Source organism: Brugia malayi (assembly GCF_000002995.4).
Source record: "Brugia malayi strain FR3 genome assembly, contig: Bm_v4_Chr1_scaffold_001, whole genome shotgun sequence".
Lineage (NCBI taxonomy): Eukaryota > Metazoa > Nematoda > Chromadorea > Rhabditida > Onchocercidae > Brugia > Brugia malayi.
Window position 1 is genome coordinate 8165255 of NW_025062475.1, and position 142227 is coordinate 8307481.

Below are 142227 nucleotides of genomic sequence, written 5' to 3' on the forward strand. Positions count from 1 at the left end.
TTTTATGTGCAGATATGACCTTTGCCGATAGATCGATCGTCATCTGACATTTAGATGTATAATCATTAGAGCAGCAGATTTATTGTCAAAAAGTCAATATTCAGGAAACTATTAGTTTTATCTGCTAGAAATGACGATTATCAGTGATATCAGTGGCAACGATATTTTCAAGAGGGAAATCCACTGGTCCAATTTCTCAGGAAATTAGTGATGTTTATAGTAATAGATATGGCGAAGGTAGCTTGAATGATTTCTGCTGTTGTTGTAAGGATGATAAATCGAATAATGACGGACATCGCTATTCCTACCTGAAAACTATCTATTTAAAACGGCCCCATAAACTGATTTATAAATTCTGTGCCTTTCAATGGAAATTCAAAAAAGTAAGATACGAGTGAAAACTCCAAAACAAACTTCAGTAAAGATCGCTTGCTTATTTTTTTATGCTTACTACGTTTTTATACTTACTAATTTAACTTATACCAACTGTTTTCTCATAGTGCTAAATGCTATTCTGTGTGTCATGTGTAAGCACAACGGAAGATTTGTGAAGCGGAATGAAAATTAGAGTAATGCAAAGCATGTAAGGAAACATTTCGATGTCCATGTCAGGATAATTTCCCAACACGAATACGGAAGAGAATTAATGTAATTAAAAAGAAAGATACCATTGCAGTATTTATGAAAAATATGTCGTTCACAGCTGCGGCATTTCAAAACATAACGCTTTGACCTATCGTATTGTTTTGGTCCAGCAATTATATGAACTGTACGTCTGCATCCTGATTTATGGTGATGATTTGGCGCTGATAGCATTTTGCTGGAAGCGTGGTGTTTTCTTTCTAGAACTTAAGAAAAGCTTTAATGGAAATATAGCATTCACAAATCAGAATTTAATCTGAAATATGCATTATTGATGTGAAGTGTGGGTTATGACAATGTTCACTTTGTTAATGTAACAATATGAAGACAAGTGGTACCATTAACAGTGGACGGCTTTATGCGGTGGCGCTTTTGGTTCCATTGCTCACAAATTCCTTTGCAAATGCACTTTGGGTATGTGTATGCCTTAAGTTGATAGAGTTAAACAAGTGATCAAATGAAATCAATGAGGAAAGATAAACTTAGATGGATATCTCAGTTTTAATAGCCAATGCCAGTAGATTTCTCAATTTACTTCAACATTTTCATGTAAATGAAAATTTTTTTATTAGTAAATTTAATTGAAATTATAAATGTTTATTATAAGAGTGTTATGCGAATGAAAGTAATGTCACCGAAATATTTCTAATAAAATTTTAGAACAGCGAAAGCATTAAGTAGATATACAGATTTCAGATATATACATCGGTTTCTAAAAATCTTTACAGATCCCAGGACAGTCAATCAAGTTTCTAAATACTACTGATTTGAAATCAAGCGATCTAAACTTTATTCATACTTAATCTGATAATTATTCTTTAGGAATAATCTGCTTATAAATAATAAATGATGATTAAATCAATTTGCAATATTGGCATCTATGTCTGGCTTCACTGATAGGTCAACAACCTCAAAGAGAAAGAATAAGTTTTGTAATCCGGCATGTTACGAGAATACGTAAATTCAACAGAATAAATCAAATCTCAGAACACAAGCACACTAACGTTTGATTTAGAAAAATTTCTTTCCGGTCGTAGTCGCTGATGGATAGATTTTGAACAACGAGCTGTCTTCTGACAACTCTTAAATTAAATTATCAATGTTAATTTGGCCATCAGATGACCTTATTAGGTATGAAAAGAAGAGATCCTACTTCAATCCTTGTCTATTTTTTCATTTTCTTAGTCTTATTTGAATGATTATATTAGAAAGTTGGAAACAGTTTATCCGACTAACTATCAATAAATAATTCAAAAAAAGGAAAAATTTTCTTCGCAATGAAACAAACACTGTGAGATATTTGAGTAGCTTCATCTTCTTCATCTTTTGCCGGTCCATTTCTATGAGTTTTACCAATTCTTCCTGATTTGTCATTAATTTTACACATACCACCACAGTATAAATCATTTCTCTGAAAAACTTCAAAATAAAATATTCCAATCCTTTAGGATATTAAACATTTTGAAATTTTCACAAAACTGCAATATTCTTGAAATTTGTGTGATGCTGGACTACAGTGATCCGATACAGTTGTATGAGATCATCTGGAAATGACCAAAAGAAATACATGACAAACTGACCATGAGTACCGGTTAAAGTCAATCATAAATAGTCTAGGTTGATGTCATTCTATTTGATAAAATGTTCTTGCCTTAAAAAGGACGTTAACTTTAAAAGTTATTTCAGAAAACATTTGTTTCATACCATATTTTCATAAACATCTGAACAGTGCTGACAGTAGTCTGAACAGTGCTGACTTAAACTAGAAGGTACTGAGAAGTAGAAATTTTGATTGGAACAAGTCGGATGGTAATATTCAGCTTCTTCAGCGCAATGTTGAGGTATTAATTCATTACAGTGTCCTCTAGTTAACTGAGGTTGAGTCATGTCGCGTGTTAGCAAAGAATCTCGTTTATTTCTCGAGAAATTTTGAATACTTCGAGAACTGCACAAATTAGGTCTGGAATTTTTCGATGCTTGTGACTTTTCTACTTTTATTTGTGAAACGTCAGCAGGTGGTTTTATACGTAAACGAGAAGTGTTTTTGGAGTTGTTTGCTCTATCCACAGCTTGTGGACAATTATAACCAGTAACCAATTCGTCCGTGACATTTGTTTCGTCCATTTCTTTACACACCGCAGTCGATCCCAACAAACTTGGCTGGGCCACTTTTGATGCTTTTAGTTGTTCATAATTTTGAATAACTGGCTGAGTCTTTAACAGACCCAACTCTTCATCAGCGTATTCATTACCCGTTTGTATATCTATCTGTAAGAAATCTCAAATTTTATCTCAAGTAACTTTTAGACAAGTAGCATATCATTTTCTTATAAAATTTCCTGAAGAAGATATCTTAGCGTAAAACATACAATTTAAACAAGGCACTTTGTAAATGGCCAGCGCTATGCATATTTTATCTGTTGTTAAACTTCAAAACATTAGGAACCAATACAAACAATTACACTGATATAACAGTTCCAGTAATAACTGAAAACTAATAGTAAGGGCAAACCGGTGAGTCCATCTTTCGTTACTAATCAGTTAATGAGCAGTTAAATAAATTCCAACAATTATCAATGAACGTCATTGAGTCTTATCAAGACTTTTATTTCATTAAAAAATCGAAGTTTTTTCAGATTGAAATTGCATATGCAAAAATTTTTTTCTGAGTTCTTTAGAGGGACAGAGAGAGAGAGAGACAGAATGAAAAGATTGTTTCAAGGACGAGGGGAGAAAAAGAACTCGCAAAATATCTTTAATAAATGTTCAAAAACATAATTAGCATAATTTATAGAGGTCAGTCCAGTTTATAACTTCATGTCATAGGTTAAGAAAAATCAATGACGTTAAATTTCAAACTCGTCTTCCGTCCAAAGCAATCATGAATTTTTGTTTCTTATCGGTGAACGATGAAGTGGAAAAAAATTGTACATGGGGACGCTCGATGATCGGATTAGTTGTTGTTCTGGTGTAAGTTAATATAATCCGAGAGAAGATAGCTTCGTTAAATTTTTGCTAACAAACAAAAGGTCTTCTCAATCCAATAGGTTATTAAAGCTACTTCACTGAGCAAATTATGGTCTGAGTTAAATGTCAGCTTCTAGATCAAGAAGGCGAAGAAAAAGAAACAAAAATAGTTCTTTTATTTCCACCCAGTTAAAACATTAGCCGAAATCTCCCAGCAGAGTCATTTACTGCGATGCTTTAGACTTTCACAAACTTAACGAGATTCGTTTTTACAAAACTGGACTTTCATGAGTTATATTTACTCCGACTTCTTAAGTTTACTTCATATATAATAGTTTGCGTTAGGCCCTGAAAAGTTTATGTTACATACGCAAACTTAAAGGAATGGTGAATTTTCAGATAAATATGAAAGAAGAATAGCAATTCGTTGAGAGGACTGAATTTCTGTTGGATCATAGAGTCGATACGTTGGTACGCAGTACCGAAGCTGTTCAAAACAGAATTTATTTGAAGATGGTAAAGAAAAAGGTTTGAATCAATCCGATGGTTTTGTAGTTTCCATAAGACACTGATAAAAGCAACGAATCATCGTGCTACAGTAATTACTACTAAACTATTATATAAAGTAACTTAAGAAGTCGAAGCTATTTCCGGAAATAAGGAGTCATGAGGAAAAAGTCATGAAAAAAAAATTCCATTAATGTCAACAACATATTTAAATTTTTTTTTTTTCTTTTTTTTTTTAAAGAAAACAACAATTTGTACAGCAATTTGACGTCTTAAAAGCTTCTAAGCAGACCAAAACAACAAGTAATTCAAGGCATCATCAATTTCACGTTTTTCATTCTCAACTTGTGTAGTAGCACCACTATCGAATCCTTCACCACCACTTACTACGAACATCTGAAAAAAAAGACAAGAATGGAATGTAATGAAAGCAAATGATATTGGATTAGGGTTGATGCCTGCACTTACCGATAAAACAACGATTCTGTATTTCGAGGAAAAAGTTAACCTCGGATGCATATTCTTGTACATGAATTGAGTACAGTAAGATTTTGGCGTGTTGGTTTGAAGAGATTTATAAATATGTCTTTATTTATCCCTTAGATAATTAAACTAATCATCGCAACGTTGTGATGTAAAATGTCACCTGTTCAGTTTGTTGTAATATAGGAGCACTAAGTGACATTCGTCGACGTCGTAAATCGAACGATGGTGTTGCTGTGGCCGATACAGCAGTCAGAAATCTGCAAGGTCCAACATGTCCTGCTTGGCACACTGAAATGATCGGAGTGTTCTTTAATATTTCTTTTCGTAAAAAACGTTTATCAATTTACCAACGGCGCAGAGCTTCAAAGCTTTCTGTTCATAGTTTTATATGTGAAGCAGAGACACTAGTTCGATTTTTCTAATCATAAATAATTCTCAAAAAAGTCCTTTTCGAAGTGATGTTAAAGTAAAAATAAAAAAAAAAAAAAAAAAAGTAAAAAAAAATAAAAAAAAAAAAAAAAAAAAAAAAAAAAAGTAAAAAAAAAAAAAAAAAAAAAAAAGTAAAAAAAAAAAAAAAAAAAAAAAAAAGTAAAAAAGTAAAAAAATTTAAAGTAAAAAAAAAACTGATGTTAAAGTAAAAATGTTAATTACTTGTTCTAGAAAAATGATTCATCATGTACTATCTAAAGAATCTGTGACTAACACCTTGTATGACATTAAAACTTAATGCCTCCACTTCTTTTTTGGGCCATCTGTTCAATCTGCATAGAGATATTTACTACTAATATCCCTTTTTCATTCCTATTTTCATTCTTCCGGACAAAAGATTCTATTTTCAGTTCTTTCTACCCAAAGTTATCCATTTATCACCAGTTACTAACATAAACATTAACCATTACTTTCAGTTGAAATCGAAAGATACCATTTAATGAAGGTGTCCAGTTTAACATTTTATTATTTGGAATGAGTGTGTTAATAACGATACCAGCAGAAGTACCAATCCAAAGACGACTGTTACAACATAAAAGTGATGTTATCCTCAAACATCCCATCTTATGTTTGCGAATAATATCTTCACTGCCTGTAGACAAAGTTGTTGAACGAAATGGGATCATAAGACCAATATGTTGACATTTCTCCCCTAATAAATCAGTATTAAAATTTTGGACATAAGAATTAAAATTGATTAACAGTAGGCTTGGTCGTGTGTTAAATCTTATCGCTCAAAAAGGAACATAAGCCCAAACTTACTCGACAATGCCTTATTGACGACATGTGAAATACTAAACTCTTGTTGGCAATCCAAAGTAAACGCATTGATTACTTTAACAATCGATGACTTATTCATGGCTACAAAAATTGTTGAACCGAGTACAGCCATGCAAACTACCGTCTCCATAGCACTTGTACTTATTGCTGCTTGTTTCTTTAATGACCAAATTTCACTTTCCGTCCAAAATTCAAAGTTAAGAAATGAAAATCTATCCTGCTTACCTTCATCTTTGATCTCACAGTCTTGTACTATAATAATTTTTCTTAAATTTTTGCTTTTAACTAATTATCTGGAACCCTTCTAAAGAAACATAAAGTGAATTTCGCACATGTCCAAAAAAGAAAAACGAACATTTTAAGAGTTTTTTAAGCTATGAAAAATAAAATTTGAAAAAACTTTCTCCCTTCTTTTTCTGAACTTCTCTTGTCATCATATTATTTCCTTGGCATTCTCAAAGAAATGCTTTTATTAAACACAAACTTCAATTTGCAAAGTAGAAGCATTTAACAGATAAATTGAACTGCCAGATGCAAAACAAAGTCTTGAAGCAGCAACACTCATAGGTCTCAAACGTCTGCGAAAATTTACATGAACTGATTTCGGATTATCTAAATCCCATTTGCCTTCTGAAAAGAAGACAGTGATAAGCAGATATTAAGGAGTTATCTCTTATATTCACTAATAACTTAGCCAATACTACTCACTAAGCTTTTCCCTCCCTGACACTATTCAGTTGTCTCTCATTGACTACGAACGTAATACATTAGCCTGATGAAAAAGCTAAGATTATTTTCGGTATTAATATAATTGAATTCAGGCAATCAGTGCTGGAAAATTCAGGTAATCAACAGGACTAAGATTTTTACTTTATCTATTATATATTTTAATTGTTACGATTTTAAATAAACAACATAATATATTTTATAAAAGTTAACCATTATTACTAATGTACATGTTCATATATATTTGTTATCCTAATATTTACAGAATTTGAAATATCGAAATGAATTACTAAAACCTTTATTTCTTTGGAATTGTAATAGTTTAATGTGTGAATTTGATGAGATTGAAACGAAAACTTTCTCTTCCAAATAAACGATGTCGTCTACAGGCATCGGAAGTCTGATCATCCTTTCACAAGCTTTCAATCGGACGTTATCCAAAAGATTGAAAACAAATATTCTGAAACAAGTAATAGAAAACAGTATTAAAACAAGTATTTAGATGTAGGAAGATGTGATGTAGAAAGATGCGCATTGTATTTTTTGTTAATTTCTTTTTTTAATGATAATCCCTCTGGTAAGTCTTTTTTTTTTCAAGCAGTGTGATTCAATATGAAAGCGAAATTAATAGGATTTAAATTAGTAAAGCTTACTTCTCATATTAACAAAATGTTAAGAATAATAATCTTTTCAACTAATCAAGCTATTATTTGATGCATCACTGAGGAATACCTTAGCATTAGAATGTTTTTATGATAGAATAAAAGTACTTGCTATTGAAGTAAAAATAAAGAATTGTTTTCTAAATAGTTTTTTTCTTCCAAGAAATTTTGTTGGCAATTAAAAAATTCTAAATTTGAAAAATTGGTTCTTAGAAAATCAGTTATCAGTTAACCTACTCTCCATCCTCATTGCCAATCCAAACAGTAGATTGAATATTTCGTCGAGCTGTTTCAAAATCCGATTCACCTGATTCCGATGAAGTGCTAAATGTAAGATACATTTTATTCCTTCTCGTCTGTCACAATTTTTTAAAATATCCTGTCGAACATCCTGAAATCTCAATGTCATCCATTAGAGTCGTAAAACAAACCTGTCAAGCTCTAAGCCGGGTAAATCTTTCAACGACGAGTCGACCAACTTTGCTAATTTCCTTTTTTTCCTGAAGTTAAATGGGCCTTTTATATGCAATTCCAGTAATACAACATCTATGAAAAACATATGAAGCAAACAAAATCTTTAATTCTACGGAGTACAAGTCACCATTAGGTCAACCAATGATACATGGTCAATTTAGAAGAAACCGGGGAGAAGGTTTAAGAAAAACAAGTAATACCTTGGAGCGGGTACGGAACAGATTGCAATAATAGCTGCATTACCAATGCCTGTAGTACTTTCTATAGTCGGTTCACCGTTTACGTTTATGACAGTAACTTGACCGGAAAATTTATCTGATGCGCAGACCCAAACATTCGGTGCTCCTTCTGCACTCTTCCCGAAAGCTGCCGCTGCTACAGAGAACTAAAATTCAAAAAAGTAATTCATACTTAGTCGCAATTTTTCGATCCGTAACAGACAAACTTGAAAAGTAGTCATTACATCAATACAACATTAATCACATGACATAAGACTTAAATTTTAGCACAAAAAATGAAATTAACCATTAGCCCAGGACGAGTTCGATGTGTTACAATTGATTTCAGGTGATTCGGCCTTTCTTCATTTTGCATTTCATTCTCTGCAAGTGATTTGAAACACAGATAACTTTAAAAATTGGGTAACTAAAAGAATTCACCAAGAAGAAACCATCATGGGAAACAATTAGGGTAAAATAATTCAATGAGTAATGAGCACTTAGAGCAGTCTTTGCTTTAATCAACGCATTCTCCCAAATTGCGCGTCGATCGGCACTGGGAAACTGTATTACGAGTACGCCAACACCATTTCTGTAAACAAGTGCAATTTACTTCCTTTGCAATACAGGATATCACATCATCCAGTAAATGGCAGTAATCCCATATCTAATTTCAATAAGTTAATTTCGACATCTAATTTTGCTATCAATTTCTCTCTCTCTCTCTCTGAGTTTATTGCTTATTATCATTCTCAAATCACAAAAATGAAAAGAGATTGGATTGTTGCGACCAGAAAAAACTGTCAATCTACTCCATTTTTCCGAATTAATTAAATTATATAGTAAAATAATAAGGCATAAGTAGGTCAAGAAAAAATTCAATGATGATCTGAAAACACATTTAGATCGAAATTTGGAAAATCTTCCAGGGAAACTGGCAAAATTTAACGCAGAATTGTAATTGGGAATTTGAAATTTTAGTAAAATAAATTGAAAAAGGATGTGGGAAGAGCTTTATAGAATTGCTCAGTACGTTGTTGTGACTTGCAGCTGCACTATGGTTAACAATGGATCTGATGTCATTTGTTCCTGAAGAACCCGTTTTCGATGCATCGTTTCAGTCTCGAGATTGTCTAACATATTAGCTAATTCCTGGAAAAATGTCTTATATCACTAGCAAGATAAATTTATAATAAGGCATAAGAATCTATTTCGCACTGTTTTCGTCTCATGTTAATAACTTAACTAAAAAGATATCAACGGAAATGATTTCGGTTAGATTAGAAGATTATATATACATCAACCAGAACATACAACATTTGGTTTCTTGAGTAACTTTGATAATTCAGTCATTTTATTCACAATGTTTATATCTTCCTGAGCATTTTGCAGTTCCATTTCAGCCGTATGCAGTAATGATAAAGTATCTGAAATATTCGTAATTATATGGAGTAGAATGAGTGAATAACATTGCATAGTTAGTAATATATAAGTCAAGGGTTAAGTAGCATCTTTTCATTTGTTTTTACAATTATTGTTCATTACAGTACTAAAATTTCTGTATTTTCATACTTTTATAAATTCATTGCAACACTGATAAACGTATTGTCCAATCTTTGGCTTCTAATTTGGATAATGTCATTTAAAGCAGAGATTTGACAGCTTTTTTTATAGAAATAGCAAGAGAAATTGTCACCTTTAGCAATTACAACATCATCTAATGAGATCTTGAAAAGCAGCTTGAAGCGATTGTTATCTAAGAAATCTGATGAATGAAATCTGAAAATTTTAACTGCTTTCTCTTCTTAACAAAACTCATTGGTTTACAAACACAAATATGCTTTCAATTCACTATTCGAAACTAAAATGAGCATGCAAGCTTGTCAATACTGTAATCAAATTTAACTAGACTGGTAGTTGTTAATTCATACTGCAAGTGAATTCTACCTACTTTCCAAAAATCTTTTCTTAATATTAATAAATAAAAACTTTTGATTAGAAAGGAAAAGTTTGCAAACTTCTGGATTTGACATGAGATATTACCCATACTATTTCAAACTTCGAAAATGAAACTTTTTATCTCCTATTACAATTTGATACTTACGAGGGTGATGATTTTCTCCTTACATTTGTTACGATAATCTGATCAGACATTAGAAATAGACAACGCTGTTTGTTTTGCTTTGCACCCAAAATCGTCACGACATCATAACGGTTAAAAGACCGTCCAGTTGTTACCAACTGAAAATTCATTTATCAAATTATTTAATCTCAAAAAAATAGATAACGAGTGAAGAATAATTTAATTAATATGGGAGAGTTAAATTAATAAAGGTTGCGACACTGACATCATCAAGGCCATCAACAATGGCTTCAATTTCACGTAGTCGTTGCTCCATTTCTTCACTTTCTTCTTTCTGTCGATTAATTTTAGTTGCCAGTTCATGGATATATTTTTGAGCTAACAATAAGCTATCATAATCAGCATGCTCCACTGATGTATGCTTGATTATTTGCTGCAAAGAGTCTTTCAAGAAAATTCCATTCATATATTAGGACCGATTCATTTTCACCCATTCACATGAAATGTGATTGCACTACTCAGTGTTCGAAAGAAATCAATGACACACAATCTTCCGAACACCTAAATTTACAAGGAGCTAACTATAAAATGTTCAAAGTACAAGAATTCCAACCTTTACAATTAATTCGTAACGTGGAACTCGCTGTATAGGTGAAATAAGTAAGGAATCCAAGTCCAGTTTATTCCGATGATCTCGTCGACACCGCTGAAAATTTTCTCATTTAACAAGAATTTAAGCCCTAAGTTTTGATCTAATTTCTAATGTGGCTTGAGCAAAAATAAAAGAAAAATGAAAATAAAAAGTAGTGTAAGATTTAGTTGAATTCTGTCTACTCGTCAGTACAAATGGTGCTTTTGTCTCCACTTTTTCCACATCATGACAAAACCTGTAGGTCAGATTTTAAAGCAGCAAAAGCGCAATGAGTAGAAAGAGCAAACGTTAAACTACTTAAAATGAAAATTGACCCTTCCTTTTTTTGACTATAAAAACATTTTAAATTACCATATAATACTTTTCGAATGCAGGACGCTCACGTGCTTGTTTTATACTTTGTTTAGAAAATTTGAAATTATCAACAAATGCAATGTATGTATCAACCATTGACTGCTTTCGAAACTGAAACCAATCGTACTTATTCCTTATAAACTACTTTCTCTAAAAACTTCCAAAACTGATTGTCGCGCTTAGGTTAACCTCTTCCAATCTAAGTTAACCCAGATAAATGATGGACTTATAACTATTTTAATAGTTATAAGTACGTACAGTTCACAGAACATAGTTATTGTGTCAAAAGGATTAAGAAGCTTCTTGATTAAAGAGTTTTCAAAGTCTGTCTTTAAATATTAATAAATAATAATTTTTCAATTCTCATTATTTATTTCTATAGATATCATAACATTTCACTAAGTAACATATTATTGTTAAGGCTTATATATTTAAAAAATCAGAAAATTGCTGTTATTTCTTAATTTATTTTAACGTACATGGGAAAGAAGCACATCACCAATTCTTGTATCTGTTTGAAATGCATCTAATCTATCACACAATGCTGCTAAAAAGTGCTGAAAATTGAGAAAAGAAATTTTGCGTTATAAAAAAATTTATAAAACGAATTTAATTCAATATTTATTGAAAAAAAGGAGAAATTGTTTTCAGACATTGGCTGTATCAAGAGATAAAAAATTAGATATATAACGCAATGCAATTTGAATCCTTATATAATTAAATTCGTACGTTCATCAAGAAGTTAACTCTTGCAAATCTCAAGCGAGGAAATGATCCATGATGCTGGATAGTAAGGCTTATCATTTCTGACAGCATGATTTAAGATGCCAGGAAATGACAGAAACTACTAAAGACGGAACAGCAAGACTGAAATGATAAGAACTAATTCAGAAGAAACAACCTGATGGTGAATTAGGATTTCTGGAACTTTGTAGAAAATTTTATCAGCTAGAATGGGATCTATCAACGTACACTCCAGTGGCTGTCGTAAAGGTCGCATATACTTCTATAATGAATAAAAACCTATCACATTCTGTCGTTAGAATTACACTTTAATCATAACTACTAAAATCTTTTAAAATAAGAAAAAGAAGTGTTCAGGAGGTTTTTTATTTTTTCAAACATTCTTATGGATGCAAAGTCGAAGTTCTGATTTAAACTTTAGACTCAAATTCATGTGTAACCTGAGTAAGATATTCCAAGTCTTCAACAAAGGTTTTTTCAGTATCGCAAAGTTCCCTAATAGCCATATTGCGGACATCATTATGTCTTCGAATCGATGCCCGAGAACGTTTGCTCCAAAGTAACAAATCAGCTTGCATCATTGGATTAGTTAAACCACTAGAAGTTTTTGTATAAATCAAAGGATTCCTGTAATTTAATTCGATGTATCCTTTCTCGTGCGAAACTCTTCATCTTCTAGAAACTGAAGATACGATTCAAATATTTCAACTATTTATAACTGGAGGAAAAACAGACCATTGAATAACTGACAGCATGTCGTACATCCGTGTACACAATTTTTTTATAATTAAATTAAATTAAAACAGAAAGGACTTTTTTCAAAGTAATACCACTCGAAATTCAATTCTTCTTTTCTTAAATAAGTGTGTAAATTACAAGATTCTATAAAATTTTACCATGAGTTGGATGTTTGAGGTTCCGGTGAATTTTGTCTGGAGGAGCGCAATGATTTCAGAAGTTTTGAGAACCGACTAACACCAGTTAGTGAGTCCATAGGTGATTTTTGTTCAATGATTTCAGCATTTTTCGATGAATACTGAAGATTTGGAGTACCACTACGAAACGACCACCTACCGCTCTTGCAAGTATTGCTGAAAATGTATAACATTAATGTTGCAAGTCTGATTGATGGAGAACAGAAAAATCTTCCACCTAAAATAGATCAGATATCAGCTATTTTATCAGCGGACAGGGAAACCCTGCACTGAATTGGATTCATCAAAAAACTCGTTTGAAAAATTCTTCTCCAAGTATTATTCATCACAGAATATAATAAATAAGTATTTAGAAGTAACAGAACAAAAGTTTACTTCATTGCTGCTGGCCCAATAATACCACTAGAATTACATACCTGAAATAAATGAAGAAATTGCTTTTAATATACCTGCAATGAGAGACATCCAGTTACTACTTGTTGAGTCACAGTTAGACCAACTTCAGTTAAGTGATAAATTAAGAGCAATTTCTCAAAATGTTAAAGTAAAAGTCTAATAGAACCTGGTCATATATTTCTGGAAGAGAAGTTTTCCGTCGTAACAAACTTTTTTTGTTTATTGTCTTATTTTTATTATACGTGTCATACGTGTCCATTGCCGGGAAAAATTCGGTCTGTTTCGCAGATGGAAGAAACTGGATGACGCCACGCGGATGTCCACCTAATCTTGACGCAATGCCGGATTGACGAAGACTTTCCGAGCTAGAATCTCCCTCCACTGGACAATCGGTTCGCCTATCAACCATTTCGACTGGAAAGGAATAGAAATTATAGTAAGAAAAACAACTTAATTAATTAATTATGGTTGCATGGATGAGAATGGATGTGCACATTATGATTAATTAAGGGAAAAAAAGCGGTTTGAAGAAAGACACAAGCAGAATTGGAGAAGTGCAGGTTACAGCTTATTGCAGAATTAGTTCAGTAATGGTTTCATCCTACCGGATTAAGTGAGCTATGATTAGAGCAAGCTCAGAAGCTTCTTCTGAATACAAAAGAAGGTTTTTGGCTTCAATGAATCAAATGGTTTAATTTTCTAATTCAATGAAAACTTCCGAAAAGTGAAAATTTCAAATTCAACAACGATTAATTTGGGCATAAAGAAATAACTGCCAGATACTCCAATAAATGTTTGATTTATTTCCTTAAATAATATTGTCCACCTATTTGCAATCACTGATTAATATAAAAAAGTACCGTTTATATTCGTTGATTCCGGTGGAACCTTCAGAACACGTTGTAATGATTGAATACTTTGGGCAGCATCACGCAACTCTTCGATGTCTGTATTGATGATATCATCTTCAGATTCTGTTTCGTCCATTTTCGGCATTAACTTCTGCCGATGAGGCTGCCAGACCTTGAATGACTTTTCTTGTATGTTTTAGTGACATAATTTGAATATAACAAAGAGGACAAGTTAAAAACTACTAATGGTTTTAGATATTTTGATGAATTTGCATCAAAATTTTAACATCCCTTATTCATATAATAATTTCTCTACTTGTTTAGATGTTTTGCTCCTGTTTTCTTGAATGTATTTATTTCCTTGTTCCATTTGATGAGACAACAACTTCCGACTTTCCAACTCACTCACCTCATGTACACTTGAACTCTGATTACAGGGAGAGATCGGGAATAAGTCCAGCAATTGGCGTATAGCCTCTACATGTGCCTGAAAGAGCCTAGTGCAATATTTGCATAACTTATAACAATATTCCTCATGTCTTGACAGGGAAGCGAAGTGAATCGCAATGCATCATATAATATCATTGGTTCTAGGAAAAAAAATTTTATCTTACAGGAAAGTTCCAGGTGTAAGATAAAAAAGTACTGAAGAATGTATAAATGTGTATACTTGTTGTGTTTTCTCAAAGCTTGGCATACTGTTTGTTTTCCGTAAACTATCTTTGTCTTCATATCTTCGAGACATGTCTGAAGAATCAAGAGATAACTTAAAATTCAATGGAATGATTCATTTCGTCCTTTACAATCTTGTTAACATAAAAAATAGTGCTAACCAGATAACGTGAATAGATGATAATTACAAGAAGTATCATTGCTTTTTTAAAATTTTTTACTTTCCATTAGCATTTTATAAATTTTTCCCGAAAATTTCATAATCATACGTGATTCGTCAGGTCGTTTTAGCGATGGAGCCTGTTTGGGCGATATCAAATTCATTTCAGAACGCCGTCTAAATAGATTTATTCACTTTAATAAGAAAATTATTCTCTAATTCCTGATTAGCACCAAGTGATGCAACTTCTTAAAAAAATATTCTGCCAATAATTGTACTTAGTTTTGGTAGAGTTGATGATCCTTAAAAAGGCATTTCTTTCAGGATTATGATGATTCTAACTTTATTAATATCAAAAAGTTTTCCGCAATAAATTGCTTATGAAAAAAATTGCCACAAATACGGAACATTACATCACTGTGAAGTTTAAATAATTGCAAGTATAACATTATTTTTGCCAGATCGATTCAAAATTTCATTTTGTTGGGTTAACTACTCTAAAATTAAAGTCAGCTTATGCTGTTAGTATGGCTACAACTTTTTTTGCTCCGAACTTAGGTCTATGTCCCTAACAAAGAGCTATTTTGTGTAAAAGTTGCAAACTTAAGATACATATCCTGAACTTATGAGACATTAGATTCTACTTCATATAAACTATTCAATCTCTGTCCATTTTAATATTGTGATGAAATGATTAAATTTTATGAAATATACTCAATTTTCAAGTTTGAATAACAATGCAAATATAAAGTAAATGCTGGTGCTGGAAAGTGCTGAGAATCATTTCTGAGTATTCTAGCATTTTCACAGTTGTGCGCAGTTTTCCGGAAAGCCTATGCTGATAATGGAAATTAAACCTGCTCTTGGAGTGATGCCTAAAACGAGTTCCTGCTGCAGGTGACACAGTTGCACTTCTCCTTCTGCGCAACGGTTTGTGATAGTTAGATTCATCAGACAAGGAATCCGATTCATCTGCTTCATTCTCTGTAATTCCGGACTTCTCCATTATACCTGCCGAATCTAGGAAGGAATTGACGTTACCCACTACCTGATCGGATTTCCCACTCCCTCTCCGTTTAAGCAAAACTTTTGTAGCTGAAATAATGAAGAATTCATTTGTTAAGGCTATGTCAGATAGTTTCATTCAAGGTAGTAAGAAATGGTTCAATTTCAAGAAATTAAACCTAATTTTAACCAAAGACTGCATAACATCCAGTAACTCAGGTGTTGAACAGCAACTGATTCCTCAACGAATAATAATCACAGTTTTGTTTACTGTTTTTTTTATATGCTTGAGAAAATGTAGTTCATTTCTCAGGTTGTTTGAATTCAATTTATTTGTCCTATTAGAGATGAGCGGTAGATTAAAAGTGAAATTTAAACAAACTAATAGAATTTATATGAAATTGACATACTCGGAAAAATTTGGATTTTACTGAACTTTCCCTGAAGTTCAAAATATCTAAATTACAAATGATGGAGTAATACTGATATAACATCACCTGCTTGGAAAATTGCTGGCAAAAGAAGTAATATTTAATTAGTTAGAAAATATTAGTTAGTAATGACTTTGAATCAGAGGAGAAGCGCCGAAACATTTGGATTGAAATCGTAAAGAGTTACTTCGAGAAGAGATTTATCTAACTATTCATCCAGTCAGCGACATAGCTATCCCCTTCATCACCCATATAACTTTGAGTTCGAGATGAAGCCTCTTACCTCGTCACCTGATGTTTGGCTTTTGAATACTAACAAATGATTTGCAGAGTCCTAATCATATCTTCGAGCTTTTAAAAGTTAATGCAAGATAATTTCAAATGAACTTCAACAACACATGCTAACTCCAGTTTTACAAACTAAATTCGAAATATAAAAGAGAATTCCTATTTTTCTTTTTTTTTTAAAAAAAAAAGAAAATTGCAGGTATGACAGTTGTTTTCAAGAAATGAAGACCTTGTCATAAAATCAGAGATTATTCTACAGAAGTATTACGGATGTTGAAATATGCTGACCCATTAACTTATTTATTTAGAATCTACTTTGTTGCTGATCCGTTACATTCAAGCATCACAAGACAACATAAAATGTTAATGCCTGTAACTGAATACTCATTCATAGGCCATTTTATATATTTTTTATAAACAAGAACGAAAAACTTGATCTTATCAACAATGGAAAGTAATGATAACTTTGCAATCACAACATTTTCGTCAAGCTTAAAGATATATAAACTGAATGAGAAACAATTTGCATTCACTTCAAAAACACCTGAATATATAGATTTCGGATTGGATATCGTGAAGATCAATGGATGATAAGGAAAAGATCAGGAAAACAGGACAGTTCCCGAATGAATAAGACAAGATGATAAATCATTAAATAAGAAAAGATAGCGAATTCATTTAAACTACAATCCTATTAGCTCTAACATATGAAATAGATATGTGAGTGACAACTGAGATGGAGTAGAGATTGGCAGGAAGGCAGTGTCGATCGGAGATCGGAGAACGAATATTTAGAATCTTATTTCAAGAGCGCATAATGAATGATGAATGAGATTACGGAAACGTATAGATGTGAAGAAGATCGTAGGAGTAACAGACTGGAAGAAGCAACTTTGCCAGGATCAATCACAAGAGATGAGTCAATGGATAGAAGATGGGCTTGAGGAAAGTAGTACTCATCATGTAGGTCAACTGATCTAGTAGTGCAATTGTGGAACTAATTCTGAGCGAGAGCGTAAAAGGTGAAAGTTCACAGCGAAGGTCAGCTAAGTTCCAGTTAATTCATGAGATTAGATAGGGATAAATATTGTAACCTTAGGATTTTTCTACAGTTGTCATCATTTACAATCATCATGAAAAGTAATGGGATGAATAATGACCATCCTGAATATTCCGTTTGTTTCTTTCACCTCTTCTCTGGAAATAAACTGTTACTGATCACAAATTAAGCGAAACAATTGAAATTAATTTCTTCATTAATTGATGGAAATTCGCTGCTCTTTATTGAGTACAGTTTTCTTATATTAATTGTTTATAGTACTTGTACCAAAGTCCAGATATTTTTTCTTCCTTTACGGAAATGCTTAGCAGCTGACCTTACAGGTTTAAAGAATAAAAATACTTTTTGACATCCGAATATGTCAAATAAACAACAACAACAGCAGCAGCAACAACAAAGCTCATAAGAATTGCCCAAGTAACACTTCCATGAATAATAAGATAGATCTGATTTTATTCTTAAATACTTCATTAACTGTACTGAATGATTTCATTTCTCTTAAAAAAGAAAATATGGCGAGATGAAGCGAATCGTTGAACAGTGTATCCATCAAAAGAAAAAAAAAAATAAAACGACGGGCATATTTATCGCCTCACATCTTCACTCCTTATCCATCTTTTCTCTTCTCTTTCGCAGTATTTAAAGCTTAGTTCCGTTATCCTTGTAAAAATCTTTCCTGTTCAGTTCCCTTTATACTCATTCATTTCTCATTGAAATCATACTAAAGTCAGATTAACAATCTTTGTCACAGAACTGTTACTTGAACTAGCCTAAGCCACCCTGATAGTCATTTTCTCCTCCCACAATTGGAAATGTAATGGTATTTGTAGATCGATATAATGACATGGCGTATGCACTCATACAATTCATTTTTTTTTTTGCATATATTCTTTGATAGCTCGAATAATAAATTAGGAAGCAGTTCAAATAAATTTCCATCATATTAACAAGAATACAGCTCAGAACCCTCCGAAATAGTTTAAAAGAATGCATAATGAACTGATGAATGACTTCGACAGTATACCATTTCAATAAGACCCAAATCTGAATTTGAACTTCAAACATTTATCATAATTTTTCAATGGAATTCCAACGAGAAATAATAGTTCTGAAGATAAAAGGATATTTGAGAATTAGAAATGTGCACGTATGCTTCCAAATTCATTAATTTTTCAGACCGTCTAGATGAACATTATAAGAGCATATACTGATTATTGTAATTGCTCAAAGACATAAAAAAATAATGACAATTTTATAATTAGATATTTTAAAAAAGGTTTGAAAGTAACATATGTAATTAAACAATTCCCAAAATCGTAAGTTTTCTGATCCAATATCTAGGCAAAATCAAGATACACTAAGTTCACATACTAATTCGCGTGGCGAGTAGTACCCCGTTAAATCTTTTTTTATTTTAATAAGATGAAACAATACGAACCTATATATCTAATAAAACAGTCTGCATAAGAGTATAATATATAAGAACGGCCTCTAACTATAATAGGTTATCAGAAAATTATTACCAAGAAACTTTTGTAATTGGTCACGGATAAAGGAAACAACTTTCTAATGCAATCCATTTCAGCCTCAGAATAAATCCATCAATCAGAAAAGGTAGGAGAAATTTACATTGAATAAAAAATTGAAAACTGTAAATTGCTAATCATATATTTATAAAACAAAAAAATCGGATAGAAATGAAAGCATATAGGTTTATTATTTGAAAAGAGTGCTGCCATCATTATGCAAAAGTTCACTTTCATCACTGAGGTTCAGAGTCTCGCAGTCTTTCTCACTATCCACATTTGATAGCGAATATCGCTGACGAAGTATCGTTACCTCCGACATGTCTGATCTTCTTCTACCCTACAATAAAATCATGTCCTTTCTAATTATGATGCTTGTTTCACCACAATGAAGAGAATGATTAACTGTTTCATGTAAAACGGCTAGATCTACTACATTTGCAAACCACGACTTTCTCATTTTAAAAGTCATAACAAATTATCACCACCTGAGTTTGATTCGAACAGCAAGGTACATCGTGATTAACATCACAAACATCCAACATAAATAATTTTTGACCACGAAACTCCTGGATTTCGGAACGTAAAGTTCCTGAAATGTCATCCTCGCGTAATATATATTCCGGAAGGGAATGGAACGACCCAATTCGTCGCTGCGTTTGGATTTCTAAATGACGCACTGAATCCGTCAAGATAACTTCTGGATGCTATAAAAATAGGAAAAGGAAACAATCTCGAACAAGTTTTGTTACTTATAAATAGGAAGTGGATTCGACGAAGTCCCCCAGTGGAAAAGTCGAAAATCTGTAGAGTAATTTGGCATACTTGAAATTTTTAAGTTTCTCACTTTCACAATTTTGCAAAAACAAAAAACAATATTAAGCGATATAATATTTTTATATTACAAAAAAATTTCTGTACTGGCTATGATTGAATCAAGTGTATCGAGTAAAAATTCAACTACCACTCAGAGATTTAAACTGATCAAAAAAGAAAAAGAAAAAAAAAAAAAAACCACCAGCTGCTTGATTTCACCGATTCTTGCATGCATATAGTGAAAAAAAAAAAAAAAAAAAAAAACGAAATATGAAAGTAATTCGCACAGGGTATACAATGTTTTATTACATAAGTATATAAAAGTTTACTGATTTTGTGAATGTTTGACACTAGTTTCATGGAACTTACTGGTTTCATGAATGATTGAGAAGGATTATCAGCAAATTTCGCCACAAGCTTATTCAAATATTGCTGCTTCACTTTGTATTTACGCATCAAACCCAAACGTTGGTGCAAAGAGAACATTCTGAGACGATTTACTTGACGCTCATAGCCTTCCCAAAGCTGTTCAACTCGTTTCGAACCGTAATCCCGCAGTTTACACATCTTTAAATAAAGAATTTACTGTTACATTATATGTTAACTTTCCAGTGTGTACGACAAGCCAGAGATATGCATGATTATCAATGTTACAAAAAGCTTTAATAGAACAGAGAAGGCATTTGGCATGGGAGTTTGTCAAAGTATAAGTTGTTGAATTTATAGATGAAGTTGAACCTATCTACAAACACTGTTTAATCCGCAAATAAATGTGCGATGTATTAAATCGTTTATGAGGAGAAATTCTTCTCATAAAGGATTTAATTCTACTGAACTGAATCTGTGATCAATAGCAAAGAGCTAAACCAGTAAATAAAACGTTACAGTCTTTGAAAACAAGAAAAAGGCTAGTAATTCAAACTATGTCGGTTCTTATTTTGATATTAAATACTACATATAATAATTTACAGAAAAAGCAGGTTTAAATTTAAAATTCATTTTCTTCACAAGAATAAAAAGTAACTTATTCCTACCTGCTGACTGTAATTGTCACGTATATTTTCCAAATGCTGATTCATGCTTTCCATTTGTGCTGCTCGATAATCACGAAATCTCTCTGACTGTGATGTATAGGAAGAGCATAGCTGGTCAACCTATGATATCTATTTTACATAATGACCATAACGTTTTTATGAAATTATCTCATAAAACATAGATATCATAAAACCGAAATGGAAAACATCAATCATCAAGTGAGACTATCTCTAAACTATTAATTTTTAATGTGAAATTATAATAAGATCAAAAAAGCTCAGAATTTGTCAATCAAATAATTACCTGTTGGCGATAATTGTCTCGTATTTGTTCCAATTTCTTATGATATGTATCAGAAAGCGTAGACATTTGTCGCTGTCGATATCTTTCTACAGCAGCGACCATTTCACGAACATGTGAATTTCGATCTGCAATTAGATATATGTAATATATAATATAAGCAACAAAACAGAGTGTTATTATTCTAAGGACGAAACAATAATTCCATTAAAATTACAAGTGGAAGAGAAATATTTCTGCTCACCAATTCTTTTTATCCACCATAAACCAATTTGTCGACAAGTGATCCAAAATAAATTGAAGATGAAAGTAATACCACAAGTAATCATTGCAGCCAGAATGCTTCCCCAAAACACTGATTTCACCATTTCCAAATGGAACCAACTTGAATAATCCAAACGGAAGTGTATTATTTGTGAAGCATTTCCCTACAAAACTCATCTGCGGCGGAATCAATAAAATTCAAGTGGTCGATTTATATGTGCATATTTTCGTTTATTTCATACGTAATTTACAACTGGTAGCGAAAAGTTTTAATATGTGTGAGAATGAATAATCACCTTAATATAATTAAACCTAGAAACGATTATAAGGATTCTTCACCGAATAACAATCTAAGAGAACAATGTAAATGGGCTTCATTTCGCTTTGATTCTAGAAATATAAATATATGTCAAGATAAACCTAAAAAACGTTCGGTTTCTATTCAGTACAAACGAACCATTTTTCAAAGAAAAAATAAATTGAAAAATATCTGTTGAAGTCAATAAAGTAGCTCTGAATAAGAAACCTACTTTTGAATTCGACACATCACATCTATATCGCTCAACCAATTCTTTTCTAGCAACGTTGATAAGAAGGAGTCCACCAGGAATAATTTTATATGCACCATTCCGCGTCCAGTTCATTACAATCACTTGACTTTCAAAATTATAACTTCCAATCAATATTTTGGGCCTAACTAACCACCATTTAATAAACAGTGGTAGCTCACCATACGCATCACATGGCAAAATTGCTGGTTCTGCATAAGGAACTCTTAAAATATATTTAGCACCTTGCTCAACTCGCTTTGAAATACCTGAAAACATATGCTTTTTTCGGAGAATTCAAAAGATAGAAATCAAAAAACGGATTTCGAGGATATAAAGTACACCAAATTCTTGCAAAAGTTCTCGACAGTTTAATAATTTCACAGAATTTTCGAACGTAATGACCAGCTTCCGAATATGTCCAATGCTCTACCGGATTTGTTTTCCTCAGTAATTAGTATCGCCAACCAATACTTCCCCTTCATGAATCTATGAAAGTGTGTAAAAAAATTACGGAACATGGACAGCATTTTTAACTTAAATTTATATTTGTTATTACTGCTAAGAATAACAAACCTATGGAGCAGTTATCAGGCAAATTATCTGCACAGTCCATATCTGGCCGCAACTTGACAGGTAGCATTTTCGCCCACTTACTAAGACAATTATCACAGCTCCAATTATTTGGCATCATCTCAGTAAAATGAAGGTTTTTTGCTCTGGAAAGACAACAAAAACTAGGTGATAAAATGCTGCCATGAAACTTTTTATATTTTTCATTAGAAAACTTTGTAGAATTTGATCTGAACATACTATCAAGTTCCACTGCAAGGAATATTTTCAGAAAGAATAAAGAGCCTACTGGAAGATCAAACTATTCTGGTGATAGCAATGAGTCGATAAGAACAACTTCAAGTATGGAAGACAAAAGTTCAATATCTTATTAATTTTCTAAACCTTAAGAAGAAATCTGATGGCAGATATCTCATTGGTGCATTTGTCAAGCGAAAATCCCTCACTCTGATTGGTAGCATACCAGTAATGCTGTATAGTTGAAAGCTGTTCCTCAAATCCAACTGAAATAAAATATTACGGAACATTGTATAATTATAGATATGGATATTACAAAAATTTCGCTTAGCTGAAAAACTTGAAACAATTATAATGTCCATAACAATATAAATGCAATTCAAAAATTGAATGAGATTGTTTCGTTTAGTTAATTAGAAAAATGACTCATTTATAGGGACCGAATGTAAAAGGGTCAAAGGCAGAAATTCCTGGAAAAATCTCTGGAATTAAAATAAATGAAAGCTTGCGGTCTCTTATGACACAAAACTACGCAGAAACAAAAACCAAAGACGTTATCTCTTCACGAATTCAAAATAAAGCAACAATTCAACATGCTCTTCGTGTGAAAAACGTAGAAAATAAAATCATTTAATTTTGACAGAATTTAGTAGGTGAAATAAAATGGAGATCATATTTCTACCCTTTGCATCAATAAAATATCTTAAATACAGAAGCAAACAGACCTTATGCAGTGAAGGTAAGTTAACTGAATCGAAATCAATAAAAGTTAATCTGTTATATTGCAGTGACAGATGTTGCAAATTCGGTGAAATGGATAACGGCAAAACTGTTAATCCACAATTATCCATATTCAAATCAGATAACTGAGGGGCTAACGAAAGTGAGGGAAATTGTTCTATTGCAGGATTATTCGATAAATCTAAATCTTCTAACGAGAGTGGCCATTCACCATAAATTCGAGTTAATCCATTGGAAGAAAGATCCAGCAATATTGCATTTGGCACTGTAGTCAACTCCGAAACCTACAAAACTGATAGTTAAATCTGTTTTCTAGTATTTCGAATACTTGAGATCAAACTAATATTTGAAATTAAAGTGAGACTAAATTCGAGAAAGAATTGTGATTATAAAAGACTCGAGAGTGGAGTGAAAAGTCAAACAAAGAAGTATGAGTATACGAAAAAAACGGAAATCAAATTATAAACAGTAAAATACGGTTGTTTTTCCCATTCATATCGACTTGGAGCTGATATAAGTTAAATGTTAATTCGAAATTATAGGAATCTATCGCTATCTGTTGGCAAACTGCTACTGACAAATAAAAAATCAACTGTCGAAAAGTCAAATGTCAGAAATACAATTGTGATGGAAGTCGAGCAACAATGAAGTATAAGTGACGGTAACTCACTTGATTGAACGATAAATTGAGGTGCTGCAGTTTGTTGAGTACACACTGACCAGTGTGAGATAACTTGGAGAACCAGTTATGCGATAAATCAACTGTCTGTAACGACGATAGCTGATTCAAGACTAGACAAACTTCATCCCAATTCCATAAATAATTGCGGCTCAAATTCAAAACATTCAAACTTTGCAGTGAATCCAAAGTAGACGGAAAAAGTTGTTGTATATTACAATCATGAATTGCAATGCTGCGCACTGAAGTAAAATTTTCGAACATATGCAGATTCAGACGCTTCTGCAAAATATAATTAACTGACTTTGTCGTATATTTCATTACTTTAAATAAACTGTATCTTATTCACGTTGAAATAGTGACAGTGCCATCATCACCACTCCAAATAACTCCAAAATTTAAACAAAACTTCTGAAACAGGTCATAGCATGTGAACAAAAAAAAAAAAAAAAAAAAATTGCTATCATGTTGTTTCACAAATTAATAAGTTTCAATGTAACTAAATTCAATAAGAAAATGAGCAACCTGAGAGCATTTAGTGAATGAAATACTGTGAGCATCTATGAGTTTGAGAATATGTTGGTTAAATCTATCAGGTTCCACATTAATGCATGTTATCGTATTATTTTCACAAAGGCACCCATATTTTCGGCATACGTTATCGACTACTAATGTCGCCTAAAGGATCAAGAAGTTGCTGTAAAATTTTCGACGAATTATAAATATTATAATAATCAAATTCTAAATACAAATAAAGAGCAAAAAGATCGTCTTTTTCAGTTAATCTATAATGAAGAATATGCATAATATACAAATTCTTGATTAAAATTCCATCTTGTTAACAAATTTCTTGAATTCTCATCTGGAAATCATAAGAACTGACATTTTGTGATCAGAAAAGTTAGAAAAAAAATTATTTCCATTAAGCAGCAGAAGTCGACTGAAAACATCACCTTCTCTTCATCAGCATACGAATCTGCTTCACTTCGGTAATAAGCTTTGCCAGTACAGAAAACCAAAGATATGCAAACCTGTCCGATGATTAGCAAATGATATACCACACAAAGTGTTGCTACATGCATTCTGATGCACTCGATCAGTAGTAACAATCCCTGCATGACTACATGCGAGCATGCAGTAGCTGTACTCTGAGATTCACGACAGCAATTTCAATTATAGCTCGGATTTTGACTGTTATAATGGATGAAGACTATGTATTCAAAAAACAAAGAGGGTATGCACTGCGGCACTACATGTATTGCTAATGAACTTCGACCTCACTATTAACTAACAAGGGAAGAACCTCCTGACCTTCTGACCAACACTTTCATCTCGAGCTCCATCTACAAACAGAACTTCAATTTCATGTTTCATAAATTGTTGCATGTTAAATTACGGTCCTCCTTCTCTTCAACTTCTCCAGCTATGTTATTCCTCGTCTCCACATCGTTATCTTATCTTGAGTAGTTACCCTCGGGAATCGATTTGTTTCTCTATATATGTGTGGTTTATGTGTTCATTTTAAATTTGAAGGTATAGGTTATGATTCCAGTGTTTATAATGCTTATAATTTGTTGCTAATGATGCAGGCTGACCAATCAGGCCATGTCTTTCTTCGTGCTACCCTGAGATGTTCAGTAGAATAAGAGGTAATTTTGCATGAGATACCAAAAATTGAGAGTTTTATCTACCCTTAAATACCTTTACCGGTATTAGGAAATGTAGTGAATGGAAGATGGATTATTGCTAATGATGAGAATAAGGAAGAGATTTCTTTGTGGATCCACTTTCCGGATATGTTTACCTACTTCAGGTCATGTTATATATGTTAAAGCCACTGCCTTTGCTAACAGGATGTTATGGACGTATTTTTTGTTGGCCAAAGCAGTTTGTCACTGCGTTAGCTCTCTTCAAAAAAAGAAGTAGGTTGTTAGTTCGATATTATTAGGGGTTACTATCGTAATATTCTCATCGTTGTTACATGAGTTGTAGTGGTTCCGGCTGTTACAGTCAGTGATTGGAAAATTCTTAGTTCAAAATGCTGCATGTTTGATAAATAATTCTTAATTTCACCAATTTGAAATGAGTTACTTTAGCAAATTTATAGCAGTTTTCAGTCGATGTCAAAGTTGAGGAAGATACGACAATTGTTGAAGTTGTTGATGTTGCCGATGTAGATGACCGCAAAGTGTTGAAACATAGTCCAGAAACTTGTACACTATGTACTTGTAATGTTCCCATCAAAGTAATTTTTGCATATAAAATTTTGCAGCTGTTCAAGGAAACTGTCTTACTTTAACGCTGAATTCTAAGCAGTGTGCTTGCAGATCCGTTATTCAGATGTATTAATTTTGGAGCAATTTATGCGAAAAGATGGAACCGTGCTTCCGCAGCAACTTACTGGTTTGTGCAAAAAGCAACAGCAGAGGATTGAACGTTGTGTTATGCAGGTACATACCTTGTAAAGATGACTGTGGTGAAAATACCATGTTCACTGTTGTTATCTGTAATTCTTACGGAATAGAATCATTAGTATTAAATTTTGATAAACAAAATTCCTTCTTTTTACTTAATCAAACTTATAGGCTCATTGGGCTGGCCTCTTTCCAGACAGGACGACTGCGGATTTTGATCGTTCGGGATACAAAAGATTTGCGAGGTCTTCGTCTTTCCTTTTTTTTGTTTATTTATATTTAGTTATATTGTATTGTATTTTATTAATATAAAATTATTGCAGGAATTATGTTTAAATACTTTTATTAAATTTTGTTAGTAATCTTTATGGACTTTTATGACAAAATTGATATTTTAGCAAATTATTTTCAAGAACCATAAGTTTTATATTCAACGAAGGTCATCATTAAAAGGCATATAAAACACAAGTTTATATTATTATATTATATAGATACTGGAACGACGACATGGATATGTATCGGTTGAAAGAAGAAGTGGTCCCCGGTTCATGGTACTATATTAAACGGTATAACACACGTGGAGTTAATTTCAGAAAGAGCTGAAGTGTTTTTTATATTAAAAAAAAGTGTAGGTTCATAAGGGTTTAAATTAATATATGTAGGGAGAACAGTTAGAGGTTTTCAGTGATTACTAGGTTCAAGCCTCAAAGAAACATCTTTTGTTTATATGATAAAAATGAATCGGTATTCTTATATTGCTTAATAGCCACTTGTTTTAATAGTTTTAATTCTTTGATGATATTGTACTCGGTTCTCGTAAGTTGAAAGAAGTGATAATACAATACGTTAGAACTGATAACGAATAAGTGACACAAATCTCGACCAGTTGATCGTTTATCTGTGTAAAAATGATAAAGATATATAATAGAGCTTCTAAATGTTATAAGTAGGATGTAATGTTATACGACTTTCTGTACACATCGTTTAGTAATCGACCGCTTGGATTCTAAACGGAAAAGTCAGTTAGGTCATCAAGTTATTTCTCTCATACATTTTTCTGTTCTTATTTTGTTGTTAACAATAAATGTAAGCATATATTTATTATCATATATTTTTCGATTAATACAACAGCACCGCTAAATGTACAAAACTTTAATCTTTCTTACCGTAATCAGTACATTTGTTTGTGAAGTTCAGTATTGTTTTGTTAGGCTTCGATTTTAAATTCCTTACTTGCTAATAGTTTAAACACTAAATTCCTAAAGTAAAACTATCTTTGTTCTGTCACCGTTATATAGTTATAAAGGGCATAAAGGAAGTTTGCTTCTTTAATTTTATTGCCGACTGCCCAGCTGGGTGATAGGGCGTTTAATATATAAAAAATGTTGCAGATTATACCTGCAGTTTAGCAGGTCCAGCATGCAAGCAAGTTTTGAGAATGTATCATTCTATTTAAGTTTTTCAGCATCAATGTAAACCGAATCAGAAATTGCAGAGAAGTGCGTCTGACCTAATTCCATCCTAGCGTTGATTGAATATTGGCATCGATGTATGGTTGTAAAGCCCCTGAGCCATTAAATGCAGCGCCAGTACAGGTCGATGTCCGGATGCTTTCTTTAGTTTTGCTCGTTTATTCTGAAAATCAGGAATCATTTTTAATTTTAAGGCAAAAATTTCAAATGCACAAATAGATTTGGCTCAGGAGATATCTTGAATTCTGCAAAATGTGGTGAACTATGAATTCTTGATGTTCGCTGGCATTGCTTTACTTTTTTTATAATAAAAAGTAAGAGGAATACGTGGGAATCTTACTCGATAATTGGCACTTAGAAGGTGATCTTAGTGTAAGATTGTGAATCAATAAATGGAATTGGTTTGTTTAGCACGGATGAAATACATTGTACACAAATATAAAATTGCGTTGTATAGCCCTACCGATAAAATGAACCTTCAAAACAAGAATGCTCCACCGGTTTCTTTTTTTCAATATTTGGGTTGATGAGGTTTTTGGAAGTGTATAATGGTAGTATGATGCATCAATATTTCTAGTAAAATTAACTAGAGATTGTCAAAAGATTTTAAGGTAAAATAGATTTTTTGTTTTCCACGGAACAAAGAGTAATTTAACATTAAATTTGATTGATAAAATTAGTTCAGCATCAATAACCTCCAACCGTTAAAGCTCGAGATTAGAACTGAAAAAATATTAAAAAAACTCCCTCTCTACTCCCTTCTTCCACCAACCAAGTTAGCTCAAGGTAATTGAAAATAGTGGTGGTAGGAAATCTTCCCAGACATACTTCGAACTTCTTGATATAAATGTAAGGATTTCTACTGTTCAAAAGTTCTGCTGATTTGTGGCTTTTCTCCATCAAAGTCTGAATCTCAGTGAAATTCAATGATATCTGCGAACTTTTGGAAATCATGTAATTCCTCAATAAAATACTTTGGTTGTGTCGGAAGTAAGTTCTAGCTCATCTGTTGAGATAATGTTCTATTTCATTTGTATGTTCTCCTAACAAAATCGAAATGTCTGGACAGCTCATCAAGCAATTCTTCAATAAAATTGTTAATTTCTGAGATGTCTAATGGTAATCGTCATGATGATATGCAATACTGAGTAATAAACATAATGAACGGGTTATATCATGTCAACAAGGACGGGAGAACTGTTTTATCGCTCAATCAAAGTTCAGTATCATCGTCTTCTTTCCGCTAAGAGATTGTAACGATAGATAGTCCAGTCATTTTGCACCTTGTTATTACTTACCAATTAACATTTCTTTCTCATACTTATCATTAGACAGGCAATCATTCATAACAAGCACGATATGATTTTCAAGAAGGATGGGAAACATATCTAGTTGAACTCCTTTACAATATGATCAAACAAATGATATTAGAAATGGATAATGTGCTAGTAAGAAATTCAGATAGTAAGTCTTTGAACTATCAGGAAAATTCACGAAGAAAAACTGAAAAAATAGAAATCATCTGCGAGAAAAAAATGAGTCCTGGGAAAAGATAATTATAACAGAATTCGATAATATTTTTTCAAGAGCAATATCTTTGACTTTATCGGTAGTAACAAGTTGTGTTCGCAAACCATTTCGCGAAATTTGTATTGGAACAGCTTGCTACATAACTAAACTTTTTGATGTCGACTTTTTGTATAGCAAGTTTTTTCATACATGTGGTTTCTATTTTGATACTGAAAGTGTTTGAAGTTGACACTGGTAGGATTACTCAATATGCAAGCCGTACACGATTTATCAAGATGGCTATGAACAAAGTTATCATGAAATGAGATGATTTTTTCATTTTATCGCAAATGAATCGGTAAGACATCACGAAAATTTCATTCACTAATTAGAAAATTACATTGTGCAATTATAGGAGGAAAAAGCTAGAAGAAAAAGATGAAGATATAAATCAAGACAAACGGAAGGAAATGAGAAATTAGTGAGCAATTTTTTCGGCTTTTCTTTGAGAAGAAAGTTAACATGAACAAATACATAATCCAAAAGACAAGTTCTAGAGAAAATTGATTTCAGACGGAGGTACATGTCCATTGCCCATAGCGGCAAATTTTACAGAGAGATAGTTGCAAGATTCAACTGCCTGATAATAAATAAATTCATCTAAAACGATATTTAATGATTACAAGGCTTGTATGGAGACACAAATCTATGCCCCGTACTTCCATATGCAAAACTGTCAGTCTTTCTTAAATTTAGTTCATCCATTTTCCTTAGAGGTGAAATTGCGGGCTGAAAAGAATGAAAACAATAAATTCACAACTGATCAATGACTGAATCTATCCTTAAAAAAAGAAAAAAAAAAAGGAATTTTCTTATTTGTTGCACTTGAAGATATACTTTTCAAATCTTTACTTATCTAATATCTCAATTTCAGGAATGCAGGAAGACAGCGACATGACGCAAAACTGGTAATACAATAATAGAATGACTGTTGATAACATCACCATCATCATTATAATTATTCCCATTGTATGTAGGAACAAATGATGATGATTTTTTCGAAATCTTTATTAACACTGATCAAATAATCGATTATTCTATGTGCACACCTGTCTGCTATGCACTTCTATTTATTATTGTTAAGTAGTGTTTTACAGTAATTCCAAAATATTAGTAGAAATCAACGCAGTTTCATAAAAGCGAAAAAACATAAAAGAAAATCAAAATCAGTAGTTTAATCATGTTTGTTTGTCTTCGAGAAGTGTTCGAGAGGCAAATTACATTACCAAATTTTTTTTTACTTCAACAACTTACAGTAAAATGAAGTCATGAGATTCAACATATGTGACCTAGATGTTATGATCCATATTTTCAAAAAGAATTAATTGATATGGTGAATGTTTACGGAAACTTCCCTGCCGAGGAGGATTAAAATGGATGAAAACCATTTCAAGAATGAACCTTGAATATGGGACTATCCATACGCTCAGACTTTCAACTCTATCCATTATCAGCGTAAAATCTCAATCTCCAACAAGAACGAATATGTAAAGTTTGTCATCCGGAAGAAGCACTCACACCTCTCCATTCACATTTGCGCCTCTTTCACCATCTATTTAGACCCTTCCTTCCTTCCTCATCTCCTGTTATTCAAACACTTTTCTCTCTTATACATCCGCTGTTTTCTTGTTTTTTTATTTCTCCTTAATTTCAACAAATTAACAAAACTCCGCAATGTTACGGTCAAAGATAGCTTTTGAAGACAAGATCGAGGAAGAATTACGTTGGTGTCCATCGCACATTCTCTTTCCTGCTCGATATCTCTTCAGCAAACTTTATCAAGAAACATTGACAGGAAAATATTGGAACGTTAATGAAGAAAAAATTTTAATTTTAAGTCATCTATTAATTATCCTATATTTTAGTTGATAGTCAAGATGTTTTTTACTGGAAAAGGATTCGGAGTAGAAACAGAAACTGAATGTTATGAAGATAGATGATGAATTAAGTTCTGCTAATGAAGGCTTCATTCAAAACGCAACAAAAAAAAAATTTAACAAATGTAAAGTTAACCTGGAACCATATTTTGATTTGTGATTCATTTAGGCCAAGCTCATGGGCTAATTCCTGACGCCGTTTCTCTGTCAGGTACCGATTATCCATGAACTGTTGTTTCAACCGTTCTAGTTGTTCAGCAGTAAATGCCGTTCGTGGTCGCTTCTCGTCGTCATTAAGATTTGTTTCTTTCCGTTTCGTTCGTCGTGACCTTGGCCCTAAAGCAAAAACAATTCATAGTAAATCAAATTAAAAAATTAAGGAAAATTTCACTGCAAATTAATAATTTCCCATAATGTTTAAATGAATGATACATGAGTTGACGAATGACGAAAACTCATAACCTTCTGATGGAAACATATCAATATTGTTAATTATAAGGATTTGTTCAGCAATTATTCTCATGAATAAGTAATAATTATAATGCGTGATAACTGTATTTGATAAATACAAAATAGTTTTGATGGATGAATGGATGTAATGATGCAAACGTATGCAAATTAGCATGCTTGCCAAGAAGAGACATGAAGATAGTAAGGAAGTTACGCAATCGTATATCTCAGCTCTTTCTACAGTCGCTGTTCAAATTTGCAATCTTTAAAACTTCTAGCATGGCATATGGTAAGACAACTTGATCTACCACTTACCTACATGCATCTACATTTGGTCCACTTTATTTGAAAACATTTCCGAAATGTACCTGAACTCGGTCGATCGGAATACCGAGTACAATATATCCAAGCTGGGAATACTGTATTCATGTTGTCCGGTGTTGTTGATACACATGGCTTTAGAACTGTCTCGTGCTGCTGAAAAAAAAGAACATAATTACGTATATTCTTACAAATCTCAATCTATATAACTTTCAGCAGTAATGGTCATTGTCAGATGGAATTAATTGGTATACAAACAGCCTCATATTTAATCGTCATATCCAGGAAGCAATGAATCCTAAAAAGTTCAAAAGAATGGTCAAGATCTAAAGTATTGGATGCTCAAATATTGATACCGTTACAACAATAATTGAATGTAATTGAAGGTGTCATATGTGGCAATAAAGATAGCATCTAGGATGAATAAGATAGGTCATATAATTAAGATTAACGCTACACAATACCGTTAATATTACCTTTGGAAGGCAATATTAACAATATTTCTATAACTTAAACCAAACATCGAATTAAGAAACTATGGAAAATTTTGTAAATTTCACTTGGTTTGTGAGAATTAGAACGGAAAAATATTTGAATTTTTTTTTTTTTTTTTGAAAGATATCAAGACTTTCTTCTTTTAAAACCAAACAATTTTATTTGGCGAAACGAAAATTTATTTTGTTTTTCAATCATTGAAACACTCTTACCTTACCGAAATCTGGTCTCAAAATGTTCTGTATGGAGAATTTTAGCTTGGAACTCGTTTGATATGATTCTCCACTACTACGATGTAATAGCTCCGGTGAAGATAGGCCTTCGGAAACGGAATCTGATGTACTATCCATCTGAATAATAGAATGAATTCGATGATACATAACTGAATAGTTTCCAGAATTAGCTAATCCTGCCGAATATTTATTTATTTAATCAGTACTATTTTAATTGACTAATTTCAGGCTTCTTTCTTCATAGACAATAATTAGTTTGTCAATACTTTCACATTTAGTCCTCTTGATACACAATTTCAAGCAAACATGAAATAGACAATTCATGAAAATAAACCTTAGCATTGAAAGGAAGAAAAACTTTTATTTATCTACAAAAGTTAGCGGCAAGGTGAGATTTTTCTTTTTTCGCCTTTTTCCTGTCAGCCTTCAGTGACAAACTATTGCGGCTGCCATCGTTATTTCGGATCAAAACTTGATGTTTATCTGAATTCGTATACTAATTTCGGTATTTTTTTTTTCATGAATCGTTTTGGAAAACTCAGAAACAGTGACGGAAACAACTTATAAGTTAATTGAATATTTACTAGTCGAAAGAGCCCAATATCAATAATTCCTGCATTTTATTTTTTTCATTGAAATCTCAATTTAAAACTTATTGTGATGTTCAGTTAATTACATTCTTCTTGTGCTACCAATGCGTAACTTCTATGTAATTTCAGCTTACTTAGTTTTTCTAAGCAATAGTTGCGTATGGTACTTCTAATCTTTATGAGCAAAAAGCCCAGCAATCGGAGTAATATATTTTATTTACAAACTAGGCATACCATGATGGCTGAGCATAAATTATAATAAATAACATAAGTAAACAGTAACAACAATCAGGTAAAGAAGACACGGACATCTCTTTATTATTTGCTAAATCTTAATTTAATTATAATACTTAAATGCAAGAAAGATTAAAAAAATATTTTTTTCTCTTGCTCACATTTGTACTCCTGATTCTGGATTACAAACTTTTTAAAAAAACTCAGTAATTTTAGAAACGTCAGACAATAATAACAACAAAACACAACGATTATAAAGCAATAAGAAGAGGAAAACATCAGCTACCTTAATGATTAATAATAAAGTTAATAACAGCCACAACAAAATGGTATTGGTGCTGATGAAGGCTAACTATAATGATAGCGATAATTTTATAAATGACAGAGGGGAATAGATGGCGCAGTGATACAATAAAGACGAAAGGAACCGAGGTTGTTGTTTGGGAATTGTTAATTCAGTAATTTAGAAGGGCAATAGGCAGCGCCTCTTTGTCACTTCAGTCTTTTCGTCCTCCTGGATCCATCTGATAGAAATTTGTTGTCACGCCTATTCCTCTCCACAACCATCCTACCGTATTCCATATGACCATATAGCATTACTCTTTTCCCATCTCACTTTAAACCCTAAATTAATTGGTTTATTTCCTAAAGTCCCGCCTCCAAAAGCTGAATGAAGAAGAGCGGATAGGAGAATAATCGACAAAGGAACAATAAGCTTCACTACTGCCTGTATTTGATAGAGTTAATTAAGTTAATTAAGCTACATTTTGATGGATTTTCAGTCAGTCTTCTTCTCTTTCACCTGTAACAATAGCCTCTTTTTTCTCTTCCTCTAACACTATCTCGCCATTCTCGAGACAATCTCGAGAAAGAAACCTTACCCCTCAATATGGCAATTAATTAGATGCTCCTTACTCCTCACTTCAACAATTATCGAAATAAACTGCTATGAACGAGAGAGTAATTGGATGATGCCTTCTAATCATTCATTCAAAGAAAGTTCCTACGCGAACTAATTTAACGCAATTTTAGAAAGCAATTAATTTAGTCGCTTGCAGATCTGTCTGCACATTTATGTACACTCCCCGTGCACCATACACATATGCACGCACATTCATTTCTCTTCGATCAAAGCCAATGCTTCTTCGTTTTGTTGGCTTCCCATTCTAGTAAATATACAAATGAAGCTTCATTACCCTCCTTTTATCTATAATTGAGATAATTATTTACTTCAATACATTACGGCAATTATCTAGTGAAATTGTTCTGATTGTGTATAAATTAATGCGACTAGAGAGATTATTGTTGCAATTGGGAAAAATAAATGCCTCAAACAGCTAAGGTAAAGAAATATTCATTTTTCTGGAATATTCCACCCTTTCTCCTGTTTTTCAAAATACGTTACACCTAAATAGGTGACTAAATAGAGCGTGTTTTGCGCTGATATGATTACTTCATACTATCTTCGTTTCTCTGTTTCTGTCTTGATCTTTGACTACTTCATTTTCCAATTACTTTGAGCAACTTTGGACCTAAATAAAATTTGAAGGAAGACAGACAAGATCTCAAGAAAAACAGCTTTACGAAATAGCTAAAAACGATGGAGCAGATTTATATGTGTAGTAAATTTTATAAATTAATTAATATTAGTGAGCTGATAACCAAAAACTTTGTAAAAGTTTTACTCTTCCTTCATTATAAATTTCACAACTATAACTGTCGAAGAAAGAAATTCAGGTTTCCACACTCTTACTTCAAATGCTTTATATTTATTATTGTTCGTTTTTTTTTTTTTTCATGTACAACGAAAAGGCTAAGAGAAAAGGAGGAAAATAGCAAAGGCATGATATTGAAAGTCGTTTGCTTTCTTATTTGATCACCACTATCATCATCACTATCGTTATCGTTATCGCTATCCTCATTATCACCCTTAATTCCGCCGTTATCATAGTGTATCAGTAGCGCTGCTATTGATAACATATCATCATCATTATGATCGTTGCTGCACCGTCATCATATCGTTGGCATGATCATCGTCGTCAGCATTTTGATTGTTATCACTACACCAACATGATTGTCAAATGTTGCTGTTGTTGAATTTTATCAAATAATTTCATCAGTTTTCTTGCCCAAACATGTAACTACTTCATTCGACAACATTTTAACTGCATAACTAATAGACATGTGTAATTGAGTTTGGAAGACCATAATTTTGCAATTCAGAAAAAATATTTCAAAGATTTTCTTTGAAGCTGAAAGCTGAAAACTGAAAATTGTGATATGACAAGGACTGTGAAAAGAGGGGACATGAGGAGGAAGATATGAGTGAGAGAGAGACAGAGAGAGTTCATTAGCATCAAAAGCCTAAGACTACCGGATCTTGTACAATATGAGAAAATTATCGTTTTTGGTAGCAAGAATACAGCAAGCTTGAGGACCCGAAAATGAAACGAAGTTAACTTTAAAATGATGCATAACATTTAGCTATCTAATTGTCAGATATGAAAAGTACTGCCTTTATTCCCTTTAACATGTTTTACCTGTTTTAGCAAATAAAAACAAAATTTTTAAGTTAATTGCAAGGAAAATTATTTAAGACTTATTTAGGATTTAGAACTTCCAAAGTAAATTGATGTTAGCTAAATTAAATTAGAAAATGTTAACTCACAAATCAGTGCAGCAGGGAACTTTCAATTCATCATTCGCCAGACACGATTTTTGTGGCATTCTGTCAAATACTATTTGTGCTTACGATCCGATTGATTGAATGAGAGACTGAAACTGTGAAATTAATTTGTAGTGCAGGTTAAATAGCTTGTCTACTACTTGTAGCAGTAATAGTAAATGAATGAACCTTGTAGTTGGCAAAGGTCGTATAGTGCTACAAATATACGTTATAAAGGTAAGAACAGCAAGCTTAGGTGAAGGATCGCTACGACAGATAAGCGATTAGCGATGAAATCAGTGCTGAGAGTTATGAGGACAAGTTATGGAAATTCAAGAAAGAAATTAGCTCCTTTCTTTTTTTTTTTGTCTGTAACATATGAAAAAATGATCAAGGATCACTGAACATACTTAATAATTACAGATTTCTTTGAAGATCACCAGATCGTATCAATTCAAAGGATAAAAGTCATTTGGAGTCCTTGTTCGGTAGTAGCAGAAAATGTTGACGGCAGTTGCAAAGGTGGGAAACTGCAGGTAAAGATATGAGAATTGAGAAATAACAAATCAGGACTTGATAGATCGCTTAAAGCGGTAGCTTTTACTGAAATAGACACGGAAACTTACCGGACATAATGAGCCGACTCATAACACATTCAATGAACCAATCTATCAGAATTTGCCATCCTATATTTATCTCACGTAATCTGCGAAACATTAGACCCGGCATAATGTTTCACTTAGATTTATCAATAGTGAATATTCCAATTAAAAGTACTGTACTCAAAGTATATAATCGAACTTATAAACATACGACATATTAATCTAGTACTAACCTAACAAAAATCGATGTGAACGCTTCAGAACTACAGAATATACTCGGTCGCCCAAAATCTTTTACTAATGAAAATATCAAATGTCATAATATAATTGAAAACTTTTATTCGATGCAGGAAACACAATACAGACAAAACTAGAGTAGCAATAGTAGTATGAACCAATCCAAAGAAATTGAAGAACGTTTCTTATTCCATTTTTCGCATTTTATCATGTCAATCATTTGTAGTCTTTCTTGCAATAAAGCTTTTCTTCAATTTTTTGGATCGCTTGCCTGAACCTGATTTTTTGCATCATCTGATTTTATTACTTCAGCTTTCACAGGGCTTCTTTTATTAATCACTGGCATAACTTGCTGAAACTAGAGAAATAAGAAAAACTTGTCGCATCAAAAAAAAATCTTAACCTCGTTCTTTTTTCTCTTTTTTGCTCGAATATCCTTTTGTTATGAATTAATTTGCAGTCCATTATTATAGTGATAACATGAAATTTTAAATATTAAAATCCTAGAAAAAAAATTACTGTTAAAAGGTCTTTATGGCAGAGTATAGAAGAATTTCTTTGCTTGACACTAGTTTCAAAAATTGAACCTTCTTTAAGAAACGTTGAAAAATTTCCAAATTTATTATCAAATCCCATACTTATTCCTTGAGAAATTTTTTGCATGAGATAAGAATAATACACACGATAAACCAAGCAAAGAATTAGCAAAAAAATCCAAAGAAAATACTTTCGTTTCCGACAGTCCGACAATGGGTGGCAGTTGATAACCGAGTTTAGCAAATTCACTTCCCCTAATTTCTATGTTCTTCAGTAGTCGTTTCTGAAATATAAAAAATGAATAGAAAATTGTTACTCTAAATTATTTCTGATTCTATGATGCAGTTCTAATTCCTATCTTATGCTTTCTTTGTATTGATAATATAAATTCTGGAAATAAACCATACTTTTGCTGCTTCTTCACACCATCCACTTTGTATCTTATTCAGTTTCTTAGCATGGCGTTTCCTAGTAGCATTTTTTAACGGTGGTGGAATTATTCGTGGTCCTTTACGTAAGCAGGATGGGAAATCTTTATTTTTTATTACTTTGCCTGGAATGAACATCTTTAAGTCTGCTGTAATTACAACATTAGGAAGAATTAATTGCTGTGCAAGTTTTCATTATTACCGGAAAACATTTTGTGCTACATAAGTTAGAAACCCACATTCAAGTCGTTTTTCGAACATCAGATAACCATCCATAGCCTCAGCTGCCAATTGTGCTACTTCATAATTTGTGAAAAGTACAAAAGCCCATCCTTTATGATTTCCGGTCTGAAAATGAAAGTACATAAATGTCCCATAAAAAATCCAGATAAATAAATCCATGTTAAATCATGAGCTGTCTCTAGCACACGTTTCCGTGAGATGTGTTAAAAAAATCAATATTTAATGACAAAACTAATATTTTAGTTTAACGAAAAAGCAAGATCTGATGAAATTGAGAAACCCGATTGACGGAATGAACTTCTAAATTAGAGATCCTTTCCCCGACTTAAATTCGAGGGATGCGTAAAGTCCAGAAAATGTGAACCACCATCTTCAAGTCATTTCGGAAGGATGGACGTGTGTTCACCCCACCTAGGTGTTTTTGTTCCACTCATAAAAGCAAACAAAACTGAAAAATATGAGAATGTAGCTACGAATTTATATGAAAGCAACATTAACAATTAAACTAGAATTTGTAAGCTGTGAAGAATGAGCATATCTTTTTGTTCCTTGCAACTCGCACTCGTTGAACAGTACCGAATTGCAAAAAATAATTCAACAACTCCTTCTCGAAGAATCCGAAGGGAATGTGTTTGACCACTACAGCCTTTGAATTGCCTTCCGGATCTATTCCCGTCTCATAAGACAACATCGTTGATCTTAAATCTTCAATTCTTTTGCTTTGAGTCATATTCCTTAAAACCCTAAAAAACATAAGCCAATGAACACATGTTACCGCAGAGTAATTTATACCATTACTATCCTTTCATTTCTAAAGGTTTTGAACCGGACTTCATCCTGAAATGGAAATTTATATTATTTAAAAAAAAAATTTCCCATATTTTCGTGAAGCGTCCCCGTTGAGTGTTGAGTTGTCTCTAGACAGAGCACAAAATTCACCGTAAAATCAATATATGAGAATATCAATCTTTTAAAATTAAAATTAAAATTAAACGCCAGTGTACGTTTGAATTGATATAAGAAATCGATTCCCAAAAACAAATTTATTTACAATATCAAAAGACATTTTCAAATTAAGAAAAAAAAGTTACCAAAGAAAAGCACTGGTATTATTGGCACCAAAAGAACCAAAAAATTAAAAAATAAATAAATGAAACAGTACGAAACATTCCTACTTTCAGGGTTAGACATGAACTGCATGAAATTATGCGAATAATAAAAAGAGTTAACGTCTTCCAACAACCCAACACATCCTTCCTAACTTCCCACTGAATTCCCCAACCATAAAATAATCTGCGTCAAATGATCTAAATAAAATCGCAATTTATCTAAATACTTCTGCATAGAAATTGGCCTGAAATATAAGCTGTCTTTTCCAATAATTTTTAGGAAAGAAACTATTGTTTCCTTATCAAACCACAACTCTACAAACCAGAAACAGAATAGAATATATACTAGTATGCATATGATAAATACCATTTTTCAATCATATATGAAAAGCATACATATGAAAACGGAAAGAACATTTCAGGAATAACTGTCAAGTATCTTAAAGCATTCTTAATTTATTGAAAAATCATTGAACTTTATAACTGAAAATAGTGCAAAAGTATAAAAAAACTCATTTCATAAGTGAACAATTTTGATGCAAAAAAGTAAGGAATAAGCACAAACTTAAACATTTAAATAATCACAGCTTTTTATATGTGAACAAGATTTCCGACATGCCATACGATCATCAAAACATCAACAATTATATGAAAATTATGTGAAAAAAGATCTGTTCATTTTAATAAGTCATCAAACATATCATTTTTTAATCACTGATGCGAAATAAAACAGTGGGAATATTCAAATTGTCTTTCAAACGTAAAGGATTCTGAATTTTTTATGGCAACACTAACAAATTTTGGACCCAAAATAGTCACAAGACAAATCAAACTTAAGCAAAAAGGTAATCTCATTCAAAAACAAAATAAAGTTTGGGAAGTAATAATCCATTTCCCTATATGACAAAAGGAACTCAGAAGTGTTTCTGAATAATGAAATGAAAAGCATAGGAAGTGTTACCCGAACTGAGGATACGAAACAATGCAAATCGTTATGTCTGAGAATATAAAGATATGGATATTCTTTTATTATTTTAGCATAGCTTAAAAAATTAATATCAGTTACGACGAAAGAAAGGATACATTAACAAAAGAATTCTATTTCAACCCGAGTCATAGCTAGACAACACTTCGCAAAACACCAAAACAAAAAAATTAAGAAAGTTCAAAAAAATTGCTTAATTGAAAAACTGAACAAAAAATAAAATCCCAAATCAGTAAACCATTTATCTCTCTTGCAAATAGAAGATAGATAAAACGTCGGTAAAAAAAAGCCAAACTAAGGCCAATTAGCTTTCAGTTCACGAAAATTCGTGAATCTATTAGAAAGTTATTTCAGGAATAAAACTGAAAACTGAGATGTTTATGTGAGGATATAGAAAAGAACAACCACTTAGCCAGTGGACACTGCTCGATCACAACACTAAACAAATTTGGCAGAAATTTAAGAAAATTTTTTCCCTAGAAAAATTTCTGGCTAACACCAATCAGCTAACCTGACGCTGACAGATGAAAGACTGGATACAACGAGACAAAAGTGAACTTCAATAGTAATGGTTAGATAACGATTAGTCCTGTCTATCATTTGATGAATTCATTTAAAGAAAAATTTACACCTGTTACAAAAAATTTTAAACGTTGCCATACTTTTTTTGCTTCGAAGGTTAAGTTAAAATCTGAAATTGATAGCTGTACATAAATATTCCATGAACCTTACAGAAAATTTAAACAAATGGAAGCTTGATATAGAACTAAATGCATATAGAACTTCTAGAAGACTACCACTTAGTAAAACACAATAGAGTAAGAACTTTTCCTTTATTAACTTTACTAATGCGGATGTTTCCATTTTCCAAAATTTCCTAAAAAATCTTTTTTTTTTGAGGATTATGCATATATATATATATATATATATATATATATATATATATATATATATATATATTGAACTGATTAAAAAAATCATTTACTAGGATTGAAGAAAAACTTTTTAGAGCTGCGTAAAGGAGAAAAGTAATTAGTAACAGCAGAAAACCAAATTGTTGCACATTTGTGTAAGAATATAAGCAATTTTACAAAGAATCAAACCAGATGAATTAAATTTTTGATGATCTGTGAAAGAAATTCCCAAATCTCGACTTTCTTATATCAGTCATGTTCTTTCCCTTAACCACTACAAATCCATTTGTTTTGGTACTCGATGAAGGCCTGAATATTGCATTTGACACACTTCGTTTTAATAGCTTTAAATCTTGCTTGAACCTAGAATGAACATATCATTAACAAATACTCCGAAACTTATAAAATCGTCTCTTATCAAATAAACTGGAGCAATAAATTGAAACCAGGCCCATCAAATTTCACATCACCAAACAAATGAATAAAAAATGCTTACATGTCTTGTTCACCAAAAAGCTGTTACTTTTATATTTTAATTCTTTTTTGTACTGTTTGATCAAAAAAAAAAAGAAACCAGGTTGAAAAAAGTCGTTACACCAATATGCAAGAATAAAAATGAAAATATGCTTGTTAAAAAAAAAAAAAAAAAAAAAAAAAAAATGTAAGAACATTAAAGAGATGGAAAAATAGTTAAAACATGCATTAAACTCTCACTACTAAAGTGATGTTACTTAGGCAAATAGTGATTACACAGTTTCTTAAACTTGTTTTTAAATTTACTCTGATCACTTGTCCAGTAATTATTAAGATATATACTCTAAAAGATAAATGTTTACTTTCTACTATCAGAATCTTGCAAAAAAAAAAAAAAAAAAAGCATGAAAACCAAAAAAAGAAAGCATACGGTAAAAAACGATTGACAGTTGTTGACAGCGAAGCAGTGGGGGCAATCACTTTATTAACTGTTGGAGTTTCGGATATAACATCAGTAACAGTTTCCATGAGAGGACCGATACTTTGATTTCGGGATGTCTGTATTTTGGCAACGGGCCCGATATGACAGCATTTGCTAAATCCGGAAGACGAAGAATGCTGAAGTAGTTTATTGCTGTCGGCTACAACTTTTAAAGGTCTTGAAGCATTCCCGTTCTCGTGAATATCTCTTTGCGAATTTAAAGAATCCATATATCGAGCCCCCGCAGATGCAAAACTTTCGTAAGTACAAACACAAACTGGTGGTGATGTTCGACCTCTAATATCCTCCATTATAACAGGTGGACTATTTCCAGATGTAGAGGATGAAGCCATGCTTGCCGTCACTGTAGCACCAACTAAATCTAAACATGCTTGGTAACACAAACTAAATTAGCAAAATTGTTAGCAAGATTTAATAAAAAATAGGTAGACCAAACAAAATAAAATAATAGTTCCAGAATCCTATAAAATTCAAACGGACGACTATTCCTTTATCAGCAAACAATAGATCAAAGTACTTACTCAAGTTTCAACGTCAAAATATAAAAAATCAAAAATAATAAATAGCATAAGATATACGTGAGCATAAAAAAAGCATTACTTTTCTTTAGTAAAAACATGCTTTTGAGTCAGAAACAAAAAAAAAAAAAAAAAAACAAACTGGATAAGGAACTTTTAAATGGAGAATCAAAAGGATTACTTCAACAAACGATAATCAATTGGAAATGCTGGCAAGAGGAAATATCAAGATCACATCTAAACATTTCATATCCGGCAATAACGGATGGTGCAGCAAAAAAATGAGAATTTTGATACTGTAATCACTATAAACATTCAGAATATGACTGACCCGATTTACGATAAAATGAACTGGAGGATCCGCTTCTCGGTAATACACTACTAGCCACTGTAGAAGGAAATACTATTTCTGCAAATTCAAAAAATTTACTACAGAAAAAGAAACTTGAAAAGAGATAACAACTGATTAAATATTGAATATGGTCAAAATAAAGTTCAGGAGAAACATCTTATAAAATGTCAAGCATTAAATTGATCAAAATGTTACCAGCCGCAACTGACGTAGGAACCAATGGGAAACCACAAAGCGATTCAATTTCAGTCCACCGCTGGTGACACTCACTCATTGCCAATGAGATTTTTTCCATTCGAGCTCTTAATGAATACTGAATGAATTTTGTACCTCTTCTTAAATTCACTTAGCCAAGTACGCTTGAGGTTCAGTAATTACCTCCTGACTTCCAATTCTTGTCTTTCTGTTGCTTATGTCATTTTTTATGGAAATGAATATTGGAAATTATTCAGAGTTAGCAACAGCATTGACAACACTTTGTCTAGTCACCAAGTATTTCTTTGTTCTCAAATGATTAGAGAACAAGTCACTGTCAAGTTACAAGCAAGAACCTCATCTTAATCATAATCGTTTAAAAGTTTATACTTTAGAGCAAAAATGCGCGAATCGATGTGGTCTGTTCCCGATGAAGCACCTGTAGCAAGTTTGATAGAGGAAACAAGGCTTGACTGTTTTTTCCGAAGCTTATCGATATGTTCAATGGCTTCTCTCATTTCAGCAATACATTCCATTCGTTGCTGTCCAATGTAACTTACTTCCAGTTCACAGGTCCTAAAAATAGTACAGAAAGAATCTTCTCTTCTGGTTTTAACAAAGTTCACATTTCTTTGCTAACAGCCACAATCTCTATGTTACTTTGCAAATCAGAGTCAAAAGCAATTTTAGAATGTTCAAGTGCTTTGATAAGAACTTTGTATCGGCCTCTTCAATTAGACTATAAATTTGCAGATCCAACTTGATAAGCCAATGCTATAATGGTTCTGAAACTCCCTAATTCAAATGCACCAAATGTCGCGAAACACCAAAAATTAGTTACAAGACTATGAGCAACTTAGAAAATGGTTATTCAAGAGAATTTCTGCATTCTGAAGGTCTTGCACAGTATGCTGTGCACCATCCAAGTTAAGTACTATTTCTCAAAGCGTTTCATACATATTTCGACTTCAAGTAACTATTTTGATCAAGTATTGCATTATAACAACGAACCTTCTTAACAACGGCTGTAAAGCAAGAGGAGCCGTACCAGAATTTTCTAGCAAACGCTCAGCTTCCATAAGTTGTGATTTCAGCTAAAAGTATTAGTCAGTAAATCAAATCATATTCATAGTATAATATTGGGAAACAAATGAGAGTTAATTTTTAAAAAGAACGACTAAGCTGTTATGCAATTAGCAAAATAACCGTTTCAACTTGTTCGTTTTCTGCTGCACCTCGACTTGATTGTCGTTTTTTTTGTTCCTCTTCAAATCTTAACATTAAAATTTATTTAAATGAGCAGCATGGTCTAGAGTAAAAACCCCAAAAAAAAAAATACATTAAATCACAATGAAAACTACTTCGTTCGGCATTTAATAAGAAATATCTTTGTACGTCCATGCATCCAGCTCAGAATGAATATACTTGATCACTAAAGTCAATTACGGGCAAAATGCTGTTCTTGATGTTCATTTTAAAAATACTGTAGGAAAAAACGCTGACTTCTGCTGGATATCTTCAAAATTGCTTTGCATTGATTTCAACTGCGATAATTTCGCCGCCAGTTGCTCCATTTGCATATGCGATCGTGTTCGCTGCATTTTGAGAACAAAAAGCACCGTAACTAATACAATCACTAAGATTGATAAAGCAATATCTTTAAGCCGAGATGTATTACCGTCTGAAGAAAAAAATTTTCTAAAAAGTATTACAAACATACAAAATAATTGACTATTTTTCTAAACAGCAATTTGAACCAATCAGCTGCATCAATTCTAAATAAATATCAAAAAAACTGACCACTAAAACCAAAAAGGACGACATCTAATGCTTTCAAACGCAACTTCTGCTTGTGCACCGAATTTTTGATGCCCAAATCGGTCAATAAATAGGTCGAATTAGCAACAGCCATTCTAAAAATTGTAATATTCAGAGTGGGATTTCACTGCAGTTATCCATAAGAACTTGGTTACTATTTCAACCCACGGACTATTCTGCTTAAAGAGAAGCATATTTCTGATTTAATTTAGAATATAACAAAAGTTTAATACATAAAGACCATCATACTTCTTAATTTTGTTGTAAAAAAAAGGATGAAAATAGACAAAATAGTGCTTCGAGAAAAGTGTCAAAAAAAAATTAATCAATACTCACAATAAGCCGACCTGGGTAAAGCTCGACCATCAATTTCCATCCCAATGAAAACAGATGCGTATTGTGGAAGGCGAACTGTATTTTCCAACCAATTCACCATATCAGTTGTTGTCCAAGAGCGTTCCTCACATGCAAACCACGCTTCCCATAAGTCGTCCACTGTTATCAACTCGTCATGGTTATGATGAAAAGCACGTTCTCGCTTGGCCCGATCCAAACCTCCCAACTGCATATCTTCTTTTAAAAACTGAAAATTTATAGAATTATATAATAATTGATATAGGAATGGGGCGAAATAAATGATTAGTTGTTGACTACGGACATAAGTTTGAGTTTTGTTGAAGTTTTCATCTTAAAAAACATCTTTCTTTTCCTCTCCAAAAACAAAAATTTGTTGAAGCATTATTACATCCGTTGACTCGAACCGATCGATGGAACCGGATTGGTCGTCATCCATTTGATGATGCAATTGTGTTATAGCTTCGTATCCTTCTGGATCACGCAATTTTTCATCATTTGCTGTTATTAGCACATCTAAAAACGAAACAACTGATAAAACTGTAGTCAGATAGGTTACAAAGTAATAAATTCGCATGGAAAAACAGCATAAATTATTTTCAACTTATGCAGATAAAACCAACTCATTTACAGATAAACAAGTCGAACAGAGATGCTATCATATCAGTGAAAGCTCTGTTCAAAAAACATGCTATTTCGAACAAAAACTAGCTCTTTCTTTACAAAAAAAGGCATGACTGCCACATGAATTAACCGCAACCAATTGGTGTACATTTAGTTAATTAAAGAATTCAACACAACTTTAACTGTACAAGAGAAACTTAATTTTCATCACTTTCTGACATTGACATAGTGCTAAGAAGTTAACCAAAATGCCTAGCAGCATTTCCAATCTTAGTGACTGCGCAGCTACCAACATGTCCTTTTGAAAATCTCCCGGAATCTAAAAGTAATTTATAAAGAAAAAAAAAGACGAGATTCTGAGCGTTACGACAACCGGACCGATTAGGACAAAGAAATAGAGAAAATGAAATTAGTCAGCTTAGGCAAAACATAAATTAATAAGCACACTTTAATCTAGCACTTACCAGGTTATTGGTCCATGGCTCTGGGTAGTTTACATAAAGGAACTTCTGGTGCTCCTAAAAAGATATTTGATAAACCAATCCAAAATGAATATAAAGATTCGTGAAATTGCTATCTGATTATTCAATTATTGACGCTTACCCACCTGACCGAATTGCAGTCACTATTCACTCCTTCAATTAACTGTTTACTCCTTTCGAAATTGCTGTTTGAGAGTTTCGTAATTAGAAATAAGTGTCAATAATGAACAATAATGACCACAAATTCAAGCGCCACTCTTTTTACCTAACAGCAAGCAAAAAAGTCTCTTTCAACGAATTGAGGAAGAAATGGCTGAACCCAGCACAGCAACAGAGCGCTGCGAAAATACAAATCCTATTGTTTGCGCTAGATTTCTCCATACTTTGATACACAGAATAAATTTTGGCTGAGATTTCGATAATATTCTATTTAATTTAATTAATTAACAAATCTGTTAAGTCTGTTATCGTATTGGATAATTTTACAAGCAGTTATTTTAGGTTACCTTTGGATCAGAATAAGTCTAGTCAGTCATAAGTTTAATTTTTTTTCGACGGATTTAATCATTGATTGAGTATCTATGTCTCTCTGCCAAGTTGTAGAACGAAGAGACTTCTTCCGAAAACACATTTATCAATAGTATCAGTCATGGAGACTTAAAGCATGTCAACAATTTTAATGTGCCAAAATCTACAATAAATTTAATTTGGAATATCGATCAAAAAATTAAATTTTTGTTATAGTTGTTGTAAGGAAAAGCGAAGTTTATTAAGATGTTGCACAAACATAATATGTCAGAATAAAATAATCTAACTTTCAGTAGTTCCTTCGAAGCACATTGCAGCCAAGTGAAGCAAGAAATGTTTTACCCTTTCCATCCTGCGAATAAGTTGCAATTCCAGTTATCATGATCGTCATCATCACATTTCTCACGCAAGTCCAGCATAACCCAATTCCAGATTTCGCTTTTTTGAATTTGATCGTATTTCAACTGATTAAGTTCTCTTAAACCTATAGCAAAATACAACTATGCCTTCAGGTTTCATTTATTACTTCAGCTTTATTATTGAACAGTAACAACACGCTTCTGATAGCTCAGCGGAAGTTTTTCTGAGCAAACGGAGATATTTCATTTTTTATCTATTTAACAGCTATTTCAGAAAATCTTGGTCCAGTTTCTTCACTGATGCTTGACGTAGAATGCAGTAATGTTAATTCGTAGTTTAGGATTTAACGTTCATATAAGTTTTCTGTTCTCATATTGATCTGAATTTCAGCAAAATTATCGAAAAAAGTATCGATTGATTGATTGGATGAGGTCAATTGCTAGCCTGTGCTAACAACTGATCACAAGTTTTCCATTAATATTCCTGGAATTGATAGAAATTAAAATCTTTTCCGAAAAATTTGAGTGTCAGAATTTCCAATACTTGAGACTTACAGTCAAAATAGAGCTGAAACAAAACAAAAGAATGCTGCGTAACTGTAATTTTAATGCCTTTTTTCCTTTTTTCCCCTATCCCTTCATTACCTAACATTAGAGAAGCCAAACAAACTAGTTTAGTCCACTTTGAACTCAAAGAATTACTTACAGTTAATCCATTTGTTCCATACATTTTCCCCTACCTAACACACTTAGTCTTTGATGCCTGTGCTCTCTTCACACTTCTCAGCCCTCCTTTCTAGTCTGACCAGTCCACTCTTTAGATTCATAGAAGTCATACTTACCTTTCGTTTTTTTCAAATTCGTTCTACTATGTCGTAATGCACAACTCTCCCTGCTGAACTTCTCAATCGATAGAGTGCTGAGCAAAGGAAAAAAACTGATTTGAATCAAAGAAGACGGAACGGAAATGGCATCTCTCTCTCTCTCTCTATCACTCTGGCGATGTTTCTATTAAATGTATACGTAAACAGTTCATTCTTGACGTGGCTTTTGACGGATTTTGAAGTAGTAACGGACATTAGAGCATATTTTTGATCACTTCAATTCATTCGCAGTTCATTTATATTAACAACACTGCTTACTACTCATGATAGCAAACAAACCTGGCTGAAAGGGCTTAGCGAAACATATTACTAAATGTTGCTAGATATTTTGATAACTTTTCTATTATCCGATATATTCCAATTAATTGAACATTTATACTTCAGTCTGAGTATCAAATACACGATCTATGCTTCATTGTTGCAAATTCGTCGTACAAATTCATTTGATGCTCTTAAAACTTACCAGTCTCTTAAACCTAATTAATCGTTGTAGCACAGAAGTTATGAGTTACTAAATGGTTGATGGTATAAAGAGTTCAGACAAACTAACCTTGTTTTTAAAATAAGAATTTCGACCAATGACAACATTGATATCACTGATTTGTGAATTGAGCAACATTCATATTCGAATTTTAAAAAGAACTTTGGTACCACAAAGAATTTCAAGTTCAAGCTACATGTATCAGTTACACGAGACCGTAAGGACGATTCAATCGGTACAACCATATCGGCCGGAAATTAGACCCAATAGAGCATCAGTGTCACAGACAAATACCATTACAAAAAAAAGAAAAAAACATTTTGTGTTCAATCCCCTCCAAATATTATTCTACTGCATCCTCCATATTTTCCCGCTAATTTTGACCTTATTGATTGTCGAAGCATCAAAGTAACAGTTTATGAAGCATTGCATCACTTTCCAAAATATAAAACTTTTTTCGTATAGAAGCATTGACCGATTTCAAATGTAGTCAAGCATATCAAAATAGCGGTAGGTAAATTTAAAAGCAAATTAAACTAAATGATAATTTGTAAACAATCCAAAATTCTATCTCTTGAAAATTTCACCTGTTTTCGTTTTTAAAAAGATAGAACCAACGGATAGTCTATAATTGCTGCTTGGAAGCAATCAGTTAATGAATTTTATTTACAAAAAAGACAGTTGCTGATGTAAACTTGGCTTCAACTTTTGGATAAACAAATGAAATTTCGGTAAGTTTGTATATATGAGCAACAGCAGTGACAGCAGCTGTGGAAGGAAGTAACTGGTCAGAAGTATATTTCACAGTAACAGTGCCGTCCACTTCTCTTCCATGCCAGATTCGAAAGATTTCTTCAACACGATTTTACGACCAAAAGACATCAGAGCATAAGCACTATTTGCTGGAAATGCAAATTTGCTAGTGATACTGTATTTATTTGGAATTTATGGTTTAAAAATTTTATTTTCAGTATCTGATTTCAGACTGTTACGTTTTCCATCGATTTTCTCCGACAATGGACAGTCGAATTCTGATAGATTAATTGAATAAAATCATTTGAAAGGCAGGCTTAAAAGAAATCCTACGAGAATGAATTGGAATTATGACTCAAATTTTTTTTTTCTTGAATTTAAACCACTTTATTGCAATTCAGGAGGCAGTTGAAATTGGAAGCTAAGATAACAGATTCCTTATTATTTAGGTTTGCTGTTAAATGGTTCATGTCTGTCTTTTTCATTTTATTTTATTTTCGACATTATACATTAAGAGTTTGGGAATAGGAGGAATCAGTGTACAAATTCTTCCCCATTCTCACAATTCTTCTTACATTATGAACTTTTAAAAAGGAATTTTTTTTTTTTAAATTAGGCAAAGGATGGTCCTACCATAAGAACATTTGACAAAATTCTACGTGCAAGGTATTTTGGTCCTAATTATGGATTTATTTATTTCATTTCGTTTATTTCCTTGTAGGTCTGTTATCGCTTTGTAGATTTAATATATTATTTTGACAGACATTTGAAAGTTAAATAACAGATTCAATCGTTTCTGATCCGAAACAAGTAGTTATTTTTTAGAACGGAAACAACTTTCTTTACTGCAATGCTGTTGTTATTTCAGTTCTTTTTTGCTTGTCATAGATAGGACTGATTGATCAAAATCATAAATTCATCGAAACAGAATTTTTGTGTAGCTTAAGATGACGGCGGAGGGTAAGAAAGTGGCAACAAATGACGACTACAGAATTTCAATGCTACTCTTTCCTATTCCCATAAAGTAATATGTCTTTAAGAAGGTATTTAAAATTGACCTTGCTTCGCCTGATCCATAGTTATTACAGTTGATGAGTGTAACATTTTATCAAATATTCATTGGTTTTACTCTATCATTGCATTTACAGTTAATCTTTAATTAATTGACGAAGTTGTGTAGATGGTTGTTTTCATGCTAGCATTTTTCAAAATGATTAGTCAAATTTATTGAAATGTTTGGTATTGTACAAATGCTTCTTCCTATTTCATTGTGTCAATGGGAAAGGTGTGTAACTGGGCAACTTCTTTTAATGGCTTGGGTAAAGCAATTAGATAACTTCTGCAATTCTTTTTTGCCATCCAAAACGATTGATTGGCTAATAATACAGGGATAGTGAATGAATATCGGCACCATTCTACTATTTTGTTTGTTCTTTTGTCCCTAGAGCCTTTTCCGTTAATCTCATTATGTGTATGATAAATGTATGTTCAGTTCATTTTTGGAAAGATTTATGGGTAGATTCTTCAAAAAGCTTTCTCTAGAATTTAAAGAATTTTCTTGTTTTTCTTGCTGGAGAAGTCCTTGTTGTTTTTCATTTAATTGTTAATTTATATATATATATATATATATAGCTAATAAAGCATGAAGGTTATTTAGTCCACAATATATTGTTATTCCCTTCTTGGAAGATAAATTAGCTAGTGAAATATTTAAACTTAGATAAAAAAAAAATGCCTATTTTCTCCCAATTTTATTACCACTGATTGTCTTCTTTGATTTGTCTTTTTTTCCTGAATACCGAAAAGATGCAAATTCGGTATCTTCAAACATTTTTTACTCTGAATTAAAGAAGTACTTCCCTCAGTCACTTGCTATTCAGATATTATCTTCTAAGGCTTTTCAGACTTGTTCAAAAAAATGTTTAATGAAGACAAATCACGAGTGGGAGCAGCTCAACTGCTTCTTTATTTCTTTTTCGAATTGATTGAACCAGTTCCATCGTTCTCTCTTTTAAACTAATTTCTGACAACTCTTTCTTTCATTAATTACTGTCATATCCTGAAGAAAAAAGATTATTTGCTAGTCTATTTAACATTAATAATTGTTTTACACATCTAAATTCATTCCTTCTCTAATGGACAACTTCTAAATAAGATTAAAATTAGATCAAACTCACTGAACTGTACAAACTGTCATTTGACTCCAAAAAGTACCGCTAAAGAAAGTACCGTAATTGTGCTATATGACCATCAAAGAATGGACGGTTCTGAGAAATTGGGAAGAAAAGAAAGCATCGCCTTTCAACTCCTCATTGAAGTACTATCCCTCGGATCAGTTTCCTTTCGTTTTAGTGAATTGTATTTCTCCTTCTCTTCATTGCTCAACATCACCGATACTGATGAAGATGAGGAGTTGAAGTCTTTCATTTCTCATCCTTCTTTATTTTGCATCAGAAGTCATTTCTTGCCTAAGCCTAAATGTGACTGTGAGGACCTAAGCATAAGTCTAATTGTAACCGTGAAGATCTAAACCTAAGTACAAATGTGACTATGAAGCCTAGCCTAAGTGTGATCGTAAAAACCTAAGTACATGTCTAAGTGAAACCATGAAGATCTAAGCCTAAGTGTAACCTGTGGACCTAAGCATAAATATGTATAGATAGTTCTACTGAACTGAACAGATAGATGATATCATCCACCTGTTCAATTACGTGTCATAGTATTTCCTCATTTATTAGAATGACATGTAGGCAGAGGTTCGATGAGGACTCAAACACAGGTGAAATTCGGTGCATATGTGATACCTACCAAGAATATTGGATTCATGTTGGTGCACTTACTACCAGTCTGATGAAGTGACACAGGGTAGTAAGAGATGTTAGGAGTCTACAAGAGCTGAACAGCTAAAAAGAGTATAGGTTCGGTGATTAAGGTTAAAACTTTTTTGGATGTTTAGCTCAGCACATCCTGATAGCTCAATTAGATGTGCTCATTAACCCGGAAGATTACAGGTTTAGTCTTTCCTCAAACCCACTGCCGACCGGTACCTCTCTTGTGCCGCTTCTTCACAGATCCATCCCGATCACGATCACGCCGATGACTAAATCCTTAGCAGTACTTCTTCAGCACAGTAATGTTTGCTTTGTTTTACGCACTACTTTCACGCTTCTATTAACGTCAAACTCTAACCTCTGTATTGATGTAATCCTTCCCCACGTTTGTCATCGCGTCTTCCCACAAATAGGTAAAGGAGCAGAGAGAAGGAGAGAAGCAAAACAGGTAAGTGCCTTACCTATGAGATGATGATGTGTCAGCCTTTTAAGTGTGTAGGAAGACATCTCTTCAAGCATCTGCAGGGAGAGGGAGTGAGAGAGTACGGGACAGAAGGGCAGGGCAAGTTAGTGAGTGCGTGATTACTGAGTGTTCATGTGCCCTTTCTCGTGCATTCCTCTCTGCGTCCCTTACTCTCTCTTTCTCCTTCTCTCCTCTTCCGCTATCTATCCGTACACATACCCTACCACAGGCCCGCATTATGAAGAATCGATAGAGAGCGACTACCAGGTTTTTTTGAGTTTGTTTATTACTGCTCCGGGAGTCGTCATCTGTCGGGAAAGGGTTCGTCCTTAATGGTAGGACGAGCTGTAAAGATTCTGAGGCTTCCGAGAGCTCCTTCTATTGCTTCTACTTCAATTTATTGGCCTTACTGTTTTTAAGTATGTTTTCGCTCGATGAATTTAAATTGCTGACTATCAGTAAGTTGAAATAGGTTAAATTTAGTGGAAATTTGTAGATGAACAGCGATCAGTGTGACGTGCGGAAAACTATTGATCCAAATAATCAAACTCAGAAGACAATGGCTGAAGAAGATTCGGAGCCAAGGATAGCACGGATTCGCGAAAATCTTGTTGGTGAGCTTGTCTTACAGTATTATCAGAGATATATTCATAATCTAGAATTCGGACTGTCTGCTTTAATGTTTTGCAGACACTCCATTTCGTAGTTTTTTCCAGAAACTACTGTACCTGAATTCAAGAGAGGAAGTAAGTCGTTAACGTAAGTGACATCTGGTTTATTTGAAATAAATTGAGAATAAAAACGAGGGGTGAATGCAATGTACGGAATTATGATTATGACAACTTTTAATGTTGACATTCAATAGTCTCATAATTTCTCTTTCAACTGATCATTAGGCCATTTTCATTCTAGTATATTGAACTTATAAGCTTGAGCCGAGATTGGAAACTAGTTAGCTACTCTTAGGAAACTTTCAAGTTATAAGCAGTAAATTAGGGCTTAGATAATACTGATTTTTTCTCGGGACTGACAAAAATCGTTTCCAAGAACGTTGTTATCAATGGACTAGGAGATAATACTCATAGAGATACATTAAGTCGTATTTTTCTTTTCGCTTACTGCTCCCTTCCTCACTATCCATTCATTCCAATCAAATATATTCTTCAGTTAATAAATTTTGAGTGTTAATGAGCGCATAAATAATCTGTAAGTATTGTCTAAGAATATGGTAAGATTATTTGATATTAACTCGTTTTATAGGTCATTAATTATTTTCAATTGTAAATGCGCAAAAATTGTAATTTCAATCCACTTTAGATGAATAAGGTTCTGTCTTTACAACTTATAGTAGGATTCTTGCTTCAATAAGTTTCTGCTTAAAAGTTAAATTGTTGAAGTTGTTTGTTTCATCACTCCAAAAAAGCTTCAGGTGCTTTCACTTTGGCTTAGGTTTTACAAATCAGTAATTTTGATAATGTAACTTCCAAAAATGCTTTAAAACAAAAACTAAATTTCATAAATTACTATTCTCTTCCACTCAGAGATACTATCCTTTTAAAAATATTACCTGACATCGAAAAAGAAGTGCAGAAGCTCTCAAGCTTTGAAAAATATTGCAGATGGTCTTGGTCCATTTGATGTGATGGCTGATATTATTGTCGGCTCGCAACATGGTCCGAATAATTCTGGTCTATTTGGCGTTGTTCAGTCACCAATTAGGCCAATACGTCCATCTTTTGTGCCATCATCATCAGCGTCAGAGTCACATTTGACTGCTACTCAAATGGCACAGGTTATATATTTTTCTAAAGAAAATTTCTTAAATCCAATGGATTGAGGTTTGTTTTGTGAGAAATATTTCTTATGATTGCTTTCAGCGCTTCAAGATTAAAACAAATTATATATGCTGGAGGATTATTTCCAGGCTAAAATGAGAAAAAGGTAAAGCTTAGAGGGATATTTTTAAAAAAAGTTAGAAGAAAAAAAATTTATGGTTAATTATGATTTTTATTTAGAAGATGCAGTGTATTATTGATGCACCATTATCAACGATTCATACTAATCTTCCGTTTAAAAAGGTTTATTTACCAATTTTTGATATCATATAGTAGTTACTTTTCTTCCTAGAAGTGAACTATTAAAGAAACAAATTTAGGAGGAGGAGTAGGAAAGGTATAGGGACCAATACCTGAGTTGCTTATAACAAATAAAACGCCGATATTTGAAAACATCTAATTTGTTGGGTTCTCGAAATTGTTAAGCTGCAACTTTTGAAGTTATATTGGTGCGTATGTTCCAATGATATATTTTTCTGGGCCTAATAATATAAAATGCGGAGTGAAATGCATTGTCTTCCTTTCATGATATAATTTAGTTACTTTATTCGTGACTTCGACTAACTGGTTGTTTCATCTGTGTTAAATAAATGTGAAGTTCAGAATCAAGAACGGAAAAGTAATTCAGTTAGAGGTTCAAAAGCAGTTGTATCGTCTGCTAACTTCATGAATACTCACATTGATAGCAGCAGATCCTCGATAACCTCAAGTCATGACGATGATAGTTCATGTAGGAAAAGGAAAAAGAGAAGGTCAGCAAATTGGTTATTCGGTACTTGGCTTTTGTTAAGCTATCTTTTTGTCTTTACTTTTCTACTGCGGGCAAATTTGAAGGTAAATAGAAACTAAATCATTTCGTAAAACAATTTTGCAGAAGTGTTTGCAACAATACAGACACTGAAAATTGGCAGAAACCATGCACAAGCAATGCAGCAAAAGTAAATGTTTTGACTTATTATAAATTAAAGAGAGGAAATGTTTGGAGAACTTTAAAAATATTGTGTATGACAAGCAAGGGACGAAGATGCTAGTGCATCAACATTTGAGCATCGAGCACAAGGGGATGTGGATCTTTAGTGATTTGGTAATGTTTTCTATAAGATATAACCTGTAGTTTAATTAATTTTGTTGAACAGTTTTGACTTGAAAAGAATTTGAATAATTAAGGCTCATTTCGAATTTAATGGAGATTACTGCGGGGTGTAGTATGTGACTTGATTTTTCAGTTCTTTAAGTGGATGTTTGATAGCATCGAACTAATATTTGAAGCAGTATTGTGACTTTAATTTCTCAATTTTTCAGATAGAATGTAATGACAGTGGAATAACGATCAGTGAATTATTTGGTGAAGAAAAAGTGAAAAATGGAAATGCAAAAAAGCGACATATCGATATGTTGAAAAATATGGAGAAAAAAATGGTTAAATGGGAAAAGGAAGAGCAAGAAAGCCCAGATTCTGGATATGCTGATGAAATAAATGATCAAAATCGGGAACAGTTTCATCGACCGTAATTATCCTTTCCTACAAAATACAGTTTGTAACCGGGGTTAATTGATACTCAGTTACTGGTAATTTTAAAAAGGCAGAATTGGTTTTCTAAACTCCAAGACCCTTATGAGTAAGCCAAATGACCAGGCGAAAAATGATCATATATTATGTCCTTTTTTTTTTTCATGCTGATTTTCGTATCTTGGACTTTTTCTGTGATGGTTCATGGGGATGGTAATTGGTTTATTAGGCCAAACTTGAGTAAAGCGAGGTGTTTGGCTACTTAATATCTTCAGATACGATGAGATATGATTAGGTTTATTGTATTACCATGAGAAAGAGTTTTTTTTTTTTTTTTTTTAATCAAACAAATGTTCTCAGCAAATACAAAACTTCAGATAAATGAGAGTGTTATGTTTTATATTAACTTCAGGTGTTTGCAAACTATTATTGGTGAACTGGGTCATATTTCACCACTTTTAACTCCACCACGACAGCCGCAAAAAAGTGACAGTCTAACACTTCCAGTAATCATAAATCTTGACCGTTTGGATTCAGCGCAGCTCTTACAAATCAAGAATGTGTTAATCAAGAATGCTCCTGCTGTTAGTTTTTTAAGCGATATCTGGCATTTACTGTTAAAACTCACAATATATGTAACTTAACTAGATTATTTTTGAATGACTAATTTCTCAATGGAATAAATTGTACAAAGATATGTCATATGTCATAATGAATCTTATTCTATAGCAGTGGATGGTTTTCTAAACGTAATAAATTCACACCACTGAAAAGAAGTGAAGAGTGAACTTCCTAGGGATAAACCGGTATAAAAAAAGAAATAAGTCGCAGGTATGATAGTGTTTTAAATAAAAATCTCAACCAGTGACATACCAGCATCTATGTTAACTTCGTACAAATTTGCTGTTGTTACAGTTTTTGTCAACAGTTGCTCTACCGAGCTGTGTTCTATCGCCTCCAATGCGACCAACATCAAGAAACGAAGGAGATAGAACGCCGCGACTTTGCGATTCGGATTTTAAATCTATTTCAAAAATGGACAACATTAATAGCAGATATAAAAAACAAATCGTTCATAGTGCAGGTGCAACGCCGTCGTCATCATCTACGAAAGATTTCAGAAAGGTATGTAAATTCGAAAGTAGAAATATCATTTTAATTTAATATTTTCTTAATCTGGAAAACAGTGACAACCAGTTTCTTTTTCATCTGTCACTTTTTATCATCGAAAACTGAGGACATCCAGACAAGCCATTATTTTTTCCTTTGATTATCAAGTTTATAGCAACTAATAGGATAGCATAAGTGAACCATCTTTCTCATCATTTCAATCTTAATGACTTGAAAGTTCCAATCACTGGACGGAAAAAGGTCGGATTTTTGATATTTTTGTTTTTGAAAAAGGAAAAAGTCGAGATTAATACTAAGAATAGTACATAAATGTTTCCCTTTTAGAGATTGCAATGTTACTCAGAAGTTTAGAAACTCATTCTTTTGTGACCTAGTCGAAGCAGCAAGAGTGTATTAGCAATTCCTACTAGAATTTTCTGAACAACTGAAAAGCTTGGAGATTATTATAAATTGTAGAACTAGCAAAAATTGGGTTAGAATTTGTTCATTGTAAATTGTTTATAATCATAATCCAAAACAAAACTTTTTTGTGATCTACAGGAAAATATTCCATATTGTGGTTCAGCATCTAGTATTGATCGGAAACACGAATTGGGTGCATTAAAAAATGATGACCTCAAAATTACGCTTGTTAAGGTTTGCTTTTTGCCTTTAGACCGCCAGTTTTTCTTTGATATAAATTATATTTAATTGGGTGAAATTTCAGTATCTTACTGATATGGGTTTTTTGCATATGATTGGTAGCATTGATAAACAAACAATCTAATTAGTTCATCTAACATTATCAGTATTTAATACTAATAATGTTAGATGAATCTCCGTTCTACAACAGTTTTGATTTTGAGGTCATCATTTTTCCTTACAATAATAGTTGTTGAGAGTGAACTTCATAATATCAAAGTCTAAAAACTTCACTGTTCCAGTAGATCTAAAAAAATTTAACGGAGTAATTTGATGGCCAGCTAAGCAATCAATCAATGATAATGAAATAATTGTTTTGGAATGATTAGATTTTCAGAAATTTATCAAACAATGCGACAAAACACACGTTACCGTATCTGTCACCACCAAAATCAAGGAAAGCGAAAAAAGGAATAAAAAAACCAACTCAGCCCCTCCAAGCAACGGTGAACAATTGCCAAACACTTCTAAGCTGGGAAAAAAATTCTCTCAGCTGAAATCTGTTTTACACGTATCAACTGGTAAGCCGGATGATGATGTGAAAGAGAAAGACAAGATAGGATGCTTGGATAATGAGCACTCCAGAGAGAAAGAGAAATCTGTTGCATCTCGCGCGAAAAACTATAACGGACTAAATGATCAGTTTGGTGGTGGTACCGTGATAACACAGCAACTGCGCGAATCAAAGAAAAAACAAATGGATGATGCTGCCATAATTATTACTACTAATAATAATATGCAAGTCGATAACGTACGAATTAAAGTTGCAAAAAATTCGAAATGCAAAGACGGTGAGGTGCCACCAACAAAGAAGTGTAAAAAGGACATAAATGTGGGCAGTAAATCTGGAATACAGGTAAATGGTTTTATTCTTACTGAGACTGTTAATTAGCATGGAAATTATTGTTGAGAGAAAATGCTCTGTCAGCATATTGAGAAAATACACACGTGACCTCTGTCAACTTGCAAATCTTTTTTGCAGTTCTTTCATTCAGTTGGCTTCAAAATCTTTTTCTTCAACCCACCTTTTCTGCTTTTTTCCAAAGCAAAATTTCAAACATTTGTTATATAAATTTCAGGAAGTTGGCGATGATTTTGTTTGCTACAGAAATCGTGTAGCACCAACAAAAAAGACAGTACTGGAAAAGAATGATAATGGTTCATATAAATGCGCAAATTACTATCTGGATGAAGTTGCCCGTCCCTTAAAACACAGAGCTGACAAAGAGGTAAACTAGTAAATCTTAGTAATTTCATAAAGTCCTTTTTTATTCTATATTTATATCATAAACTTTGAAATTTGACGAATTTCTTAGAGTGGTGACTACGTACGAAAAACTCTTGCTTATATGGATGCCGCTGTGTATTTCATACTTTCATCAGCTACTGAACGAGAAAACAGACAACGGCAGTATACCATAGCACGCGATAGTGCTGAATTGATGAAGTGAGCTTTGGATTTGAAGCTCTCAGTTTTCCGAATGATTTTTTCGTAAATCAAACTTAGTATTGGAGAATTGAGCCTTGACTTACTCAAAGTCTTATCAACGATGTTATCCGGTACTTTTTTGAAAGGCATAGTGGAATGATTAAAGTTCTCTGCGTTTTTTTTTTTTTTTTTAAATTACTGATTCTTAAAATTGTCCCGAACTGCCACATATTTGGGAACCCTGGCCATACCTTAAACAGTATTATAATTTGACTAATTTTTGATCAACTGGTCAATTTCTTATAATGGTATCAAAATCGCCTTCAGAACGATTATCAAGTGGTCAGGTGCATCAGCAGCTAGTCTCTCATCACTGGAACGGCATTTCATTAGTCGATTCAGAATATTATCTTTTCGGGTTCAAGCTGTGCTAAATTACTATCTCTATTCACTTAAGATAGGAGTAAGTTTGTTGTTACATCTCTAATGTTATCAACATTATAAACAAGAATTAATATTTCGTCTTACCTTCATACCTTAGTAGTTTGGATTAATTTATCTCATTAAATTGTATCGGTTTTGTCCTTCTGTTCCTTACTGATTATTGTTATGCATGCCAAAAAATCATTTCCAGTGCATTGACGCATCTAAAGCTACATTTTGAAATATGAGTCTTGGTACCTAAGAAATTCCAGACTTTAATATGGTTGACATTGCTGATAAGTACAGGTTGATGAGTTTTAACATCTTCGGTAAAATCGAAGATTTGTTCAAAGGTGGCTTCAGTCTATATATAATGTGATTTTTAGTATTCTGATATGATGCCATTTAATTCATGCTTATTCTTTAAGAATTTTGAATTTCTAAATATTCAGAGTTGTATGTCCAATTTTGGTGCATTGACGAAATGGGAACCACAGCTAATTGAATTGGACGCTGCAGCAATGCGCAATGATGGTGCTGCATCAGTCAGTTCGCAGGGTGGTTCATCTGCCAATACAGAAACTCCTTCACCGGCTTCATCAACTAACAGTGGTCATGGCGAACGTCAGAGGGAAGTGAGTTATTTGAACATCATCGCGACAAAAGAATCACCTGAAGAATCTTTGGGTCTGAAAAAAATATTCTGGATTTTAAAAGTGACTGTAGAACTTGGTAGACAGGCAGCGCAATTTCGAATTAAAATATAGTGTCTGAACGCACTGAGCTGTGTTCACTACTTTTGTTTTTAAAAGAAATTCGTTCTAGATCAATGTTCCAATTTCTATTTATCAAGTGCAACGTTCGCAGCTTAGCATACTTCATCATTTGATGTGGTCTGATCGGTTGTGGAAACAGACATCAACCAAAATGAACAGCTACGAACAAGGTTATTTATAAAAATCATAGAAAATCTCTTTTTCAATTGCTCTGCATGCAGATATGATGCTGTATTTTTATTTGATGAGAGTGAGCAAAACAGTTAAGGACTTTTTGGATCGGGCAGGATATTCTACATTTTAGATTAAATTAAGCACATATTTAAAATGGCTTAGATGAGAATCCAAAATTTTTTGCATTTTTAACATGTCTAGATCGGTTTTTGATTTTGTATTTCTTCTGCAGAGATGGTAAAACATTTGGACCAAATATGTGGACCGCTTACTGTTGACTTAAGCTTACATTCATTATCAGAATATCTGGCTACAGCAGTAGCATGGCTTCGTGCGGAATATCGAGCAGAAAAGGAACGATTATCACCGTCGTCATAGTAGACGAGTTTTCTATCATATAAAGTCTAATTATGCAGGGTATTATTTTCGTGTAACTCTCGTAATCATTATTCTTTTTGTCACATCCATTTTTGCACCTTGTAAAAATCTACCCCGCTTGAATATTTAATTAATGATGGACAATTATAAGGAAATTGTTTGCTTAATTTGGTGCAAGAATTTAGAATGTTTCCGAATGGAATGAGTAGTGAAATTTTAAATTATTACTTTCGCTGATTTATTGTTTTCATTTACTTCGATTTTGGTTCTTAATTTTAATTTGCCAGTCCAGAAGTGCATCCTTTGTCAGTCTTCATTCATATGTTTTTACGAATTATTTTTTGTACATATAAGTTTATTAGATTGTTTGTACAAGATCCACTCAGAGAGGAAGAATCTCTATGATGTTTTCCCACTCAATTTGTGGGTTATCTTTCATTTGAATCATTAATTTATTCAAGGAAAGATGTTGGTCTATGAATATTGATTTTGTGGTGTACAAATCATCTTAATATTTTTGGCTGAAATCATGGTTTTAGTGCTTTTTTATGTGTTTGTAGATGTTTTAATTTCAGATTGTTTTGGTGAAAGATTAGCTATATTTTTGTTTCCTTATTTTACAATTTCGGATTCTTTGTTTTACATTTGTGACGATGGTTCATATTATATATGTTATCAAATTTAAATCTTTTGTTTTAAAGACATTTTGCTAGGCAGCTGATTCTTACTTTTAGTTCTGAATTTTTTAAATGTTTAAATTTCCCATTTTCAATTTAATAATGTGAATTATTGTACATATTCTGCATTATTCAATGATTTTGAGATAGTTTATGAAGCAGTTAGTTTTTTTAACTATTTTTTGAAAAAAGTAATAGAATTAATTATATGATTATATGCCTCAGAAGGTTCTCGTGATAAGACTGTCAGAAGAATTGAAAATTTGCTTTATTGTCTGAAATTGGGCTCAGTTTTACTGGCTATAATTATTTGACTACTAGCAAATAGATTGACAAAATATTATGCTGTTTAGAAAATAATCTGGAAGCGATGCTTTGGTATCTGGCACAAGATCTGAGGATTTTTATTTTCTGAGGCATATGAAGTTCCGCTGTTACGAAAGCATTGATATTTTCATAAAGCTGGATTATATGGATTGGTTTAAGATTGATTACTTCTCCTTTCCATCTCATTCATTGTGATATTTTGTAAGTTGTATCAAAGTTCCATTCTGGGTATTGGGTTTTTTTCTTCATCTTTGGCAGCTCCCTTTATTTAAATTGTATAAAAGTTCACATTTTTTATTCCCTAATGTTGCCATCTTATGGATTTTTCCGTGAAAAACCGAAGTTCAAATTTTATTTGCTTAGCGAGTGTTGTAGAAGCTTTCTCTAGATGTAATTCTGGTAGTAAATTAAACTCCTGTCAGTTGTGGGAGGATGATTTTTCGCTGATTAAAATAACATTTAATGGAATCACATATACTCCATCCAGTTATGGATTTTTTTCATAAATTATGTTAGTTTAAACAGAATTTTGGTTGTGAGGTTCTTTAGCTAACGGGTGATCGGTATTTCTATATTTTTATAGTTTACTGATATGTATGAACTGATTAGGTTATGCGAGATTATGCATGAGTAGTAGGTTATTTGGTGAATGTTTGCTTTGTAATGGAATTGTCCATCCCCTAATTTATGCTCTTTACTCTTTCTTTTTAAAATAGTGCCAATAATCGGTAATCTTTCAGTTTCTATGGTTTTTTGATAGTTGTTTCACCTAAAATATGACCATAATTGCCAAAACGTTTTTGGCAATTATATTTTTTTCAGCGATAGTACACTCTTTGACAAATTATGTGTATGAAGAATGTTCACGTGCTTTCATTCATTGTTTTTTTTTTTTCTTTTTTTTTTACATCGTAGAAATTCGTATATCCGTCCTTTTATTTTCGAAATTCAGTCGGCTATGCAATTTTATAGGAAATTTTAACGAAATGAATCTGCACTTTTCCGTTTCGTGTGGCGTCATATCACTTACTTAGTTTCCGTTCAGTTTGTGATATTGGGATGTGGTTCGAAACCCGAAAGTTCTTGTTTTTCCTTTTGCAGTGGTATTGTATTAAGTCTTATCTTGCTATGCTCTCAAACTCACTTCTTGAAATATTTTTTTAATCCCGATTTAATTTATTTCCTCTAAGTTACTAAAACATTTTGATTCAAATCTGGAAATTGACAAATTGTTTCGAATCGTTTGTGTTTAAATTTTTATATCATTACAATACTTTGTTGTCGCTTTACATGGTTCATCGGATACTTTTCTATCCTTTCCTCTTCTGGAAATTTTGTTCTATAAAGGTTATTGGACGTTCAACAGGCATTTTTGAAACATGAAGTTCAGTCTCTTTGTGGTATTTTAATAAAGCGCAAAACACTATACGTTCGTTAAATTCTGTATTATTACATATGTATTTGAAGTTTGTACCTTTATGTTTGAGATAAAAGCTTATCAGTTCCAACTGATTTTGGGCGTGTATGTGGATGGCTGAAACATGAAATATTTCCTTGCGTTTTCACCGCATTCAGTGTGATTGTTGAACAGGGATAGAGGGCACTGTCGTCATACTGGTAAAATTTCAATGACTCTATTGCATTCACCTTTCGGAATTGCATACGAAACTCTGTTGAATAGAAAAATCGAAAGAAGCTTGCAAAGTGATATTAGAAAGCGAATTTGCATTTAGAAAACTTCCCCTATGAAAAGTATTCACGTCTCAAATGAATTCATTCATCTCTTTGTGGGAAACCGAGTAGCAGTACCGCCCAACACGACAGGCTGCACCACGTATTTCTCAAGATTTTGAAGTTAATGAAGTCGAGGGGCTGAATACAATACCAACCCAATAGATTCCTCAATGTTTGGGAATTTATGCAATATTTGAATAGAACGGCTGCGAAATTATAATTTTATCATAGTGCACAATTTTACTCGCTGAAAAACAATAGACCCTACCAAAACGAAAACTTAGAACTGTAAGTACGATACTACATAAGTAATGGAAAAGTGGGAATAAAAAGAAATCTAAAGATAGTATTCAAGCAGTTATAAGAAAACTTATCATCGCTTTTCGAAACCACCACGAAAGATTGTGGGACTATAACACATCTTTAGGAATCACTACATATTCCATTTCTGTTTCTCTTTATCATTTATATTCATTTCTGTTAAAACAAGTGAAATAAAAGACATAAGAAAAAATTAATACAAACAGCGACTCAGGAAACAATGTATTCATAAGAATAGCAGTGCTTTGAACTTGTATTTACAATCCACATTTTATAACTGCCAATTATAGATCAAAGTTTTTCACTATAACAAGGAAAACAACAAAAATTAATGAATATATACACCTGAGTGTATTGGTACCGAAAATGCAAGTGAGATTTGCTGCTGCATTTTGTCAAAATTATCTGCTTACTCAATTCTATATCGCGTGTTTTAGTAGGAAATGAACAACTAGATTAGCATTAAAGACACAAAATCTTGCTTTTGAGCTTTCCGTTTTCTCTATTTTCATCCGTCGTCTGTACATAAAATCCTATTACTGCAGGTGTACCAAATACACTTCACGTGATAAAAACTTTTCTATTTATTTGTATGAAACTTCCAAATAATGCTGAAGACTTTTCAAGCCTCGGCACATTCATCATTCACTTCTTGTGACTGGACCATTTGTTGGGCATGTGCTGGCGGTACTCCCATTTGCATCATTCCACTGGTTGGAACACCCTCTACTGTTGTCATCATAGGCATTTTCATGGATGTTATCGTTTGCACTGGTGTTCCTTTGTAATTTCGCATCTCCTATACATTAAATTCACAAACTCTAGATTCTATAACTTAAAAAAAAACAATGGGACCAGTTAAATACACTTAAGATAGTTATATTTCTTCTCTTTTGATCACCACACACCTTTTTAAACAAATTATCTGGAACTGTTTTACTGCGATAAAAAGAGTAAAAGTAGATATTCGGATAATATATAACAAAATAAACGAATCTGCAAAATCCTTTCAAAAATTCTATGCTTTATTTTATATCTTCACAGGTTTATCTAGGTAAGATTAAAAATGTAATACCTCAGCGTATCGCTCTTTATCTTCAAGTGCTTTTCGTTCGTACACAGCTCGTTCCTCCTCACCCAATGCTTTCCAGAAACGACCCAACTCTTGTGCAACCTGACCAACTTTCCACTCAGGATGTTGTTGTTGCACCTCAGGCCGCTTATCATGGGAGAAGAAAAAGAAGGCGGATCTAAAATTCACACTTAAACCATTTAGATTTTGTTTTGCATTAAAAGTTTAAACTTACGATTAGAACCATAATCTCGAATCTTAAGCAAAATGATTCGGATTTTATTAAAACTACTATTCTTTAGAAACAAAAATGGTTGATTTTAACAATTGGAAGGTTGAAATGTCAAGTTACAAGGCTCGTTTTGGCGCATTCGGATCTTTCTTGACACGCTTCCGTTTACGTAACGCATCCTCCCCACCATATGCAGCAACTTCAGCTTGATAGCGTTCTGCATCTTTTTGTGCCAACTCAAAGAACCTCCGTTTTTCATCATCGGACATAGTCTACAAATGAAACAATAAATATAGTGCAACACCACAAATTTACATACTCTTCTTCATTCAGACAACCTAATATGAAAAAATTATAGAATTTTCTGATCGCACCTTACCCAGCAGAAAAATTCTTCCCTACCAAAACCATTCTAAAGTTCTTTCGAGTTGAAACTGGCACAAATTTACACAGTTCGGAATCTCAAATCGTGAGGAAACTGATATCCGCGTCTGATGCTATTAATTAGCATGATTGAATTCCAAGGTTTCTGGTAAGCTTTGTAAGTTTCACTGAAAGTCCCACCTATCTACCATATGCGGTCCCATTCACTTGGTTAGATTATAAATAGACTATAATAGGTTAAAAAGGTTACCTTCCATTTCTCTGAACATTTTTTGCTTATTTCAGTCACTTGAACATTTTCGTTTGGATATTTCTTTTTATGCTCTTCATAACACATTTTCACAAAGAATCCATATGGTGATGTCTTGCCACGTACTGGCGGTTTCGCTGATTCTCGCATTCTTCTTTGATCAAAAATGATTGCCTACAAAATTTTGAAACTTATTCAAAACAAATGAGATAAGAGTGGATCTGAACAAATAGGACCGTAAACAGAGTGAACAAGGCAAACGCATAAAAGGAAAACTTTCTAGGATCTGCATAATATTAACGAGGAGGAAAGTGACTGGATAGTTTTTTCAAGTAAATCTTCTGTAGCCAAATACTTGTAAGAAATACGCAAACACGATCAACTTCAATGATCTTGTTTTTTACTAGAACTTTTTAAGCTCACTAATTTACATATTTTAGATAGAAAAAACTTCCAATAATCCCAATTTTATCAGTTTCATTTTTCACATGATGTTAATGTATAGTAAAATCTAGAAATCAATGATTAGCAGCTGTCAACAATATGCATGAAATCACCATTGCAAAGGATCAAATCAACCAGGTATGAACAAGCTAATTCTTGAATTACCACCCAGTATTATAGTCCAATAATCTATGAAATAATTGGTCTTCCAGTTATCAGTTTTCAACAAGTTTTAAAACAAATACTGCTTGGTCAAATATAAGAAGGAGAAATGTCTGATTGAAAGTGGACTTTAACTGACATTCTAATTAAAAAAATAAACAAATCCTTTCATTACAGTTTCATTCAGCCATCTAAATCAGTTTATGACCTAACTCTATCGCTTCCGAAGCTTAGTAAAACTGAGTGTTTTCATTTCTTATTCTTGAAATTCTTTTCTTTTTATAAATCAGCTGATTTTGGAGCTTTAAAATATTTAGAACCTAATACAAACTGACGAAATATTTAGCAGCAATTTTTGAACGAACATGATTAGACTGTTGTTTAATATAGCTAATGTCAAATTCGTGATACTCCTTTCTAAGATTAAGCTTTCAACTGTTGAAAGGAGAAGAGTCGCTTCACTCTCAAATTGTTAACAATGAATTCCAAAGTTCCGAAATAATACGAAAAGAATTATTTAAATTGCCAGTTACTCCATGCTGCATCGACACAAGTGAACTGAAATGAGTAGTTGAATGAGTGACTGATAGATATTTGTAGGTTAAATTCGGGAACTAGCCTTCTAAAATTTCTGTTCAATAGCTCTTGGAAACGTGAAGCTGTTCGTTCATACTTTCTGCCAGTCTACCCTTCACTTTGAACTCTATCAAAAGCAAGTAACACAACCTATCTATGAAAGAGTCAAGTTGATCTTCAATTCTCCTTAATTAGCTCCAACGCGAAGTGTCCCCTACATTGCATGCTAATTTCAATCTTATCAAGTTTCAATTACAACCACATTAGCAGTCTTTGCTGATAGCATGTTTTGATCTCATCGTTTTGCAGTCTCCCCTCGATAGCTGAGACAAGGATTTCTTCCCATATCCTTTCGGAAGATCTCGTAAAGATCTGGAGCAGCCTTCAAAGTGATATCTTCGATTTTGTGTTTCAAACAGAACTAGGTGAAACCAAATAATCTGCAAATTAGAAAAGAAAATTGGAGAGATTCGAAAGACTTTGTAAATATGCCCAAAACTTATTTATCTGACCCCCTTCGTACGTACTTTTGCTAATAATCGGAACTACCGGACAATAAATAAGCAAAGGATCAGGAATGGAAATTTCGGTAAAAGAAACTTTCCTTCTCACTGCTAGCAATACTATCGAACTTCAACATTGATCAGAAATATGACTCACAAATAATATTAATTTAATCAAAGCACCAAAAAACAATAATTTCACGTGCAGTTCATTATTTTGGAATGCATTTGGCAGTTGCAGTAGCTTAAACAGAGAGGGTCGAAGCCCTGTACATCGACTGCTGCACTTACTATTGGTATTCGTAGTACGTTTTACCATCACGTCCGTCAAACGTGTAGCGAGACGCTGCATGGATTAATCCCTCAATTTCATGCTTTCCTGGGTAAGACTCATAAGGCTTAACTAGGCCTATGCCTGACCTCTGCATAACCTCACTTGACAAATCACACGTTACGATAAATGCACAAAATCATCATTATAATGGTGAAGGATGGGTGGAACAGAGTGACAAAATAGCACGGTGAGCGAAGAGAAGAAGCGAATACATGGTCGGAGAACGCAGAGGACGGGGCTCTGCCAACGAAGGTCGTGTCTGCCCCACGATGCTTCCACTCCACAACACACATACACAATAGGTAGGCTTTCTATCTGCTTACCCGTGTATGTGTGTATGTATGTATGTACACGTGTGTGCGTGTATGTCCGCGTACGTTTATGTGCGTATGTGTATGCATGCGTCTATGCACATGTGCGTGTGTGTGTGTGTGTATGCATGTGTGTATGTATGTGTGTGTCTACGTGTGTATGTGCGCGAGGACGTGTCTGCGTCCTTCTCCCTCTCTGTTCAGACCACTCTCTAACAATGATGGATCAATACTGCGGGCGCACGCGGAGGCAATGTTGCGCTGCGCACTGTACTGTTCACATTTTGAATTGCCGCCCGTGAAGTGTCTCTCTATGAAATTGAGTGCTTCTCATTAGCTCACTCATGTATTCGTAGTAGGTATTTAATCCGGTTGCAGGTGAGTGATTGTACACCGGAAAAGGACTGAACAGATGGAGAGTTGTTGCTTAGCAACGGTCGAATTAGGGTGATATTTGTAATACGGTATGTACTTATGACTCACGCTTCCGGTTTTGCTTCATTTTATTAATTTGGATGTGAATAAAGTGTAATGGAATGCATTTGAAGGAGTTTACGATGACGGACGAGAAAGAACTGAGACGAGAATATCCGCTTCACTGGGCTGTGTTTCGGAATGATTATGGCAATTTGATGGAATTTTTGGAGGAAGAACATGGGGATGAGATCGTTAACAAGCTTGATGTAAGAGGTTAGTGAACCTCATTCATACATTCTTTGTAGATTTGAGATACTCACTTCAAAAGTTCCATCGAAACGATGTAGCTGTTCAGTGTGAATTCCCTAGATTAATCCTTTTATATTTAGCTTTAGAAATTATTCTTAAACTTAATCTATACTATTCAGGACGCACACCTTTGATGTTAGCCATTACTCTTGGCCATTATGAATGTGCTCGAGCTCTGTTAGAAAAAGGTGCCAATGCTGCTATCCAAAATGCAGGTATATTAATCAGCTGATGTTAACAAGCCGAGTCAGTTGGCTCACTTCAGCTTCACATATAAAATAATGGAAGGGTCGAAAAAGGCTCGATTAAAAAAGGACTTTCTGCTACATCCTATTCGTACCAACTGCAAACCCACTGATTCCACGTCCTTCACTTATGCAGATATGTGGTCGCCTAGTCATGAAGCTATTTGTGCCGGAAATAGTGACCTTTTACGATTAATTATTCAATATCGAGATTATCAAAGAGCTCTACAAACAAGTTGTGCAATGGAACGTTTACTCACTCTCCTGAAGGTGTATATTTCGACATTGGTATAGGAAGGAGGAAGCATTGCACTTGTATCTTTCTTCATATATTGTTGATGGTTAATAATCTCCCATCAAGGTTGTGTAATCCAAGCAATAAATATAAGCAGTAAGTGCGACTGAAAATGCTTCTTTACTTTTAGGCTCTCAGTTCCAGGATACTAAAGTACATTTGCTTTATACGAATATCTACATTTTATCACCTTTATTAATGATAACATCTTTTCATATTTAACTGGTTGAGACAAGTAAAGTAATATACTTAATTTCAGGAAACAAATGATTTTTATGCAGAAATGAGTTGGGAATTTACTAGTTGGTTACCATTTGTTAGCAAAATGTGTCCTTCTGACACTTATAAAGTATCGTTTATTCATCTTTCAAAGAAAAATTAGTGTATATTTTGATAGAAGAGATATTGAAATTAATCTCATAAGAATTTTAAATGCTCCGTGTTAGGAAAGAGTAGAGTGGAAGTCATATTATTTAATTCAGATTTTTCATTCTTCTAGTTTTGATAAAATTTACAATTAATATTAATTCGTAAAAAAAGCACCTCAATTTCCACATACTGCTTAAGTTGACATTTTACTTAGAACTTGCCTAGATAACGATAAATTTGTTGTACAGAATATCCTTGTGCATTTCAAGAAATGTTTTCAACTAATGAAGCGATAAAGACCATATTTAATCAATACGATAAAGACCATATTTAATCAAGTTCCAATAATATTTGGTTTGAACTAACTTCTTAGCAATCATTTTCAATTTGTTTTGATTGATTTTAACAATAATTCTGCAGATCTACAAGCGAGGTTCAAATGTTCGCATTGACACAACACTGGTTGGTTTTGATATAGCATCGAATTGGAAACGCGGCAATCAGTCCTTCATATTTCGTTTTTCTGATAACTGCCAAGCGCAACTGATTGTCCTGGACCATGACAGTAAAACGGTAGATTCACTGTTATAACTGTTTGTTTCCTATATTTTTTTATTTTTTTTTTCGAGAAAAAAATCGGGCTATCTTTTTTCTCTCTGAGACAAAACTACCATTTGTATAATAAATTTATTTTTTCTTATCAAATTTTCTTGTGAAATGCATTTCAGGGGATATATTGTAATAATTCAACTAAAATAGAATGTTGACAGCTGAAATATATAACTACATTTTACGAAATCGTAAAATTAAATACCAGTCTTAGTATTTCCAGGCTACTGTTCATACTATGGATTCACAATCCACCAATGATCTCAGAGATTTTGTTCCACCTGAAGAAGCTATTTATTCACGAATGACGTCACCTGTTGACACTACTTTCATTGATGTAGAAAAAATCGGGTTTGTATAAAACAAAGCTTTTTCCTCACATCTATTATCAGATTTTTTTTCGACATTTTTCCTCTGATAGTTAGGGGATGGTAATGATTTTTTTACAGATTCGAACGGTCGAAAGGTGGTGGTCTTTTCTCTTGGTTATCGTCATCAGATCGTGTAGAAGAAGTGGATGGATATAAATGTAAGGTATGTATTCTCTTTTATTACTTTCAAGATATTGGGAAAGGATTAGACGAATTATTCAAAATAATTTTTATTCAAAGGAACGATATTTTCGTCTTCTCGAACTTGTCATGCAAATAAATGGTGACGAAAATAATAGATGTTGTTGTTTTCAGGATTATTTTTTCATACATGAATAAAAAATTAAAGAATTTCTAGGTTTTTAATGCAAGTAATGTTGATATAGTGACAAAGACGCGTACAGAACACTTGTTGGAAAGAGATAAGGAAAAGTTAGTTTAATATATGGGTTACCCTTTTTATCCTATTTAAAAAAATGATCAGAGGATTTTAAATGATTCTATAAAAGATCTCATAAACATCAGGAGATTTTTGGATCAGAGATGTTTGTATTAGTTTAATTAATATTTCGAAAATGTCAATTAAAGTACTAAAATTATTCGAACATTAGAGAAATTTAATGAACTAGAGAAATTAATTTTTTAGAAGATTGAATATCAGAATTTGGTATCAAACATGATCATTTTGCAGATTTCGACGTGAAGAACATGAAAATCCTTTGTACATGGTGTTAAAATTGGCTGAAAGACATCAGAAATGCACTAGCGAAATGAGACAAACGGGAAATGATGTATATTGTGGGCTGACACCGCAGCAGTATTTGGATAAGAATTATTCTATGAATAATCGCGACATTGGATTACCAAAGCAGGTTCTATTTTTTTCGGAATATTTGGTGACGGCACAAATCTTTCAATGGTAATAGTCGAGAGATTCAATTCTGTGAAGCAAGTTTAAAGTTTATTTGTTGAAGCTCTCCTACATCGAAAATATAACTAACGCTGTAATGGATAGTGTAGCAAGTATTTTATAAGTTCATCTTTTAATTTCTGGAATATTCAACCTTAAATGTTTTAACTATAAACAATTTCATGTAATGCATTTTTTTTTTTTTAAGAATATAATTTCCTTTCATCGTTTGTTTTCAGTAATTGAATTTAAAGTCTGAGAAATCCGTTTTGGTAGAACACTTTATGCAGTAACATTGTTTAAAATATTCTTTTTAGGTGACGAAGAAGACCAGTTCATTTAAAGCTACTTTATGGCTTTGTGACCATTATCCACTCGATTTGCAGGTTCAGTTTTTATATAAATACTAACATGTTTAACACTGTGTTTTTAGTCTTTTCAAAGTCTTGATCTTTTTTGACATTTTGGGAAATAATACTTTCTCACAATGAAACTCCAGATTTTGTTTAAAGAAACGGTTAGATTTGCTGTCCTGAAGCATGTTTTTATCATGAATCTTTGCTTGGAACATGGGGAAGCAAACATTGTCACAACGAATTCCATTTATCTTTACCACTTAAAATTTTTTCATCTTCAATTTGATTTTTTTCAGAATCAAGTTTTACCGATAATTGATCTAATGGCTGTGAACAATGCCCATTTCGCTCGGCTGAAGAATTTCATCCAGCTTCAGCTACCAGCTGGTTTTCCTGTAAAAATTGAAATTCCACTGTTTCATGTTGTTAGCGCACGAATTACATTTTCGGCTATAAATATAACAGGACCTCATGTTTCTTACAATGTTTCATCAAACGAGGTAAGTTTTAATTTAATTTTTGTCTGACGTGAATCCTCGTATCGGTACTTTCAGGACATTATGAGCATGAAAGATATATCTTACAAATGAAAATTGTGTGTTTTCAGGTAGAAGTCGATCCGGCTACTTTTGAAATCCCCGAGTATTACAGTTCCTTGAACAACCCCGATTGTGGCATATGTATAAGCGGAAATACTACCGTTCGCGAAGTAGGTTCTAATGGAAATCTTGCATCGAGACGATGTTAGTTCATCTTTTTCTTCATAATTACTAATTACTGGAATTCTAAATCGAAAATCGAAGTGCTTTCGATCGTTGTTCATTTATATTTATAGTTGGATGTAGGATACAAAGTAAGATATTAGCATTTACCGGTCTAAAAATAGAAGCTACCATTTTCACACGCTTAATTGATTCAGGCAAGATTGTTTTGGATTTGATTATAAGTTCTTACTATTCTCTAGCGACAGATTTAAAATATATTGTAAAGATCGAGATGATTCCCATTTCGAAAAAGAAAAATATTTTGAATTGTTCACTGGGATAATTTGGATGTTTTTGTATTGCAGACGTATCAGAAGATGAACTCTACCTACAATTCGCACTGGAGCAAAGTATGCGTGAGACAGCAGGCCCATCAGCAGCAAGTATTAATACCTGTATTGCAGAATCCGTGAACAATGTCTCTGATTGGCATGGAGACATAGATTTAGCATATGCTATAGGAGAAAGCATACGAACGCTTCGTCTGGAACGGATGATGAGAGAAGGTACTACAACTGCCGATAATATCAAAGAGCGTCAATCTTTTATGGTACTTTTTTATTCTTTTAAATGGTTAACGCTTTCATGCATGATTTTCTTTGTGATAGCACTGAAAATTTTCTAAATAGTCTAACTCCATGCGCATTGCACTAGTTACAACTTGCAACCGTTCTAACTCGCAATGACATCTTGTTCGGTTTTGAAATTTTAGGACGACGATATTCAGCTTGCAATACGGCTATCGCAAAAAGAAGAGGAAGAAAGGCTGAAAGCATGCGAAAGGCAAGAGGAAGAGTTAGAACGTATCATAAAGCTATCTCTCATCGAGAAATAATGATATTATTTAACAATAATTTGGGGTTTTATTCAGCTTTAAGCTTCTGATAATTGTTAAGTGGCCACTAGCATCTAGTTGAAGCTGTTTTGGTTAAGCGAAGTTGTGTAAAGTACAAGATCGAAAAATTTTTATATATCTGTTTTTATATATAATTTTATGATCATTGCAGTTTAGTTTTTAAATTTCTTGTATATTTTTATAGTTTTTTTAGGACACTAGTATAATATATGTGACAGTTGTACTCAGTTTTGTTGCTTTGAGTATTTTAGTTATGCCGTTAAAATAATCATTGTAGTAAGTTGTCTAATTGCTAATTACAATGTTTGGTTTATGTTTTTTATTTTCGTAATGGATTACTTTTACAGTTATTATTGCTTTAACTAGTACATCTTAAACAAAGAAACAGAGTTTCAAAAATGTCTTGTGGAAAATGGAAGACAGAGTGATTAAAATTTTCTTAGCAGTTACATAGGCTAATAAGCTAACTTTTGCAGCTGTTAAACCTTTTTCAATAATGGTTACAGATACGAGTGCTTAGTAATTATTTTGGCGTAGAATGCGCAAGTATATTATGGGGAGAGCCGCGGATTCGTAGATGTGTTTGCAGTTTACAAGAAAGTTCTCGCTAAAATAAAATCCTAATAATGTTGATGACTCCATTTACGTGGTTGTCTCCGCTCACACAACAAAATTCTGAGATCATAGCAGTTGCATTAAGGTGAGCAGATGACCACAGTTGGTCTCGGCGGCCGCATTAAAGATTAAGCAGCCGCAACAGTTTGGGTCGTGTACAGCTTTCGGTGGTCTCAGTTTTGAGAGGTGTTTGTTGGGGGCTGTGCTCGAGCTGTCCTTGGTTCTAATTATTGGTACTTATCTAATCCTTCCGTTAGAATTTACCCAGATTTGCTAGCATGGAAATGGATTGCTTTATTTTTAAATTTAAGTTTCTGGGTATTGTTTTATTGATGGTCCATTTCAAAAATTCCACTAAGTACTGTACGTACTGAACTTCAGTCTTAGAAAGCATCGGAGAACTGTGCACTGAATATTAGTTATTTTGCATAACATAACCATATCTTGTTGCATACGTTCAATTTATTCCAAAAATACATGTGCTATAATTGTTTTTGGTCGGGATTTTATATATCGTTAAAGTAAAGGTGACATTATGTGATGCTTTCCAATTTCAAAAATGCTTCACATGAGTATGTTCACTGGAAAGAGATTTTCATCGCCTGACAAGAAAAAGTGGGAAAATAATGGAACTGATTCTTGAAAGACAGTAGCAGTTGATATGAAAAGTAGCACATTAGTTTATTGTAACATTGGAATTTATTTCAATCATGTTGCGAACTTCTTAACGTTTGTGTTATCGCCGTAAAATCATGTATTTTATCCATTTCCTCATCAAGCGATAAAATTATGATTCAAACTCACAGGAAGTGGGTATGTTAATGTCAATTTTGTTTTGCGTAATAAAATTGTTAATACCACTTACTGATTTTTCAATTTAAGAAATTTTCTAGCTGAGGTGCATTTTGACGTACAAATTTTCCTGAACGAATCTGGAAATAATGGCAGATCAGTCACAAGCATCATGTAAGACTACTGGTAACAATAATACAGCAACTGGACCAGCACCAGCTTCTTCTTCCGAATATATCAAATTGAGAGTTGTAGGACAGGTATAATTTATTTTCGGACAGCATGTAATGTTTACGGCTTCATTTTTTACTGAAGTGTGATTTTTTCTCGATTTGATATTACTAAACCTTCAGAGGATTGTCAGAAGCCCTCTTCATTTCAGGACTCGAACGAGGTACATTTTCGTGTGAAGTTTGGCACAAGCATGGGGAAACTGAAAAAGTCTTATGCAGATCGAATGGGTGTTGATGTTGGTTCATTGCGCTTTTTATTTGACGGACGGCGAATCAATGATGAAGATACTCCTAAGACACTGGAAATTGAAGAGGATGATATAATTGAAGTAAGTTAATTCCATGTTGATTCCAAAGCTCAACTGTTCCTTTGAAATGGAAGTAATAAGTCTTCATCCCGACAGTCGCTTTATAGTGAAGATCTGTCAAAAAGTTGTGTTCTGTCTTTTTTCGTTCCTAGTTAATTATAGTCGACATTTACAGTTGGAGCGAAGTTTGGTCTCGCATTTGTTCAGGCCAAATTGCACTACATATTACATATGTATAGGTATTATCCAGTCCTAGTATTCCCATCATATAGCAAGCCTTTCTGGTAGACTGTAGTATTTAAGCTTCGTTCTTTTTTCTTTTCATCTGGAAAATAGCAAAGTATGGCCAATTTTTAATTTTATATATTTTTTTCAGGTTTATCAAGAGCAAGTTGGTGGTCATTTTGTTCAGTAAAAAAGTTTCATAAACTATTTAAGGTATTGAACCCTTCTTTTGCTTTAATTTTTTTTCTTGTGTCTACCATTATTGCTGACATTTGTGAAATCCTTTTGTATTATTATTATTATTATTATTTTTTTGGATTTATTATCCTTTATTATTGTTGAGTTGCACCAAATTTATACACTTTGCATTTTCTTCATTCTCTTACAACTTTTCATTTTCATGTAGGTATTTCCATTTCTTTCTGTTCGTTTGTTTATCATTTTTCGTATTTCTTTTGGGAGGTGACTAGGTGGTTTGCTTGCATACTGTGGAAGAATTCTTTTTCGAAAAAGGCCGAGCTTTCCAAGAACCTTCATATCAAAATTTGACTTGGAAAATTGATGTTACTCTCTGGGTATTATTTCATTTTGGTAGTAGAAATATCCGTTCATTTGGATTTGTTTTGTCTTCTTGCCACATTTATAAGATTTGGTTTATGATGACAGAAACACGTGCATATAATTCAGATGAACGTAATATTTTTACTTTTTTGCATAGACCTAGACCACCGTAACTGAATTCACTAACAGTTTGAGCGATTTAATAAACTGTTTCTCTGCTAATACTGTTGAATAGTTTCTCTTGCAAATATTTTTTTCACTTCTTTAGGGTTTTTAAATTTGACCCTCTATTGATATGCAGGTCCTCATAATTCTGCATAAATTGATTCTATATTAGCCTACATTTCCCAAGTTTCTTTTAAGTGCGCACGAACATCTGTATTTCATTAACTTGGCAGCCGTTATACTGTGCTCTCCCGTTTATGTTGTGTCAAAATCAAGAGGTTTTGGTTTCATAAGGATCAGTTGTTTTACAGTTCTTGTATTACGCAGTGTTTCTGATACGTTAGCATCGAAGCTCATAACTCGCATGCTAAGTTCTTTAGCTACTATGATGTGAGGACCACAATATATGGTAATGGTATTATTATCTCCATTCTTCCTGTTATTAATATGAAGAAACCCTGAAAAGATTGTTTTATTTGAAGTGAATAAAATCTGGTCTCCATGGAAGAAAGTTTGCCCCTATAAATGACGAATAGTTTTTTCTTTTCTTGGTTTATAAATGGTATGCTGAATTGGTATTATAAAACAAATTCAAGCAGCAGTAGTACATATGTATAAATAAATTGATAAAAAATGTTGAGCAGTATCTGTATTTGTCTGTTGTTAAGGTTAACTCGTTTTACATTTTGACATATTGTATTTTACATGTTTCATGAAAAGTTTTGCTTTTTTGTATTTGAGAACGTTATACACAGTGGATTAGAGGATGCGAAGTGTCCAGAACAATAATGTAAAATGTAGAAAAGCACAAAAATAAGTAATCGAACAGTCAGGTTCATGTGTAAAGATTTCGATTTTTCATTAAGTACAAAATAATCTGCCTGAGAAAGTCTGAGAAATCCTCGGATCTATTACCAACAATGTCTTTGTATTTGAAGATTTTGGTTGGAGTGACATCGTCAGTTGAAATAGTGCTAGCGGTAACAATGGTAGTTTGGAAAAGTTGACAAGCAAATATCTCGTTAAAGCGAAAAGTAAACCTCAGTCTAGTTAAGCATTAAACCAAAAAATTTTGAGTGTAGGACTTGCAGTGTTGTTTAGTTAATACGCGACTGTTTTGCGAAATAGATTTACTTTGTTCGGCTTGTAGGGAAAACTTTTGTCTGCAAAGGAACTTCATTCTTTTTGTGATAATGACTTTAATGGATAGGGGTAGGAATTCAAAGTGGTGTGGGACTTCTAAACTCATTAATTATAATTTTTTTTTAATCCTTGACAATTTGTTTGAGGATAAGGTAGAAGAATAATATAGAAATCCAAAGCAGTCTCGGAATAATACTTCCCGTTTCAAAAGCTCTTCCTATTAAAACAGTCATCAAAACCACGACTGGAAATTTATCACCATTATCAGTATGTACAAGTCATACAACTTTTGTCGCTCCACACACATGCGCCATACAAAAAATCTTACTCTCCAATTGCTACTTTAGTTTTGGAGAAGAAATTTCTGTTAGCTAATAAAAGGTGTAATTTGATAATGATTGTGAACATTTTGATTGGCTAATGCAAATACGAATGATCGAATATATTTGAAGTTCTGGGATGATTTTAATCTACATTATTAATACTCCCCCAAAAAGTTTTGTTTCTATTTTACAAATAATTAGGAATTTCTTACAGTAAATGTTAATTGAAATCATTGAATTGAATTAATGATTAGATGGTAGAGTACAATTTTCAGTGCTTTAAATATTTTCGTTAAGACGGTCAAATTATAGTAATCAAACTTAAATTTTTATGACAATTGATTCAACATTGAAAGCAATTTTTTGTTGATTTGCTCAGAAAGTTGACTTAAAAGTTTTCTCTTTTGGTGCGTTCAATAGATACGCTCTCTCTAGTCAGACCGTGCACAAATGCGCCCTCTTCTCTATTATTTTAATATCCACTTTAGTTTATTTTACGATAAAATGAATCTACTTCAACCATTTCTACACTCTTCCTTGCCTCACTTCCCTTAAAAAATAGTGCATGTATATGTGTGTGTGTGTGTATGTGTATGTATGTATGTATGTATGTATGTACAAGTGGGTGCTGCTCTGCTTTCCGTGTCATACGCCCTGCTTTTGAGTGCAAATCTCTTAATTTCTAGGGGAAAGAAGACTGTTACTCCCAGAATCTTGCCACTGCCTGGTTTAGTTTTTAAAATTGAATTATATCCAATGACTGCTTTAGTTTGAAAGACACTCGGTGAAGTTGCGTAGTTTCCATATTGACATTTATGTGGAATCCTTTCCATCTGTTTCATTCCTAAATTTTGACCAATTTTTTCTTTATTATCTGTTATGTCTCTCAAACAATACTTTCTAAAATTTCACCCTGAAGGGTTCAATCTAGGCTTTTTTAAAGATTTTTCCAATTAAATAATTTTTATTTTCAAATAAATAACTATCAGATTGATCTTTGAAATTTCATTTCTCTGATTTTCTCTGAAGATTTGGTCGTTTTTGACAAGCATAGACTGAAATTTGGAGTGAAATCAAGCTTTACTGTGTTTGTTTGAATGGCTTAAATAGAAATGCAAAATGTGTTGTATTTTTAAAGTAGGGAATATTCAGTTACAACAAATGTGAAGAGACCGAAAGGTATGAAATGATAGAGTGGGAAGAGCAAGAGAACTTGTTCTGCTGGCTGTCATCGAACGAAAAAACGAAATCGTTTGATACCGTTTAATGGGAATCATCTTTTTTTTTTCCATTTGTTACCATTAAATGGAAACAAAAAAATGAACTCGGTTAATACCTGAAAAAAGTGTGCAATTTGTCAACACTTTTCCGTCTAGCTGCCTTACTTTTTACTAAATAAAGTTTTCTCTTTTGGCATTCCACGTTCAATCTTTGTGGATTTCAGGATTCTGCTACCTTTCTTAGCAACAAAATGTAGTCGGTAGTGGTGTCATCGTCATCTTCTGTCTTCTGTAGATGCATAACTTTATTTTAGTGCCTTTTGTGCAAGGACTCCACTCAACTGAATCAATTGAAAAATGAACAAGTGCTGCCTAAACGTTTATTACTTTTTTTTTTGCGAAAACTGGTAGAAGCAGTTTGTTGGCTACAGTGAATTTTTGAATCTAACAAGTATTATTAGATGACATCACGCATATGCGTATTGTTATTTGACTTATATTTTTCGACATTCTAAGTGCTGATTGTTCTATTCACTGCCAGATAAACAAAAAAATAAATAGAGGAAAACGCTGTTGGAAGAAATGGTATAAGAAGTGATGAGTAAGTTAACTATTACCAAGTACGCCAATCATATATCATGAAGCGATCTTTGAAGTGTTCGTTACATTCTAAGTATTTATTTTAAGATGTTATCTGCTATTAAAACAATGGATTTATTCGAGGAAGCTGAGAGTTTCAAATGTGTAAAGAAATGAATTGATACCACTCTTTGCGCATTGCTTACTTTTTTCCCCTTTTCTCACTTCTCTTTTGCTTCCCTCAGTTTCACTTTTACAAACTATTTTTAATTCATATAGTCTCAAAAATGGTTTTTTTCTTCTAATATTTGAGGATAATTACTATTTGCCAATCACAGAAGCTTCTTCGAGATCATTTATTAGTCATAAAAAATGAATAAATGATTAGGAAGTCTCTTATAGTTTCGAAGATTGAAATATTTGCGGGATTTATAATTTCATTTTATGAGCTATTCTTTCTGATTTCTGTCACCGTTAAGAAACAATCAGAAATGACTGCTCAGCAATATAGCCATTCTGTCAGCACTGATCAAATCATTACATTTAACAGTATTTCCACTATAGCAATTTGTAAGTGACGAAAAGGTTACTAACGATAATTCTACTGCAAAAGTTTGAGAAATTTAAACCGACAGCCCGGTGAGGTGTGGAAGTAAGAGAAATCACAATTCTATAGTTCAAAATTATTTATTTAAAATCTAAGAATTTGTCATGCAGTTTTTCAAATAAAAGTAAATCCATCTATGATGTGTAAAGAAGAATTTGGTGTAGATATAAAGGAATATCCACACATTCCCCTTTTTTAAAATGGAGAAAGGTCGAAGAATTTCAGTGGCTGAAATATTTTAAAGAAGTAAAACTAGTGTTTATTGTATCAGTGACTGTTATTCAATTTAAAATGTCTGGTTGTTTGTAAGTTTTTAAGGAGTAATGCTCACAAATTATTTTTCTAATTTGAAACGATTCATTTAAATATGAGCCATCATCTTTTCACTTATTGCATAGATGTGTTATAACAACAATTCTAAACGTAATATTAATAAGTTCAGAATGAATCATAAGCGGTTCTTTTTATCATAGTATCACATAAGTGACATTAAATATTAGTTTCAACATCTGTTTAGTTTTCATCTATTCATTTGTAAAGCTGTATGAAAATAATTATTCACTGGAAATGATGACTTGATGTTTATTGTTAGATGTCGTAGCAGCTTATACAAATTTCGTTTATTGTTAGATGTCGTAGCAGCTCACACAAATTTCGTTTATTGTTAGATGTCGTAGCAGCTTATACAAATTTCGTTTATTGTTAGATGTCGTAGCAGCTCATACAAATTTCGTTTATTGTTAGATGTCGTAGCAGCTCATACAAATTTCGTTTATTGTTAGATGTCGTAGCAGTTTATACAAATTTCGTTTATTGTTAGATGTCGTAGCAGCTCATACAAATTTCGTTTATTGTTAGATGTCGTAGCAGCTCATACAAATTTCAACAGCAGCAAGTAGCTCTTTCTGCTAATAGAAGAATATCTGAGAAGTAGGCGTGATATTAATCGTCATCTCAGTGATTTCTCCCCGTTTATAGAAAAGAAGAGAAAAAGCTAAAAATACATTCCCTTCTATTTCCATCCTTTCTTTCTTCCTTTATCTCTCCTTTTCTCTTCATATTTCCATCAATATTAATTTCCATATTTTTATAAAAAATGTGCAATTGCGGTATTGTAATGCACAACAGATGGCTGCTTTATTTGCCGTTTTTTCTTCTTATCTCATTTATGCAAATGATGGTTCCATTTGTGTTGATAATTCTGTGAGATAGTTCTTTCCTTTCTGAATTCTTTTCACCCTACGCCCTTGTTTTTTCTCTAAATATATCATAACTTATGAATTGTTTTAGATAGTTCTCGTAGTTGAGAAATTTTGAATAAGAATTTAAGAAAGAAATGAAATTAGTTAAAATACCAACACAGATTATTAAGTAAGATCAGTACAAGTACTCTACGTCCATCTTTTTAAATTTGAAAACAAACTGATGTGATGCAACCTAAATTCTTTTTTGCAAAATAAAGGGTTGAAAAAATTTTGAAGTATATGAGTAAAAATGAATCAAGTAGGTAGTTGAGATCATTAATAAACTGTAAAGACATTAAAAGTGTACATTCGTGTTTGTTTATTTCGTGTTTTATCAAATCTTGAAGCGCTTACTTGATTTTATCAGTGAATTTTCAGTTTACTTCAACTTGAGATTTACTTTGCATCGATCTAATTATGTACAGTCTTTAATGGATTATGTACTGTCGTTATTTTGCAGTTATCCAGTAAAATTATTTCAACTTCCCAGAAATAAGTAGTACTTTAGAAATTGTGCATATTAAAACTTCCTCTTTCCCTTTTTCGATTTTTTGACAGTCTGTAGTCTTTCCAGTTGTAATAATTTTTTGACCTTCATATAACAGTAATTGAAGGAAGTGGTTCGATCGATAACATCAGGTTTAAATGCAGGAGACTTCGACTCCCTGCAAGATACAATGGCAAGTTCATCTAGTAAATGCATTCTTAGACAGAACATTTGAAGAATTGGTGGGAAATGAAAGATTGAATTGTTTAAAGGAATGAATCATTGTTAATATTCTATTAGACCCACCCCATTCAAAGCATATTTTCATTTAATGAATCACTTATCAGTAACAAATAGTTTAAATCTGATGTCTTGTTGATATCCCTAACCCTTCACTAGTAAAATTATCTCTTTTTCAAACGAGTTTATGCAAAAAAAAGGCACTGAAAGGCTGAAAGATACATTGAGCAATGGTATTAGAAAATTTGCTCATTTCAATTTTCAACTGAATTTGATACGAAGTTTATCTATTACCGTCGACTCGGGTGATTCTATAACTAATGATGAGTGGTATTCTATCAAGTCCAAAAGATCATTATTATTCTATTAATATTTTATACATTCCAATGTTCGACTTAATCACTGTAATGCAAAGTGTTATGGTAATTACAAAAATTATAATTTCTGATGTCTTTACATCATCGTGGAATATTCTACGGTCCTTTCTTGTTCTGAGCTTCATATATATAGAACTTCTGTTAAATTTTAAATGTTGCTTTACTTCTCCTCATGATTTTCTCTGTCTATTTCGGACTAATAACTAAAAATTTTAACGATTTTGAATACTAAAAATAAGTTTACATCATTTGCATTTTTTGCTAAAATGAATTCGAATTCAACCTATCTCCATTTTTTTTTTCCATCCAGCAGCTTAATTCATGCATGATTCGTAGTTGTACTTCAGCTATTGCTGTGATTTCCTGCCCTCGAGAAATGAGATGAGTCTTTTCTAGATCAATAAAAGCAATAATACTTGTCCTTAAAATGATCTTTTGAAAATGAAAGAGTGTCAGATTGGAAGTCTTTTCTTTCACATTGGATATAACGCCAAATGAATTAATTCATGGGAAATTGTTTTGTTTAATTATTTGACTTGTTCGCTTATGAATATTTCCAGCCATCACTCAAGAAGAATGAAATCAGTTCAAGTTTAAAATTGTATACACATTTTTATAGCAGTCAAGTTTAGCTTCCTCGAAATGATCAAGAATTCATTCTTGATCATTTCGAGGAAGAATTCTCCTGTTTGCTATTTTCCGTCATCCAAATAAGTACCATATAGTTCTTACTTGAATGGTAATTATTGAATCACTTCTCAGTTGGACAATATTTTTCTATGAATATTCCTCAATTTATCTTCTTCCGAAATAGATACTTAACAAAAAAGTTAAAATAGGAAGAATAGGAATTGGCGTCGATGGAATGAAATTGCACAACATGTACACAGTAAGGTTACTTATGTCGCTGTATCGAGGTCTCTATGATTCCCCATTTTCTCATACCATCAGAAGTCATTAATTTTATTGGATAACGCAAAATGTATGATTGAATGATTAAGGGCGGTGATGGCGAGCTGATAGTGTCCTTGACTGGTAGCGAGGGTTCCTACTGTTCCACCCTTCGTTTTTGTTGTTCAGTTTGCTCCATCCATACTATTCACATTAAATTCGTACCGACCGGTTGCATCTTCATCCAGTACAGTAGTTTTTATGGTTTCGGCTGGAATATAGATAAATTTGCAGTTAGCAGGGAGACAAGCAATATGGATAGATCATTTCGAGACAGACTTTTTCCCGTTGTAAAAAAACCATGCTTCAACAATCATTTAAGTCAAGAAGTCAAGTAAAATGGAGGAACTAAAGGTCAAGAAGAAACTGTGATTTGTAATCTACTGTAAGGATGTTCCCATCTATCTTTCCTTATAGTGTTTCGCTTCCCCTCCTTTTAGCTTAGATCCAAGTTACAATAATTCCTTTCAAATATTACAGAATGTAATTTCACGTCCGTTGCTACATATATATTCATCATTGACAGGTTATATCCGCTTTTTCTTCCAGATTTATATATATCTGTTTTTTTTTAGCTTTTTAAAAATCTGAAATCGCCATCTCTTCCCAAATGGAAAGATAAAGCTTATAGTTTTCATTACTTTATGCGATGAAAATAGAGAGAAAGAGAGGGAGAGAGAGAGAGAAAAAGAAGTTGAGTGAGTTAATTTTATATCTAATTCAGTTAAGATTTTTTTTTTTTGACTGAGGGTGGAACAATTTATTTTGTCGCGTTGGCAAATAGTGCATTATTTATGAAGTGATAAATTCTTTCAAATTCGGTTTTTTGATCATAATTTTCCCTCAACATGTTTGCAAGTTTCAACTCTATGGCAGAATATTTCATGAACTTCATTATCTGCTTTGAAGATTTGAAGCAGTACTTGGTTGACTTGGCCTCACTCTGTTTCGATTCATAGACAGATAGATAAGACTTATATTTGGCCTAGGACTTGAACGTCTGTTTATTCATGTAAATATAATATAATGTTTTCTGTGTATTTGATAATTTTCTGATGTTTCCAGGTTTCATTCTTAAAACCTGGTGGAATTTAAAAATCTTTGTAGACAACAGAGTTATTTTTCGACCAGCAAGTAATTCATCTCCTCGAACCACAATTAATCAAAAATCATTTTCTTTAAAAAAGGGGCGGTTTCTTCTTAGATGTTTAATGATTTAGTGACTAGATAGAAAAAACCACTTCACAACTCCAATATATTTTTTAGTTGTTAGCTGGCTAATTATTTATTTGCGGAATTTTGCATGTGATAATTAAATTTCTTCCAATTAGTGCTCTATCAAAAGAAACAAATAGAAATGTAAAAGGAAAAATTTCTTTCGGAACTTTTCTCTTCCAATCTCAGCATACAAGTTCTATGATTCCTTTAAAAAAATCGAAATTTTGAAAACCAGTTGTTAGATGTTTGAATTAATCTTTTGATTTAAAAGATTTGGTCGAAAAATCTCATTGCTGAAGTTCTGTTCAGACCAAGGGAGAGAAAATATGGGAGGTGGGGATTTTGATTGTTTTTAATTGATAAAAGATTTGGAAAGATGTATTTGTTCATGCAGTTAATTCGTTTTAAAAACTTCCTTTAATAAAATATAAAAATTTGATATTTAAAAATCAGTTTAATTTACAAATCCGGAGCATCTTTATAATGTTTATCTTCGATTTATTTTGATACAAATTTGTGCATTCATTACTGATTTTATATGCTTTTCGGTTGTGAAGTGTTCATGCGCATTCTTGATCATTCCATCTTAAAAAAGAGAAAATTTCAGAATTTTTAAATCGTAGTGAACAAAAATGAGTGAATATCGTAGTACAATATCGGCACGACCCGGTTACAACCGTATTAGTTCAACAACCAGTTCAAGTACTTTTGGAGGGCTTCGTAAGTTTTTATAACATTTTTACATCATATTTTTTTAATTTTTTAAAGATTTACTGAGAAAGAGAAACGAAGAATACATAATGTTTGATTAGCTTTGATGAGTGAAAACTTTACGTGATTGATTTAAAGACAGGTTAAGTTAGGAATCACTTCAGCTGGAAATAACATTGACTAAGAATAGTAAAAACATGCATAAAAATCGGCATGTAAGTGCAAATACGCATCATAAATTCACAACAAAAAAAGAATAATTTACAAAAAAAGCATTCGACGACAAGGAAGACGACTACAACGAACATGACAACACAGAGATTCGAACTAACCGACAATTTATACCAAACTGGAGCCTAGGCTGACAAAGCGCATGGAAGATGGATAAACAATGGTCGCGGGATAGAACGGGTAATAAAGAGACATGGGGTATCAGAAGGCGCCATCCAACTGTATAAAGTTAAGTAAATGCGTGACCTATTGTGGAGGAGGTTCTCGTCAACTTGAATCTCTTTCTATTGGCACTGCTGATAACTCCATCTCTGCTCAAATATCAAATTGTTTATGTTGCGGATGTATTACGCATCACGTATTCACACTCTATCTTTTACTTCTCAGCCTTAGTTTACGTATTTATACTAACGTTGTTTCTATTAAAACTAACAACTTGAATAATAAGAACTACATTCTTATGTCTATCGTTTATGCACTAAGAAATGAGGTGGAATAATTTAGGCACTGCATATATTATTGTAAGTGTGTTACGTCATTTGAAATGAATAAGTGAAAATGCCACTCAAAACTTATTGTACATAGATTGATTTATATTGTAAGTAGTAGTCTTCTATCAAGTGGCATTGGTTTATAAAAAATTTGACATTATTTATGGAAAGTTAATGAAATTAGTCATCACTTTCACTTCAATTTTAAAATTGATTTAGTAATTTATTTAGCATCCGGTAATCGAGTAGTGAAAGTGGTAACAGAAATGAGTTCTTCTTCACTGACCAGTGGTATGTCACCGTTTGGTCAGAATGCTGCATCCACCATTCGTGACGCTCGTGAACGAGAGAAGAAGGAAATGAGTGATTTAAATGATCGTTTAGCTGATTATATCGAGAAGGTTGCTTCAAAAAATTTTATTAAATCTAAAAAAACTATTTAATTTGACGTAAATTCAAGCTACGTTCACAATGCAGGTACGTTTTTTGGAAGCACAGAACCGTAAACTGAATGCTGATTTGGATATGTTACGTGGACGATGGGGAAAGGATACGTCGAGTATTAAAATAATGTTCGAGGGAGAACTTTCTGTAAGCTTTTAACATAAATTGTATTGTAAAATGCACCTTTATGAAATATTGGTTTACAAAACAAACTAGGAAAAAGATTGAACTACTTAATTCCTATTAGCTTAAATGATTACCTAATCACCAAGACGAGCGCATCTTTCGAAGAAATCAAGTAAAAAATTAGAATTCCAAAGTAACATTGCTTCGTTAACAACAACGAAAATACAAGAATTTTTGAGTGAAGTATTCTTAGTTTATTAGTATCACTAATAGAAATAACTAAATCAGTAAACAACAGAGAAATTTAGGTGGCAGTTAACAAAAAAATAATTGAAGTAAAAAGGAAAAAGCGAGGAAATGTTCTAAATTCTGAAGTTCTATTTTTACCGATTTGGCGAGTAAAACAGAAAGAGTTGCAATTTTATATGAAGGAATAATCTGGAATGTGATACTGCTATTCAAAAGAGCTACTTGAAGCTGTTGCTCTCCTTTTTCGTTAGCTCTGTCATTTGGAATTTAATTAATAATAAAATGGTTGTGTACAATGTGGTGATTGCATTTCGTGAAAAAAAAAAAAAAGAAATTTAGGGGAAAAAGTGAGATAAAAAGGACTGTTTCAGTTAAGGTTGTAAGGTTTTATGGATGATTATTGAAGGGTATCAAGTAAGGAATTGTTTTATCTCAAATATTTTTTAACAAATGTTTTGCAATGTTTTTCAGGAGGCTCAAAAAGTGATCAGTGATACAGGAAAACAACGAGATGAGCTGGAGAAACAAATTAAGAAAATGCAGGAAGAACTGGCGGAGTATCGTAGAAAGTATGTTCCTAAAACTCTATAATTTATCATTGCTATTTCAATCATGAAAAGAAATGATTAACCAGTGAATAGTCATTAACTGAAGAAATGAGGTGAAAGATTCCGGAAACTTGCTTTATTTTGGTAACTAATATCATAAGAAAAAGGAAATAAGCTAAAATACATGGTGAAAAGACTTGCATTAAATGATAAATGATGTGTATCCAAAATCCACCATAAACTACGTGGAATTTATATCGAAGGAAAAAACGAATCTTAATGCCTTAAATCCAGACTCAAATACGCTAAGGATTTGACTTGATCGCTTTTAATTAATTTTCGACAACTATAAGTTGTGTATGGTTTGGGAACTTTTTAGGAAAATGCACAACAGTATATAAATTGACGTTAAAGATATTTTTGGCAGTTATTAACTTCCATGGAATCGAATGAAAGAAACTTGATGACCTTTTATAACTAAATAAAAAACTTTTGCCCAAAAATTGTCTCCATATAATTTTTTACTTTTGTGGGTTTGATGAAGCGACAAAGGCTCGTCTGTCTGACCGTGACAAAATTGATGAGCTCTTGGTTGCACTATCAAATATTGAAGCTGAAATCAATCTTCTGCGTCGACGAATTGCTCTGCTAGAAGAAGAAATTTCACGAATAAAAAAAGAAAATCAGCGCCTTATAGGCGAATTACAGCGGGCACGAACAGTAAGTCTCCTTTTCATCTCTTTTTCAAAAAGACAAGCTTGAAGTGTGAAAAGAATAGTGAAGTTCAAGGTTTCATTCTACTTGATCAAAATTTACCGATCGACTTTTAGGCTGTCCTTTTTAGGAAAGATGAAAACCTGAAATACTATAATTTAATATTTTGCTATTAGTCTAGATTAATGACAAGTACAGATATTTGTGATTCACTCCAATCTGCCTTTAGTATCATCTAACTCCTCGCTTGGAATTTTTTGAAACAGTTCAGATGAGGTACAATAAACACTCAAATGATTTCCGACATTAATATAATAAACAGTTTTCAGGATCTGGATCAAGAGACATTAAATCGGATTGACCATCAAAACCAAGTGCAAACACTTCAAGAAGAGATTGATTTCATTCGTCGTGTGCAAGACCAGGAAATTCGTGATTTACAAGCAATGGCAGCACGCGATACCACTAGCGAGAATCGTGAATTTTTCAAAAATGAGCTCTCATCGGCAATTCGTGACATCCGTAATGAATATGACCAGGTTTGTTACTTAAATTGTAAAACGTCCGAGAATGTCTTCCAAGTTTTGGGGGAAAGGGAACATCTATCGAAGACCTGAGCCCGATCTTATTTTTCTTTCTGTTTCTTTCTCGATTTTATTTTTCTTTCTGTAAAATTGCCATCTAGTCGACAGATAGCGAGGATGTAGTATGATAGTAAGCTGAATCAATTCAAGATTTATTTTTTACAGATGACAAGTGCCAATCGTAACGATATGGAGTCGTGGTACAAACTGAAGGTGCAAGAAATTCAAACGCAATCAGCGCGTCAAACTATGGAGCAAGGTTATCAACGGGAAGAAGTTAAACGACTGCGTATACAACTAGGTGATTTACGAGGAAAGTTGGCGGATCTGGAAGGAAGAGTGAGTTCATAATCTTTAATCTAGGACTACCAAATTTTGTCCTTTATTTCTAATTTGTTTTGATTTCAGGTCAATTAAATAAATAGAGGAATCTTTTTTGATTGTTTTATTAAAAACAAATTTTGATTTTTGGAAAGTTATCATACAAACAATTATCACAAATGTGCCGTAAAAATTGTAATCAATAACCACGTTGCTGTAAAGACTGGGCAAAAGTTTTCTTCGTCTTGTAAATTACATCAATATTTGTAGAATTCATTACTGGAGAAGCAAATTCAAGAATTAAATTTCCAACTTGAAGATGATCAGCGTTCATATGAAGCGGCGCTTAATGACCGCGATGCACAAATTCGTAAAATGCGTGAAGAATGTCAAGCGTTGATGGTTGAACTGCAAATGTTACTGGACACAAAACAGGTTAGCAATAATGGTGTAATATATGATAAACAGAAGAGAAAGTTAAGAAATGGGGATGTTCGAGCGGTATTCATGGTATAGTCATAAATGTGTTGTTATTGTTAAAAAGATTGGATTTTTCTTTTAATTTAAAACAACAGTTTGACTTTCAGGATTAAATTATGATTTCTTATAGACTTTGGATGCCGAGATAGCAATTTATAGAAAAATGTTGGAAGGCGAAGGTGATGGGCCAGGCCTAAAACAACTGGTTGAACAAGTGGTTCGTACTACAGGCATCAATGAAGTTGCAGACACTGGTATTTCCACGTTCATTATAAAAAACTAATAAAAACAGTTGTTAATTAGTAGTGACTGATCCTTCCTTATTGGCCAATACTGATTTATTATTTCCGTCCATTTTTTGACAATTGCTTTGGATCAGTGATATTTTCTTTTTCTTACAGAAACAATGCGTGTGGTGAAAGGTGAAACATCTTCTCGTACATCGTATACCCGCTCAGCCAAGGGTAATGTTTCCATTCAGGAAACATCACCGGATGGTAAATTCATCATCCTTGAGAATACACATCGTTCGAAAGAGGAACCAATTGGCGAATGGAAACTGAAGAGAAAGATTGATGGAAAACGTGAAATTGTTTATACACTTCCAAGAGACTTCATATTAAAACCGAGTAAAACCGTCAAAGTAAGACTTCTGAATGGCTGTTTATAAATTAGACCTTGAGTTTTTTAATTTCGAAGCACTGATTGGATGGAAAACATTGCTGCGGAAGAAATCGATTTAATCGTTATCTCAAAATTGTTCCTTTTTTTTTTAACAAAAAAGAGTCTACAGTTCAAATACATTCCACTTTAGATTTGGAGCCGTGGACAGGGAGGAGTTCATGCACCACCTGAACAGCTTATCTTCGAGAGCGAAGAGTCATTCGGAGTGGGAAATAATGTGCAAACGATCCTTTACAATAAGGAGGGCGAGGTTCATTTTTCTAATACTGTCTCCTTTTTAACTGTTTGCTTTGTCTTTCTAGACCACATATGACAAATCTTAATGGTTCACATTTCAGGAACGAGCAACTCACATTCAACGCTCGAGCCAAACAGTAAGCTAAGAAGCATTGCTTTCCCTCTCCACTTCTTTTTCTCTTTCGTCTCTTTTTTCCTTCCTGATCCCTTACACGATAATTATTTTTCTTCTATTTCTGTTGTATTTCAATCAGCAATAAAATACATTTACTAAACGCAGGAGATATTACCGCATATTATATATTAATAAGACTCTCTGAGGAATGATATTCCAACATATCTGTTGGTTCGAGGTTGATGCTAGTCTTCGTTAGATAAACAATAGCTTGGAAATTAAAAATAACAAATACAATAATATGGCGGCTGGCTGTCTGTAGATGAGAGTCAAGAACAATACTCGCAGTGGGTTAGAGAGCACATGCAGTCAGGAAATGGATTGAGGAGACATAAAGTTCAAAATTAGATGTGACGAGGGAACTCCATAGTTTTGATTGATTACTGGATTACTAGATACTAAAAGACTATAAGATTTAAGCTCAGCAATCTCCTCGGGATAACATTTCCCACAGTAGAGCGGAGAGGGGCGGACAATGGTTTAGATTCAACGTGCGAAGTGAGATTTGTTTCAGCGGGTCGTTTTTGTAGCAGAGATGTTCTTTTGTAGCTCGGGATTTGGGGATAGTTATTGAATGCAATAGGAGTATGGGAGGGATATCCCGAGTGGTCAGGGTAATAATACGGTTATGGGTGCTTCACCAGAGAGTGGGGAAGTTGAGCAGACCTAAAATGTTGGGTTTGGCAGGACATCTGCGACATACGCATCGACTAAGATTCTGAGAATGGGATAAAGAGGATAATAAACTTCAGGAACATCCGGATCCTCTCCTCAAAGTTGGTTCCTTTAATTTTGCTGAAGGGTATGCAAGTCAAGAATGACGCATCACACGTCTGCGTAGGGATTGGGGCTAATATGAAATAAATCGTATTGTAATATCAGCTATAACGTAACATTTCATTTGTTGACGACATTACTTTCTGTTTAGAGAAGCATTAATAACAGTGTCATTTCAGACTTCCAGTTTCTTTCATATCGCTAATAACAATCACAGAAAGCTGCGATTCAGATAAACGATGGCCAAAGTTATTAGAAGTAAGTTAAAGTTATTTTAGCATATAAGTTTGAAATGCTTACTGTCTGATTTTTTCATTATCTGAATCTGCTACAAATGTATTTTACATGCATTTATATCTTTTGCCTTGAAAAATTGGTCTTATTACTTAATGGACTTGTTTTATACTGTATAGTTCTGCTAATTCAGGCTCTTATTAGAATTCAAATAAGTTCATTTACGTTTTGAATTCTCATCTAAAATAAATTATGATTTCCTCCTTTATTGATTCACTGTCCGCTCATCGAAATTCCATCAGTAATATTAGTTAAGTAGAAATTTTTTTGTGATATTTCCGCCTACTGAATGCTAGTGCCATAAAATGTCGGTTTTTTATTTTAGTTTTTTTTTAAATTTTGTTCAGTTTTTGCGCTATATACTACAACGGATTATCAACTTTTGTACGGAAACTCTCTGAAGAACTGACTTAAAAATTTTCGTAACTCTTTTAGACCAGTGGGTGTACAAAAAAACTGGACACTGGTACCGATATCTTCCTCGTAGAAATGATATCTCAAAAGAATTCAATTATGAGAAGCACATGGTTGGGCCAGAACATTTTCCTGAAAAGGTTTTTCTCTTTTAATAAATTGTATTTGAAGGAGAATCGCACTTCAGTCAAAATTCTACAGATCTGGAATGATTTCCCAAGGAAGAATTTAGGAGATTCCCAATATATTATTGAGAGTTTTACAAATATTGGCTCATTAAATGGGAAAAATGCTGACCGTAATTGTTTTTTAAAAACATTTGTTGAAATTAGTGTATCCCTTGTTCTGTTTTTAATATATTCTTGGTATGAATTAATCTAAAACGTAATTTATGCAGCACAATGATTGAATTTAGGAAAAAACTAACTGCACTCTTTCAGAGAGAAGGTGAACCACCAAAACTCTGGTTAGTATGGATATATAAGAATTATTCGACAAATTCGCCCTATATCAAAAAAAAAATTGAAAACTTGTTTGGTAAAGATGTTGAAGTAAGTGACTGATGCTATTTTTTGTCAAGAATTAAATATGGGAAGAATTAATTTAATCCTTTAACTTTGTTGGTTTTGAGAAGTCATTGGCCGTCATCATAATTCTTGTTCCTTTCCTTTTTAACAATACAAAAGTCCTCTGTCTTTAATGTATATTTGGCACCAACCCCCTAGTGCCCTCAGCATAGGTGTGATTACCATCTGTAGTCATATACTTCATCGAATGATGGGCACTGCGATTAATGATTTATAATTGTTTGATAAAAGTAAGTAGAAAAAGTAGTACAAACTTCTCTTTCTTGAAGATTAGCATTAAAAAAGCAGATAAAGCGGAATTAATGTGTGGATAAGCACATTTTTTTCTTCATAAGAATCAAGTGGAAGTTTTATTTTAAAAATAAATTTGGAAGTGATTCTTTCAATGCTTGCTCTTAGACTTCTTTCAGCCTGGTAAAATGTATATTTTCAAAAATACTGCTTCACAGAATACAGAATTATGGCCTTTGAAGCATATCATTGAAGTGCGTGGACTGTCATTTCCCAATGGTGAACCAACAATTGATGATGTGAACGCCTTGGAAGTAAGCATGGAAGTGATAAAATAGCTGTTTTACGCAGGAAATCGTGCATTAATAATTTCTGTTGAATCGATATTTGCTGACTGCAACCTGACATGCATAAGGACTTCACAAGAATGAAAGAGATGAACGATGAGGCTTTGTCAATGAAAATACCGAAAATTCCTTTCCAGATTTAATTTTAATCAATCAAATTAATTAGGCAGCTTTTCAGAATAATTTTTTCAGGTCTTTCCAGATGGAAGATGCGTAGTCGACAAGCATTTAGCTTATGAACCGTCTCAGTTGAATGTGATGGATCCGCACAAGCAGGTATTTTTTCTTGCTATTTGATTTACTTCCTTATTATTCGATTTGTAGTTAAAGTTTTTTCCTTACACTATTAGAATTTTCAGTTACTGTTGAACTATTGAATTCTGACTATGGTACGGTTTTAGGTGAAGAGCAAATAAGATTCCGCTATTTACGATATGTTAGATCTGTATACTTTCTTTTTCATTCATTAAAGTCGTTGGATTATTGCTAAGTGTTCCCTTATTATTACAGTACAATTATACATACGCCGATAACATATCATCTTTATCTATTATGGCAATATAAATCATAAGTTTTGCTTATTTAGATGAGTAACAGCTATCTGTGTTCACGACTGAGAAGTCGGTACAACAAATGTCAAGATATATTTGAAACAAATGTTTATACGAGGAAGAATGTCACACTAGTCGAATGATTGTATATTTTATGTGCGTTAACTCATTTGTTTACGTTTTTTTTTTTTTTTAATTCATTCAATTTGTTAAATCTCTGTCATCATTTTGCTTAAATTTTAACATTAAATGTGAAAAAACAAAAGCAACATATAAAAATCAAAATCAAAAAAGTAAAAGGCTTTACTCACATTTAGTCCTGTTTGTTTTTCATTGCTTTAGCAGTGATATAAGAAGCGAGTGACATGTGTACCCACAGGATAATGTGTTTTCTAATGTCAAGTCCGGATAATGGCAATTTCAGTTTCTTTCACACATTTTCCTTCTGACTGCGAGAATGTTGGGACGTGTTGAAACATATGGCTTCAAACAAAAGCAACATATAAAAATGTCTATTACCACACGCATAACTCAAGACTTTCCCCACACGAAGTTGTAAATATCAAATTTTTAGACTTTTAAGTCTAATGTTTAGAGGTTTTCTAATGTGTGTAGCAAATATATAGCGATTGGTTTTTGAGTTTTTATGGACAATCATCCAATTGATTGCAATAGCTCATTATTGGAATGGTCAATTCATCTGCATATAAATTACATGTAAATTACCATTAGTTGTATCAGTACCACAGTGACAAATGCAAGTCTTGAATTACCTTATATTAAATGGTTGCAGCTGAGGATTTGTTTTTTAAGGATAAGAATTCTATAGTTACATATTTCTTGCATTTTTAGAAAATATGCTGTGCAAAATTTTTTTTGGCGATTGATTCATAAAGTTGAGCACTTAAAAAAATTATAAACGTAATTTATCTTTGAGTGGATTTCATTGTGGTCAGCGCAGTTTTTGTTTGAATAGAGCTATGTCATAGAGCTCTCTGGGGTTTGTCCCCCCCCGTCCCACGTCATTCGACTGTTATATCAGTTTGAGCAAAAGTTCTAATTCAAGCTAGTTTTCCTCAAAAACAGAGAAAGCGTGTCGCGGTGTGCAGAAGGCAAAAGAATGATAGACACCTAAAATGATTCCCATTTGATGAGCGAAAAATGAAAGCACCCAAAAAGAACGGAAATGCTTCAAATAAATAGATGTCAGAAGAGGAAACCTTTATAAATCACGAAATATGAGTGAAGTTTAATCTGCTTAAAGATGGATCGGGCACTGGAATGCTATACTTGCAGCCAATCTCTTCCATTATTCACTCACATGACCATCCACAATGACGGATCGGGAAAGTGGTAGTAAGGTAAGTACCCCTCTACACTTCTTACAGATAATTTCTGTTCAGCTTCAATAGCTCCTACAATTATCGAAGATTATGTCGGGAAGGGGAATTTGACCGGAATATAAGAGCTGCTATACACAGCTGTCATCCAGCAGTGTTTGTCACCTGCCAGTAATTTTTTCAGGCGTAATCTAATAGCACGGTAGTTGGTTCATTTACGGCTATGTTGAATTTGCAGTGAGAATTCATTGGAGGTGTTATGTTGCGAGATGAAATTTGTTTCCATTAAAATAGTATCTAATCACTTTTTCATGATAAGTTCCATCTACTTCTCAGGATTTGTTTCCAAGAAAAAAGTTTTCCAGTGTTTTCTGGATGTGCCTCGGTGCAGTGTAATAATTTCCGGAACGATTTGCAGGATAAAATCAACCTGGTGGATGTAGAACCCAAAGAAAATAAAATATGCTTCTGTTAACCTGCTGGATCTTCTGAATGGATGCTCATGAAAACGCCTCATATCATCAGAATGGTTTAGCTTATAATTAAGAGATTATTTCGTTAGACTAAAAATGCTTATACTGTTTGAACAACTCTATTTATTGATTTTGAATAGTGCTATAAAAATGTCTCAGTTTGAAACATTAAAAAACAGACATTGTAAAAAAATTGGAGGCTATGAATGCTGTGAACATAGAATTTTAGGCAAGTTTGAAAAATGAACAAAAAAATGTAAGAGATAATATAGGACAAAATTCCGGTAATAAGGTGAAGAAGGTCAAGTGAAAGAAAGAGAAAACTCTCACGGAAGCTGTTTAGGTATGGAATATTTAAGTAAGGAAATGAAATGAGAGATGATTAATAAAAGACGAAAACATCAAGTTGGCAAGATTATTCATTCATCATAGTGTGTATCGAGTTCAACGAGACTCTGAATCCACGCCGATAGGGATAAATAAATGCTAAGAATTAGCATGAAAAATTGTCTTTTGTCGTTATGTAATGACTAGTTGGATGCAGGGCTGTTTCAGAACAAACCGGTAGTGACGCCTTAGAAATTCTGAAAAACTACTTTATATTCTTATCAGTCGTTAAGGACTAAAACTATAGTCATAGTTTCCAGGTAGTAAGAAGTTTTTAATGTATTTCAGTTATTAAGTACGCATTTCTAAGTCATTAAAAAGTAGTTTCATTAGTTTCAGGAGCTAAAATGTCAGCAGAAGGATCAAGTCGACCACGTCCATTATTGGAAACAGCACACCACATTCATCATAAGATCGCCTGGAAAGCTATTAATGTCGATACAAAGCGTGTAATTTTTCGGTGTGACGGTGTCTGCAAAGATGATCCAAAGGTTCCTATTAGCTTTATCATTTTGATTGAACAAAGTTGTAGTCTGATAATTTAAAAGCACATTCATACAAATAATGATAAACAAGGAACTGATCTTTAACTGCTCTTGCCAACAAATTTTAAATATACCCATGCAGTTTTTCTTTTTACAAGTTTTTTTTTGTTGTTGTTCTGAGGTATAGAGAGAGAAATTTACTCTTGAATAGAATAGTAATTGAGTTGGACTACTTTCTAGGTCCAAAAGAAAGCGAATTATTTGTATAGCAAAGCTGCAATACAAGAACTTATGTATATGGTTGGGAAAAGGAGAGGAGGAGGGAGATTTATCATTAGAACGGAATTTAAAAGCAAAATACCTTAAAAAAGTGGAGAAAAATGCCAGAAAGAGTGTAGCTTCTTTAATGATATTGCAATTTGTTAATAGGAATATACAACGTAAGTTTCATTTACTCACCTTGATATTTCGTAAATGAAATTTCTGATATGAATAATTTTAGTATAATGTACATACACTGGGTGATCCGAGGAACCCACTAACAAGATTTCGTAATGTGGAGTCGATCGACCTTCCACTACCTTCTTTTGTTGTAAGTCCATTATGCGGAGATTATATAACTATTTAATTTTTTTTTTCTTTTTTTATTTTGTTATGGTTATTGTAAAGTTCGCTTTTCTTCACTTAGTAATTTTGCGGAATATTATGGAACGAAAATAATTAGGAAGACTTGGAAATCTTAACATTCTTTATAAAATTTCTTTGCAGTTGGACAATAACTCGGTTGGACCACAACCAAAACGTGAAGTTTCCATATTTGGTTTAAATGATAACATAAATAATGCATTTTTGACTGATATGTGCCAGTAGGTTTTTATATGCTTTCTTAAAAATTTGTTTCTGGGGTGAAATATCTAGAATTTGCAGAGAAAATGAATTTACTTGAAAGTTTTACATTTTTATGAATAAAAAAAAAAAAAAATTAATAAAATATGCGAAGCGACATTCTACTTTAACACTTATATTTCAATGTTTTTAGAAAGACCGGTCAAATTATTGAGGTATTCGTATATATGCATCCTCGAACAAAAAAACATTTGGGCATGGCGTACGTTGTCTTCCAGGATGTTGGTAAAGCTGAATTGTTTGTTGCAAAAAATGACGGTACTTCAGTTATGGGACAAACAATTAAGTGTATTATTGATCCATATGGTACGTTTATTTTTTTACTTAATTAACTTATTTGTTTACGGGGACTACTGATACTGATTTTTACTCACACACATGCACAGACAGAACTGTTGAAAAACATTAATTAATTAGCTTTACTTGACTTAATAGGAAAAATATAGAAATTGCAGAGATTAATAATAAATTATTGCAAATAATAGAATATTTTGTTTTTGAGCGAAGGAAATAAGTCGACGCTATGAAGAGCGAGCAGTGGAAACAGCACCAATACCACATTACTTATCACGCTTGGATCATAACAGACTAATTGAGTTTCGAAGAGTCAGCTGTACAAGTACTTCTGAATGTGTAGGTTTTGCGGCATTCAATTGAAAATCAGATTACTTTCTAGATGGAATCTTTTCATGATAGCTTTCTCTTTCACAAAAAATTATTATTAGTTTGTGATATATTTAGTTAGTAAAATGGTAAAAATGCAAAACAAAGTCATGAAAATCGAAAAAAAAAAACAAAAAACAAAACAAGTAACCAAGTATTTTAAATTGATGAGAGACCAAATATTTCAAATTCCAGAAAAGCATTCTCATAAGTTCATCACCTCCTACCAATGCTCAGCAATCCAGTGATTTTAAAGCATCAGAACTGTCATCGAAAAAACAATCTGTAGAATCTGAAGCGGCTTCTCATCGTCAAGTGCATCAGCAATCGGTTGAAGCTGCATTGGCGAAAGGTATCCAATTTCTTTATTAATTTCATACTTACTTGCTACGGTCAGTTTGAAAATGTCTATAGTTCTGAAAAGCTGGGTGTAAACAATAAAGAACAGCTCTATATTTGTTTGCTTTTGCTTCCGATAGAAAAATTAGCAGGAAAAGAATAGCTGGTAAATAATAATTCTTTTATATTATTACTTCATCACTTTTGAAGGAATGATGGATGATACGATGATATATTCGATCCTTTGTATCATTTCCATTACTTTCATAAACTGTTATCCAAATTTTTTATCAATTCATCCAAGTGTTTGATGAAAACATTTTGTCATTATTTATATGATAAAAAGTATTTTAAATTATATCTCAGATTTTTTGAAAAAAGAGACGTTAGATTTGCAAAACAAATTTGTGTTATAGTAGCACATATCGGAAATGTGGTACCATGTAATGAACGTACGACAGTTCCACCAATAACCAGATATTTTGCTTCATCGACAACATCCCCTTCCGCTACAACTTCATGTCCACTGTTAAAAACAACACATCAAACATTTTGTTCCCATCATTTCATTTCTCATCAACAGTCGCAGACCCCATTTACTTACCACCATTCGATGCCAGTCAATCCGATATCTCCTCTTCCTAATTTTCCACCAGTTTCACCTTCCGTCAATGTTTTCTCATCCCTTCCACCAATAGCTGGACGAATGCCATTTCCTGTATGGTCTAATCTGCCATCATCACCTTTGCGAACTTCAGGTTACTTTAAATTTTGGTAATTTTGAATTTTTTAAGGCTAGCACTGGGAAACCATAAATGTTCCTTAGGTAGTTATGAACATTTCAGTTCCCAATAAATTTAAATGCACTTTACCAGAAACAAGAATTTTAAATTTTAGATGATACATTAATCTTCTTTTATTTACTTATTTTTTTATGATGAATATTTTCAATAGATAATACTTGGCCAAGAGCAAAAGCAGTTGTGTCTGTTCCGGTACAACCGCAAGTCCTATCCATAAGAAGTCCGGCACCAACAGCATTAAATTTTGTTTCAACTGCTTACCAAGCTGTACCAAGTACTTCATCTTGCGAGGAAGTTGCTCCGATGGATCCAGCACCGTCGAAAGTTTCTTTTTTAACCTTATATATTATCGTATCCTTTGGTTCATGCTGTCTTCATAGACATGAAGCACTAAAATTACATATTAATTCTAGTGCTTCATCTATTGTTTATAGAAATATTGTCCTTCGGAAAGAAAAAGCCATTCTAATGAAGTTATATCTATCATTCTTTCAGCCATTAGTTTTTTGGAAAAACTAAGACGTCCTTCGACTTTCATCTAAATTATTCGAAACCTTATGTTTGTATCATCATACGTCAATCATTTCATAATATTGAGAAGGTCGTATGAGCTCTCTAGAGTTAATACTTTTCATGGAAATTTTGAAGTTGCTTAAAGTATTTTTAATATCAGGAAAATGAGGAAAGGAAAAAACCGAAAACAGCTGTTGCAAGTGTACAGAGAAGAAAACGAAATGTTTCAGGCTAGTTTAAACGTGTTTTCGTTAAATACTTGCATTACTTTGGCAGCAAATGCAACAGATGAAATTTACTAAGAATTTATTTTTCTAATAAGTTTTGTAGTAATGGACTAGTTTTTTTAAGATATCATTAAGGAAGTCGTGTAAAAATTATTTCTCAGAAAATCCAAGAGCAGGGAATCTATGGAAAAACAGATTTAATAAGCAGATCTCAAATGATATTTTCCTCCAGCAAGTGGAAAAATAAAAGTAAGAAAAAGAAGACGGTTTCGTGAAGCCATTCCGGCTTCTTCTGCTTCTGGAAATACCAGTTCAGAAAGTGATGAAAGAAGTGAATTGAGCAAAGAAAGTTCTCAGGATAGCAGTAGTACTGTTGAAAAGGAACATCGACATCGAAAAAAAGGAATTGTAGAAGTAAGTGATATATTCGATATGATGACTTCACATCAAAATCTGTTAGATTGAACCGAGCAAGCATTAACATCTGTATAATCTTTTATATAATCCAAGATAAAATAAGTGAAATATTACAAAGTTAAAGATAACTTGAACCTTTTCATAGAAATCATGGCTACTTCTGTTGCGCAATTATTGGAAATTGCAATGCATCTTTCTTTAACTTTTAATGCCCCATGTTTGTTCTTCTCTAGAGCACGGGAGAGAGAATAAGGGAATCGTGATAATAGTTTGTTTTAGTTTTAGTTATTTTATTTTTTTTTAAATTTCTCTAATTGCGAATCGTGCTATGTGTAACTCGCTGAATTTCTTTGTATAGTTTTCCAATGATTCAAATTTGTTATTTCAAAATTTTTTAGGAACGTAAATATTACAGAAGAAAAGGAGTAGGTGGAACCAACGATTACTACAAGGTAAGAAGATTTATTTGTTGTTGACCCGAGTTTTTTGAACTGTGAAGTAAAGATGTGATCAATAGTAATGTTATATGGAATAGTTTGAAGAGTTCCTCAACTTTTGATGAGACATTTTGTATTGTATTCTGTTATTAAAGATTGTAGTTAGAGTGCTTTTGTATTTGGATTTTTTAGAGAGAATAAGAAGTGGAAAATTGACAAATAATATTTACAAAAAAAAAATACTTGATATTTTCCTTACATATACATATAAATCACATAGTGTTAGAAAATTACATCGGTTGTGTATTCAAATTATGCTTTTATTTATAATCGAATATTTTACCTTATGTTTTTTTAGGAAATTGTAATTCGAAGAAATGATAATACGCGAAAATGTTCACATGAGCCTAGATCAAATTCACCAGAACTAGTGGAAGAAGTGGAAAATTATCAACGCATAAGAAAATATAAAAAACAGCACGAAGAAATTACTGACCGGGATGAGCATTTCGTGGAACCGGATGTTGACTTGCCTGATCTGGAAAGTGTGAGTAGTGACTCAGTAGTGACTGAAGATCAGCTCAGTACGCAGCAACAAGAGCTAAAGGTGCAGTTAGGGATGGGTTTTAATATTCGAAATTGTTTCTTGATCAGTAAAATTATAAGGCACTAGTTCAATGAATGCTTGAGAAATTAGAAAGTAATTTAAAAAGTTGTATTTATAAGCTTTTTGTTGGTTTTACGATGTTCAGAAGAACTCGTTGGTGGCTGAGCTCGTAGCACGGGACAATTTTTAGATAACATTATAATTCGTTGACTTCTAAAAATTTCAATACTTGCAGTAGTTTCAGGCAAAAAAAACTAAAAGTAATAGAAAGGCTTTATCAATAAAGCATATCCGCCAGCAACAATCCAAATACGTGGATTGGAGGAAGAAGCGAATTATGAAAGAAAGGCGTAAACAGTGGTATGTCTCAATATTGAAATCCAAAAATAAAATTTCCTTTTCATGTTTGAGGCGACTTTATTACAGATAAAGAAGAGTTATAAGATTGAAATAAAAATGGAATTTTTTATCAGTTTTTGTCAAAAGTTCTTTATCGTAATTGTCTATCATAATAAAGATTTTTTTTTATTACAGTGACCACAGGAGTTATGGAGATCGAGAAAATTCTAGTTTTAGTGGGAATGAAAAGGGTCATAGGTGGTCTTCATCTTCCTCAACTACAGAATCAGAAACAGAATCTGATGGATCAGATTCTTTCAAAAATTGCAGAAGATAGGTTTTTAAAGTTCTTACAACGATAACATTGGGAGGTTTATAGATAATAATTTTCAGAAGCGAAAACTTTTGGACGTGAAGTTAAGCTCTTTTACTACATAAAACCATCGACCCTTCTAGAAGAATCAGGAACAAAAGATTATTGATATGTGTAGTGTTTCGTTTAGAAATGTGATTTCAATATTTTAGACAATCAGAAGATTATTCATGACTTGTTTGCTATATCTCAAACAAGTTTTCGCAGTTATAGGCATAATTTACCTCGGATTCGTTATGTCGGTAAACCGTTCAGGAAGATGAATGGTCTTTCTTCTTTGAAATTCACAATAACTACTATCTTCGTTTTAGGGCAGGTAGACGTCTTTCAAGCCTTCGTTCACCAAGAAATTTACAAGTGATAAACCTGTCGGTTTGTTTTTATGTATTAAAGTGTTGCATGATCATAATATTATTGTCTGTGAAAATATTCAGCTTTTATATAAATTGGAAACATAATCAGTTCTGAATTACAAAATAAATTTTTAAAACTGAACCTTACGTGATAACTTTAACACAGCCCTCATGTGTGGGATAGTTTTCATATTGGACTAGCTCATTAGCTTATACTCGAACTGGAAAGTTATTTAGGATATGGTTGAGGCTGTGACTGCAAGCAGCGAAGAATCCCATGGTGAAGAAGCTGGAACAAGTGGTTTAGCACATCAGTCAACAGCACGGCATATGAAAAATAGTTTCATAAGGAGTTAGTCCGTTTTAACATTTCTTATGATCGTCTGTTTTGGAAAATGGATTTGAGTGTTATCGAATTTTTATGAAACTGTAATAATTCTATCATGCAACGGCTAGACTTTTTTTAGAGAATGAATCGACTCAGTCACTGCCAATTCTGAATTTTATAGCTTTACCCGAGAAGCTTTCGGGTGATTCTCCACTTCCATGCGTCGTTCAATCTACTTCTCCGGCAGAAAGTTCACGACTTTCTTTCGAACGACGACTCGAAAATTTGTTTCGATCCACTTCAGTGCATCCTCCTCCAGGCATGGTCAGATCTTTTAAAGTTTACGTTTTTTGAGCATAGCATATGATTATAATTAAGAACTTTTGAGTTAACTATGAAAGGTGGTTTCCAGTTAAAATAAAGTGAGAAAAATGGAATGGAAAGCATTTTGTGAGAGATTTGTTAAAATTGATTTTCCGGTTTGCATTGCCTGCAAAGTTCGGATTCTCATAGAATAGAATAGTATTGATTGATAGAGGATGGAAGAACGGAAAAAGGAAGGCGATTATGTATTACGAATTTTTTCTGCTATTTATAAATTGTTTTTTCAGATTATTGAGACACACGAAGAAGAGCGACCAAACGATGCAGGTGGTACGTATTATTACTTCTTTTTTTTTTTTCCATTAAATTCATAATGAAGAATACGATCTTAAATGTTGAGTTCTTCCTTTTATTAATAGATCACGAATACCTAGTAAAATATATCATTGTTTCCTTTTGGTTTCGTTATTATTTGTTATTTCTGTGCAAGATGTATGTGGTTCACTTCAAGACCGGATTAAACTGTTTAATTTTCAAAGAAAGATGCCTGGGAATTTAAGAAATAGGAAGTACAGTCCGGAGGAGATATTGATAATTTCCTAATTAAGTTCATTAAATATATATAAGAATGCTTTATTGCTTGAAGTATGCTTACACTGCAATATGAAATCTCCACCTCTGATTTAATCTAAAATCCTGTGGGGCATCTCGGTAGTCTTATTTATATTTGTGTATCTTACGTTACGACTACATATCTATTTTTCAGTCTTTGGTATGCCTTTTCCAACACCAAATACAGTACCTAATACTGTGGAGTTAAAAGGAATGCCTATGTCCGAAACCTTTCTTATCGAGCACAATAATACAAAAATTACTGTTGCCAGGCAGCCATCTGATTTAAATTCTGCGTAAGTTCTAAATGAAATTTCGAAAAAAGTTTATCTTTCGTTAGGTATGTTTTGTTGTTTTTAAACAATCTTAGTATTTTGAAATCCCCTAAGATTATCTGGTCCATATACAATGACAAGAAAAAATAGATGATTTACAAACTTGTCCTGAAAGTGTTTTAATTCATTCAGCTATTACATTCGTTTTCCTTTCTATTTAGTTTTTGCAGCATGTCATGAAAGTTTGCACAAACTGTAAAATTCGAAACAGGATAACGTTTGCTTTTGTCTATAATTAGCTTTTCCTTTTATATCATAATACGTGAAGGAATAGAAACTATTGCGGTGCCAACGGTTTCTAAGTGCGTTGAAAACACTCTTTGATCATCTTGTTCAGTTATGAACCTTTTTATCTCTTTAAACGTCTTCGTTGCAGCAGATTATCTAACAAAATTTGTATATTGTTAACCTACTACTTTTATTTGAATCACAGTTGCTCTTAGTATTGTGATTTTCCAAAGTTAATCTGAAATCTTTTTTTCATGTTCATTTTCTTAACAGGATAACGTTTACTCCTGGACTTTTCAGTGAATCTTGGAAAAACTCACAAATACAGATAACATCAGACCCAGTACATCGTAATACTATCTCAGATCCAGTTTCTTTTGAGGCAAGTTAATTTTTTTTAATAAAGTTAAAATGTTTATAATCTTATTCAGATATTTTATTGCTCATTCCAAAAGCGATCATTATCGATTTAATTGTTAAAGTAAGTATAATTAATTTATTAAACAAACGTCTATATTGTATATCGACTTCATTTTTTATAGCTTGTCGCGTCTTCTCCGATGGATACTATTTGCAATAAGGTTAGAGAAGAACGGAGTGAATTGGTTGAGGATAAAAAAGTGGAAGTCGGAAGTTCGGAAGAGAATAAGAAGCAAAGAGAACTGGAAGGGCAGATTTTGGAGAAAAAAGTAAAGATTGTAATATCATTCTTCCTGTCTTTTTACTTGTTCATTTGCAACTCAACATCTTAATAAATTCATTTCAATCTTAATAAAAATTCATTTTATTTTCAGAAAGTAGCTCGGGAAAACTATGTGCATGCAGTATATGTGGCAGTTCGTGAAGACCTAAAAAATGTTTTGCTGAAGGACTTAATGCGCAAAATTGAAAGTATCGCTTTTGAAAAATTGGAACGTGGTTGGATGGAAAGAGAAAAAACTAAAATAGTGGTACTTATTCAAATGCTTTTTATAGCGAGATAACTTGAATAACAGCGAGAATAACAAAATTTTTTATAGCGAGAATAACAAAATTTTAGAACAATCGATTTAAGGAATAAATTGCCGCATTTTTTGTGATACATATTGGGGAGGTGAGGGAAGGAATGCATTCTTAAGTATGTTCATCATCTTTGACACTATTTATGATTTTGAAGAAATATAGAGCATTATCACTATTGTTTGTTGAAAAACAATATAATTCAAAATGTTGAACTTCACTACATCCGAATTTTACACATATTTTCTGGAAAGATGAGTTATCATTAGGACTGTTTAAATTTGAACTTTTTTTGAACTCTCCGCAGCGAGAATTTTGTTTTCCAATGAAATAATTCAGTAAAATTTATAAGCTTATAATTCTAAAAACATGGTAAATTATATTCTGTATCGTTTAAAATTAATGTGGTTTGTATCAATTTTTTATCTATTTCCAGGAGCAAGACGGTGATTCATGGCAAAATGAAGCAAAGAACGATGCTACTGATATTCCTATATTAACTGTTGATAAAACCAACTTCTCTTCAGCTAGACAAACTGTTAGGTAGAATTTTAGTGCCATTATTATTATTATTACCATTATCATTATTATTATTAAATGATTTCCAGATAACATGAAAGGTGGCCAACATTTCAGATCGATTTATCTAAATGCATAAAAGCGGTGCACAAAACCATTTATTAATAAATGATTTGTATTATTGCGCAGAAATTCAGAGCCTGTTAAAATTTTTCATCATATAATAAATTGTATTTTGAAACTTCCTAAACACTTAACTCTGCTTTCCAGTTCGAAAGATTCGCTGAATGAGGTGGTCCGACAAGTGACTGAGCAAACAAGAGCTGAAATGTCGGCTGCATTTGGTCCCGATACAGCGGCATTGTTGGGCACTGGATTATTTTTCAAAGGTTTGGGCATTGCACGAAATATGCCGAGTTTCAAAAAGGTTATTTTTTTTTTTTGAGGGATCATAACTTATCCAACTTCATATTCAGACAGATATTATGTTTTATGAGATTTCTTTTCTCCAGATATGAGAAAAAATTTTCCTTTTTTTCTTTTTTTTTTTTTGGAAAAATTTTTTTCGTTTTATGATAGTCGTTTTACTGTTTTGTTATTTTATACTACATTCTTACCTTTCCAAGCAGTAAATGATAGTGCTGTTATTAAACCGAATTATGCATCCTTTGTTTCATATTTGATCTTTATTTTCTAGCACTTTTCCGCATTTTTTCCACTTCATGTTTACATATTATCCTTAATATGAGACTTTCAGAAACAAGTACACTTATCACCGGAACGAAAACAACGATCCAGAAGTAGTAGTTCCAGATCATTTTGTCTTCATTCACATACAGGAAGCGACAGGACTTCGGAATCAAATCGAAGCTGTGGAAGTGGAAGTCAAAATCACAGTGCAAGTGAAAGCAGCTTGGCTGAAGGGATAAGTTCCGATGACGAAGGTGCGAGAAGTGCAAATGAACGGTATTATTTAATTGACTGTTACCTAAGAAGGAGTAGTTTGTGATGTTTTTTGAAAAAGTCAAACGTGTTTGGTATGAAGAAGACCTGTATATTTCATTATTTTAAGTAAATATAAACAAAAATAATGTTTAAAAATCGGTTTAGTTTCGTAATGGAAATTGATTAAAATGATTATTCCTTAGACCAAGACATACTTATTATTTTCTTCGAACATTGTCGTTAGTATTAATTTAGAAAAACTTTTGCGTGCTCATGAAAAAATAAGTTCTGTATGCTGCTTTCTAATATATAGAATTTCAGTTGAATGTGTTTGATAATTCTTAATTTCTTTAAAAAAAATGGCTGTTGAACTATTTCCAGAAGTATAAGTGGAGGTGAGTCTATATGTTCAGCAGGTCGTTCAACAAAAAATTTTGGTTCTGGAACTTTCACGCCATTTGATGGATCAACAAGTGGAGAAGATGAAGAGGAAGAAGTGGACGAGGAGGAGGAGGGGGAGGAGGAGGAGCAGCAAGAAGAACAAGAGCATATGGAAAAGGTTTTTGATGAAATTCGAGCAATTGACAAATTGTCTGCACATTCTGGTTAGCAACCTGTTAATCAGAATAATTTTTTTAATTTATATCGTAACATAAATGAAATAAAATGAGAATAGGAATGGTTGATTAAAAATTTTTTTAAACTTATCTAGCGTATAATATGTTGATTGTCCACTGTTTAGCGATAACTTCTATTTTGAGTGCTTTTTCTTTCATCAAAAGTATTTCTTTCCAAAGCTTTAAGTTTATAATTCCAATATCTACTAACGCTTAATTCTCTTATATTGTTTCATTCATATTAAGCTCCTTATATTGTTTCATTACCTATTGAAAGGTGAAATCGGTGCAGAAGATTTTGTTTAGTTTTTCTTTGCAAAATGGTTCAGTTTTAATCTTTAAGGCATTGAAGAAAAGGCAATGTTATTTGTTAAAAATGAAGCTGAAGAAAATAATGGATGTGACGGAATTGACTCATTAAGGTTTGCGTTTTTTTTTTTTTTTTTCAGTCTTTTTTTTTTAGAAATTTACATTATGCTGAATACATAACATTTAAATTTCTGAATGTATTCTTTAAACGAAAAAATTTTTTGTTCATTAATGAATAAATTATAGCAGTTGCGTAGCAGCATCTCACTTGATAGGACGGGATAAAAATGCCGGTGAATTTGGGACAATACATGAAGAGGTAAAGATTTTACAATTACTTTTTCCTTTGAGTTGCTTTAACTAGTTCAAATTGTTTGGAAACTTCAAAGCAAATTAGATTTAGATTGATTGATATGAATTTTTTCAAAAAGCATATAAACTAAACGGATAGAAATGAACACCTTGTTGTCATTGTTCCTATTTCCTTATTTTCCAATCATCGCATGTGGTGAAAACGTGTCTTGTTTCATTCATTTAAAAACAATTTCTTAAGATATTAATTAATCAATTGTGCATTTGCTATGCACATAATTTACGTCATTATTTCAAGTTATCAACTTGAAATCATTGGATCAGATTATTATTATTGAGGTATTCGATGTCGCGAATATGGAAGGATATTTCAACGATCATTGCTATCTTCCAATGGAACTGTCGGAAAGGCTGAAAAAAGAATTTAAAGAAAACGTTTCAATATACAGTGATAACAAAGCGATGTCCTCAGAGTATTGTGAAACGAGAAAATTGGGAAAACCAGAAAAAATACCGCCACAATGTGTACAAGATAAAGCTGGTACGATAATGCAGTTGGTGATAAGTAATCATTTCAGGCAATTTCTTATTCATCAAGTAGTTCAAATAGTTTGGTATCTGAGATCCTTTTGACGAGCAAGTTGAATTTTGTTCATAAATGTAACAGAAAGGCATTAGAAATAAGCTAGAACGTTTTGGAGTCTTTTAAACGAAATTGTTTAAAAAATTGCAGCGAAAGTAAAGAAACGATGTTATCGAAATGAACTTGCTTCGTTACTTCCACCACCCGTCGATGTAGAGCAACTCGCATGGGAGACAAGTTGGAAACCTGCAAAACAATGGGAGAAACGAACTCCTGAAGAAGAAAAACAGATTTTTTGGAAGTTTGAAAAAGTTAGTTCTTTAGAATTTTGATGTTTAACTTCTGTTATTTTTTTGTAATTCATTTAAAGATGAAATGTAGAAAGGAGGAATGTTTAAAATTAGCGGAAAATGAAATTTGAGCATAAACATTTTATTTTTGATTTATAAAGATTTCCTATCTTGAAGGAAGGCTTGGATTCAGAAGATTTGATGTTTTTGGAAAAAGCCTTTCATGGGATGCAGAATGATGGAACGGCAACATGGAATAGAAAATTATACTGGGTACCGCCAAGAAAAGTGCCAGAAATCCATCTATTGGTTTGAAATTATTTGCTATATTAGAACGTGTTACTTTATCATACAACTATAGAAAATTTTCGATTTTTAGTAATGTAAAACAACGTGATTTTTTCGATTAGTGAATATTCTTTTTGTAGGACAAACCGAAGAAAGTTGGGAAAAATATTTATTATTACGATGATCCTGAAGTAAGTTCTCATATTTTTTAATAGAACATAGAGAGGATGTTAAAAAGTCATAGAATTTTAAGTTAGCTGTGTTCCTGAAAACTTAGTGCTATGCACATACCTCTACATCAGTTTCATTTTCGTTCCAGCTAGAAGGTGTGGTACCCCATTCGTCGGGATGCGCACGTACAGAAGGCTACTATAAATTATCCTACAAGGAAAAAAGAGGTGTTCTACGACGACCGGATGTTTTCTTAACGGAAATAAATGAAAGGGTTTGTGATTTAAGTACCACTTTTAATGTACTACAATTTTATAAAAAATTATGGTTTTATTAAGCTAAATAATATGAGATGAATTGCTTTCATATTTATTATCATAAATTGTTGGTATCAATAAAAATTCATCAAAATACTCTCATTAAGAAATGAAGAATATAGTCTAATAAAGAGACAATGTAAATTTACATTTTGTTTCCAGAATATTTCATTAGTGCATCACTTTAAAAATTTTCATTAAGTGTATGATTGATTATGTTTGCATTTAAAGGATGATGAAAAAGCTCGGTATCTGGTACAGTCTACACGAGAAGCACGAAGTATGAATCGTCGTTTACTGACATCAATGGGTGATACCTCGTCTGACATATTCAAAGTTAATCAACTAAAAGTAAATTGTTTGAATTCTTTCCCAAAAGAAGTTTGAATTTTCTGAGACATTTCTTAAGAAATGATAGTTCTCCTTCTTAAAAAAAGAGAAAAAAAAAAAAATCATATTTTGGACTTTTTTGCTTTTCACGATGATTTCGAATTCTCTTAATGCACAGAGTACCATAGCTTGGAAATAGTTTGTATAACGTTGTAGGTTTAAAAAGCATTCAGTTTGTTCTCTGAAGTTGTTGTATACAGTTGAAATGATCTGAGAACCACATAAGCCAGTTTAATGGACAGAACATAGACGATGAAGAGTACGCACAGAAGTTGAGGGAAAACCTTAATTTTTGCATATGTGACTAGAACTAGGATGCAATACGCAAAATTAACATGATCAAGTTTCCTTGTTGGTTGTTAAGTAAGACTGTGTTACCTCCAAGATTTTATTTTCAAGGAGAAACGTCTAATAGCCTGTGTAGAAGATATAGTTTAAAAGTTGCAATTATGGTAATGGCCGTGTGGTTAGAAACTGACTGTTGTGGTTTAAAAATGCCAGCTCAAAATATTTACTAGATTGCGTATGCGATTTGTATTTATTCGATGAACAAGTGGAAGCAATTAAAATTTTTGAACCTCTAATTCGGGATTCGGAAATTTTGTTTCTAGTTTCGTAAAAAGTTAATCAAGTTTGCTCGATCTCGTATTCACGGTTGGGGTTTGTATGCATTGGAAGCAATAGCTCCAGATGAGATGATTGTTGAGTATATCGGACAGAAAATACGACCGACAGTGGCAGATGAACGCGAAAAACGTTACGAAAGACGTGGCATGGGTTCGAGCTATTTGTTCCGTATCGATTCGGATAATGTAAGCTAATTCACCCTAAAATTTATCTTCATTTTCTAGATAATTTATCAGCTTCTGGACGTAAGTGTGTACAGTGCATTATGGGAAATTCAAGTACGGTATAGTAATAATATTATCAAATCAACCGTTTTTTTCTCAATCTATATCGAGAATACCATTTTCATAAGTTCTTCCTGGTCGTAGTGAAATGGGATTGTATTAGATATATTTGTCGTCCAAACTTGTTTTCTGACCAAAAATTTTGCAGGTCATTGATGCTACACAAATGGGAAATTTGGCACGATTCATAAATCATTCGTGCCAACCAAACTGTTATGCAAAAATTGTCGTAGTAGATGGCGAGAAACGCATCGTTATTTATAGCAAGTTGGCAATCAATAAAGGCGATGAAATAACATATGATTATAAATTCCCGATCGAAGAAGACAAAATTGATTGCCTATGCGGAGCACCAGGATGTCGTGGATCTTTGAATTAGTAATTTCAGTTAATTGATCATTATCTTCGCTGCCACATATTAGAGAACGCCTCAGGTTGCATTACTTGGAATTTTGTTGCAATAAAGAAATAATTTAGTGGATATATTTGATTTTACATGGATTTGATATTCGTAGGTGTTCCTGAAACTAATAGCTTTCATGTCTGTGAAATCGGTGAACGTGCTTCTAACGATTAAGTTAGGGTTCCTTTTCGTTTTTAATCTACAAAATGTTTGGAATCATGAAGCATAAATAAGAACAACATATTACAACATCTCGTTTTTATTTTCCTGAGGCGTTTTAGTGTGGATCTAGTTTGCTACCTCTAGTTCGGTCTCATACATACATAACGCTATAAAGCGTTTACACTTCATAAAATTTTTATCAGCATTCCAGGATAGTAAACCTGCCCTGTTGTTCAATCCGTTTTTTCCAAACTTTTATGCAGTTGAGAGTTGCCAGTATCTTCTATAGTCCTTGACTAAGTAGTTCAGAGGAAGAGAATGAAGTGGAAGTCAAGTAATGAAAGTAATTAAGAGGTGTCGTCAAATCAAGGTCAAGTGACTGGAATCAAGTTATTATATGGATTAAAGAAACAAGGCTTTGTAGGGCTTAGGCTTAGAATTGCTAGTATAATGACGAGAAACGCGTCATTTGCGTTGCTCTGCAGAACAAGTCAAAAAAAAAAAAAAAAAAGAAATACAAGGCAACAACTCGAAACGTTATGAAAGCATTTAGGACTCAATGTTAACAGAATCACTAGGTCATGTTTGTATTATAGTTTCTTTTTTTCTAAAACTTTCTTTAGTGTATTACATGTTTTCTTTTTCCATTGTCTTTTCTCTGATTCTGTGTTTCCTGTGTACTTATATTTGTGGTCTTTTTATATTTTCACAATGATATTTTTTTTTTTGAAGACTAGAAGATTTTGTAAATTTTAAAGGTTAATGTAGGATTTCCAGTGGAATTATGTGTGAAATAGTAACATTTTCATCAAAATTTTGGTAGTTCTAATGAGTAAGGGTGGTATCACTCTTTAATGCCTTGCCTAGTATGCATTAAAATATCAGCACTCTGTTTTTAACTGTAATACCTTATGACACTATGGAAGCCCTGTGTAGTGTGATTTGATTATGAGCAAAATAGGTAGAAGGCAGTTTCACGGTACGTTTGAAATAACAAAGCTGTAGCATGCAGTAAAAAAGACAGCAAACACTTGCAAGATGTACGACATGCTGCAAGATTATAGTCGTAAAATTACCAGTCATACTGGTAGTAAATTTAAATTTAAAATTTAGGCAGAAGCAAACTTTTTTTTTCTTTTATTAGTTTTGTGAAGTATTTTTTTGATTTTAATATCAGCACTAAACGAATATTGACTTTAAATAGTGAATTGGAATCATTGTTTTGTAACTTTAGCAGTAACTATAGACTGGAAAGACTAACATTGTATGGAACTTACGTATAAATACAAATTATGATGAGCTTTTTTTTAAGAAATCTATGCAAAACTCTGATCAAGTTGAATAAGTTATTGCATAATAAGTCTATCTAATTATGATTAATAGACTATCCTGTCTGTATGTAAACATAAACGGTGTTCATGCGAATAAATGAAATTCCGGGAGAGAATATATCCGTTGGTAATATGCTGAAAAGGGTTTTGACCAGCATGCGGAAGTTTATGTGATTTGTTGATTTTTTTGCAAGCTGTTTTTGGCTTCCATTAAGTAATATGTTGTTGCTTAGCTTTTGTATTGATATGAACATGTGAAAATTATTGCGGAACATATAAGGCAATTTTGAATCAAAATATCGCGTGGATTTGTTAAAAATATAATTACATTTACTTTTTGTTTGTAATTGAAGCTTCTAGTTAATGAATGCTGCATATGATTGCTATCTCTCTTTTAAGACTTGGTAACTAGGAATCATTAAGTAATTAGCTTACTTCAGTACAGTAATTGCTGCAAGCTATTCAAAAACTCGTCGAGATAGCGACATCTGCATCCATCTTTGAATACGAAGATTAATTAAATCAATTTAAAATGGTGAACCATCTGTTCAGTTATTTGAATTACAAGATCATTTGGCTTAATTTATTTCCTTTAAAGAATTCAATCTTTTCATTCTCAGAAAATAACCAAATTTAAAATTTTATAAACAGTCAAATTGACCGTACAGCGGTCAAATATTTGGCAGCTTTTTTATATTGATTATTTCTACTATGGTTGGATAAATTAAAACAGTTTATAACTCGATCGGCAGACCACATATTCAGCTGGACAAGTACCCTGGCTGCGATACGTATTTATATAACTTCGCGATTTCAGCGATCCTATGTAACCGGTTCTTTCAAAATGAAGCAAAACATTTTAACAACATGCTAACTAAATTCAGGTGAGTTACGGCAACACATAATTTGAATATTCTATTGCTGTTTAGGGAGTGTCGAGTTTTCATTTCCCTTAACTGTATCAGCGAATAGTCAATGGAAACGATGCTTATCTAAAAAATCCTTGCTAATTTCTTATTTCTTTGAAGAGATATAGTACGGCATAGTTCATTTTAGCATCAGATGACGATCAGTGGAGTAAGCTTATGAGTTTATTTTCTTCCAGGACAGAACAACGTGTAGGGTTTTAATTTTTTCAGAAAAAAAATAATTTTTAGGATCAAAACTTTACTAGTCAGAAACAGTTCTGAATTTTGCTTTAATAGTCTATTAAACTTGCTCGAATTTGTTTGTAGTGTAGTTTAGATGCAGCACGGCACCTCAAAGAACTCAAAAGTTTTTCAGAAATCATCGAAAAATTTGCTAAGCCGAGCCCACTATTTTACTCACTGTTTGGAAAATTCAGTACTTAGTGCTTATATATGCCTAATTTTTTGAAAAGAATATAACGTTGATATAGACGAAAGATATTATGGACTAATAGCAGATGACTGGGACAATATTTTAACGGGAACTAAAATAGATTAGTGCTTTGATGATAAACCAAAGTACTTTGACGCGACCACGTACCCAAACGGGCATGCGTAACCCTACGCTTGCAAAGTTAATGTTTCAGTATTCTTTTGAAATGGTTGCAGGTAAAGAATACATTTTTTTGATTATCAAATTTCACTAGTATTGCAATATCAGAATTCAGCTTGGGTAGTTGAATGAGAAGTAAATAGACAAAAGGCAAAAAAATCAAGGAAAGCTCAGAAAGTTCACAGAAAATCTAATAGTTTTTCCCATCGATCTACGAAGTACAGCTTTCTTTTAATTTGCCGCAAAATCATTTTCTGTTCGACAACAATGTCATTTATTCTAAATAGAACGAAAAAAGTTTTCCTCGAGAAGATGCAAAAACGATTTTATAATTTTCCATTCTTTTTCCTGCAAAGGTGTTTTTTCAGGAAAGCGGCGTTTTGCTTTCTTGCATTCTGTTCGATTTAGTCTTTCGAAACTGTTGTTTGTTTGTAATTACTAACTTGCCATAATTTTTTTTCGGAAATAAAAAAGAAGAGCAAATTGAATTTAATCTCTTATGGGTAAGAATAAAGGTTGCTAAAAGACAATAATTTAGACTGGACTGGATGTCATTATTAGCATATTTAATCCTGTGCTTCAATATGAGTCTGACAGCAAAGTCAAATTTGAATGACTGGTAAAACAAAATAAAGAAATTCAAAACATTCAAGTTTATCAGCATTCGATTCATCATCATTGCTAAAATTCAAATTTATTTTTGATGATAACAGTAGTAGTTTTTAAGATTTTTAATATTTTTATGCTCCCTTATATGTTTGATCTAGATGACTGAATCTCTCGCTTTCAGTTCAGATCATGCTGTTGTTAAAACATCCTACAAAAATTTACCACAATTGTTGAATTTCATCGATTGTTAGAAGTTTCATGAATCATTGTTCCCTTTCTTTTATTTCAATTTTACTCAAAAAATTGCAAAAGATTCGTATGAACCAATAAGCACTTATTGGAAAATTTACTTCCATTCTGAATTTTGCTTAGATGATTGCTGAGCCTTTTTCTGGCTGTGAAAAGTTACGCGCTGCATTTCGCCATAGATTCTTTTCAGGAAGCTTGGGGATATAGCTACCTTTCACAACATTCCGTCATGATGCAAAAACGAAAGTTCATTCACTCTAATAACACAATGACGAGGATGGCAAAATAAACGCGTAAGTTAGCTAAAACGATGGTAGCTATACTTTGTTTTTATTATTATATTTTGAAAGTAAATATTCGTGTAATTCGAATCTTTTTAAGAATTTCTTTTCATATGTTACATCTGAATATTTTGTGGCACTGCGAAATTCCTATCCAAATACATATAATTTTAGCTTTTTGGTAAACAAAAAATATGCTTTCAAATTGCTATGGAGTTAGTAAAACAACATCCCAGTGCTAGCAATAAGAACAAGTGAGGTTATATTTTAATTTTCAACTTATGATAGCTGCCTTCCTTAATAATATGCCTATCCACATCATTAAATAATGTTTTTTCATTAACAATATTGATATTTTTCAAGTCATTTAATTTTTTCAAAATTACAAACAAAAAAGTTTTCATTTTCATTGTAGTGAATCTAAAAACGTTAAAACAGAAGTGCATGAGATCCTCAACGACAGACAGGTTGCTAAAAAACGATTACTGATAGCAAGAATTCGAAGGTATCAGGTGAATGATATTTTTTGTCAGATAAACAAAAATCCACTCATTTTTTCTACAATCAATGAAAAAGGAAGCGACATATTTCAAAGAGTTCATTTCAGCAAGAACTTTTCAAATAATATTTCGGTCTTTTTTGGCTTAAATCTCTACTTCGATGTTAAACGTATCGAATGAAGAATGAGTAATACAGAAAGACGGTTTGGATTCTTTGTTCATGATTATTATGTATTATTATCCGTTAATATTATTGATGTCACCATTCATTCGCATGCGATCCTTGCCGAGTTATCCATGCAGTTCAGATTTTCCTGTTGATGAACCGCAAGCGCTTATCCCTTGATTGCTTCATTTTCACTCCCTATTAATTTTTCGTATTAATTTTCGTATTGCCGCAGAGTGCACATTTAGTTGAAGTGCTCTTGAAACGAAAACATGCATTCAGGAATGTGGCCAGCTCCAGAATAGCTCTTCCTTCGGGATATTCTTTCCGGGGGGGGGGGGGAGAGGTATTTGTAATAACCTTCCGCAAGCTGTCCTGCACCTATGAGCGATGGGTATTTTGTGAGCCAAAATGTGTACAGTATGCGCCTCTTCTCTTAGTATTGTTGTTGTTTGCATGAGACGCAGTGATGGGCGGCATCTGCTAACCAAGAATCGTTACAGAACTAATGGGTTCGAAACTGAAGGGGAGCAGACTGGAAGCAGAAGTGGACAAATGTCGTTCGGAGTGTAACTGGAGAAGGTTGGGCGATGTATTACTTTCTGTGCGCTCCAAAAATAGTGGCATGCAACAGTTTGGGGATTTATTGCAAGCGGAATACATCATCGAGTCCTTTATTGATGAAAATTCGGGTAGATTTTTGGAAATCGATAAAAGTAGAGAGCAGATAGATTAAATAAGCTAATCATCACTGATTGCTGTAAACAGTTCAAAAAGCAGTGTGATACACCTCTTTTGCCAGAATGTTATATGCTTATTAGGTGATTTCTCCAATTTCTGTATTCTGATTTGGAATAAAGAAATACCTTCTTCCAGAACTTTTGGAATCGACAACGGAAAATAAGAAGCATTTGGAAAAAGCAGCAAAACTTCTGTATAATACATTGCAGTCTTCAGTGGCCGAGAAATCGACAATTTATTTGGAAGCGAATTTGTTGCTTGCAAAATTGCATTATTACTGGTCCTCCACTATTTTTGTTAAATTTAATGTAAAATCAGTTTTTTGACATTTTGGATGTGATAAATAACACATAATTATGATATAAGGCTAATTTCCAAAATTCATTTTCCTGAATAATATTTGAGCAGTTTTTTGATGTCAGTGTCAAACAGAAATAATTAGAAGATTGCAAAGTTTAAAAAAAAATTAAATTTTATATTTACCAGAAACATGAGTACTTTTTGCAGCGCAGACTATGAGCAAGCGATGAAAGATATTGATAATTCTCGATTGGAATTTGGCGATACACCATTTGAATCACTACGCGATCTGCGCTTGGTTGCGGAGGCTTATGCTATAAAAGGTTCTGATTTTTTTTTAAGTACTGAAATTTTTTTAGTGGGTCTGTAAGGATCCGGAAATTTTGGATAATGTGGTATAAAAACTTGTACTTTCGCTGAGAAGATATTCACACCAGATTTTCTATATTTATTTGGAGATTCTATATGATCACCAACTACTCAAACTTATTTTGTTTTATAAAGAAAGAAATATATGTTAAATGTAACTTTATAACATCTCGGTCAGTGCATTGGAAACCTACGTCATTAGTTTTAATGTAGATGAAGTTTGTTCAGATATGATTTTAAAGGGTTTTCCCTAGAGGCAACGATGAAGCGTTTAAAGAAGCAAGATTTGGAAAAATCTCGGATGAGGGCACTTTTCTGTTTCGAAAAGTCAGCGGAACTTGCAATATCGTATATTCAGGAGCTCGAAAAGTCAATAAATTTACAGAGCAGTTAGTACTTTTTTCCGTATCTTTAAATTGTTAAAATTAAGATTGTTTTCGTTGGCTTTACTTACTAAAGTTTAGGGAGTGGTATGCTTTCGTCAAGTACCAATGGAACGAATGGAAAGCACCATGTTGACAGAATGGGTAATTGTGATATGTTATTTCCTTCATGACTTTATCATCGTTTGTTTTCGTCTTATTTTTTTTTTTTTAATTCATTGCAGTAAATGAATTGTGAGAAGCTACAGAATTACACAACTCATGTTATTAATAAAATTACAACGCTGTATTTATATTCAATTTTAGGAGAGTTACTGGAAACAACATTAGAAAGAGTACCCATGTTGCGTCTGAGACAGAATTTAATTGATAGACCATGGGATGATGAAGGAGTTGAATGGTATCGCCGAATTATGACATCATTAGGCGATAAAGTAGTGGGTGAAAAATTGCAACAAAGGTGTGTAACGATCAGTTAGTTCATTTTTCAACTTTAAAATTTGTGGAAATTTAGTCGTGAAAGTTCATAAGAAATGCCGGAAATGAAAAGCTATTTTTCTACGTTTTCTTACAAGCTTTAATTTTCCAATTTTTAGTTCAGCAGATTTTCAGATTAAGTCGACAGTTAGCGGAAGTGTTGATCAGAGGTATGCCGGATTGTGGTTACATGGAGTCACAATCTGTTAGCACAAAATCACAAAACCTAAGGTTTTCTAATAAATCTGTTTGTTCAGTTTTTTTTTTTTTTTTTTTTTTTTTGAAAGTTTTATCAACATTACTGACTATTTTTTAATAAAAAATATTATTTAGGGTATAAAATCTAATAGATTTCAGTCCACTACGAACTTATGTTTCTGGACAATGAAACGAAATTTCTTTGTACTTCTCATAAATGCAAAAATTGTATTTGGTAGTTTTTTGTAGGACGGATTACGGCGTCACGATGCTTGATGAAGTAATCGCATAATTCCGTTCACATCGCCTCGTTTTAGATATCCATATTGAATTACTTATAGAAATTTGTTCGTCGTTTTAGTTTTAAAGTAGTTGCAGCCAGATATTTTTGCAGATTTTATACTGGCTCACACAAGAGTTATTTTTCACCCGCTTCGAGGATTGAAGAAATCTTGTTGTTATTACTAATTAGCGAGGTAAATAAATGTTTCTAATTTTGTATATTGCGACATATCATAAATAGAACCGATGCTGTTGCTTGGAAATTATTTTAGGTTCTAGCGACAAAAGACGTTGTATTGAATCGAGCCGAAGAGTTGACGACTAGTCGTCAAAATTCACTACACGTAGCCAAATCAGTGTATAATTTACTTACTTTGGTTCGATTCGATTCTTTCTTTTTTGAAAATATTCAAATAATTCATCTTTTTGTTCAGAACTCTGAACTCTCAGTTTAAAACATTTTTCCATTCTGAAACAATTATTCAAACAGTATATGTTTTTAAGGTTCTCAAAGAGAGATCTTATGTTACTTATTAGAAATTGAAATTAAACAATCACTTCAAAACTTCTAAAGATTTAATAATTTTGTCTTACAACAGTGTTTACTGATGTTCAAGTTATTAAATTTTTCCCCCCATATACATGAAGCTGAATGCTTTTCTATTTTTTTAGCGGTAGGCATTTTCAGATAATTAGCGTGACAGATCTGAAATGACAGATCTGAAAAATAAAAATGACAGATCTGAAAAATATAGTATCAGAAAATCTCTTTACTGCATTGTAAGATTGCGCTGAAATGCAAAATAAGCTTCAAACAATAGCATCCTTTCAAGCGATTATTAATTTGCTAATAAATTATTACAGGCATTTTCCGAAAATACTTAAGCAACTTTAGATATTATTTAGGTGTTATCTGCTCTGCGACAATACGAACTTTTATCAAGTATTCATGAAAAAGCAATGAAATTTGCGAACGAAGATAAATATTTATGGTTAATCTTTTGATTGAAAACTTTTAGTATTCCCTTAGAAATATTCCCGTAGATACTTTTAGTGGTGTCAACAATCTTCTCCAGGTTCCAGTTCGCTTTGACGTTACTTTGCCATGGAAGATATGTGAGAGCTTCTAGGATCTTGTCGCAGTGCTTAGCTATCGAACAATATGATGATAGTGCTCTTGCACAGCATATTTTTGCTGCCAACGTCGCGCTTGAGCATCTTGACCAATATGATGAAGGTAAGATAGTAAGAAAGTTGTTTTTTTAAAAAAATCTCGGTTACATCATGTTTATAAAAATTTCCTGGCCTATGTTCAGTCACTTTATAATATACTAGATTTTATTCTGCGAGTGTTTTCGTAAATCAAGCATAGAGAAGCGTCTTATAACTTTGTCCTTTTCAAATAAGTATATTTCAATGTTCCGGGCTTGTTCGTGCTGACATTTTCTAAAAAACAATATGTTTTGTGATCTTATTTTAGCTGTAGTTCATGCTGAAAAAGCTATGGAATTGTGCGAAGGGAATTGGCTTGCTGGACGATGTTTGCTGTTGAAAGCTGTTGCACTGAGGTGAGTCAGTAATTAAAATGAAGTCATCTACTTATGTACACATTTGTTTATATACCTATATATATATATATGTTCAAACTGTGAACGAACAGAATTAATTATTTGTCTGATGGTATTAACGATTTTTGTTAAAAAGCCTTTTTTTTCTTACGGTTATAATCAAGATTTTGAAGAATAGAAAGCTGGTCACCAAAAATTTCATTTGCAAGGATACCAAGAGATTACCAAGTATTCGAAAATATACCGCGGGTGATGTTTCGTGACCCTCGAAAAAGCAGTTTCTCGCATTTTGAATGTGTGATTCTATAATTCTACCATTCAAATGATTGGACTATTTGAAGCATGAAAGCAGAAACAGTAGTTCGGTACAACAATCGGAATGAAATGCGCCTGAAAGTGATAAAATTATTTGAAGATGCTGCAGCAATGGATCCACTCGATGATCTAACTCATTATTATTGTGCCCGGCAGTATGCTATCGGTGAAGAATCTTTTAATTTTTACATAGAAAAGTATCTTTTCATTTCTAACATTTCTTGTGAACTTTCATGAACAAATTTAGAGGGATTAAAGCTAGGAAATGGACTGAAAGTTCCACACACTTTTGCTGTAATTTTTCCAGTAACTTTCATATAAAAATTGCCTAATGATGTCATAATTCGCTGGTAGCATTCATTTCCTTCATTCCATGGTCTGTCAACTAAATCATGTCTGAAACGCAATACCGACACTTGTTCTCATGTTACTTCCAGTACCTTTGCTATAAAACTAATGAATATAAATACATATGACGTAATTTTGTTAATGTCATGATCTGAGTAACTTTGTAGCACTTACAGCTGAATTAAAAAAATAAGGCGAAAATAAATGATAAAGGAAATAATATTTTTAGGGAAATATGTTAATTTTAGAGAAACTTTTAAAGATTTTCCAGTAAAAATGTCTCAATTTTCGAATTGTCACATCTAGTTGCTGAGGTGAAAAATGGGTTTTAAATAATTGGTTTTTATGAAATATGCTCATTAGAAAGATTTACAGTTTATTTTTGACCATACAAGATCTGAAGTTTGAATTTCCTTTTTCTTTTTTCCAGTTTGTAGAGTGCCTTTCAGCCCGTGATTTACAAGTAGCTCGTGATTGGTGTGAAAGAACGTTGGAATTGAATCCGGAAATGCCACTCGCAATAATGCTTCTTGCATTAATTTTTACTGCCCAGAAAGATTATAAAGCAGCACTCGAACTGATTATCGATGCTATAGAAGATTTCCCGACCAATTATCCACTTACTGTGCTTAAGTTAATGCTTGAAATTAAATTCGGTAAATTTTTAATTTTCTAAGAAATTACAAAAACTAATTACTTCCATCCTACTTAATAATGTACATTGATTCTACTTAATATCATACATTCCCTCTAACTTTTAAAAAATATAGTCATTATTTGTTTTTTGTTTGTAGGCAGTTTACTTAAATGTTACTGTGTTTTCCCGTCATGTTTAGCCATTTCAAAATCTAACAGTTGTCTTGGTGAGAAGAGGCACTTAATTTCATATATCACTATCGAAAACTGCAGATTTATTGTTTATTTTTTAAATAGGTCGTGTTGACGAAGCCTTGGCATCATCGCACCATTTGCTATATTTTTGGAAAAGTCGAGAAACAAGTTTTTTCGAAGAATCGAATACGCACATTGTACGAACTGGTACTGTTGTTTTTCGTTCCAAAATTTTTACTTTCATTTCTTTTTTTTTTGTATCATTTCTTACAAACGCTAAAAATATAGAACTTCTCAGATTTATATTATTTTTACGTGACATCATCATTAAGTTGTACGAAATCTACCAGCTGTTAGAATAGAATGTTGAATGAAATAAATCTGGCGAATATCTTTTTTTCAGGAAGCGAAGAAAGTCAGAAAAATGGGCGGAATGAAAGTTTGTTGCGTTCATTGAGCAGTCGTGATGCTGTAACAGCAACACCATATATTGCTGCGGCTTCATTGGGTATTTTATCATCCTCTGCGCTTGCGAGCATGTCTGCTAGTGTGGGAGCCAGCGATACTGCTGGTGTGTCATATTTTTTTTCAGTTAAGATGTAAGAGTGACAGAATGTCTTTTAATACATGATACTGCTTGAAGCTGGTATTGGCTTTATTATGAAATTCTGGAGAAAAATCAGTTAGAAAAATCTAATTTTAATTGATAAGGTTTATTGTGTGGGTTTCGTTCTGTTGCGAAAGTACTGCAGATCCGCAGACTGTGATGTTTATCTTATTTATAATTCATGTATTTTAGATAATGGATCCGTATATACAACTCAGGGGACATCCGATTATGGAACCTCGACCGTTTCACTGTGCTCTAGACAATCAAGAACTATGGAAACACATTTCATGATGAAGGTATCTGTGCTGCTTTTTTGATTCTACAATCTTTTTTTTTTTGTTTATCTGGCCAAATCATTTTCCGAAATCTCTTTTTTTTTTCTTTCTATCTCACCATCATAATTTTTATAATTTTCATCCATCTATATTCGTTTCACTTTCTGTCTATCTATATTCATTTTAAAAAATTTTTATGTGAACATGTTTCGTATTTATTTTAGGCAAATATTTGGCTTGAACTTGCTGAACTTTTTCTTGATCTTGGTCGTATGGAAGATGTGCGACCATGCATTGAGGAGGCATCTGCTTTATATCCAAGTTCACACCAAGCATTATATATTAAGGTTTCGTGCAATAACCTAAATCTTCGGATAAAATAATTTTTTCATCACATGGATTTTCTTTTTTCCTTTTATGACTTTATTCATTTTCTTTATACATTTTGAAGTATGTTAGTAGGAAAATTAAAAGAGTCTTATGTTTTGTATATCATAGTTCATTGTTGATATTTTTTATGTTTCAGCGAAGTTGTTATAGACTGTTTCTGCTTCAGGGTCGTTTGTTAGCAGCTCGAGCAGCTAAGTGTGAGAATACCGCGAAATGTGAGCATTTGCGAAGTGATGCAAAAGCTTCCTTGTTGGGAGCACTTGCAATAGCGCCTTCTCACGTGTCATCATTGCGACATTTAGCTCGTATTTACAGATTGGAGGGAAATATTCCCATGGCTGAGAAAATGTTGAGGTTAGTAAAGGTTTATAAGTAAAGGTATTTTTATTTGAAGCAATCAGATTGGTTTGACTATTGTAGTTTTTTAAATATGTTTGAATATTTTACTTTAGGAAACCTTTATGACCTGTTTTTTGCATATTGGAAACAAATCAATTTGGCGTATTCGTTTAAGCTCATCTACTGAACTGTAGATAGTTCTGGGTCAGATAACTTTGTTTCGTACTGCCTTCTTTATTTGTACTATTTGCTTTTGCATCATTGTATACCCTATTCTATTTGCATCATCTAAAATTTACGTTTCCTTCAGAGATGTTGTACAGATTGATCCACTACATAACGATTCATGGCAAGCGCTTGGATTGATCCTGTCAGAAGATGGGCGTTTTGAAGAAGCTCTAGAATGTTATTCGATCGCCTCAGCTCTAAATTCCTCAACTCCACTTATACCATTCTCTTCGTTACCGGTTTTAATTCACACTTCGCGATGAAAAAGCTGAATATTCTTTCATGATATCTTTTATGTAATGACATCTAATATATATTTATTTATTGTCTTTTTATTATACAGTTTTTATTGTCGCAGCAGTGCTTTGAATTCGTTTTGGTTATTAATAAATTAAGTCACTTTATATAAATCTGCTTTGAAATACCTTAGCAGTAATGACAGATAGCTGAACCCGTTTTAGTAGTGGTTATTTAGATTTACCTAATACATGATGTCAAATTAAGGACTGTTAAACTATCAAATAGCTTTATGGTTTGCGATGTGCTGTCATTTCCAGAGAAGTTATATGATGTCCTAGAATTTTTCTTTGGATATAATATTTGAATGATAATATGTGTTTATATTAGGCATGCCTTTACTTTGTTGCAATTTTTTTCGATTACCTCAAGCTTGTCTGCAATTTATGCTTGTGCTCTAGTTTTTGTGACACATTTACCTAATAATTTCCACAGAGATTGACGATACTGAAAGTTCGATTTAAGTGACTCTTGTTAAGCCATTTGCAGCATTTAATTTATAAAATTGGGGAATAAGATTGTTAACACTACTACTGAACATTTCATATTCGTTACGTGAAATTAGCGAACTATAGTTATGAAAGCAGTAGTTAATTCGTTTGTTCGAATCATTTTTGCAACTAGGAATACCAAATGCGCCGATAAACAAATTTGATCTTAGACTTTATCATCCCATAAAAACTTACTTAACACAAGTATGATTTGACAGTTAATGCGGATATCCGAGCTAATTCTGCAGTTAACCAAGAAATAAGATTTCACTCATCTATAAACGTCCTTTTTTTATACTCTGGCAAATATGCTTAGTAAAATACCAGTGAGTTTTATTTTCAATATATTCACAGAAAGTTGTGAGTGGGGAAGCTTCTGTTCCTTTTTCTGCTGTATTTCACCGCATCAGTCTTTTCATGTTTACAATTTCCTCAGAAAAATCTACTTCCGAAGTCTTTTGAAAGAAATATTGTCGGTGCTTTTCCAGAAACTTTATAGTTTTTGTTTTGTGCAGAAGTGAACGTATATTTAGCTGCTGTGTGAAAAATTCATAGTGTCCATAGTGAGCAAATGAGAATTACTAATAACATCTTCGAAAAAATATGTTTGTTATGGATCTAAAGCTGAGAAAATCTAGCACAATGCAGTTTCTTGTGGGTTTTTATCATTTGCCAGTCAAAGCGACTTGTTGTTCTTGATTTAGACAAGTTTCTCAGTGTTTGTGAGAGGTTTTTCCGGAATGGAAAAGGTGGATGGAATTTTTGGTCTCTTTTTCTTCTGATCTTTTTTGTGGTGAGCAGATATGTTACTCCAAACCTTTTTATGATTTCTGAAAATTATAACATTACACTTTACAACTTAACGATTATTAAAGAGTAGTACAGAGATAAATTTATGAGAAGCAAATTTCGTTGACTTCATTGGTATTGAACTAGAGCGGGTGACAAAATCAAAGATGCACGAAAGGCAGAGAGTCGGTTCTCTTTTTTTTATGCAGTGAATAATTTATAGTCTTCAAATTAAAGTGATAAGTAGTCTAAATATGAAAATTAAAATCAGGAAAGTCGGAAGTACTGAGTGCGTGCTGCACTGCACAAATATATGCAGTGAAAGAATTCTGGTAATATTGAAGACACAAATGGGACTTTTGCATGTCAGTTCTGATGTTATTCTTTCCTTTTTTTTTAAGTTCCTCTTTCTTTCGACACACTTCTCTAATTTTTTGACATTTATTTCGGATACGTGTTTAAGAAAAGCTAATGTTACGCAAAAATGCAATCGAGACTAACAAAGAGACAAAAACAAATGAAGTGTTCATCAGAATAGCCCATATCATGAAAATATATACAGTTGAAATGTTTTTTGATTCAATATACTTTAAAAGGAAATTTCAGATTTCTCATGGCATTTTTTATTAAAAAGAGATTGGAATTTGCATAAAACTGTTCACTGTGAGACGTAAGGCAAATCCGTAGAGCAATTTGAAATAATTCTGGAGAGGAAAGAAATGTTTTTTTCACAAAAAAAAATATCATACTGTTATTTTTTAAATATCATCTGTCTTCACTTTTGAAAATGATTCCAAACTTTCTTGTCAAGGATTTGAAAAGTTATTCGTGGATAGTGAATTATCATGTTTGTCCTCTTCATCCACACTTTTGATTTAAAATGAAAATATCTGAAGTGGTTTTAATTACTGAACCACTTGTTTACAATTGAATTAGTTATATTTTCCAACACTTCTGTTTTATTGAACTGAGTGCAGTCTTTCTTATTTAAAACATTGTTCAATTTCAAGAAATTTCAAAATCAGCTTTCATTTAGTTTTGATTTGCTGATGATCGCTATAAGTTATTTATGTTACTGAGACATTATCCTAAGTTCTAAGAATTTTGAAAAATATCCAAAAAAATTCTATTAAATTTTGAAGTCTAATGTATGGCAACCAATTTGATTGAATAAGTTTGAATAAGTACAGTTATTTCTAATTATTTGGCAACTTCTTTACTGAAAACATTTCAATAATTTGAAGTTTTTTTTTTTTTTTTTTTTTTTCAATAATTCAATTATTTCACTGCAAACATGCGAATTTGAGAAATTTGTTTCGAAATGGATGAATATTGTTTTTGTAAGATGTAGCAGCCAAAGGATGTCACTCTTGATTTTGAAGAGACTGTCGAGAATGTACAAGCTAATGTGAAATGAATGTGTCATTACAATAGCTGAAATGACATCACATTTCCATCTTATTCAATGTGAAATTCTCATGTAAATCACGCGGGTGTGAAGTAGAACATCTTAGCATTTGCTCATTATTTAGCTTATGAATAATATTTTAGGATTATTGTGCGTGCATATAGACATAATGCTGAATTGTTTCCAGAAGTTGTTAAACGCTTTAAGATCTTGTTTGCTAATGTTTCTGGGACATGCTAAATAGTTCCACCAGCAATTTTCATTCGGTTAGTTCATCATAAAAAATCATTGTAGGAGTGAGAAATAATTCAAAATCGGAAATTAACTGCTAAAGTACATGTCACCAGTGCCGTAAAAGATTCTTCCAGTTTCAGCAGTGAGAACCAATGAGCCAACGCTGATAAAAGTGGAGGAACGACAATTTGATATGATCGACGAGGTGGTGTCACAGCAGCCCGCTCATAATTGAACTCTTCCGGGATAGAAACGTTTGTGTTCTGTCATGAATGTGAATTGAGTTGACTGTCCGTAGGGAATCACATATCTATAACGTGAAGTCAGTGCATTAGTAATTGGAATTACTGCTCATTAAGGAGGAATAACGAAGGTATAATGAGGTGACGGGACACTTCAGGAATGTTTGTGCCGTGATAAGATCTTCAAAGAGAGATTATTTAACCACTGCGCGTCTCGAATTGTTACTTTCAAAATTGACTAATAACGACTGGTATCATTGATATGGAATTCATTCTTTGAGAATGAGAAAAGTTGGAGAAAAGATATCAATCATTCGTGGAATTGCAAATTGTTTGGGACCTTCTCTTTCAACATTCATTCACTTAACACTGTTATGTTAAGATGGGTAGGGTCGCAGGAAGAAGTTCCTCTGAATGTTGTTCATTGCAATATTGATCCTTATGTGTTCTTCATTTTAAACCTTACAACATTTTGTGCTGAGGAACTTTTGCGTCTTTCTGGGGGAAAAAATTGCTGGATAAGAATCCCAACAAAATTTTATAATTTTCAGAAGAACAGATGAGGAAACGAAAAAAGAAACCAAATGTTTTCTTCCAGGCACAAACTTTTACGATATATTGAATTTCAAAAAAAGAAAACTCATCTACTCCAACAATTTCCAGACATTTAAAATAAGAATATAGCGTGAATAATCTTTTAAACTTCATGTTCCACTTTTTCTTAGGCTTACTACTCATTTGATTAAATTCATGGATACTAATTGCGATAAAACAAAATCCACTGCGTGAGAAAGAGATCATTGTAGTTGCTTGGAATATAGACGATAAACTACTTCTAACTTTATTTTATTACGTTTGACAACATATGTTTTGAAGTTCTCGTCCTCTTCAGTTCAGTTATTATTTGAAAATTTGAATTTTCTTCGGTATATTTCAAATTAATGATCGTTAGTGCGCGGGTAACGATTGTTCGTTGAGAATATCAGTATAATTTGCAAGAATGAAATTCTAACCGCAAAGTTTTCCGTTTCCTGATAAAATTTCGGAAAAGTAACAGACGAGAAATAGCTGTTAAGAGATAGAGAGTATTGAAGTGCACAGTAAATATCTAATGGATTGCACTCGATTTAAACGATTTAAACAAAATTCGCGTGAAATAGTAAATCGCTTCATTTATGATTACATTTACGGAAGTATTACGCAACCACAAATTTCTTATTTGTCTATTCGTATGCTTATCTTTTTTTTTTTTTTTTTTATAGGAATGGTCGATTTTGTAGCAGAATGCAACTGCTATCGAAATTTTGCGAAGGTTTTTTCAATACAATAATTTTTTTCGTTAATGATTCTTAAATATTAGACAGATTTAATGTCTTCTAAGGTTTAATTTGGACTGACCACTAATTGAAAAGCTTTCACTTAAAATTTATTTACACCGAATCAAATAGCAACTTAGTCCTACATCATATATATCTGTTAGCCAATCTGACGATTTCGAATAACATTGTAGATAGTCCGAAATTGCACTCCGTTCAAGTTTTCAAATTACGGGCGGGGAATTACTAGCGGTCTCAGCCAGTTCCGCAGACATTTCTACGTAACTAAAGAATAAAATTTGGACTTGGAAGCTTTTCGAGTGTTGTTAAAAGCATTATGAATTTCATTTAATAAATTGAGATGACTCGAAAGTGAGAGTATGCCATAAGTTCTTTTTCATTCATTTTTTCTTTTGATTCGGTTTGTCTTTTTTGTTGCAGTCTTTCATGTTTTAGTGATTTCTCTTGCCATTTAATGGCACATAGGAGTGTATTATAGTTTAGGAATATTTGGTTCTGAATTGACGACGTCATATTGTGAGAGTCCTTTTTCGGCAGGACTTCGTGTTACTGTGAGCTTTAAAGTGCGTTTGATTTAAACAGGCGTCATTTGCTATAAATATAGTCTATGATATGGGCAGATCTCAGCAAGGTTTGCAACCCTTCAGGTCACTCACTTGTGGAAGTGTTGCAATAAGTGAAAAAGGCTTTTTTGGTTCACGGTGGCGGTTGTTTCGAAAATGGTGGCAACAAAGGTGCCCCGTTCCGGTGGACTTGTGGTACTTTCACCGCTTGTACAAAGTTCGGAACATAATGTGGTGCTTATTTCACGGTGAGTTTGACCAAATCAATGCAAGAAAAAAATATAAGATGGAAAAAGGATGATTTTGGGAGCTGTATGGAAAAATTACGTTTGAACAATATTCGTTGTTCATTTTTTATTTGAGTTTCTGAAAGGAGAATTTTTGACTTGTTTCTCACTTTTCTATTTATAAAATTAAGGAATAGAAAGGTCTGTTCCTTAGTGGAAAAAATGTCATTCCATTAAAATATTAAACGAAAACTTCCACAAGCTTTGAAAAAAAAATTAGCTATTACTTGAATAAGGAATAAGGAAAAGTTAAGGTAGTAAAGGACTCGCTATACCTCTTTCATTAGAAACTATGGACATCTCTCATATTCTTTACAAATAGAAAAACTTATTACATCTTGTAAAACTGAGTTTTTGTGTTATATGTTGAAACTGTGGCCATATAAAAGATGACTTTTAAATTCTCAGGAAAAAAAATGTTTAAATGCCCCTGTATCTGTCTCAAATTTATTGTCTGAAGAGCTGACTTTTCATTGCACCAAACTCTCATGTCATCTTAATTCATACTGTTCTCTTCAAATACCTCCAGTTTCAACATATAACACAAAAAGGAGGTATTTTCGACTTAAATTCTGAATAATTTTCAAATAGATTCTTTCAGGAACGTCGATGTTAAATACAATCAAATACTTCATGTTGCAGGTGGAGAGCATACTGGCATTGTTATCAATAAGCTTATCAATGGGAAACCAAGTTCGTATAATTACTGCATAATTTGTGCATAGTGTTAAAGAAAAACTGTTGAATCTTTTACTATTTTACAACTTCATGTCAAATAACCTTAATTATATTTTAGATTTAAAATGTGATATATCGCTCAGCTTTTCCGTGTGGCTACGAAAAGGGGATATGAAGAAGCAGGTTAAGTTTCATAAATTACTTATGGTCAATATTGCCGGATGTCATCTAGTTATTGGTTCTAAATAGCAAATACTTTAATAAATAAAGTAACAGTACCAAAAATTTCATTTTCTCATTTCTTTGTATGTGTGCTTTCTTTTATCTATTAATGTCCCTTACCCTTTACCTCAGATATTAGAAAAAAAAAAAAAACATAGTGTAATCTGACACTGCATTCTACTAAGATCTTAGCATCTCATAATTACATTTCTAATGAGAGCATTTGGTGATGACGATTTGTATATGAAATTTTTATACATCTTTTTTTTACTAGTGTTAAGGAAATGAAATATATTTCTGTTTATTGGTAACATAATTTCTTTATCTGTTTACAAAAAGAAATGAATCTTTCCAGGAAAACCGTTGCTTTCGTTTTCGGTTTTTCGAAGACACTGAAAATGCTGACAAGCATGCTGTAGCTCAGCAATTCTTCCGGGATCTTGTTAGTATTTTTCCAAGAGGTAATTTTGTTTTTAAAAAATTTTTAGATGAATATACTATTTGTTCTTCTGAACAGCTGGACAGCACTGTTATTGAAACTTAAGATGTTGTGTCATTTGATGCTTGGATGTGAGGACTACTTTTTTTGCGTGTAACTTCAAGAAAAAGTGGAACTCGATTTTTCCAAGAAAAAATTGAGAGTTTCGTTGCGAAGTTTTCAAAACCAACAAATATCAAGATATATTTCAGATTATGTGACGTTTCTAAAGCGAGTTTTAAAGCTCATGCAAAATAGTTATGGTTCACTGCGAGAAATCGAAATTGACATGCAGTTTGCGAAAGAAAATGAAACATATCAAATGCCTGATCCTAAGCAATATGGTAGGTTTTATACCATAAATTTTAGACAAAACTGTTTGGGATGAAGTGCAAAGTGTGTCTTTTGGGAATCTTTAATAAAATCATGTAAATATTTAGGTGGTCTTTTTGGTTCTTCAGAATACTTTAATATTTTGATTGATTATGAAATGGTATTTGATGAGTTAAAATCAATTATTCATTAACTGTTTTATTCAATTTCGTCCCAGATTCTGGTTCTGAAGTTGAAAATGTTACTATAGCTCATGTACAGGAAGTTCTGGAACATGCATATCCCAATGGCTTATCTGTGGATATTATTGCGGAGTAAGTTGTGGTTATATTTTTAAAAGTGTAGTAATTAGATTTCTGAATTATTCTCTCTTTTCTAGATCCTTTCATTCTCATCGAGCATATTCCAAATTATAAATTTAGAATTATCTACTTATTATTCGAAAGAAAGAAACCAGTTGTCTCATTGTTGATAACAATGTTTCACCAAATATGTTTTGGGTTGTTACTTCATAAATTATTTATTGGTTAAATTTTCAAATTTTAGATCCCTGCGTTGTACAAATAAAGAAGTTAATGAATTTCTTTGTGAATTAGAAACACTTGGTGTTGTACAAAAGTTGCAGAATGAATGGATTCGTGTAAATGCTGTTGACAGCAGTAAGTTTTTTAATGTGTAAACTTTTAATATAGTTTTGACTGTTTCCCCAGATAATAACAGCGAAAAAGAAATAAATCTTTCTTTAGACGGAACATTCTGGGAATGAAAAATTTTTTTGGTGATCGTCAAAATACGCTGTCATTCTTGATTTTGGGAACGTTATATGTAATTTTATAAATTTTATGATGGATGGATTCGCGTAAACGAAAATAAACTTTCAAATTTATTCATTCTCGTTTCGTCCTTCAGTTGAATTATCTCGAACTCCAACCAGCTTCGGTTCGCGTGATCATCCCACTGTTGCTATCTTAACGTGCTTGTTTACTGAGAAACAGAGCATTGATGCGATCATTGATAATAGTACAACCGTTCATCGTTACCGTTCCGGTGGTGACTCTAATATTTATACCCTTGGATGGATCGGGAAACATCGGGTTGTTGCTACAAAATTGGCAATTATTGGTTTGTGTTTCGTTTTTTTTTTTTTTTTTTTTTTTTTTTTTTGTAGTTCGATTTATAGGTCTGGTTATAAATTATCGCGTATTTCCTATCTATATCGAATGAAGTTTCAGTGACTTAGATTTTAATAAGTGACCATCAAATCAGCAGAGAAAAATAAGAAGAGTTAAAGGTTTTAGAAAACGATAATAGTCGTTCTTAATAATTCGACGACATATTAAAAAGTGATAAGGATAAATTATCGTTGAGGTAATGGCTTTTGTTCACTTAGTTGTGATAGATTCTCCAAAAATTGTTAGCTATTCATCCTTTGTATTCGGTACTATGGATTTGTAGGGGATAGTCGTGAAGCAACAACATCTTCCGGCTCTATCACAACTCGTCTTTTGGGTAATTTTCAACACGTTGAGCATGTATTTATTGTCGGTGTTGGTGGAGGTGTTGCTCATTACACGGATGCCACACGCCACGTACGTCTGGGTGACGTCGTTGTAAGCGGTCCGGAACCGAATTCTTATGTGTTTGCGCATACCTATACCGTTGATAGAGCAACAGAACACGTGAATGGCTTTTTAGTTCGAAATTGGAATCCTCAAAATGCAATCATTACTCATATTGCTAAAAATATGTAAGATTTGCTCGCAGTTTTGATGAACATTTGAATAGAAACTAAAAACAATGAATTTTGATTGGACAAATAAATAGCATAGCCACTAAATAAGCTGTAAAAGGCTTGAAATATTTGTGATCAATCAACTAAACGAAATCAATCTGTTACTCTTTTGAATTTTTAGGGACGAAAAAATGATAGCAGAATGGAATTCGATAACCAAAACAACCATTGATCGTTTGGATGCTGCCAATAGCGACATGAGTTTTTCAAGACCACCGCCACAAGCCGATCTATTGGCTGTGCCTGTTGGTAAGTTAAGTTGCAAAGAGAAGCCAGTCAATATGATTTAAAATCAAAATAAACATTGTCTTGTAAGAGAAGAGTTTGCAGTTTGAAAATTGCAGAAATAAAAGCATACTAGTCAGGTACACGGCTACTAGACAGGATTTGGAATGATTTCGTTTTTATTCTAGGTGGTGGGCAGGTAGTTGTCATTCCACATCCTAATTCAGAAAGAGTTGACTCGGTAGTTCATGTTGGTTCCATCGGAGCAATGGTTTCATATAGAAAACAGACACTTGCCAATGAAGAGCAGGTAATTTCTTCTGAATATTTTCTTCAAATCTGTCAATTACGTGTCAAAATTTTCTGCTTTCGTTCTATATTTTAACAGCTCTACTTCCGTTCGTTCATTTTTTTTTCATTTTTTGAAAGATATGTTCTTATATTTTATCAAAGATTCACTTATGCTTTTATCCTAAACCATAAATCGGCATTCTAACTACAAACCTGCCCAAGTGGAACATATTACTCTTCTTTTTCCTTCTAAACAAAATATCTGAGAAGAAAATATACAAATATACAATACACAAATAATAAGTTATGATAGTGGTTTAAAATGCAAAGGTAGAACGAAGATTGCTGATGAGCTCTTACAGCAGTTTGTTTGAGATTGGTGAAGATACAAGCGGTGCTACTGCTCAATTTCGTGATAAATTTGCCGCAAATTATAATTTGCGTGCGATTGATGCTGGCTTCGATTCCGTTATTGCCGCCGTGAATGGCTCACGAATTGATAGTTGGGCACTAATCCGTGGTATTGCAGATTATCAGCATGGACAAAGTCGCGCCAGTCGTGTGTGGCAGGTTTGTTTTGTAAATCTTCTTTTTCTTTTGAGATGAACTAGTTGGATAATATTTATTCAGTTACTTACTCAGTTTTTATTTAGTCAAACTTGTCGAAAATACTATAGACATATATCCCAGAAACATTTGTATTTTTTTCTGGTATTCATGTCTCCTTAATCCTAGAATGAGCCTTTTGTAGAAAATTATAGTTCTGCTGTTAGTATCTGATTAATTAATAATAGCATGTTGATTAATAGCCATACAAATAAAAGTTTTTACTGAAGTAAATCAGAAAAGAAATTGGGATTTGAAAGATTGATTTACTACTCCTTCATAAGTTATCATTTTGTAATTATATGCAAATTGAAAAATTTTTTCAGGGCTACAGCGGTATCCGTGCAGCTGCACTCACCAAAACACTGATCCTTCGTTTACCTGTTTCCAATGCGAACAATTAAAGAAAAGTGATCAGTTTTGATGTTTTCAGACTTATCAACGTTTTAGAGAAATATGTATACATGTCGCGCTTGGTAATATATATTCATCTAAATCAGGTTTTAATAACTTGCATGTTTTTTGCTAAACAAAAAATGAGGATTGATTTTGGACACTTGACTGTATGTACAGACACATGGCTATATTAATGGAAATCATTTTCCTACTCTTGTGGTCAACTACTTGAAAAATCGATATTTCATGTCCCTCTATGTCATCTTAAAAAAATCTCCCCTTCTTTAAGAAATTTCATCGAAAAATCTGTATATTTAAGATTTTTCATGATTAGAAGATGATGAGTATAGAAAGGTATAGTTTTTCTGTGTGTCCTTTGCGCCGTATAAGACATTTGTAATCGCAGTTGTAATATTTCCTGTAGATGTGTGTGTATGTGTATGTATGTATGTGTTTGTATGTATGCGTATACCGACACACCCGGCATAGTCCTGTCCTTATTTTTGCATGGGTGATAAGAGGCAGGACCGTTACAATCATGATAGTGTTGCGATGCGGTACCGATACCGACTTTCATGATCACTTCGCGGAATCCCTCGTCCACAGAAAAACGATCATTTCGTGTATAACATTCTGTTCATCATGTCGATTAATTTGGCGTCGAAATTTTTGAAATTACTACGACATTTTCGACGAGAAGATTTGGTAACTTGCTTTTTTCTGTCAAATAAGACATCTGTTATTTCTTCAGAAGGGGCACAAGATTTGTTAGTTTTTCAAGATCTTTAAAGCCTTTTTTGTTTTACTGCCTTTCATATTGTACAAGGAATTTCAAATTCTTTAACTGTTTGAATCTGCAGATGAAATCATTTGCTTGTTCAGCCACTTATGACTTGCGATTTTCCTAAATCTAAATATGAGCTCTGATGGTTTTTTCGGATTTTTATGAAGTAAACAAATAAAAATACAACTGTACAGCTTTTTATATAATTGTTTTAACAATTGATAGAGGACGATTTCAAGATAAAAAAGCAATTTTTCCGAAGTGTATATAGTTTTCTCCAGAAGATTCTTCAATGTTTGGTCTTGTTAACAACTTTAAACGTATGATATTTGGTTTACGTTATATCGCATGTAAAAGCATTCTATTAAGAGCTATGCCTAAATTCGGGACGGAAATTTGGATCCAAAAATGAACGAGTGCCAGGCGAATTCATATGCAATGTATAAGAGTACTTTCACTTTATGTCCTTTCACTCCTTTATTCTGATTGCACTTTTTTGTTCCCTAGTATATCGCAAAGAAAATCTTGAGTATTTCAAGTACTTTTGTTCTCATTGTGTGATTTCCACCCCATGAATTTTTCATTTATCATTTGCAGAATGTGATTGTATTTGCAATAGTTCGTTCTATCGAGAGGATAAAGCTAATGTAAATTATTCGTTAATGGATAAGAATTGCGCCATATATTTAGGATAAAATCGATTTGCTTAAAGAAGAATTGAATTTGGAGTAGGGCAGAATAAAAAATGTTCTGAACCAAAAATTTTGAGTTTTCAAACGATGTGGGATCTTCAGAATCTTCATTTTAACCTTGCCTTTTGCGATAACTGGAAGATGAATTTGAAATTCAGGAAACATTTGCTGAAGAACATGACCGATTATACAGAGAAGCAGAAGCAAAATCAGACTATTCAATGGTTACAGCGCATTACTACTCCGTTATGTCCACCGTTATTGATGAATATTTTAACGGAAGTTTTCATTTTGCTCCACCTCGTCTCAGACAGCAAACACTCGCAGATGCACTACAAGAACTTCATGAACGAATCGGTCAATGCTTGAAACTTACTAAAGGTAGCATTTACATTTGATTAGTTTTGCAAAAATGACGTGACTACAGTAGTGCTGGAACTGGTCGTAAAGTTTAATTTCAGGCAAAAAGTGTGTAGATATTGGATGTGGTATAGGTGGTGTTATGTATGATTTAGCCTTTACTGGGGCTGATTTGACTGGTGTAACAATAGCAGGAAACGAGGTGATAATTGGGAACAAACGTTTCCAAAATGAAGGTCTCCAGAACTGCAGCATCGTGCAGGGAAATTATTGCTGCCTACCACTGGTAGACAACCGTTATGATTGCGCATATGCGGTAAGCTTAATTAAGGATGCTTTGTTTGATGCGATGAGCGTGCATTATGCATAATTGAGCAATATCTCACATTCCGAATATTATACTTTATAAAATATCGTATAATGCGTTAGGTGATTAAAGTAATTTCTGAGTTAGAGGAACTTCCCATATCAATTCATGATGTAGAAAGTGCACCGAAAAGTGTCAGCTTAAGTTTTAGTGCTTTTTTTTAGGTCTACGCACTGAAATATTTAGAAGATTTAAAGCCAGCACTGCAAGAAGTAAATCGAATTTTGCGTCCGGGTGGTTTTTTCCTTGTTTATGATTTACTGAAAACTGATAAATATCATTCCTCCTCAAAGGAACATAAAACAGTTATTAAGAATTTAGAGTATGCTTGTGGAATGCCTCCTTTACACACCAAGTAAGCTTTTCTTAACGTACGTTTAAATGACTATTTGATTTCATTTGTATTTGTTAAAACTATAATATTTTTTTGTTGTTTTTTCAAGCTTTGAATTAAACATATTAAAATATACCAGACATTGATGCTAATGGAGTTAAAGATAATGAGCATTCCCATATATTGTTTCAACAGTCTTTGAATCCACTTTCTTGAAATTTACGATTTTAGGGAAGAAATAATCAATGCAGCAAAACTTTATGGCTTGGAACTGGCAGAAAATATCAATCTTGACGAAGAAACTGGAAATCCTTATTACTTTTGCTTCTCCCATTCTCCTTTGTTCATGTGGCTTATTAGGTTGGTTTCGTTTTAATTTCTCTTTGTTAAAATCTTATTAAAACTGATTTTATTTGAATGATGAATCTATCTCATCACTGCTTAGCTCGCTTCACGGACGAAGAATCCCAAATTCACACCCATATTTTTGGAAGAATATGACATTACCTTTTTTGGCATAACTTTTTTTGTTAAAATTTATTGAAATCTATTTACTTTTCACATACTGTTATCTTTAGAAACAAGCAATATCTGTCTTCTTTAGAAATAGACAGTGTCTTTGCAAAATTTCTTGAACAAGACTTTATATCATTGCTTTCGTAAAATAATTTTTTAAATAATGACAGTCATTCTTATCTCCATTCCCCATAATCTACCACTAATCGATATTGCAATATAATACTCATTTCAAATTTATTTGGTGAACAATTTTTCCCTTTCTCGATTTTAAGTGCAGCTTGCTTTTCTTTTGATTTGATTTTCCCAGTTACGATAAATGATGTTACTGTAGGAAAATAATAATAACCGTAGATGGCCAAAACGTTCTCCTTAATTGCACGTATTCAGTGTCCATTCACATCATTATAAGTGGAAATGAAAAAGATAAGGTATAGCGCTAGCTACTCACTAATCCCTTTTTTTTTTTTCCAAACTTCGTTTTCAAGCACGATAAAATTCACAAGAAGCTGTCTGACATTTAATTGCAGTTCGACTTTGATTGACTGGATAATTTCGATTGCACAAGCGCTTCACATTATGCCTAAAGGATTTCTTCGTTTTAAACGAGTATTTCTGGCTGGTACAGTGAATAGTATTGTTCATGCTGGAAAGCTGGGCATACTCAGTGGCTCCGAAGTATTGCTCTTTCGGAAAATGAGTGATTTTGATAGGGAAATTTAAAACTTCTTATTTGGATAGTTTGAAATATTTGGATAGTTTCCTGAAAGGCCGAAAATAATATTGATTTGATACATGTTGCAACAATGAAACAAATTCAAGTTCATATCTTATGAACAATTTATTCGATAATTTTTTTTTTTTTTTAAATTTATAGTGATGTATGAAACTTGCGTTTTATTTTCTACCAGCTGTTGTCCAGCAAGCTTGCTTTTGTTCTTTCCATACTCATACGTTTTATATGTTTACTTAAAAGCTTTCGAGTAGAAAATAAGTCATTTAAAGTATTTTCAATATTTCCGTGATGTTGTACATGAACAAATATTGCAAAACGTAATTTGATGGTTGAAAAAAAAAAAGATTTAGTAAAAATACGACGCAGAACTGCGAAACTTAAAACGTTCACTTCATGCTACGAATGGTAAGAGCGCAAAGCAACCAAGAAAGTGTTTATTTTTGCTTTTTCCTATGGGAACATTGGAACCGAACCCAAAAGTTTTCATGAAAAAAGAGTGGAAATAGGACTACTGCTACCTATCGATGACACCAAATACATTAGATATATTATACTACTGTGCTTCCAGTACGTGTTTGTGATGATGTTTGAGTATAAAAAAGTTGACCTGAGCCCGTTACATACCGCTGAGTCACAGAATCCATCATAAGACATGTAACTGTGTGCCATGCATTGCCCTAAAACTTAATTTACTGACACTTTTTCTTCTTTCAAGAAATCTCACTCGACCAACAGTTCGCATCGATTTGCTATTTTCCCTTTCCCGTAATGCAGCACTCTTGCCTTTAGTCATCAATTCGTATTGAAAAAATAACTCTAATTCACTGATTTTAATGCTTGTAATAATATCAAGATGTGGAAGTCAGAAGCTGGCAAGAAGTGGCTCATAGCAATAATCTCTAAAAACACAACAAAATTGTTAAGATCCATGACATTTGGTAATATCGACGTATGTCGAGAATATGGGAAAGGAAAAGGAGGGCTTGACTCCATCCTCTTCTTTACGATAATTTTCAACAGATTGAGAACTCACGATAGTTACGGTGCCCATTACATCAACTGTTGCAGATGCTGTAATCATCCATGAAACAATTCCAGCAATAATAACGGCGATAAGAGTTATGTATACTAGCTGAAATATCTGACATGTGAGAACTGTCATTTCTCAAATGATTGAAGTGTGAGCTGTTAAGTTCATAAATTCATCCTCGAATTATTGACAGATTGACTATATACTGAACTGCACTATCTTACATATGGAATAATTTAAGATAAATGATTAATAAGAAAAGAAGTACAGATGCATACGATGTGAGGACACAGAAAAGAAGATTTGAATATGTCTTTGCCATTTTTAACAATTATCATTACTTAGAGCGAAATTAGTTGCGACCTGTTGCCAAAATGTACACCTAAGTAGACAAGAGGTTCTAGTTGAAACACTGTAATTCTATTTCCGTTCTTACAGAAAAGTTCCAATCAGAAGTTGAAGGCTGATGATCTTACTGTGTCGTTTTTCAGAGAAATTCAAAACTTCGAAAGGCCGAAGTTTTCCCAAGTTACAATGTATAATCAAAAGCATTTATATTGTTTCATAGGGAGTGCTACGGTAAAATTATAGAAAACATCAACCAGTCCAGTGCATCTGATTCAACTGGTTTGATATATATTTTTGCTATTTTTTTTTTTTTTTTTTGTGGTGACATTAAGCGCAAATCACTGAAGTTACTAATCCAAAATCATATTATTGTATTCAGTACCACACGTAAATTATCCTCATAATTTTCCATGTATTTTAGAAAGATTCTTAGTATCAAATAAGCATACAGTACCACTGGAAACTGCAGATAATATCTTTTCAAGACATCGACAATCAAGAAAATGCAAAAAACCATTAGTAACGCATCCAATATTATGGCAATGATCAACGTTTCACGGCTACCGTATGAATAATGTGATGCCATAATTGCTCCACATATTAACACCCATATACAGAAGAACTGAAGTTTAAAAAAAATGATAGGAAAATGAGATGCAAAGCAGAGAGTGATCTTTCCAGAATTTGTCAACTTTTATAGAACAGGAGACCAAATTTCAGTTCATTCTGAAAGTAAACATGTATCTCAATTTGCTATACATAATACAATTACATTCCCATCAACTCAAACTTCCATACTTATAGTAAAATAACTTACTACCATTAGAATCCTTAAAAAAAGGAGGACATGATGAGCCTTCATAACTAAGACTGCAAACAGTCTTACTGGAAAACCACCACACACTTAAATCTGTAGTAAAATGACCTTCGAATGCTTCAATGTATTCCTTAAATACTTTACAGTTATAAAAATCATGAGGAATAATTATAAAATCTTGCAGTGCAGGATAACTGAACCACTTGTTTACATCGTGACATGACAGACAGCAGAATGTAATCCTTGCTGACCTATGATAATCAGTCCTTACTGATCTATGATAAGCCTCGAATACATACTGCAAACAGTGATCGCTTTTCTATATCAATCAAAATTATCCCAACGGCAGTTGTTAAATAACGATGATTTAACTTCTAGTCAAATAGAACTAATTGGAATATGAGTGAAACAGTATAAACAATCAATGGAGTACGGATTGCTCTCCTCTTTTGCTTTCCCTGATGACTCGCATAATCCCCTGTCACTTGTCCTACCTCTCATTTTGTCACCAAGTTATTTCTTGCAAATAATCGAATGGACGTTAGATTTCAACGGACCTTAAGAAATATTGTTGCGCACCGGATTGATCGGTTGAGTTGTAGGGTGTTCGGTGTT

The 142227-nt window shown here is 32.8% G+C and overlaps 20 protein-coding genes across 27 annotated transcripts; 11 read left to right on the plus strand and 9 right to left on the minus strand.

The window, feature by feature from the left end:
* Positions 1–204: 204 nt before the first annotated feature.
* Bm10841 (Uncharacterized protein) lies at positions 205–3166 on the minus strand (the record flags this gene model as incomplete). 2 transcript variants are annotated; one of them, XM_043077104.1, is made up of 7 exons in its annotated part: positions 205–308; positions 669–842; positions 981–1068; positions 1647–1724; positions 1931–2053; positions 2347–2910; positions 3155–3166. In XM_043077104.1, the coding sequence occupies 7 exons, from the start codon at positions 3164–3166 to the stop codon at positions 205–207; spliced, it is 1143 nt and encodes a 380-aa protein (XP_042933038.1). The 2 variants fall into 2 exon arrangements, with proteins under 2 accessions (XP_042933038.1, XP_042933039.1); XM_043077105.1 differs by having other exon boundaries at positions 669–848.
* Positions 3167–4398: 1232 nt separating this feature from the next.
* On the minus strand, positions 4399–15804 carry Bma-osg-1 (Uncharacterized protein; the record flags this gene model as incomplete). Its single annotated transcript, XM_043077106.1, has 29 exons — positions 4399–4512; positions 4763–4890; positions 5525–5683; positions 5854–6028; positions 6356–6501; positions 6894–7057; positions 7497–7583; positions 7691–7759; positions 7934–8118; positions 8259–8335; positions 8452–8543; positions 8985–9103; positions 9266–9378; positions 9648–9730; positions 10056–10192; positions 10300–10467; positions 10648–10740; positions 11038–11151; positions 11520–11597; positions 11942–12046; positions 12225–12411; positions 12681–12875; positions 13095–13135; positions 13282–13529; positions 13976–14138; positions 14376–14453; positions 14637–14713; positions 14908–14975; positions 15656–15804. The coding sequence occupies 29 exons, from the start codon at positions 15802–15804 to the stop codon at positions 4399–4401; spliced, it is 3612 nt and encodes a 1203-aa protein (XP_042933040.1).
* A 3494-nt stretch (positions 15805–19298) lies between these two features.
* Bma-iglr-2 (Uncharacterized protein) lies at positions 19299–25419 on the minus strand (the record flags this gene model as incomplete). Its single annotated transcript, XM_043077107.1, has 13 exons — positions 19299–19448; positions 19597–19815; positions 20294–20491; positions 20959–21078; positions 21263–21387; positions 21504–21687; positions 22054–22340; positions 22648–22790; positions 23029–23147; positions 23607–23906; positions 24293–24583; positions 24827–24979; positions 25255–25419. 13 exons carry the CDS (start codon positions 25417–25419, stop codon positions 19299–19301), a joined length of 2454 nt encoding a protein of 817 aa, XP_042933041.1.
* Positions 25420–26117: 698 nt separating this feature from the next.
* Positions 26118–27318, plus strand: Bma-mrps-18A (Uncharacterized protein; the record flags this gene model as incomplete). The annotated part of the gene is made up of 5 exons (XM_043077108.1): positions 26118–26223; positions 26419–26546; positions 26629–26751; positions 26887–26960; positions 27207–27318. 5 exons carry the CDS (start codon positions 26118–26120, stop codon positions 27316–27318), a joined length of 543 nt encoding a protein of 180 aa, XP_042933042.1.
* Positions 27319–28236: 918 nt separating this feature from the next.
* Bma-ceh-16 (Uncharacterized protein) lies at positions 28237–33249 on the minus strand (the record flags this gene model as incomplete). Of its 2 annotated transcripts, none has more annotated exons than XM_043077109.1 (4): positions 28237–28350; positions 31770–31969; positions 32452–32560; positions 33112–33249. In XM_043077109.1, the coding sequence occupies 4 exons, from the start codon at positions 33247–33249 to the stop codon at positions 28237–28239; spliced, it is 561 nt and encodes a 186-aa protein (XP_042933043.1). The 2 variants fall into 2 exon arrangements, with proteins under 2 accessions (XP_042933043.1, XP_042933044.1); XM_043077110.1 differs by lacking the exon at positions 28237–28350 and adding an exon at positions 30369–30485.
* A 2697-nt stretch (positions 33250–35946) lies between these two features.
* On the minus strand, positions 35947–36683 carry Bm14274 (Uncharacterized protein; the record flags this gene model as incomplete). Its single annotated transcript, XM_043077111.1, has 2 exons — positions 35947–36016; positions 36625–36683. 2 exons carry the CDS (start codon positions 36681–36683, stop codon positions 35947–35949), a joined length of 129 nt encoding a protein of 42 aa, XP_042933045.1.
* A 1027-nt stretch (positions 36684–37710) lies between these two features.
* Positions 37711–39398, minus strand: Bma-nifk-1 (Uncharacterized protein; the record flags this gene model as incomplete). The annotated part of the gene is made up of 5 exons (XM_001900464.2): positions 37711–37812; positions 38188–38280; positions 38405–38550; positions 38665–38773; positions 39231–39398. The coding sequence occupies 5 exons, from the start codon at positions 39396–39398 to the stop codon at positions 37711–37713; spliced, it is 618 nt and encodes a 205-aa protein (XP_001900499.1).
* Positions 39399–41873: 2475 nt separating this feature from the next.
* On the minus strand, positions 41874–46808 carry Bma-stim-1 (Uncharacterized protein; the record flags this gene model as incomplete). Its single annotated transcript, XM_043077112.1, has 12 exons — positions 41874–42039; positions 42581–43013; positions 43502–43579; positions 43718–43824; positions 44108–44293; positions 44729–44811; positions 44924–44990; positions 45221–45398; positions 45518–45630; positions 45883–46118; positions 46281–46405; positions 46733–46808. The coding sequence occupies 12 exons, from the start codon at positions 46806–46808 to the stop codon at positions 41874–41876; spliced, it is 1848 nt and encodes a 615-aa protein (XP_042933046.1).
* A 6982-nt stretch (positions 46809–53790) lies between these two features.
* Bm10839 (Uncharacterized protein) lies at positions 53791–61631 on the plus strand (the record flags this gene model as incomplete). Its single annotated transcript, XM_043077113.1, has 16 exons — positions 53791–53908; positions 54914–55086; positions 55310–55372; positions 55733–55881; positions 56004–56067; positions 56432–56637; positions 57052–57223; positions 57555–57764; positions 58311–58406; positions 58789–59307; positions 59531–59680; positions 59768–59898; positions 60208–60343; positions 60756–60938; positions 61129–61249; positions 61486–61631. 16 exons carry the CDS (start codon positions 53791–53793, stop codon positions 61629–61631), a joined length of 2637 nt encoding a protein of 878 aa, XP_042933047.1.
* Positions 61632–65312: 3681 nt separating this feature from the next.
* Positions 65313–66778, minus strand: Bma-hmg-1.2 (Uncharacterized protein; the record flags this gene model as incomplete). The annotated part of the gene is made up of 4 exons (XM_001900467.2): positions 65313–65489; positions 65766–65940; positions 66115–66266; positions 66629–66778. 4 exons carry the CDS (start codon positions 66776–66778, stop codon positions 65313–65315), a joined length of 654 nt encoding a protein of 217 aa, XP_001900502.2.
* A 2737-nt stretch (positions 66779–69515) lies between these two features.
* Bm2309 (Uncharacterized protein) lies at positions 69516–74438 on the plus strand (the record flags this gene model as incomplete). The annotated part of the gene is made up of 14 exons (XM_001900468.2): positions 69516–69648; positions 69804–69899; positions 70066–70199; positions 70484–70573; positions 71014–71166; positions 71426–71553; positions 71652–71736; positions 71932–72005; positions 72265–72445; positions 72801–72869; positions 73136–73339; positions 73447–73582; positions 73909–74153; positions 74316–74438. The coding sequence occupies 14 exons, from the start codon at positions 69516–69518 to the stop codon at positions 74436–74438; spliced, it is 1851 nt and encodes a 616-aa protein (XP_001900503.1).
* Positions 74439–76015: 1577 nt separating this feature from the next.
* Positions 76016–76822, plus strand: Bma-smo-1 (Uncharacterized protein; the record flags this gene model as incomplete). Of its 2 annotated transcripts, XM_001900469.1 has the most annotated exons (3): positions 76016–76126; positions 76249–76428; positions 76784–76822. In XM_001900469.1, 3 exons carry the CDS (start codon positions 76016–76018, stop codon positions 76820–76822), a joined length of 330 nt encoding a protein of 109 aa, XP_001900504.1. The 2 variants fall into 2 exon arrangements, with proteins under 2 accessions (XP_001900504.1, XP_042933048.1); XM_043077114.1 differs by lacking the exon at positions 76016–76126 and having other exon boundaries at positions 76291–76428.
* A 9557-nt stretch (positions 76823–86379) lies between these two features.
* Positions 86380–91713, plus strand: Bm3908 (Uncharacterized protein; the record flags this gene model as incomplete). Its single annotated transcript, XM_043077115.1, has 12 exons — positions 86380–86467; positions 87412–87581; positions 87658–87771; positions 88471–88561; positions 89092–89267; positions 89591–89800; positions 90011–90184; positions 90437–90601; positions 90777–90900; positions 91048–91289; positions 91461–91580; positions 91669–91713. 12 exons carry the CDS (start codon positions 86380–86382, stop codon positions 91711–91713), a joined length of 1719 nt encoding a protein of 572 aa, XP_042933049.1.
* Positions 91714–92758: 1045 nt separating this feature from the next.
* Bma-mrpl-30 (Uncharacterized protein) lies at positions 92759–95086 on the plus strand (the record flags this gene model as incomplete). Its single annotated transcript, XM_001900471.2, has 6 exons — positions 92759–92777; positions 93249–93367; positions 93668–93778; positions 94225–94359; positions 94585–94668; positions 94979–95086. 6 exons carry the CDS (start codon positions 92759–92761, stop codon positions 95084–95086), a joined length of 576 nt encoding a protein of 191 aa, XP_001900506.1.
* Positions 95087–96775: 1689 nt separating this feature from the next.
* Positions 96776–103216, plus strand: Bm2407 (Uncharacterized protein; the record flags this gene model as incomplete). The annotated part of the gene is made up of 15 exons (XM_001900472.2): positions 96776–96812; positions 97483–97634; positions 98131–98220; positions 98397–98494; positions 98668–98840; positions 99037–99167; positions 99393–99549; positions 99953–100294; positions 100491–100663; positions 101013–101082; positions 101312–101493; positions 101895–101948; positions 102292–102540; positions 102785–102900; positions 103075–103216. 15 exons carry the CDS (start codon positions 96776–96778, stop codon positions 103214–103216), a joined length of 2166 nt encoding a protein of 721 aa, XP_001900507.2.
* A 629-nt stretch (positions 103217–103845) lies between these two features.
* Bma-set-2 (Uncharacterized protein) lies at positions 103846–112462 on the plus strand (the record flags this gene model as incomplete). 4 transcript variants are annotated; one of them, XM_043077117.1, is made up of 21 exons in its annotated part: positions 103846–103957; positions 104073–104257; positions 104545–104587; positions 105024–105165; positions 105733–105814; positions 105975–106121; positions 106227–106382; positions 106868–106974; positions 107221–107377; positions 107708–107916; positions 108277–108500; positions 108856–108934; positions 109068–109140; positions 109473–109698; positions 109867–110027; positions 110184–110315; positions 110435–110485; positions 110614–110739; positions 111014–111133; positions 111784–111984; positions 112232–112462. In XM_043077117.1, the coding sequence occupies 21 exons, from the start codon at positions 103846–103848 to the stop codon at positions 112460–112462; spliced, it is 2964 nt and encodes a 987-aa protein (XP_042933051.1). The 4 variants fall into 4 exon arrangements, with proteins under 4 accessions (XP_042933051.1, XP_042933050.1, XP_042933053.1 ...); XM_043077116.1 differs by having other exon boundaries at positions 109473–109674; XM_043077119.1 differs by having other exon boundaries at positions 104115–104257.
* Positions 112463–117813: 5351 nt separating this feature from the next.
* Positions 117814–125222, plus strand: Bma-ttc-7 (Uncharacterized protein; the record flags this gene model as incomplete). Its single annotated transcript, XM_043077120.1, has 20 exons — positions 117814–117997; positions 118182–118326; positions 118554–118669; positions 118958–119104; positions 119180–119242; positions 119405–119558; positions 119711–119806; positions 120168–120249; positions 120328–120432; positions 120962–121047; positions 121132–121292; positions 121536–121623; positions 121965–122104; positions 122736–122942; positions 123220–123324; positions 123521–123688; positions 123917–124023; positions 124227–124349; positions 124559–124746; positions 125042–125222. The coding sequence occupies 20 exons, from the start codon at positions 117814–117816 to the stop codon at positions 125220–125222; spliced, it is 2646 nt and encodes an 881-aa protein (XP_042933054.1).
* A 5254-nt stretch (positions 125223–130476) lies between these two features.
* Positions 130477–135636, plus strand: Bm4648 (Uncharacterized protein; the record flags this gene model as incomplete). The annotated part of the gene is made up of 13 exons (XM_043077121.1): positions 130477–130568; positions 131209–131300; positions 131404–131468; positions 131863–131968; positions 132198–132329; positions 132536–132632; positions 132865–132977; positions 133228–133440; positions 133774–134065; positions 134232–134359; positions 134524–134645; positions 135002–135196; positions 135559–135636. 13 exons carry the CDS (start codon positions 130477–130479, stop codon positions 135634–135636), a joined length of 1725 nt encoding a protein of 574 aa, XP_042933055.1.
* A 634-nt stretch (positions 135637–136270) lies between these two features.
* On the plus strand, positions 136271–139404 carry Bma-strm-1 (Uncharacterized protein; the record flags this gene model as incomplete). 2 transcript variants are annotated; one of them, XM_001900477.1, is made up of 6 exons in its annotated part: positions 136271–136333; positions 137263–137485; positions 137566–137780; positions 137996–138186; positions 138397–138525; positions 139212–139404. In XM_001900477.1, 6 exons carry the CDS (start codon positions 136271–136273, stop codon positions 139402–139404), a joined length of 1014 nt encoding a protein of 337 aa, XP_001900512.1. The 2 variants fall into 2 exon arrangements, with proteins under 2 accessions (XP_001900512.1, XP_042933056.1); XM_043077122.1 differs by lacking the exon at positions 136271–136333 and having other exon boundaries at positions 137326–137485.
* Positions 139405–139965: 561 nt separating this feature from the next.
* Positions 139966–141657, minus strand: Bm10838 (Uncharacterized protein; the record flags this gene model as incomplete). The annotated part of the gene is made up of 4 exons (XM_001900478.2): positions 139966–140094; positions 140451–140549; positions 141250–141417; positions 141613–141657. The coding sequence occupies 4 exons, from the start codon at positions 141655–141657 to the stop codon at positions 139966–139968; spliced, it is 441 nt and encodes a 146-aa protein (XP_001900513.1).
* Between the last annotated feature and the right edge of the window lie 570 nt (positions 141658–142227).